This window comes from Nomascus leucogenys, chromosome 13, assembly GCF_006542625.1.
Source record: "Nomascus leucogenys isolate Asia chromosome 13, Asia_NLE_v1, whole genome shotgun sequence".
Taxonomy (NCBI): Eukaryota; Metazoa; Chordata; class Mammalia; order Primates; family Hylobatidae; genus Nomascus; species Nomascus leucogenys.
In genome coordinates this window covers 72,779,847-72,924,025 of record NC_044393.1, presented here as the reverse complement: position 1 = coordinate 72,924,025, position 144,179 = coordinate 72,779,847, and the positions used below count along the sequence as shown (strand labels likewise).

Below are 144,179 nucleotides of genomic sequence, written 5' to 3'. Positions count from 1 at the left end.
CATCTCCATCTGAGACCACCTCAGCCTGGACTTTGTTGTCCACATCACGATCAGCACTTTGGTCAAAGCTATTCAACAAGTCTCTAGGAAATTCCAAACTTTCTCACATCTTCCTGCCTTCTGTGCCCTCCAAGTCTCTAGGAAGTTCCAAACTTTTCCAAATTTTCCTGTCTTCTTCTGAGCCCTCCAAATGGTTCCAGCCTCTGCCTGTTACCCAGTTCCAAAGTCACTTCCACATTTTGGGGTATCTTTACAGCAGCACCCCGCTCTCTGTGGTGCTAATTTACTGTATTAGTCCATTCTCATGCTGCTAATAAAGACATACCTGAGACTGGGTAATTTATAAAGAAAAGAGGTTTAATTCATTCACAGTTCAGCATGGCTGGGGAAGCCTCAGGAAACTTACAATCATGGGGGAAGGGGAAGCAAACACATCCTTCTTCACAGGGTAGCAACAAGAAGTGCCGAGCAAAAGGGGGGAAAGTCCCTTATAAAACCATCAGATCTTGTGAGAACTCACTATCATGAGAAGAGCATGAGGCTAATGGCCCCCATGATTAAATTGTTTTCCACCATGTCCCTCCCATGATATCTAGGGATTATGGAAACTACAATTCAAGATAAGATTTGGGTGGGGACACAGCCAAACCATATCAGATAGTAATCTCCCAAGTCCTGAGATGTTCTATGTAATAACATGACCCAGACAACTTTGGGTCTCAGATTTTATCACTGTAAAAACAGTTAGGCATAAGGGCAAAATATTTAGAGACAACTGTCTAGCAAATACTTTAAATTGTTCTTAAGCAAAGAAAGCAAAATGGGTAGCTTATTGTGTGGCAAGCACTAGTTTCTTTAAGGAATATTTTACACCAGGTCAAGTTTGGAGCATGGCATGAGACCCTCTGTACATCCTGGATAGCACAGCTTCCTGTTATACAAAGTTCCAGAGCTTCTTGACCATCATAGAATGTTTTGAAACACCACAACATACCAGACACGTACCTGGTTTTGCATGGTCTTAGGATAGCTGTAGAATAGAGCTCAATCCTGGTCCACCAACTGTGTTAAGGCATTCACACACCAGTCTAGGGGACTGGGATCCCCTGAAAAAGGCTGGCCTAAAGGGACCTCAGAGCCTATGAGGGGAGGTCTGGAAGAGCAAGCTGAACTGGAAGCCTGCCCAAATGTCAGAGGAGCAGTGGACCACGGTAGGAGGAAGCTTGACCTTACCTGATATTACTCCCTTCCCCCTGAGCATCAATGTGTTATGACAGTAGAAGGCTAGGATATCAGTTACATCTGTTTCTAGGGCCCTAACTCTTCTGTGAGAAACATCTCTGATCATGAGACTCTAAGGGAGTTTTCCTACCAGTCAGAGAGGGAGAAAAGCAAGAGATCAGTAGTCTGGGGATGAGACAGGGCATGAGAATAAAGGAACTTGTGCGCAAACCTCACCCACGGGACCTTCCAGACAGAATAAATTAACAGGAGGGGCTTCTACTAAAAGACCCAGTCAAGCAGGTGTGGGCTCCAAGCCTGGAGATTTGCACTATTATTATATATGTGACTATTTGTATGCCCTGGCAGGTAACGCCTACAGCTACGTGTGTTCGGTGCATTTAACCTTCACAATTAATTTTACAGAAGAAAAACTGAGCCTCAGCAAGGTAATTTACCTAAGTGCAAAGAGATAAGAGGCAAAGCCAGGAATCAAAACCAGAGCTGTCTGACTCCAAAAGCCAGGCTCTTACTTCCACAACTTAAGGCATCTCAAGAGGTGGAAGATTCAGTGGAGCATAACCAATAAACACATACAGTGTTCTAAATAATGATAAAAAGCAACCTAATGTGAGCAATTTCTATGTGCTATGTGATCTGCCTGTGTAACAGTGTGACTTCCTGAGGAATTTATTGATATCTTGATTTTTTTCCCCCTATGTTCTTCTCATCAGTGAAACAATGAGGTCAGGGCTCTATGCCCTTGAGGTCTAGAGTTCCCTTGTCCTCAGAGTGAGAGTTCATAGGACTCATTTCAAAGCTCTCAGCCAATGAAGAAATTAAACTGGACTGTCCCAAAGAAGATGAAAATAGAGGCTTTGGGAGAGTGGCCCAACCTTGCAGTTGGTTTCACAGATGCAAACATTGGGAGAATTGTGAATTTCTTCACGTGCTTGGACTTGGCATTCTGGAGGTTACAAGTCCTTGTATGGGAACAAGTGTTTGGAACAGCTGAGAACTGGCCATTAAATGCTATGTCTTGAGCATCTTTTTAAGACATTTGTGACTAAGCAGTCAGCAGAGAGGAATTCTGAGGAAGTTTTGGGCCAGCTCACTCAAGGAGGCCGTCTCCAGTGCATGGCAAAGAAACCATGCTCAACTGCTGTTGAACATTTGGAAGACTGAGCTGCCATCCATGTCTGTGAAGGCTGTATACAAAATGGCCCTGTGCACAGCACCCAAGTGGAGCCAAGGGGTAAATGGCTATCCCTGTGGACCAAGAACCAGGCCCTTCCCCATTTTCCTGGGAATATGTAAGCCCCAGGGGTTTTGTAAGTTCCAGTGAGGATAACCCCAGTTAATCATTGATATTGAGCTTATCATTGACCCTGATAAGTTATGATTCGGAGATGGCTTTATTTAGAAAATAAAGAAGCATACCATCTCTTGTATCTTGAGTGTCAAGAAGCTATTCATAACTTTACACAGACAATAAATCATTTTCCATCTACATGATGTATTACTGAAGTTCTATTATCATTCTCTTTTTACAGATAAAGAAATTAGACCTTAAAGTTGAACAACGTGCCCATGTTGACATGACTCAGAAGCCCTTTTAAATATAAGGAATTCAGGCCTTTCAGATTTCCCAGCTTTATGAAAAACACTGTGGCACCGTTATACATGCTGTGAAAACTAATTCAAGGAGCCTGTCACCACAAGCTGCATAAACAAATCGTTACCAGCATAAACAGAATGTATAGCAGAATTTATTCTTTGAAAAAAATACTTACTGATATTCAGGCCAGGTACAGTGGCTCATGACTGTAATCCCAGCAATTTGGGAGGCCGAGGTGGGTGGATCACCTGAGGTCAGGAGTTCGAGACCAGCCTGGCTAACATGGCAAAACCCTGTCTCTACTAAAAATACAAAAATTAGCCGAGTGTGGTGGCGGATGCCTATAATCCCAGCTACTTGGGAGGCTGAGGCAGGAGAATCACTTGAACTCGGGGGGTGGAGGCTGCAGTGAGCCAAGGTCATGCCACTTCACTCCAGCCTGGGTGAAAAAGCAAAACTCCATCTCAAAAAAAAAAATTACTCATATTCAATTATATGTAGTACATAATATGGTTGGCCATAAACAGGCATGTCTTTGAATTTAGTTGGATAGATAGAATATATATCCATAAAGGTACTTTGCACTAAGTTTCAAGAGAGGGTTACAGATAATGAATGCTATAGAAATTTGGGTTGGAACTAGTAGATGGCACAACAGAAAGAACACTAGATAATGAATCTGAAGACATCAGTTCCAACTCTGACGTCAGCTGTACCACTTCTAGTTCCCTAAACTTCCAGATTATTAATTTCTCTGTGCCTCAGATTTGTCATTTAGAAACTGTTTATAATAATATGCTACCTTCTTTTCTCACAGGATTTTTAATGATTATATATGAAAAAAACATTTACAAAACATAATGAGCTGTGTAAGCAAAGGAAAGACTTTACTGTTTCCCCTGTTTTCATTACTGCCGTGTCTTCATGATTCATGACAGCTCTGATGGTCAATTTCATGTGTCAACTTGAATTGGCTAATGTGGGTGGGCTTCAACTAATCAGTAGAAGGCTTAAGAGAAAAGATTGAGGTTTCCCCCGCCTCAAAGAAGAAATTCTGCCTCCAAATTGCATCAGACTCAAGACTAAGATAAACACCTGCCAGAATTTTCCCTACCTAACAGCCCTTCAAATTTCAGACTTGCCAGACCCCATAATCGTGTGATTCAATTTCTTAAAATCTCTCTCTCTCTCTGGCTCACTCATTCTCTCTGTGGCTCACTCATTCTCACTCTCGCTCTGGCTTTCAATCTCTCTGTCCAACAAATAGGATATATATATACACACACAGACACATATACATACATATATGTGTTTGTACTTATGTGTATATGGATATATATACATACATATATGTATTCATATATACGTCCTATTGGTTCTATTTCTCAGGAGAACTCTGACTAATCTAATAGCTGAGCTAACAGCTTACTTTGACAAGAAAAATCTGGAAAGCAATTAAAAGGACTTCAGAAAGTACTATTTTACTCTCAATATATTTTCTGTTGGTCATTTTTGAATATTTATGAAGTAGCAAATAACAGAGCATATGTTTCATAATTATACCTTTCATTATTTCAATGAAATATGCACATTTTATATACCCAAGCAGGAAATACGATGACACGTGATTATTCACTATTGTTTGAAGCAGTTGATTTGCCTGTCCTGGTCAGAGTGTATGTCATTGTTCAAGGTGTTCCTTGCATCATGTTACCTCCCTCCCCAGTCACCCCTTGTCCAAAATGGATTATAGTCCATTCTCTAAGGCATAGTTCAATGACCTTTCTAAGCTGAAGTGCTCAATTCTTCTAGCTGAAAATGGTCACTACCTCTCCTAAACTCCATTCCTCTTATACTATTTATCACTTCAGGTCCTAAATTACAGTTATTTGTGTGTTAGTGTTGTTTCCACCTCTAGAAATAACAATATTCTTGAGAGTAGCATTTACTGATAAATCATAGCTTTTATCAGAGCCCACTGTGGCTCCTGGTGAAGATGTCTTCATAAATATGTGCTGGATAAATACACCTTCATGGGTCATTTCAGTCTCCAGAATTCAATCTCTTCTCTCTAATTTGTGCCATAACAAGTCCTATAAGTAATTTCTATCAGAGTGGCTGTAATCTTTAATGTATGGTGGTGGTCTGGTGGTGAATATTTATTAGATAGAGAAAGGATGAAAAGCAGCAGTATGGGGCTTTAGCTATCTAAAGAACAAGCTGGAAAATCGGCTTACAATTACATTTTTAATGAAGGAATTTTACGAACAGAGGTAGTAAAATAGCACAGGCTTTGAAGTGTGCACTGATAACTGCACAGTAACCAAGGTACTTCCTTGTTCTCACATGAAATGTTCTTGATATTTGTCAGTGATATAAACTAACTGCTAAATATGTAACAAAAGCAAAGTACAAGTGTCTGTGTACTCATCAAATATTTTACTTTCAAAAATATTCCTGTACCCTCCATGAACAGTGTGTACTTTTCATCTAAATTCAGAACACTTTAGTAACTTCACAATATGTGAAGAGACACAGTGGTACAAAGAGATAGAATGACTTCTCAGGGGTTAAAAGCAGAGCTGAGATCTATTTTAGAACTCAGAATTTTAAAATTTTAATTTAGCATGTTGGATAACCAATATTCCTTGTTCATTTGGGAGCAAATTTATCAAAACGTTATGGTTAGAGAACAGAGATTTGTTCTTGAGTTCTATTCAGCTAGTTTCATATTTTAATGCATCTAAAAGTTTCTAAAACCAGAATTATTCTAGAAGACACAAATAGTAACTGACAACACATTCAGTTCATTGAGCATTTTTTTTTGAGACAAGATCTCACTATGTTGTCCAGGCTGGGCTCAAGCATTCCTCCCACCTCAGCTTCCCGAGTAGCTCAGACTATAGGTGTGTGCCACCATGCCCAGCTTAATTTTTAAAATTTTATCTTAGTAGAGATGAGGTCTCACTGTGTTGCCCAGGCTAGTCTCAAACTCCAGGGCTCAAGAGATCCTCCTGCCTTGGCTGCACAAAGTGCTGGGATTACAGACATTAGCCACCTCTCCTGGCCATTGAGCCAATATTTATTGGCTGATAACATGTACTATGTTGAGTGCTGAAGACCCATTTATAAAGAAACAAAGCTCTTATCCTCAAGACCCACGTCTATTGAGAGGGGGTGGGCACACACAACAAACCAACTGGTAAGTTGTGTTTGTTGCTAAACGCTATTTTTGGATTTCCCTGCTGTTGACTCACCATGGTTAAAAAAATTATCTCTTTTTCTGTTTTTCATCCAAAGAGATGAAGTTTGCTGTCATTGCAATTGCCCCTCCTCCACTCAATAAACACACACTGAACTCTTAGGGACAAAATTAAACTGTTTGGGATTCAGGCGCATTGAGGAAGATTATGCTTCCTCAATCCACTCCTCAGAAGGTGAGGTTATTGTTTGAAATTGATGATGGGGTTGACTGGGCCATAGAGAGGATTTCCTAAGGCGGGTAGGGACTTGGGTCTTATTCCCACTCAGAATCCCAATAGGTGGTAGGACTGCTGATAAGAAATGCATATAAATGGCTGGTGACTCAATATTGCCACGGCCTTGCAAGCTTTGGAGAAGGCTGCTAGGGCTGAGTTGAGCATGGAGGAGGACACTTCACAAGCAGCAGGGCAGCCTACCTTCAAACAGGCCACATGGGCTTGAGCAATGGGCATGACATTAGGCAACTAGAGTGAACTCAAGCTAAGAATCCTTTCCTCTCCTCAGCTGACCTGTCATAGAAAAAAAAATTTAAAATATAAAAGAATTTTTTCTTTCATGATAACATGGGATGAACTATATAATGCCCCAGGGAATCTTGAGCAATGCTAAGGAAGGGCCCTCTAGTAAATCATAGCCATGTTGACAAGGAAGTTCAGAGTGAGATACATTTTGTTTTTCAAAATAAAGTAATGCAGCTTTTTTTCTTTTTCTTTTTCTTTTTTTTTTTTTTTTTTGAGTTGGAGTTTTGCTCTTGTCGCCCAGGCTGGAGTGCAATGGTGCAATCTCAGCTCACTACAACCTCCACCTCCTGGGTTCAAGCGATTCTCCTGCCTCAGTCTACCAAGTAGCGGTGATTACAGGTGCCCTCCACCATGCCCAGCTAATTTTTGTATTTTTAGTAGAGACAGGTTTTTGCCACGTAGGCCAGGCTGGTCTTGAACTCCTTACCTCAGGTTATCTGCCCACCTTGGCTTCTCAAAGTGCTGGGATTACAGGCATGAGCCACCACGCCCAGCCAATAATGCAGACTTTATTCACCCAAGTCTCATGAACCAAATTCATACCCCTTACAGTTTAGATAGATAGACGAAAGATAGATGATGATAGATAGATAGATAGATAGATAGATAGATAGATAGATAGATAGATAGAGTGTGATACATACCAAAATAGAGAATGTATTATGTGCTAGCATTGCAACACAATTGTGGCAGACAAAGCAACTACCCCATTTACTAGATTTTAAAACTTGTTTGATTACTTTAGTGTTTCCCCATTGGAACATGTCTTAAAACTGATGCATACTTTTAATATTCTATTTGTTTGGCTTTGATTTTCCAAAAAAAAAATAAAGCTGATGTTTTAGAATCAAGGAGTCATCGTAATTTCCTGTAGGGAAATAACAGAGAAAAGAAGTTATCATAGATGAATTGATTTTTCAAATGGTCAAAAGATAAGCAGTGGACAAAGTGGAGTAAGGATAGTATGTGTGGAGGTGGAAATATGTAGAAAAATCATAGTGAGTGCAAGAAAACCTCAGCATCATTGGCAACCAAGTGATTTGACACCTCTTTCACCCCAAAATACTTTTTGAGCACTTATGTAGAGTGTGAAAAATTATATTAATAAAAAGTTTTACATAAAAACAAATTTTTTTACTGATTGACTTCTGCTTAAAGCACAGTCTGTATTTTGAAAAAATGAGACCACTTAGTTAGAAGCATATTCAGAGATTAAAATTTTAAATTAAAAGGTGAATCATGTCCCTATTAAGCAGTATTATGGCCTGCATTTTGGACCTTGGGATTTTGGCTATTTGTAACTGCTTGTGTGCAAGAAAGCTCAGAAAAGAGAGGTGATTCTAGCAAGGAGTTGTAGTTGTTTGTTTTGTTTTGTTTTGTTTTCTTGTTTCTACTGAAGGGCTTGCTTCTTTTGCCAGGAAAGGAAATGTAAATTTACATTTTGCCTAGGATAGCAAATCAAAGCCTGCATTATCTGGCAACACGTTTTCAATGTAATCCAGGGCTGGGTAGCATTTTTATAGGTTGGCACTCAGCTGAGGCTGTCCATGTGTCCCATGCCTTAATCCAGCTCTGAGTTCAAAGAACTTAAAGAAGCAAAAGGGAAGTAAAAATGTGTTTATGGAAGGGATGGGAGATGAAGGAGTACAGCAGAGTGCAGCACATTATTATTTTCATGAAATACGTGGCATATACAATCTGTTTTGATCACTTCTTTGCAATATAGGTATCGTCATCCCCATTCTTAAAGATGGTGAAACTGGGACTAAGAAAGTTAACTTGCCTTAGACAAGGTTAATCAAGTAGTAAATAAGTAGAACATTGAGTGCAGCCCTTCTGAATCTCAACTCATGGACTGCCCACTGCCTCATATAACAGGTAGAGTGGCTAGCTAGCCAAGTGAGACATGTTTTATTTGTTAAAGAAATCCAAATACTTAGGTCCAGCACAGTGGCTTATGCCTGTAATCCCAGCACTTTAGGAAGCCAAGGTGGGAGAATCACTTGAGCCCCAAAGTTTGAGACCAACCTGGGCAACATAGGGAGACATTTTCTCTGCAGATAAAAAAAAAAATTCACCAGGCGTGGTGGCGTGCACCTGTAGTCCCAGCTACTTGGGAGGCTGAGGCCAGAGGATCATTTAAACACAGGATGTAGAGGCTGCAGCCTGGAAAGTGGAGGCTGCAGTGAACCGTGATCATGCCACTGCACTCTAGCCCGGTGACAGAGCGAGACCCTGTCTCAAAAAATATATATGTACTTAATTTTTCAATAATTGTTTATGGTACAAGTGTCAAGGCAAATGGAAGAATGAAAATAAATTATCCAGCTGGTTTTGATCAGGAAAACACCACTTCTCCCTTTGTTACACTCAACATACAACTCCCTAACACAGTAGCAGGATTCTAGTTGCTAGTTCTAGAGGTCACACAGCTTGATACCTGACTTACTCTAAGATATGTACAGTAACAAAAGCAACAACCACATAATCCAACCTGCGACTACCAAGGTCCTTCCCACATCCTGGAAGGCTTGTTTTCAGTGGAATTGGTAGTGGTGGTGAAAACTAGCAAATTCAAATAAAAGCAGATGTGGTTTGTTTAGCTCTTTATAGAGTTAAGGTAAGCAAATTTATTTGTAGCAAAACACAGGCAATGAAAGTCCTTTGAGAAAAACATTGCTAAATAAAGTTACTGAAACACTGTGGATTTTTAACCACAAAGTAATTCCCTGGTAATCAGTTTTGAATGCTGACAAGCTTGTTTTCTTCCTGGTTTCCTATTTCTGACCTTCTAATTCCTTTCTTTAGCAACAGTAAGAATATTCCAAAATAATTCTTTCCAAGGACTCTGTGTCAGCAGCTGTGAAGCCTCTAAACTTCTGTTTTCCTTTGGCTGGTCATTAAGTGAGGTCACTGTGAGGCTTATGTCACATTTTCTAGTTGGATTAAGCAACTTCGCAACTGGTGAAAAATGTAAAGTTCTAGATTATCAATATCTCAAGAGTTTTGAAAACCAATGATGATACTGCTATTATGTAGTATACAAAGTCTGTGCTAAATTTCTGACTAATATGTTTGTTAGACATAGTTTGAACTCATTTATCTAACACCTTATTTTAACAAATATACTGAAATTAAGGAGTTTCTTTTTAAATCAAGACTAGACATACCTTAAAATACCAGGAAAATTATTTACTATACAGATGGGAAACTGAAGGATATTCAAACAACAGAATTAAACTCTCTTTTACAAATATATTCTGTTGCTATTACATGAACACACACACACACACATGCATGTACACAGTGACTAAGTACTTTCTGGAGGAAGTTCTTGCTAAAATAGTAAGATTAGATTACAAACACATTTTATGACAATTATTTTATTGAAAGGGAGTGACCAAAAGCTATTTTATGTGGTGGTAACTTAGCATACTTTTTATTTCTTTGGTAGACATTTAACACACCTATGAAATTTTCTCATCAGGCTCTTAAAGAGTTGGCTGTCCAATATTGAAGGGTACTCACCAATGACATAAAATCTAGTTGTTAAAATCATAGGTCGTTTCTTCATTCTCCTTAAATCATATTTAAACAGACTTTATGTTTGGTTCCCAATTATTTTTTTAAACTTACATTTGGCCCCCATCACCCTAACCTATTCCCTGCAGCATGGAACATGGGCTTACATGGTCTCTACTGGAATTGTTTTTAATTGTGCAAACAACTCTCTTGGCCTGCAAATACTTATACTGTCTCTGTGTCTGTCAGCATTTTAATTTTTTTCAAGGCTCTACTCACATAGGACCTCCTCAGTGAAATCCTTTTCAATGATTCTGGGGAGAACTGAGTAATTCCTTCTCTATGTTTTAATATCACTTAATTTATGTCTTGTTATATCACTTAACTATTAATTCTTAATACAATCATGTGCGGTCCACCACTAGATTAATTCTACTAACCTTCATAGACTGTTGGTAATATGATGATAAGTAGAAATGTAATTATGAAAACAACCAATAAATAAAAATTAGGGAAAAAAGTCCTAATTAGAAGGCAAACTAATCCACATTTTCTATGCAACTTAATCCATAAAGGATCATGTCTGATTCATCTTTGCATTATCAGTACTAGCCCAGGGCTTGATGTGTAGGAAGCATGGGATGAATATTTATTGAAATTAACTGAAATTAGCTGAAACTCAGATTTCCTGATCATGAATAAAAGGAAAATATTTCTTTAAGCAGATACCTGCTCATATCAATGCTACACTTTAGAAAAAGTCAAAGGCTTATCATATAAAGATTATATATTTATTTACATAATGATAAAAAATTGTTATTCCTCCTATGGTAGAAACCTGTTAGTTAAAATCCTGGCACTGAAAAATTCTGAATTTGGTTAAACTAATTTTAAGTGTGTTCCGTGGGATGTTATATGTGTCACAGGAAAAAAAGGAGTTTCAATAATGAAATAAATTTAGGAAACACTGAGTTACAGTAAATTAAAAACATTTATTATATGACTTCTCAGAAGCGAGTACATGTTGTAAATTTCTAAGAGGGAGATGGAATATGATTTATTTCCCAAGCTTATTGAATCAAGAAATCCTACCATCAATGAGGATCTTATGAAAGGTGAACCATGAAACTTACTGTCCATACTGAAACACTTTTGAAAGTGAAAAGGGAGAGCTAGTTAATAATTATGCCAGGACAACAGGTGTAAACTGGGATCCTGCCAGGAAAATCAGGATGTATGGTCACCCTACTTTTATAAGATATTTTTTAAATACACTTTGAAAAAAAACTAAATTAATATGGCCAAGAGATAAAACTATTTTATGTCAACACACGTCTGCTATTAGTATATGTGTTGATAATATCAAGAGGAAGATCACTTGCATTTTAAACATAATGATATGTTATTATTTTTCTAGCTCAAAGATTCTCACCATTCTTATAGCTCTTCTCCTGAAAGTATAATTTGAGTGATAAGGTTGTATGGTTGGGGAAGAATAATACACAATGGAATTTCTCACTTAGCAGTTAGGAAGATGATTGAAGAATGCTGGCTTCCTGCCTAGAGTCTACCCCACCAAAAATACTAGGATCATATATGTCAATAATCTCTTTTTTCTTTTGTATTATTGATATTGACCACATTGTAAATGATTTCAGCTATGGAAAGGCAGCAGTATCTCAGGCTTTAATGCAAGGCAGAGGTGGGGGAAGCATCATATTAGCCCATGGTGGTGGCGTGCCTATAGTCTTAGTTACTCAGGAGGCTGAGGTGGGAGGATTTCTTGAGCCTCACAAGTCCAAGGCTGCAGTGAGCCAGGAACTTGCCACTGCACTCCAGCCTGGGATACAAAGTGAAACTCTACCTCAAAGAAAAAGCTTCATAAAGGAATTACCATTTATGAAGTAACCCAGGTTCTAGACTAGCACTGTCCATAGAAACAGGAAAGCCACAATTTGATTAATACACAATTTGATTGATGAAATAACAAAGAATACTTATTATTCATAAATGGATAAGTATTAAATAAATGAAATAGCAAATATTTACTTTTTTAAAATGTAGAAATAAGTCAAATCTGATAAACCACAGTTTCTATGTTTTTTCCCATATAAGAGCACGAACAGGAACTTGTACAAGAAGAGCACCTGGACTATTTGTTGCATTAACAGCGAAAACTCCTTAATTAACTATAAAATATAAAGAAGCAAAAACTAAGTGCGAATAAGAATCAGGAAAAAGCAAAGACTTCCAGTAGCTTTCATAGGCAAGATTAGACTTAAACCATCAGAAAAATATTCTTATGGTATACGAGTTCCAATGACATAGGAAAAAAAAAAAGAAAACAAATCAAGACCACCACTGAATCTTAGGAGATACAATGTGGTGTGCCATGAACAGCTGGCACTATCAGTTCTTTTTCAAGGGTGTAGTCTGGTCTGACATCAGATTCCGTTTTTTAACTGTAACATCTGCTAACAGTGTCCTTGTCCCTCACTTGGTGGATGGCCCTCTGCAGCTTTTGATCGTTCAGCCCCACCCCACTTCCTTCTGACTTGAGGCAAAAGGCACAGAAGCAGCTTTCACCAGGAAGAGCTTGGCTTTAAGACAATTTTCTATAATTCCATTTTGAAGATGCTTCACTTTCCACAGGTTTCATTTACTGTTCCACAAGTCACAATTTCTACACCACATGCATCAGATAATTGGATTGCTGCTTTGTCCCTAATTCCTAGTTTCAGTCTCAATTTTTTGCCTACTTACTCATTCCTACCACTAAGATGAAGCGCCTTTTTGTCTATTTTAACTTTAGTCCCTGCGTTTGAAATTTTGTAACAGAAACATTGTTTTCAATGGTTGGAAACCTGTTATTTGTGCACAAGCCTCTCAGATGACAAGTCCCATGTGTCACGTGTCTAGATGCCAGAGTGTCACATGTCTCAGGTATATGGGTATCATGATTATGCTCTTGCCACCCATTGAGATGCCCACTATTGGCTGAACCACGACGGGATGTTGCCGTTGCCCAGGGAATCTATCCACCAATCACTCTGCTTCCAGCCTTAGTGACTTCTATCCAAATCCAAGCATATAAGTCAAGGTTCTCCAGAGAAACAAAACCAGTAGTAAATATATAAACATATCAGAGCTTTGAACTTCCTGGGTCTCCACCTTTTTATGTATAAAAAAGGAGATTTATTATGAGGAATTGGCTCACATGATTATGGAGGCTGAGAAGTCCCATGATCTGCCATCTGCAAGCTGGAGACTCAGGAAAGATGATGTCAGTCAGTCTGAGTTCAAAGGCCTGAGACCCAGGGGAGCTGATAGTGTAAATCCCAGTCTGAGGGCTGGAGAAGACAAGGTGATGTGTCCCAGCTCAAACAGACAGGCAGAAAGCAAAAGTGGTTAATTTCTCTTCCCTTTCCCTCCCTTTTGTTCTACTCAGGCCCGCAACAGATTGTATGATGCCCTCCATCTTGGGCAATGTACTTTACTGAGTCCATTAGTTCAAATGCTAATCTCTACATGAATGGGTAAGTTAAAAAAAAAAAAAAAAGAAAAGAAAACCTCAAACCAAACAAACGAAAAACAAGCAAAGAAAACAAACGCTAATCTCATCCAGAAACACCCTCACAGACACTCTCAGAAATAGTTTAACCTAGGCACCCTGTGACCAGTGAAGTTGACACGACACACTAACCAATAAGTCAAGTAATTGGTATTATGTACAAACTACCCATAACAAAAATGCCAAAATATCATAACAACTAAAAGGTTTTAAATTGCAACAAGATATTAGTAAGGAGATGAAACACTATGGAAAAAATATATAAGACTGCCAATGTATGTGAATGATGAGCTGAAGAGAATAACAAGCTGGGTAACTGAAATCAGATACTAGATGCTACTGGCATCTAGTGGGTAGAAGCTAGAGAGGTTGCTAAACGTCCAACGCACAGACAGCCCCACAACAAAGAATTATGCAGTCTGAAATATCATTAGTGCTAAGATACAGCAACACATACATGTAGTTTTTGAAATCTGTATCCCTCATTTTGCATGATACCATGTTGACTGAGATTTGGAATCAGTGAATAGTGAGGAAATAATTTCAATAAATATGAGATTCAGTTAACATCATACCAAGCAAGATGAGGACTGCCTTTATTTATTTGTCAGTTGAAGCTCAACTATCCATGACATTATAGTAGGAAAGGAAAGGTATTTTTAGATATAGATCTTCTCTTCAGCCTGTTCTTCCCAGGGTAGATTATTTAAAGTCAGGATGCTTAGAACTAACTGGACTTTTTATCTTCTTCTAAAACCTATCTCTTACTCATCCTCTTTTTCTGTTAATGAAACTACCATTATTTTTTCTCTTCCGTCTCCTGAAGCCCTCCAATAAATTACCAAGCTCTGGTTCTATTCCTACTGTATTTACATTCATTTCCTCCTTCTTATTCTCAGTACCCCATCTCTAATTCATATCTTCCTTTTGCCTTTCACAGACTACAATTGCTTCATAATGAGACACAGAATCTCTGCCATGTAATCCATTTTAAGCATATGTCATACATAAAACCTTTTTTTTGATAAATTACTTTTCTTAAAGCACAACTCGGATCATGTAAATTCTTTGCCCCAAAATCTCTACTACTTCCTATTGTCTGCTGAATAATCTGACCCCAATGTACTCTAGTTTCATTTCTCAACACTCCTCTCCATGACTAATGCTCCCCTGAGCAGGATTACTACACTTCATTGTGTAATTACGCCCTGCTCTTCCCCATTTCTGAGCCTTTGTTCACACTGTCCACTCAGCTAGAAACCTCTACCCTGACTCATCTTGTTACCTGTCTTTCCAGCTTTAATGTTACCTTTTCTCCCAGGTCTTCCCTGGGAGAAAAAAAAATCCATGGCAGGATTTTTTTTTTTTTTTTTTTTTTTTTTTTTTTTAGACGGAGTCTCGCTCTGTCGCCCAGGCTTGAGTGCAGTGGCACGATCTCTGCTCACTGCAAGCTTCACCTCCCGGGTTCACGCCATTCTCCTGCCTCAGCCTCCCAAGTAGCTGGGACTACAGGTGCCCGCCACCACGCTCGGCTAATTTTTTGTATTTTTAGTAGAGACAGGATTTCACAGTGTTAGCCAGGATGGTCTCTATCCTCATGATCCGCCTGCCTCGGCCTCCCAAAGGGGATTTTTTTTTTTAATAGCCCACTTATGGTAATGATTTCCAAATGCCGGTTCACAGACAAACCATCAGTGACAAACTTTTCTCCTGTCCATGATGAAATGAACAATGTAGGTGAACGTTTTATAAAGGAATATTTATTTAGTTTAAACTTTATTCTGGTATCATGCCCAGCCTTTTATTATTAAAATATCCTCTCTTTTAAAATATTGTTTAAAAAAACATCTTGGCAAAAATAAAAGCTGATAACCACACGTTTGTTATTTCAGTTGTTGAGAGAAATTTCACTGGTCTGTGAAATCCACGAGTCCTCATATCACATTTTACCCAGGATTAGTAAGTGGTCAACTTTTTGTTTCATGGTGTTCTTTTTTTTCAAGTCTCTTTCACTTACAGATTTGAAGCAGCTATTATTACTCTATGAGGTTATTTACAAAAGGACTGTTTAAACTATAGAGCAGACAGATGTTTGCATTGTGTAGTCTCTTGCACTTGACGGTGAATTGTAGTGGACACTGTGATGCATCACCCAGATCCTCCTTCCAGGAGGACTTGTTTCCCCCATGCTGGAAGGGCTGTTGGCAGAAGCCATCAGCTGCCAGCCTTTTCGGGATTGCTCCAATTGCAGAAAGCTACCTCAGTCAAGGTCATGCCCCTTTCTTGGCAACTCATACCCAATGACTAATTCACACAATGTCAGGAATACTCTGAAGGGCCATTCTAACCCCAGAGGTTTTCCTTGGATCAGCAAAACTGTTGCTGGGTCTGCTCCAAATTTAACTTTTCCTTCTGCCTACTCCTGCTTCCTCCTTCCCCTCTCTCTAACAGGTACAGGTCCCATAAACACTCCTATACACAGCCTAACTGCTAAACTCCATCCCAAAGTTGGCTTCCTATGGAACCCAACCTTCTTTATTAACTCACTGAAATCCAGAACTATGCTTTTAATCTTTACATCTTCCCAAGAGCCTTACATTGTGTCTTGAACATGTACTTGATGCAATTAGAAAAGTTAATTAAGATAGATCCTCTTGCTTGAACCCATAATTCTACTTAGAAAAAAAAGAAGACTAAACATACATAGGTAATGAACTCACTTGTGTTTCTCTCCCTGTGATGATATCATAAAAATTCTACTTCAGTATTGGTAGATTCTTATGTTGAATTTATAAGCTGACATGAGAAATACAATTTAAAATGTCAAAATAATGTTACCTTTACTTAGAAATGCTCATGGGTCTCTGAAAACAGAAACAGACTCTGGCATACATAAAGGAAATTATTAAAAGGCTCATACAAATCTCAGGACAGAAACAGGGGCAACGTCATTTGCCTGGAATCATAGCAAAAAAAGGAACCAATGGACAATCTCCTCAGCTAGCTGATCAGAATGAATCAGCTCCTTTTTTGGCTCCAAAGTAATTTCTCTTGAAACTCAAAATTCAGGGAGAAATTGTTTGCTTGGCTTGAGTTGTGTCACATGTTCACCTGGTCAAAGACGGCAGGACACTGGACTTACGATACTACCAAGATTACATGCAACAAGAGATGTACCTCCTCAAATGGTAGCTGAAGTGCTGCCATAAGGTTGGTGCAGATGTACAGTGTAACTGACTGATGAATCGGCCTACCTTATACAAGTCTATCAGATGATCATAAGCAAAAAACATCCCGAGTCTCTGAGTCTGAGGATGAATTGAGACAATATTGTAGTAGCCATTGCCCAATAAATATAATCAAAATGCCCTATAGTTTCACTTTTCAGGAGTGCTAAACAAGTGGAAATATCCTAATAAGATAGGTCTTTACCAGATCAAACAAACCAGAAAGTACAAAATATAGATACTTAAATTATATCAACCAAACCTATGCAAATAAAGTGAGGACAGGTTGCTTACATTATTGAGATCAAGTTGTTTGGTTTTTATTTTAATAATGGAAATTTGATTGTAAATGTTATTTATTTTTACTATAGTTATGTAGTAGTGTAGTTATGTTTATAGCACCTATGATTCTGGATGGATGAAGTGGCTGCCTAATATGAGATTACTTATTTTCCTATTCTTTTAAAGTTAACCTTAATCTTACATTTTTTAAAAATTAAAGTTATTTACATACCTTTGTGGTAGGGTTGCCAGATAAAATACATAATACCCACTTAAATTTGAATTTCAGATAAATAACAAATAATTTTTTAGTATAAGCAGTCTCAAAGGTTGCATGGGACATATTTACACTAAAAGTTATTCATTGTTTATTTCAATTATAAATGTCCTCAGGTGTCCTGCTTTTTATTTCCCCTCTAAATCTGACAACCTTACTTTGTGATGCATACCTGATGTTTTTTATTATCTGGCATTCATTTTCCCTACGACTGGTAACCAAATCTCTGTTTTCCTTTAGAGGACTATCCACTCTACTATTAATATATGTGTGTGGGTGGAACTGGCCCATATCTTATAGGTGCATGATTCAAGCTGTATCAACCTAACTGCAGTGTCATGCCACGGTGATTGGTTCAGTAATGGGGACATGACTCTGGTCAGGACAATGAGAGCCAGACCTAAGACTTTTATGCTCTTTGTAGAAAAGACAAGAGTTTTTTTTATTTATTTGTTTTGTCTTGTTTTGCTTGCTTGTTTTTCCTGAAATTATTGCTAAGCTTGTTGATAATATGTCCTGGAGCCAGCACATGGAAAGAGTCTGTCCAAAAATAGTGGCTTCATGGGATAAAGCTGAAAGATGAAGAATAAAAGACTGAGACCTACTGATGTCATTGAGCCCTGGATCCAGCTAAGCCTGAAGAGGTCTATCTTGGACTTTTTCATTATTAGAACAGATAAATCCAATTCACCAAAAAAACAACAACAACAACAAAAAAAAAAAAACATAAGCTAGTGCACTTAAATTGTTGCCACCTGCAGCCAAAAGTCTCTTTTAGCAAAGATATTTTGAGGCAATGAGAGGCATATACAATAAAGTTATTAAATAGAAAAATCAGAACCAAATATATGAGGACAAAGTAAGCCAATCCTAAAAGTTAACATAATTTAATGTTTTCTAATATCTGTGTACTACTGATAGTAAGATGATTTTAAACATATATAAATAATTTTTCATTTTGATAGTTTAATAGTATTTCAATGTGAATTAAATACATAGCTAGCACATCATACCCAAATGTTCTTATAAAAGACATTTGCTAAAGTAAAAATATGATTTAATTAAAATTAGAATATAAATTATTCTTCTGGAAATATAAGGATATAGCAAACATCATGAAGGTATCATGCAAGGGTCCAAAATTTTGAAAGCATTGACATAGTTAATGTGATTGTATATCACGTTTTGCTTTGAGTAACCCAGCAGTCAAGGTTGGGGCAGGAAATGGGGAGAAATATGTTATTTTATAACTATCATCAGAACAGAAAAATTATGTCAATAGTTCTGGAAAACCTATTTATTCTCTGCAGCCAAATTCCAAAACAAATTTCTCATTTAGTACTTACATGAAGACTGTTAACCTTTATTACTTAAGGAGAATATCCTCAGCAATAGTTTTATAATCAAATAAAACCATCAATATAAAAGGAAATTTTTAATGTTTTTTCTTATAAAATCTTCCATTAAAGTCAACAGTTTTAAAAATATACTTTAGTACAACTGGTTCTATAAAATTTAAGTTGATATGGCACAACCATGCAGCCTTTCAGGGATCTAATTTAATGAAAAAAAAAATAAGCTTAGGTTACCTGGGGGTTTCAATGAAGAGCAGTTACACTGAAAACTCATAAACCCCACATCTCTTACTGAGTTTTGAAAGCAGCTGAATAGCAAACAATTAGCTTTCTGAGGTGGCTTTAGAATATTGGTGCCATATATTGCTAATGGATTCATATGCTTTGAAAATCAAGAGCACAAAAGACAACTGTTATTAATGAGAAAAAGAAAAAAGCTTTTGGTAATTCAAAGAATTCTGTAGCAATTACAATTAGGAACCTTTCATAATAGGTAAGATACCAGCATAATGTCCCTCAGAACAGAATGCACATTGTTAGAAATCCAAGTGTAGTAGGCCTTTTCTATTAGGAATTACAGGAATAGGAGTTGGAAAGTGGGGAATCAAGGATAGTTTTTGAAGAAAGAACAAGTAATATAATAAAGTAAAAATATAATATAAATCATATTTTTACTTTAGCAAATGTCTTTTATAAGAACATTTGGGTATGATGTGCTAGCTATGCATTTAATTCACATTGAAATACTATTAAACTATCAAAATGAAAAATTATTTATATATGTTTAAAATCATCTTACTATCAGTAGTACACAGATATTAGAAAACATTAAATTATGTTAACTTTTAGGATTGGCTTACTTTGTCCTCATATATTTGGTTCTGATTTTTCTATTTAATAACTTTATTGTATATGCCTCTCATTGCCTCAATGAATGACAGCAAGAGATAAATGAAAGAAAGATATGAAGTTAGGCTTTCTAAAGCATATTTTGGAGAGGAAATTCAAATAGCTTAAGGAAGAGTAAAACGATAATAAATGAAACCTAATCTCACACGAGAGAGTGATAGAACACATCCAGAGAATAAACATATCCAGGGAATAAATGTCCTTGGGGCAATGGTTTCTCTTACCAAGGAAGCAGGAAGAGTATATTGTTTGCTATTTTGGGGTATAAAGTAGTTTCAGTCATAGCCTTGGTTTAATAAATACGAAGACTAAGATAAAGAGATGCACTCTGCTGGTAGTAGAGTAGTTGAAATGCTGACTACAGAAAGGCAGACTACAAAAGAAGATGTTCCTTTAAGTTTTAATTTCTGATAAAACAAATATTTAAAAGTTATTTTTTCTTTTATTGCATAAATATTTGCCTTCTATTGCATTAATTTTGAAAATACAAACTATTCATTAGCAGATTTTACTTCTGAAAAGTTTATGAAAACTAAGAAGGGAATTAAGGTCAGATAATTAAACAGACCTTAAATTCCCTTTCATACCACATTTCCCATAGAACTAAGAGATACCTAATACTCTGAAGAGTGGGGATTTCTCTACCTGATTAAAGATTACATTTTAAACTCCTGACTTGCAAAAATCCCTGTTTAGTTAATCGTATGCTATTTTTCTCCTTACTTACACTGACACGAAAACTCTTCCTTAACCCTTCTTAGAAACTTGCTTAGAGAACAAGATTTTTCTATACAAAGCATCTCTCTGTTATCGTCTTTTCATCTTTCTTCACCCTCAGAGTGACAATTTTTTTATCACTGATAGCTTTGTTAACTCAAAAGAGTTAAAATGCAAAAACTTCCAGAAATATTTTTCTTTGAGAAATTGATGTTTTTTATTAATTAAAAATTAACACACATTCTGACTGATGAATAAAATGTCCAAAATAAGTAGCTCTTAAGTACTTAATGTTGCATTTTTTTGTAATAGAAATATCTTTAGACAGACTATTTAATTATAGTATGTTATCGCTGGGCAATCTGACACTTTGGTTGAATATATTTCTATCATTAAGCATCACTGTCACTTTCAAAAGAAAATTTTGTTTTCTTTTCTTATCAGATTGTTATGGATCAAGGGTGTCCATAAAAAAGAACTAAAACTGGAGTGGAAGCTGGTAGCTGGCAAAAGATCTTCCAATGAAGGTGGGAGAATTTTCAAGGCACTTACCTGGCTACAGAGGATGACTTTGGCATTTCTATCCAAACAGGTGAGAACAGAAGTCTCAGCCATGATTAAAATAAAATATTTAGCATTGGGAGATCCAAGATTATTTAGCAGAAAAAGAGATAGAGAGCTACAATGAAAGTTTCTTAAAACTCCGAACCATCTTCCCTTTGTCACTCACTCCATTCCTTTCTTTCCTCCCTTCTCCCTACTATATGCTTTAATCATTAGTCAACAAATTCTTACTGAGACCCCTGGACTCTGTGCTAGGCAGTGGAGGATCATCTTCATGAAAAACAAACATATTCGGGGACATATACTTGTAAATGTCAGGATCCATCTCCTTAGAGTCAAATGAGGGGACAGATAAGTACAAATAAGTTCAATTCATTTTAAGCTGTGAGGGGATTAGATGCAAGTTGCAATGTGGGTACAGAGGAAAAAGGGACAACTCACCAGGGAAATTCAGAGAAGGCTTCTTGAGGTGGTAAACACCTGACATAAATATTGAAGGAGGCTGGGCACGATGGCTCACCCCTATAATCCCAGCACTGGGCGGCTCAGGTGGGAGGATTGCTTGAGCCTGGGGGTGCAAGACCAGCCTGGGCAACACAGTGAGATCCTGTCTCTACAAATAATTAGTCAGACATGGTGATGCGCACCTGTAGTCCCAGCTACTCAGGAGCCTGAGGTGGGAGCATCACCTGAGCCCAAGGAGATCAAGGCTGCATGAGCCATGATCTTGCCATTGCATTCAAGCCGGGGCACTGGAGTGAAACTTTGTCTCAAAAAACAACAAACTAATTTATTGAAGGAAAGCTTGCCTGACAGACAAACTGGGGGAAACAGGAGAGAAGACATTCCAAGGAGAGGGAATAAAGTGCGAGAAGTGTGGCCTGTTCAGGGAACTACACGTACTGACAGAGTGTAAAGTTTGAGGGAGGGTTTGGAGGTGGGAGGAGCAGCTACCAGAGGATAAGGCTGAAGCTGTTGGAAGGAAGAGATATTAAAGGGCCTTACATGTCATGGTAAGGAACTCAAATCTTACATTGAGAGGTGACAGCATATTGGCAGCCCTCGCAGTCCTCGCTCGCTCTCGGCACCTCCTCAGCCTTGGTGCCCACTCTGGCCGCGCTTGAGGAGCCCTTCAGCCCGCCGCTGCACTGTGGTAGCCTCTTTCAGGGCCGGCCAAGGCCAGAGCTGGCTCCCTCAGCCTGTGGGGAGGTGTGGAAGGAAAGGCGCGGGCGGGAACCCGGGCTGCACGCGTTGCTTGCCGGCCAGCGCGAGTTGCGGGTGGGCGTGGCCTCGGCGGGCCCAGCACTCTGAGCGGTCGGCAGTGAGGGGCTTAGCACCTGGGCCAGCAGCTGCTGTGCTCGACTTCTCGCCAGGCCGTAGCTGCCTCCCCGCGGGACAGGGCTCGGGACCTGCAGCCCGCCATGCCTGAGCCTCCCCACTGCGGTGGGCTCCTGCACGGCCCGAGCCTCCGCAGCGAGCGCCGCCCCCTGCCCAGTCCCATCGACCACCCAAGGGCTGAGGAGTGCAGGCGCATGGCGCAGGACTGGCAGGCAGCTCCACCTGCGGCCCCAGGTGCAGGATCCACTGGGTGAAGCCAGCTGGGCTCCTGAGTCTGGTGGCGACTTGGAGAACCTTTATGTCTAGCTTAGGGATTGTAAATACACCTATCGGCACTCTGTATCTAGCTCAAGGTTTGTAAACACACCAATCAGCACCCTGTGTCTAGCTCAGGGTTTGTGAATGCACCAATCGACACTCTGTATCTAGCTATTCTGGTGGGAACTTGGAGAACCTTTGTGCCCACACTCTATCTGCTAATCTATTGGGGAGGTGGAGAACTTTTGTGTCTAGCTCAGGGATTGTAAATGTACCAATCAGCACCCTGTCAAAACGGAACAATCAGCTCTCTGTAAAAGAGACCAATCGGCTCTCTGTAAAATGGACCAATCAGCAGGATGTGGGTGGGGCCCAATAAGAGAATAAAAGCAGCCTGCTTGAGCCAACAGTAGCAACCTGCTCAGGTCTCCTTCCACACTGTGGAAGTTTGGTTGTTTTGCTCATTGCAATAACTCTTGCTGCTGGTCACTATTTGGGTCCATACTTCTTTTATGAGCTATAACACTCACCACGAAGGTGTGCAGCTTCATTCCTGAAGCCAGCAAGATGAGGAAGCCACCAGACGGAAGAAACTCCGAACACATCCGAACATCAGAAGGAACAAACTCCAGACAGGCCGCCTTTAAGAACTGTAACACTCACCATGAGGATTCGCAGCTTCATTCTTGAAGTCAGTGAGACCAAGAACCCACCAATTCCGGACACAGTATTGCAAACAGTGCGGAGCCTCTGAAGAATTTTTTGTTTTCTTTTGTTTTTGAGGTGGAGTCTCACTCTGTCGCCCAGGCTGGAGTGCAGTGGCGCAGTCTGGGCTCACTGCAAGCTCCACCTCCTGCGTTCACGTCATTCTCCTGCCTCAGCCTCCCGAGTAGTTGGGACTACAGGCGCCTGCCAGCACGCCTGGCTAATTTTTTGTATTTTTAGTAAAGACGGGGTTTTACTGTGTTAGCCACTAGGTCTCCTGACCTCGTGATCCACCCGCCTCAGCCTCCCGAAATGCTGGGATTACAGGTGTGAGCCACTGCGCCCAGCCCTCTGAAGAATTTTTAGGAGAAAGAGTAACATGATCAGATTCTCTCTTGCATGCTGGCAATGATGTGCTGGATGAATTGTGAGAATAAAACCAGCGAGAGAAGTGAGGCGGTGAAGGATGCTTGATTTAGGGCACAGGCAGAAGAGATGAAAAGAAAGTGGTGGTGGAGGGCTAATAGGAGATAAAATTGACGGGAGGTGGTGACTGAAGATTAGAGGGCAGAAATAATGTGAGCAATAGGAGAACAAGATGGTTTTTGAGGTTTGTAATTGGAAAAGAGAGTGTGGTGGTATTAATCACTAAGATAGGAAACACAGAAAAGATTTTGAACAAAGATCATGAATACAGATGTGTACACAATGACTTTGAGGAACTTATCAGTTGTAGCTATAGTTCCAGAAGAGAGGTTTGGAGAAATATCTGGGAATCACAAAGAGGGCAATAAAAGCTATCGACATTAATAGTGTCACTGTTAAGGACATAGGCTCTGCTGTCAAAAGACTCAGATTGGAGTTGGCTCTCTCATTGACCTTGTGCAAGTTTTCTAAATCTGAAACGTGCTGTTAATAATATCTCTCATAAACCACTAAAGAATTAAATGGAAATGTATCTAAAGTATTCAACATGGTGTCAGGCATGTAGTAAGTGCTCGGTAATGCTACCTTATACTCTGATGAATCGGATTAGAAAATTAAAATTCACCTGGCTGGGTGCGGTGGCTCACGTCTGTAATCCCAGCACTTTGGGAGGCCGAGGCAGGCAGATCACAAGGTCAGGAGATTGAGACCATCCTGGCTAACACAGTGAAACCCCGTCTCCAGTAAAAATACAAAAAATTAGCCGAGTGTGGTGGCGGGCACCTGTAGTCGCAGCTACTCGGGACGCTGAGGCAGGAGAATGGGGGTGAGCCCGGGAGGCGGAGCTTGCAGTGAGCCAAAATCACGCCACTGCACTCAAGCCTGGGCAACAGAGCGAGACTCCGTCTCAAAAAAAAAAAAGAGAAAATTAAAATTCACCTATTCACTAAATCTTCTGGGGACCCCTACTCCATTCAAGGCCAAATAAATGAGGCAAAATGATAGAGCTCTGGGTGGAATTAATGTTTAAGATGCAGAGCCATAGAGAACTGCCAATGGGTGATCATAAAAGCAGGATAGAGACACCCTACATAGGACCGATAGACACCATATTGATTGATGGTAGAGAGCTTGCAAAGAAGAAAATGTCCAATTCACATTTAGTTATGTGACAAAAATGTCACATGAAATATTAAATGTCACCCCCAATATTAAAATACTGGGGATGGAAACAAGCTCACATTGCTTGATGAGTGAAAAAGAAAGGAAAAGAAAGTAGACAATAAGTATAGATTACTCTTTTTAGAAGGTTGGCTGTGAAGAGGAAAGATACAAATTAGTAACAGGGTATTTATTTAAAACGATTATTTTAATGAAGGTAGTTTTTATTTTAATTTGAGAGATATCTGAACATATTTATACCTTGACCAGAAAGAGCCAATGGAGAAAACAAAACGATGTATATAGGCAAGAAGGTGACTCAGAATCACTGATGGAGCAAAAGGAAACGAGGAAATGTAGAGCGCAGCAAAGCAGAAGGCCTTAGAAAGAGCAAAGTGCTTCACTCAGTGAGTACAGAGATGCCAGACCTAATGGGTGCTTGAGTTATCTTTATTGCCACTTGAAGAATTCTGAGGCTATCAAAGAATTACTGAATTCCACGTTGAGAGAGTGCTAACTATATTAGGATACAGAACACTATGACCATCTGGGAAATAACTGAAAGTCAGTTCACCACTGGGAATGAACAGGAACTGGTGGCATGTGCAGCTTCAGGCACTGTGGAAAAGTTCTGGTTCAGAAGGCAGATCTTAGCATTGGGGGAGATGATGATCTTAACAGTGGTCACTATAAGGGAGCTCAACATGAAATAACAGTGTTTAGAGTCAGGGCATGGAGGAATTGGAATTACTTGGAAATCTGGGAAATCAGCATCAGAAAAGTCCTTCAGCTGTTAGAGCTGGAAGAGATCTATCCTCTTAGACCAATATTTTATAGGCACAAAAACTCTTAACAGATTATCAACAACTGGAATTAAGCAATATTTAAAAAGGGATAATATATCATGATCAACTGGGGTTTATCCAAGGAATGCAAGCCTGTTTCAACATTTAAATCAGTGCAATTCCAGGAACAGAAAACCAAACACCGCATGTTCTCACTCATAAGTGGGAGTTGAACAATGAAAACATATGGGCACAGGGAGGGGAACATCACACACTGGGGCCTGTGGTGGGGGGTGGGGGGCAAGGGGAGGGATAGCATTAGGAGAAATACCTAATATAGACGGCGGGTTGATAGGTGCAGCAAACCACCATGGGACATGTATACCTATGTAACAAACCTGCACTTCTGCACGTGTATCCCAGAACTTAAAGTATAATAAAAATAAAAATCAGTATAATTCACTGTATCAACAGACTAAATAGGAGACAAAATATGAGCTTATTTAACATAAACAGAAGAAGCATTTGACAAAATTTATGAGGAAAACCTCTCAGGAAGATGGGATAGAAAAGAACTTCCTCAATTTAATAAATGGCATCTAGCATCATATTTAATGATCACAGATCAAAGAAGTAGAAAACAGAAAACCATAAAGAACATCAATGATACCAAAAGAAGTTTCTGTAAAAAGGCCAATAAATAGTAAAACAAAACAAAACAATTGTTTGCTTGCCCTAAAATATTAAGAAAATAGTTTTTAATGCATGCAATGTGATTGAATATGCTGCATAATTTTTGAAAATTTGGCTTAACCCTTTTTGACATGGGATCCAAAGGTTTTGCTACAAGGTGAGTTTTATGTATACTATATTTTAGTGGCCATAACTGAAAAGGACACTTTACAAAAAACATGAAGATACACCCACCTGGGAGAAATACACGTGAGTTTGCTTACTTGAGCATAATACTTAATGTTTTTCAATTGTATTCACCTGTTATAAATTTGTTCAAATTTTGATAGTAATTTTCTTGCAAAATGAGAATTATTTCATTTCCATATTTTCAGCAAATAAGAAAACAAAATTTTTTTACTTGGAAAAATTTTAAACAGGTTTAAAGATTGTTTTTAAGTTTAGAAATACATGTTTTTTACAGGTGACATATTTTATCATTTTGAACTTTAAAGTCACATAATGATGGACAAGATTCCAAATGACTGTTTTCAAAACATGCTTTTGACAATGTAAGTTTCTTTTGAGAAGTAGTTACTTTCTCACTCATGGTTAAAAACCTTGAAGCCACATAGTAAATGTGTGCTTTCTTTTTCTTTTTTTCAAAAATATCTACTAAAAGTGATTTCTTGTCACTGGAAAGATCAGCACACTTGAACAGTTGTCTGTTTTGTTTTAAAAAAAAAGTAACATCCTAAGTTTAATGATTCTTATAAGAAATTTACACAAAGATAGACTGTATGTCTTTGTTATAAATTATTTTCATGGTCATCTCCTATCTCATTACAAAGTATTTAAGATACTTTAATTCATAAATTATTAGTTTAGCAACCCTGGATCAAATCATGAGTTTCACTTTTGGCTGTCTGAGTCCTATAACTATCAGGGATATATTTTTTTTAGCATTATCATAAAATATCCCTGTAGCAGGCTATCCTCAGAGGCAACATTCATTCATTCTTACTGGTTAATTTATCTAATGCTATTTCACAATTCTTGAATTCCGCACCCTTATATTATTTGATGGCAAAAACTATGCAGTTACCTAAAGCAAGGTTTGGGAAACTTTTTCTGTAAATGGCGAGATAATAAACATTTGAGGCTTTGCAGGTCATAAGGTTTCTGGTACAACTACTGAACTCTGCTGTTGTAGCATGAAAGCAGTCATAGACAATACTAAAACAATGGTCATGGCTGTGTCCCCCCAAAAAGCTCTATTTACAAAAACAGGCAACAGGATAGGTGGAGTATAGTTTGCTGATCCTGGCCATAAAGCTTTCTAGAACCTCAGAAGTTTCTAGATCCTAATAACCAGAGGTAGTAATGGAATTGTCTGATGCTAGTTTCCCATCTTGGAATATAAATGAGAGTTTCACCACCTCTTGCTTCAGTATAGCCAGGTAAACAGTGCCAAATGACCCAGTTTTCTGAAAGATCTGTTGCCTGTAACCACCCTCATGGTACAAATTTTAGAATACCTAGATTTTCCAGTTCAGAATCACCTAGAGTTTTTGTAAATAACAGAATCTGACCCAGGCTAGCTAAAGCAAAAGGGAATTTATGGGAAAGATATTGTATGCCTCACAGGTCAGTTCATTTTTTAAGCAGAGGGCAATTATCCTAGACCATCTTCCTATTCCACTTGATATAAGACTAGCTCATTGTACAAAATAACATCATGCTGAAATGACCTGTAGAGCAGGAAGTTGCAAGTACACCATGTCCTTGGTCACATAAATGAATGCTGGGGGGTAGAAATGCCATGAAATATAGGAGCCTGATACCTCAGGGGTGTTTCTGGGGGCCTGTTATTCTGAGGCATGCAAAAATATGTCCTTCAAAATGAAGGACATGTTGCTATTCCTTTCATGCCTTTCCAGCAAGAACAAGGCTTGGTGGGCCTCTCTGGATGATAATGACAATAAGGCACAGTTGAGTGCCTTGTTTCAATCACGTTGTCCAATGATCACAATGCTGCAATCTCTCAATGGAACTGAGAGCAAAAGAAGACTCTCTAGTAAGTTCAGGCTGAGGTGAGGTAGTCTGTGAATTGTTGCTTATGACACAATAAATCCAAGGGTGCTTGGAGAGCCTGAGGAAGATTGGCATGTTGTATGGACTTGCATTAAAACAGGAAATTGAGACAGGGTAACACGTTTTCCTTCTGTGTGTCAGAACATTATAATGTGCATGCATATAGATACCATCATTATGTGGGAACTGAGTCAACATACAAGTCAGCCCTGATGCTTGTTATAGCTTTCCTCCTTCATCAGTTCAAAGCTCCAGTCCAACAGAACATATAATAAACACACGATAGCTTCAATATGAAGAGGATGAAGGTGAAAGAAAAGTGCTAATATTCTATTATATCTTCCTAAAAAGAGGAAAAATTGAATGTGAGAAAGCGAATATGTAATTTAATTTTTAAACTGATTCTAAGTAAAGATATTGAGCTGAATGACTCCTAAACTAGGAATGAGGAACTTATTCTAATGTGACCATCCACTCTAAGTTGTTTGCATGTTCAGTGTGTTTCTTCCTCTATTAAAAAACAAAACAAAAAAATCAATGAATACTACTAACTTCCAGCCACGGGGAACTGAGAATCATGACTGATGTAACATCTATCAAGTATTATGCAATCCAGTTTTGAATATAAATGACAAATATTAGATCAATAATTCCATGAAACCACAGTCAGCAATTACCCTTCCTTCCTGCTCTGAGGTAACTAAAAGTAGGATTTTTATGTTCAGGGGGTTGTATTCTTACCAATCCCTCTTTCAATAGAGTAGGCTTATGATAAGGCTTATATATTCATTTTCATACCACCAAAAAAGGATTTGTAATAGTGAAAAAACATGAAATTGTTTATATTCCCTTATGCACTGCCTTTTACCCATTGGTTTTTAAAATGCAAGATTTTTTTTAAAAATCCAAAATACATGGGATTGATTATATAATTTTGAGCTGAAAAGGACCTTAGCAATCATTAAGTCATTCCTTTCATTTTACAAATGAGTAAGGAGAAGCATGATGAAGTTGAGTGATTTTACTAAGATTACATGGCTAGTTACTATCAGAACTCAGATTAGAAAAGCTATAGCTAATAAATACCTGCTTGCCCTTGCAGCTATTTTGCCAGGTGTGAACAATGAAGACATTCCACCTACAGACTCTATCCTATCTAGGTCTTAAACTGACAAGAATAAATCCCAGTGGTTCATTACAAGTTCCATCCCCTCAAAAGATATGATTCAAACATAGTTTGTGTAATGCCATAAGCATTATATGCTTGGGAAAGGGTGGAAGGTGGCTGGTGGGGGTGGTAAATTTCATCCCCTGGAGGTCGTCTTGAAGGTCTACTTATTGGAATCACCAGGAGGGCTTCTTAAAACATACACTGATGAGTCCTATCCCCAGAGTTTCAGGTTCAGTGGGTCAAGAGTGGGGCCTGAGAATGTGCATTTCTAACACGTGATGCTAATGCTGCTATAAGAACTGCTGCCAGTCTCCCCCAGTCCATTGGGATGCCAGCCTACTTTTTGTCCTGGTTATTTTCACTTTAGTTTCCAATGCTCTTGGATACTAAGCTTGCTTCCATATGCTTCCAGAGTTGCTTTCTAAGACCAAGTGAAGCCTTGACATAGTGTTTTTGCAATCACTTCATGCTAAAAACTATTATTCCCCCAAATCCCTAAAATATAACACACATTTCTTTTCTCAGACTAGGCCCCTGGACACCTGAGCTCACTCAGGAGGGAAAAAAAAAATCACTTTATCCTCTGGACTTGAATTAGGTTGCTGGGTCATCTCAAGTGGAGGTCATTCCTTTCTATTGCTGTTGTCACAAGCCCTGTTCCGGCTCCCATTAGGCTGTGTGCAGTTTCTTATGTATTGTGTTTTCTCTCCAGGTGCTCTCAGAATACCACATGCTTAGTACTGTGTGGAAGTTTGGGCAAGACTGTGGTTTCTCTTTATTTGATCTCAGATTCTGTGTAACTATCTTTGTACCTGATAAAAATTCATATGTTTTTATTTGAATCAAAGGTGGTCATTTGATCTACAAATATACGTTGAATAATGTATAGGTTCAATGTTAAGACTAAAAAGATACAAAGATGAATAAGACATGATACCAGCTCCTAGAGAGCTTTGAGGCTAATGTAGGAGACAAACATTTAAAAAGTAATTATAATTTACAAATGAAAAGCCTGCATACCACTGACTTTGACAATTTATTATATCAAAATGACTTATTTCAATTTTCTTTAATGAATCAGCTAAATAGCTATTTATAGATAAATGATATCAACGTGTATGAACATATAGTACTAACCCATTCAACCATTGCCAACTTTCTAAGGACAAGTAACCTAGTTAATGTGGGGGAAAAAACACAGTTCTTATTAAAGACTTTGTATGGAGGCAAAAATAAATACTGTTTACTTCCTAGATACAGAGTTTAACAATTTTATTATGTATGTAATATGCATGTAATTCAGTACACAAAAATGCTATCATCTTGATAAAGTTGGAAAGCATTAATATTTCATATTATTGCTTTTTCTTAACAAAGACCCTCTCCCCAGTCATCAAACGTCCTGAAGTTCCAACTGTCCCCAGTTGAATTCACTAGCTGCTGAGTACCTTTTGAATACTTTTTCTGTGTTCATGGAATTTCTGACCTTACGAATCTGCAGACCCTAAACAATGAGCCTGAAATCTCCAGCTCTTTTACAGCTAGGGTACAGGTATGTGACCTTTCCCTAATCAGACACACCCATGGGCAACTGTGATTTGAAAACACATAAAGTGAAGAAGCATGTGGCATTGGGCAGCAAGGGTGGCAGTAGAAACACTCCGCTTTTAGAATCTCAGAAGAGATTCTAGTTTCCAATTCCCAACGTTAGCAGTAAATCTACAGTATCTCTGCCCAGAGATGACAACACTCAAGGGCTCACTGGAGTAGTTCCACAGTGAAACTTGGGTGTGGTTTCTAATTGTATAGAGTGAGTCAGGAAATCTGACATTTGACCAACAGGCATTCCAGAAAGAGAAAAGAAAAAAAATTAAGGGGAAGAAAAATATGAAAATAACAAAAGAAAAATTTCCAGCACTAAAAGACATGAGTTTTTGGATAAAAAGGGCCTTTAGAATACCCAGTACAATAAATGTAAAAGTATTACACTATGGTACATCATCAACTTTCAGAATTCCATAAACAAACAGAAGATTCTAAAAACTTTTAGAGGTCATAAAGAATCATATACAAAAGATCAGAATCAGAATAACTTCAGATTTCAACAGCAATGTTGAAAGTTCGAAATCAATAAAATAACACCTTCAAATTCTGAAGAAAACTGGTATTCAACCTGAAATTTTCTACCCTGTTAAACTAATCAACCAAGAGTGAGATTAGAATAAAACTATCAGATATGCGAGGTCTCAAAATTTTACTATCTATGCACTTTTTCTTAGGAAGCCACTAAAGGATATACACTATCAAAACAAGGGAGTACATCAAGATGGATGACATAGGTTCCAAGAAACAGAGGGTCTAATACAGAAAGATAAAGGGAAATCCCAGGACAGTAACTCAGTAAAATTCCAGACAATAGCCATGTAGCAACAGTACAGATTAATATGGGATGATGGATGGCTTTGGGAGACAGGTCTTTGATTAAAATTAGTGAGTCTAATAGATTCCTGATACACTTGATTATGTGGAAAATAATATGAGGAAGGACTTTATAGTTGTTAATATAGAAGAAATAAAAGAAATAAAATTTAAGCAAATTATTGAGGGGGGAAAATCCAACAAGTTAAAGTGGTACAAGAATGTAACGTCTGTTCTATGCTGTTTTAAGTTTTGTACTAATATTTGACTTTTTAAATTATGTGCATTTATCATTTGTATAAAAATAAAAATTGATTTTAAAAAGTTATGTGGTAGCAGAGACCATAGCCTCGACTCCAATAATTTCAATGTGGTAGTGGGGACATGTGGCATCTTCAAATTTTCCCAAGCATCCAACCTGCCTACTCATTTATAATGTAGATTGACCTTGAGAACATTACAATAAGAAATCAATGTTGTTCCTCTCTCATTTGGAATAATAATAAGCCACTGAATATTCATTAAAGTTAAAGAGGAGCCAGAAAACCAGTAAGCGGCATCCTGGGAACTATAACATACTTAGCTCTTCAAATCATTTCTTGATTACAGGTAAGTACTAGGTATTTGGAGACTAGGCCATATAATGGTACTAACTATCACTGGTAATTTTGTAGCATGAATAAGTATTCAATTTTCCACTAACTTCAATAAGAAATCAGAATGATTTGTAAATAAACTATTTATTCCTAAAAAAGAAAGCCCCAAAGAGGTTTGTAGTTAAAATGAATTTAAAAACGAGAGGCAGAAAAAAAAAAACGGTGTGCTAGCTTACTTTTCAGAATTTAGTTGATGAAAAAGAAAACAATTAACATTTAACTTGGGATAACATGTACTAGAACAAATTCTTGTAAGCATTGCTATATGCAACATTTACATAAAAATGTGCAGATATTTTACAAGACAAACAGTTTAAACACATGACATTTCTGGAGGTTGCATGGGAGAAGTGGCACTCATTGCCCCTGCACTTTTCTGCAAATCCAGATTTGCAGTATTCAGATTTGCTGTTGTTGTCTCTATAAAATCAGTTCTGCCATAGCCAAGCAGCAATTATGGCTACAGTGAATGGCTGCTGAATGCCGTGTGCTTTCAGCCACCTTTATATTCCCCCACAGTAAAGGGTGTCACTACATTTTAAATTATTAACATTAGCAAGGGGAATAGGGTGTTTCAGAGGACTTGTAACAGTACATAAACGATGACATTTGTAAAGAAGAAAAATATATAACAAAGAACCATAACAAGAGAAGCTTGCAAAGTACCCATAAGGATAACAGCAGGAATGTATCTGAAAATATGCCCTCATTTCCATAATAAGCTACCCTAATGTTTTCTGTTAAAATGAGGGCTTTACCTTAAAAGATCGTACCAAAGAAAGAAAGAAGAAAATGGAGTGGGAGAATAGATGCTAGTTGAGGTAAGGAAAGTCAAATGGAAGAAATTAAATGTAAGAATTGCCTTTTTTTGGTTATATTCATATACACCTTAATAAAGCTTTTATTCACAGCCCTCTCCCACTACTCTTTCCTGTCTTCAAAATAGTTTGGTGGTCTACAAGTTCTAAAAGCTGGTATTTCTAGCATACGCATTTTGTATGTATATTAAGCTAAAATCCCTAGTCTTCTTAACTTAGCTTACGAACTTCAAGATACTCTGTTGAAGGGAAACAGAATGCTTATGTCCTAGATAAACTCCAATCTCTCAAACTGGGTAAAAAAATTTGAGATAAGGAAAATAACTTGCCAAAGAAAACAGAGAGAAAAGATGTCTTGTGTTCTGCCAAACAGAGGATATGCTATCAAGAACGAAAGAAAGGACTTGCTAAAACTTTTGAAACAAAAACAGCCAGTACTGCTTGGTCTCAGGATGAGTATGGAAAAATAGAATCCTTTATGTATGGTAAGGAGGGAATCCCCAAATACTGCTTGTTCACAGGCTTAAATGAGTAAGGAAGTCATATTTCCAGTGAAATGTTCATGCTTACATTTTCCACATCAAGAATTGGAAAAAGCCCAGAGAAAAACAAAAATAACAAGCCGGGCGCGGTGGCTCACGCTTGTAATCCCAGCACTTTGGGAGGCCGAGGCGGGCGGATCACGAGGTCAGGAGATCGAGACCACGGTGAAACCCCGTCTCTACTAAAAATACAAAAAATTAGCCAGGCGTGGTGGCGGGCGCCTGTAGTCCCAGCTACTCGGAGAGGCTGAGGCAGGAGAATGGCGTGAACCCGGGAGGCGGAGCTTGCAGTGAGCCGAGATCGCGCCACTGCACTCCAGCCTGGGCGACAGAGCGAGACTGCGTCTCAAAAAAAAAAAAAAAAAAGTGGAGGGTAGAAGACAAGAACTTAAATTGCAATTTTGTGAACAAAGGACTATATTGAAAATTTGGAGAAAAATTAAAGAAAGGTTGGACCTGAGGAAAAAAGTCTACTGTGGTCATAATTTTTCATCTCCAAGTCTAAAGAAAACAGAACAAGGGCAAATAGTAAAAAGAAAATTGCATTTCGGTAAGTCATAAAATTTCCCGAAAGAAAAGAAAATCAATAAAACAATAGATAGGCTAGGCTAGTAAGAGGTTGTGAAATGATTGGAACCCAGTCGTTCTCAGAATGAGATAGCTTCTTCAACGCAGCTACTGTCCAGTCACCTATCATCTCACGGCCCTTTTTTTTTTTTTCACGGCCCTCTCCCACTACTCTTTCCTGTCTTCAAAATAGTTTGGTGGTCTACAAGTTCTAAAAGCTGGTATTTCTAACATAAAATTTGCTAATCTTTCAATTTTTATTAAATTAGAAGCTAATAGGATTCTATCTCTGGATTTACAGTTTTAAAAAAAGTTTTATTTTGGCATACTGGGATATATGCAGCCTATTTGACATAATATATGGCCTAATCAGAAATTCTGCTATCAAGTTCTTCACTATATTTTTGAAAAATTATGTACAATTGTATATTTGAAGGACAGTTTTTGAAGAGTCAGAATTAGAACAAATGTAAGAAGACATATATTGTCTTGATCCCTTAGCTCAGGGAAAGCAGAAAAGACCATTGGCAAGGACTGTCAATGGCCGACAACTAATACTTGAGTAACCACTACGTATCAGGTACTTTACATGTGGTATCTTTTTTTAATGTCTTATAATTTTAGTTTAAAAAAATTTTAATACACAATAATTGTACATATTTATGGGGGTACATAGTGATGTTGCAATACATATAACGTATAGTGATTAGATCAGGGTAATTAGCATATCTCTCATCTCAAAAACGTCTTTGTTTTGGTTTTGGGAACATGCAATATCCTTCTTCTAGCTATTTGAAACTATACAGTATTGTTAACTATAGTCATCCTACAGTGCTACAGAACACTAGAACTTATACCTCCTATCTAGTTGTAAGTTTGTATTTTACAACTTTGAAGTAGGTGTAATTATCCCTATTTAGACTATACCTGTATGAAACAGAAAATTTCATTTTACAGATGAGGAAAAAGACGCAGAGAAGTGACTTGTCCAAAGTCCATAGGGTTGTAAGACTCATAACAAGAACTACAACATGGGCCTATCTGAATCTTATACTTCTGGTACTATACTTGTTCACATGTTTGAAAAGAAGAGTTTTAATTTCTATTATTTCTCAAGAATTTGTAATGCTTTCTCTTGTCACTGTGCTTTCAACTTAGAGGAGTTGCAGTTTTGATAAAAGACAAACTGATTTAGCTTCTAGGTTTGTTAAATATGTAATTCAGAGGCAACTCCAGGCTTGTATTTCTACTACTGCTTTCTAAATCTAATTATTTTATAAATAGTCCTGTTGCTTTAATTCACTTTTTACCCTAACATTATTAATCAAGTTTAACTTTGAAATCTCCATATTTTATGTGAGAACTCCTAAGGATATGCACTCTTATTTTCCTTTGTAAATTTATTGTTGCTCAGCCTATTTCATTAAGGGCAGCTTTAATTTTAATATTTTATAATATTTTCAAAGTGCATGATAATGGTTTATCAGTCTGGTTAGTACATCAGAGATTTCTATTGGGAGCTATCAGAGATGTTAACATCCAACAATTTTACCAAAGTGTAATTGTTATAGATGTCTTAAGTTTAACATACAACTTTTTTGTTTATTGAAATTAAGCAATTAGCAGACATGAATTTAGCAACAAAAATGTTTAATGTGGAGAACAGTGAGATGCATATTTGATAATTCACTGCAGTCTGCATCATCATCTCTATATTCCAAAATTTCGTCTTAAGCCGTTTAGTATTTAACTCACAGAACAAAGGGGGTTATCTTAGATAACTTTTAATATCCTGGGGTATTTTCCAAATTCACGATACAGGGAGAAAAAAAAAATGTGTCCAGGCCCTTAGAAGAAAATACTTTGAATTTAAATGTGACACATACATTAAACCCACGTGACACGCCAGGCAGGCGGTGGAAGTCAAGTGCATTTGTTTTTGTTACATCCATCAGGGCGATTTCTTTCACAATTCTGGGAAAGGCCTGTTTGTTCCTCCACTCCCACAGCTGAAGTTTAGGACAAAGTTTGAGAAAATCCCAGGCACCTGCAGCTCCTATCGAAGCCGGCGAGGAGCACAGGGGAGAGCGTTTCTTCCCAGGTTTCAGTCTTCAGATCGCAGGCCTCTAGGACCCGCAGAGCGAGCTGCACGCTGCACCGCCTGAGAAATAAAAGCTATTCCAAGGAGGGGCCCTGGGTCCTCACTGACGCTTCGCAAAGGTGTGCGTCCGCCCAGGGAAGGCCGGCGGCGCAGCAACGGCGAGGAGTCTCCATCCATCTTCTCTTCAAGCAGCAGTAGCTGGGTCTGGGTACCCAACCGACGAGCCGAGACGCCAGAAGCCAGAGTACGAAGTTGGAAGCCTGCGCCCCAAGCCAACCGGGATTCCACTTAGCTCCGCGCGGTCCGCGCCTCGGCCGGAAGGGGGCGTGGCTTCGGGCCGGCGCCGCGAGGCCCGCCGCCGAGTGGGGGGTTCCTCCCGGGCCCCAGCCGCGCGTTTCCGGCGCGCTCCCCCGCGCCCTCCGTCCTGTGGTCTCGCCCGCCCCCGCTGCCATGTTGGATTGTGCGGCCGCGGCCGCCGCTGCGGGAGGGTTGGGGGAGGAGTTGGGAGTTTAGCGCAGACGCCGGAGTGCCAGGACAACGACCATCCGGCCCTAGCCTGGCCGGGCGGGAGCCGGGAGCTTCCCTTTCTCAGAGCGGTCCGAAGGTGGCTCGCCGTCAGCGCCTGCTTCCGTCGACCTCGTCCTCCTCCCCGCTCCGGAGGAGCTGCGAGATGTGGCGCCTCTGACTCCGCTTCTCCCCGCCCCTGTCACCGAGAGGGGGAACGAGCTCTCGCCCACTCGCCGGAGGAGACGGCCCTGGACTCCCAACCCCGCCGGCGAAACCATGAGCTCCGTCCAGCAGCAGCCGCCGCCGCCGCGGAGGGTCACCAACGTGGGGTCCCTGCTGCTCACCCCGCAGGAGAACGAGTCCCTCTTCACTTTCCTCGGCAAGAAATGTGTGGTCAGTGGACAAGACCCGCGTCGCCACCCGTGACATTACCTCACGGGCCCGGGCTTGGGGGCCGGGAAGTGGGAGTGGGGAAGGAGGCGGGAGCGGCGCGGGGAGGGTCCCGCTGTGGGCCAGGCCTCCCGCCAGCCCCGGCCCCGGCCCCTCGTTGGCGCCCTCGCCCTGCTCCCTGGGTGCGGGCCGTGGCGGTCGGGCGCCGCCTCCCCGAGCTGCTGGAGAACAAGGGAGTGTCACCTCCGCAGGCCTGTCCTCCAGCCTGGCCGGGCCTCGGTCTGCGCCCTTGCTGCTGGTTAAAACTTTACTCTCAGGCCACAAGGGGATTTTCTTGCAAGAGCCGCTTGGTCCCAGAATCTGGGCCCTTGTTCTAGCTCTCGCTTCACCTCCTACTGCTTGATCTGGGGGTACCTTCCTTAACAATGCCAGGTTTGAGGAGTGGATAGGTCGGGGAAGGAAGGTGGTTTTTAATCTCCCATTAGGATTCCAGGAGGGAATGAAGTCGAGTGCAAGAGCCTGGGCTCTCTTCGGATTAGAGAGGGTGCAAGAAATGTTATTGCTCTTCGTTAAAGAGAAACACGATTTATTTCTCCAGCAACCTTGCCTAGGCCTAGTTTCTACTCTCCTTCCCACTGATTTTTTTTTTCCCCCATTGGTGGGAGGGGGTGCTGCTTTCTCCGTAGCCATGCGCAGGGAAACCTCAATCTCTGGTAGTTCTTGGCTTTTGGGGCCGAGAATGATTCTTAGTTTGGTGCTGTGCGGCCAATTCCAACCCCAGATGGCCGGTTGGGAGTGAGCAGTTCTGCTGTGGGAAGGGGAATGTGTGTTGTTGACGGAAGCATTCATTACATTGGCTGCTGGCAATTCTGGGGGTGGGGAGGTTCTGCTCTGTGGTGTAGGCCTTGTCGGGATCATACTGCGGTGACTGGGTTGAAGTGTGATTTGTTGAAATACTGGCTGGGTCCCTTTCTCTCCACTTTGTTTGCTAGCACCTGCAGAGTATGTGCCACTGGAAGCCAGAAAACACGGAAATTTCAATAGAGCAATACCATTTTATAACTCCTTTAAGTAATGTTAGGTACGCCAAACCAGATTTCACCTGCTTCTTTAAGAAGTTAGGATTAGACAATTTCTGGAAAGTTATTGGATTGTTAACTTCATAGGAGTCCACCCTTTGTATCTTGTGACATCCGGTTGGAGATTGAATCGTTCCATTCAATTTCAGATGTGTTTCATATTTCGGAATTTAGACCTTAGAGAACGTTGAGTTTCCTGATTAGAAGGATGAAACAAGAGGAGTGGCTCAAAACGAGAATTTTGGGTAACAACTTTAAGCCTCTCCCCATTCACAAACACTTTTTTCAACAAATGAGAAAACTGATCCAGTGAGTCCAAGTCATACAGCAATTTAATAATGTAACCAGAACTGGAAAACCAGGACTCCCCACACCTAGTCCTATCCCATTGTACTTTCCACTACATCATGTTGTTTTAGAAGGGTATTTTTTTTCTTGTTACTGATTTATTTCCGAAAGTGGTGTTAAAGAAATAACCACTTTGCCTTTTTCACCAAAAACTAAAATACAAGATTCTTAAAGCACCACTTTAGGAATATGTTCAGTTTAGGAAAATCTCCAGCACTTTGAATGTTAGTTACCTTCAATGAAAAAAAATTCAGTTGCTGGTTTAGTAGATTAGCTATGTAACCTGTACCAAAAAGGAAGTAGTTGTACTGTGTCTACATACCAGACACGGTAACTTTAGGCAGAAAGGACATTACATTTATACACAAGTATACTAATTGTTCTGTGCTTACCTATAGGTTTACTGGTTTCGAAAAATGGCAGATGGGGAAAAATACTGTGATGGGGAAAAATGATGTTGCACGTTGGTTAGTGTAAGTGGATTGCTGAATAGGCTGTCAGTATTCAGTGCTTAATTTCTTTATGCCATTTTTATTAATCAACTTTACCTTTTGAATTTCTGTCATTTAAAAACCACACAGTTTCAGTTGTCTGCTTTTGTGGGATGAAGTCCTTGCAAATACTAATTTCAATATTTGAAGTCCCTAGTTAATAGTGAAGTAAGAGTGATATTTTAATTTTTGAAATAATCTTTTCCTCCCTTTGCTGATTATTCTGGTTTTTTTTTTGTCGTTTAAAACATTACTGAAATATATTGTCTCATAATAAATCCAGCAATAAGATTTACAGGTCAGACCAAATGTGTTAGGCTGAAGTATACTCAGAGCTCTATCTAAGAATTCAAGAAATGAAACAGAAGCAGTTATAGTCGGAGCTCTGGAGGAGCTTCATTTCTTCTTTCATTCAACAAACATGTATTGAATAAATGTTGAGGTCAAAATCTGGAAGGGCTGATACTTGTCCTCAGGGAGCTTACTAGGTCTAAAAAGGGAAACGTGTAAACTGATAAGTCAGTGCTTCAGAGTGATGTGTAAGAGGCTGCTTTTCACGATAGAAAATGCCTTGGCTTTGTAAAAGCAAATATGGGTTCAAACTGGGGGTCACTTTGGACAAGTTTCTTAAGCTTCCTATCCTAGATTTGGTTTTCTCATCTGTAAAACAAGGAGACTATCTCATGGGGTAGTTGTGTGGATTAAGACTGTGTATAAATATGTGGAAACTATTTTTATAAAGGTTTAGGGGATTAAAGGAGAGAATGGTGGGAGAGAGGATGAGTAAAAGCTTTTTAAAATGGATAACTGATTATTTATATTTAAACAGGTACTCCTAGGCTGATGAGAGGTATGAAACAGCTTGAAAAGTTAGGAGACCTACTAATAAGTTTGTTAGGTTTGTTAGGGAGCAAGGAGGGCTTCTGCTTGGGCTCTCAGATTTAGGTATGAATTGGAATCATTGTGGAGATTATGAGAAATGCATATGCCTAGGCCCAATTCCTAGATAATACTCAGAATCACTGGATCTGAGGTGAAGCTTGGACATGTCTATTTTTAGCAAGCTTGACAGAAAATTCTAAAGTATATCACAGTTTGAAAACCACTGCTAAAGTCCACGTTGTCTGATAGGATAATCCTTGAGCACATTGGAAATCTTAATAGATTTTTCTTCAATTTTTGGTCTGTATTTTGCAAATTGAAACTAAATTAAGTTAAACCAAATTCTTTTAGTACAGCATTTACCTGACCGCTTAAGATACTAGTGTACATTTCACAACTAAGAAGGAGATACAGTTCAGGAAGTATTGCACTATTTAATGGGGACTCACAAGATCATATTTGACTTAGAAAATTTTCAGGGGAAAGGTGGAGGCAGTATAGAAGGTGGATTGAGGATTGTGAAGGAAAGACAAGGGAAATCAGATAGTTGATTTATAGTATTGCAGGTGAAATATGATGAGGGCCTGAATTAAAAGAGTACTTTGGGAATTCAAGAACAATTAAAGACCCCAGCAGAAATTAGTCCCAGTTATATATAGAAGGTGAGGGAAGGGAGTTTCAGTAAAGGCAGGCATTATAACCACCAGCAGAAAAAGTATACAGAAACATATTTTTATTCTCATTCGCTGCAAATATGCCTGAATGTTAATGAGACTCTGGATTGGTGATTGGCTTCATGGAGGAGGCAGATCATCAGTAAATCTTTTGTTTTACCATAGTTTCTAAAAATTCATTTTGTGGAAATTGAGATTTCATTGTAATACATAAATACATGATATGTACTTTTACATAAATAGTTCTGATGCCATTCATTAGCTGGTAGTATTAAGAAGGGAGAACGATTTCAGACGGTTATAAACAAGATTACTAGGTCTTGTTTTGTAGTTAGATCTGTTGCCTTTCATGTAGTGTGATTCAGTTAATTTTATATAAAGAGTATGTGCAATTTTGCTAAGTGAAATTCAACATATGTAGTCCTAAATAAGTGAGAAACTAAGGATTAGGAAAAAATAAAACATTAAACTACGTCTCTACAGCCATGTCTGGTTTATATGGATTGGGGTTGATAATGTTATTGAGCATTATCTTTCCCTGCCATACTCACCTGGTTTGGTTTTTCAAGATTTAGTGATACTTAAGCCATTTTTATTAATCAACCTTAATCTTTATTTCCTTTAACTCCTCAGCACTTGTTTTAACTTGCTTATTTTCTTTAGTTTTTTGTTTCCTCACTATATATAATTCTTGGAGATAGACTTTATGCCTAGGTAGTCTTCTATAATTTTTATAACTTCTAGCACACAGATCAGTGAATACTTATTGATTGATTGAATAATTATAATTACTCGTTTATTTTTTAAGAGCTGATTCTGCATTTCTCATTGTTTGATTAGGTTGTTAAGCCCTTCAGTTTCTAATGCACATGGTATCTGGACTTCAGTCTTCATTTATTAAGCAACTGAAATGGTTTAGTTCTGCTGCTGAACTAATATAGGTGGTAACAGTTGTCTAACAGTAGTTTGTTTGTGTTCTAAATCAGACCTTTTGGGTAGGGATTCTTAAATAGGCATAGAGGGAAGGATATCCTTAGAGGGATCATTGTATTGATGATGGCCTGAGTAAGGTACTACTGGTGGAAAGTTTAGGCTGGGAATGTATTTCACCTTCAGTAGTAAGGAAAGATAAAAGTTAAAATTCACTGGATTTGGAATATACAAAGATGAGAAGATACCCTTGTCTAGTATAGAGGAAAAATATGAGCACAAAAATGTATGTGATGCAGCGTAGCTATAAGCACAAGAAGAGATTCAGAGAAGTCCAACAGGGTTATGAATTTTGTTTCTGGTTATTCTTAGCTCTATAATACAGGGAAATTTCTTAACTAGTCTCAGTCTTAATGTCTAGATTTGAAAAATGGGCTTAGTCAAGGATTTCAAAGAGTAATACAGTCATTATGGAAAATGCTTAGAGTCCATGACACAAAGTATTCTGGGAGTTTGGAGGGGCATATGAAAGAAAGTTGTTATGAATACTATTCAGTGCTCAGTTTAGATTTCCTGTTACTGGCAGGGAGGATTTAGAGTAAAATTTTCAACTCTATATTGTATTTGTTTTGAGTTAGGTAAATTAACAATTTTAAAGTCAGTTAATATAGAGTGTGTGAATTAAAAGTTAAGGAGCAGCTTGAATGTATCTCTTTGGGGAGTGTCTGGGCAGCCTGAGCCTCCCTGCTGCTAATTGAAGAGGAAGAAAAGGGGTCCTGATGAAAAAGTTAGGAGTTCCTGTATTTTAGTCCATGCTCTGCTACCATACATTGTGAATGTGCACAGGAATTTTTTTTTTTTTTGAGGCAGAGTCTTGCTTTGTCGCCCAGGCTGGAGTGCAGTGGCACGATCTCGGCTCACTGCAACCTCCGCCTCCCAGGTTCAAGTTATTCTCCTCCCCCAGCCTCCCAAGTAGCTGGAACTACAGGCATGTGCCACTACCCCTGGCTAATTTTTGTTATTTTTAGTACAGACAGGGTTTCACCATGCTGGCCAGGCTGGTCTCGAACTCCTGACCTCAGGTGATCTGTCCGCTTCAACCTCCCAAAGTGCTGGGAGTACAGGTGTGAGCCACTGTGCCTGGCCATTTCTCCCTTTCTGAACTTCACTTTTCTAATTTGAAAATGAGGGGTTGGACAAGATAACTCCACAGTCTTTCCAGCTTTAATGCTTAATCAGTTTAACTATTCTAGATGCCAGGGACTCTAGCAGGGAAAGAACAGGCCTAATGTTAACTCTAGCATATATGTGTTTTGCACAGCAGAGACTAATATAGCATATATCTAAGCAGAAGGTAGATAATCCTGAATTATTCCATTGAAAATTCCCATTTTTAATTCACCTTTTTCTAAGCATTATAATTTAATAGGCATTTCACTTTTAAAACAGCAGAGTGAATAAAAGAAAAAGAGAATAAAAAGGCATTAGTAGTAGAATTACCAACTCTTAGCTAACTTAGAATTATTATTATTTGTAATTATAATGTATTTTTGGGTTATTAGAAACTGCTTTTTTGGTTAAGATGGAATTATTTTTAAAAATTTCTCTTTTGTTAACCAATTCTATCTAGAATCCTAATTCTGGATGAAATTGTATTAGTGATATGATAGGTGTTACATGTTACTGCTTATTTTCCAATATTAAAATAATAGGTTTTTAGTTTAAGTGGTAGACTTAATAGTTATAGTGAATCGACTTGGTTATTTTAGAGACTGATTCAAAATTGAGGTTACTGTGGGGATTCATTCGTGTGATTAAAATAATCTTGGTTTTCTTAAATTTTTTTTTTTTTTTTTTTGAGACGGAGTCTCGCTCTGTCACCCAGGCTGGAGTTCAGTGGCATGATCTCACCTCACTGCAACCTCTGCCTCCTGAGTTCACGCCATTCGCCTGCCTCAGCCTCCCGAGTAGCTGGGACTGCAGGCTCCCGCCACTACGCCGGCTAATTTTTTGTGTTTTTAGTAGAGACGGGGTTTCACCGCGTTAGCCAGGATGGTCTCTATCTCCTGACCTCGTGATCCGCCCGCCTCGGCCTCCCAAAGTGCTGGGATTACAGGCGTGAGCTAACACGCCCAGCGAAATTTTTTTTTTTAATGCACTGGACAACATGCTGAAATTATGGCTTATTATATTAGTGAATTTTGTATTCCTGAAACAGCATACCAAGAGACACTAGAACCTTTGACAGAACTTTTCTGAAACCCAAATGAATGCCAAAATTAGGCATCCTTTTAAGACGCGAAGGGCTGGGTTTTATCTTTTACTGTCTTTCTTGCTTATTCAACTTCTGTTCTTGCTGTGCTCTAGATATTAGAAAGCACAGCTCTTGAGGGAAAGATGTGACTGGGCCCTTTGAACAGTGTCTCCTTCACCAAGTTCTGCCAGTCACTCTTCGGCCATCTCTCTGTTGTGGACAGTTGTAGGGATTTTATTTAAAATACACTATTTTTTTAAAAAGTTATCTTTTAATGTAAAAATTGTATCTGTGAATAATATCAAATTGTAAAGTCTAGAAATAAAGTCTTGATTAGAGAGCAGGTTTGATTAGGACATTCAGTATTCCTCATGACATACAGAATTGGAGCTACTTAAGCGTTGGCCGAAGTACAGAGGAGCCGGGTTCTACTTGTTTTGCTGCTGAGCAACTCCTACCACGTATGTCAGTATTCTAGTCTTCTATAGTAAGATTTTTTTAAAGTCTTTATAAAAAGTGGTAAGAGCAAGACTTTCCTAAGGAAATGCATGCTTGTAGTAATCTCGTGTATTTCACTTTTGTCCATATTCTATAGATTTTTAAAATAAATAATATTGGCCGGGCGCGGTGGCTCACGCTTGTAATCCCAGCACTTTGGGAGGCCCAGGTGGGCGGATCACGAGGTCAGGAGATCGAGACCACGGTGAAACCCCGTCTCTACTAAAAATACAAAAAAAATTAGCCGGGCGTGGTGGCGGGCGCCTGTGGTCTCAGCTACTCGGAGAGGCTGAGGCAGGAGAATGGCGTGAACCCGGGAGGCGGAGCTTGCAGTGAGCCGAGATTGCGCCACTGCACTCCAGCCTGGGCGACAGAGCGAGACGCTGTCCCAAAAATAAATAAATAAATAAATAAATAAATAAATAAATAAGTAAGTAAAATAATACTAATGGAAGTATAATGGTAGCCCATTCTAGTTTTGAGTAGAAAAACAAATTTTAAAAGAGCAGATAAGAGTTGAGCTTTGTTATAATTTATTCTGTCTGGAAGTCATAGCTTTGTTGAGTTCACTCTTACTCTAAAGGTTCTAGAAACAAAAGTTTATACATTCATAGTCGCAGTAATAGGATATACATTGTTAACTATAAATATAATTCTTATAGGTCACCTAGCATCATTGATGGATTCTTGGAAACCGTGACTTTAGGTGAAACAACACATAATGAAACCAGTTTTACCATAGGGTAATTGATATAAACAAGAGCTAAGTTTTTGTAGCATATATCACCAACCTTCTAAATAAAGACAAAAACACTTCTAATATTAATTAATGAAATAAATATGAGCTGTAACACATTTAAGAAGAGTAATAAAAACAAGATAATTATTTACCCAATTACTTCACTTCAGTCTCAGGTGGCTGGAGCCTATCCTGGCAGCTCAGGGTACAAGGCAAGAACCTACCCTGGACAGGACATCATCCCATCGCAGGATGCACTCATACCTACACCCACACCTCACTCGCACACTTGCTTATCCTGGGATAATGTAGACACACCAGTGAACCTAACATGCACATTTTTGGGATGTGGGAGGAAATCCAAGTACCCAGAGAACCCAAAAGACATGGGGAGTACCTGCAAACTCCACACAGACAGCAGCCCCAGCTGGAAACTGATTTTCTTTTCTCATCAAAGTTAATAATGGGCTGGATGTGGTGGTTCACACCTCTAATCGCAGCGCTTTGGGAGGCTGAGGCAGGAAGATCACTTGAGGCCAGGAGTTTGAGACCAGCGTGGGCAACATAGACCTAATCTCTACAAGAAAAAATAGCTGGTAGTGGTGGCTTATGTCTGTAGTCCCAGTTACTCCAGAGGCTGAGGCAGGAGGTTCACTTGAGCCCAGGAATTCAAGGATGCAGTAAGCCATGATGAGGGCATTGCACTCCAGCCTGGGCAACATAGCAAGACCTGGTCTCTTAAAAAAAAAAAAAAAAAAAAGTTATGATGAAAGGACATTGAACAAAATGATGTTGAACAAAAGGATGTTATTTGAGGACCTGCTGTATTAAGTATTTAGTAATTAGGAGACATTTGGCATACTTAACCATATTCATAAATATAGTGTAATACAAAATAAATCTTATTTATTGCATCTACGTTAGTAGTCTCAGAAGTATTAGAGAGTTATACTGATATAATAGCATATAGGAGAGTAAAACTAATTAGAAAACATTATTGTCTCTTTGGAGTTAATGCATTGTAGAGGAATTGTAACCCTTTTTTTAAAGAGACCAAATAATTGACTGTAGAGTAATGAGGTAAATACAGAAAAGCCCCTTAAGAAAATGTGATCAAATGAAAGATATATATATAAAAGATAATATATGAGATATATCTGACATATGTATGAGATATATAAGTCTTATCAATCAACTCTTTTACTAATACATAAACTGATGCATAAACGAGCTAGAAACTGAAATGATTTTTATTAGTGAAACAGTCAAGTCTTGAGGACTTACTGAGCACATAACACCCTCCCAGTATCTTGGAATATGAGGGAGCGGTAAGGAAAATCCAGGTTTTACCCCTCAGTTATTCACTGTATAGCTGAGGAAGACAAAAATTATGCACAGCATACACACACACACACACACGTATACACACTCGTATATAAATGTATAAAAGATTTGAATAATAGAGAGGAGAGATAGGTATATCATTGTGAGACTTGAATATAAAAAACCTTAAATAGCCTAGAGAATTGATGTCAGAAACAAGGAAGCAGCTTATCAGGTACAGATGCTCTTCTACTTATGATGGATTATGTCCTGATAAACCTGTCGTAAGTTGAAAATGTCGTAGTCAAAAATGCATTTAACACACCTAACCTACCAAACATTATAGCTTAGCCTAGCCTTCCTTAAATGTGCTCAGAACATTTACAATAACCTACAGTTGGGCAACATCATGTAACACAAAGCCCGTTTTATAATAAAGTGTTGAATATTTTACATGATTTATTGAATACCATACTGAAAGTACAAAACTAAATGGTTGCATGGGTACTCAAAGTATGGTTTCTACTGAATGCGTATTGCTTTCGCACCATTGTAAAGCTGAAAAATTGTAAGTGGAACCATCATTAGTTGGGGAGTATTTATATCGGGAAATGTGTAAACAAAAGTTTGGGGTAGAAAATGTGTATAGAATTTTAGGAGGTATTGAGACTGGTTGGCTAGAATTGAGAACGACATTTGCTTGGGCGGATAGTGGATGGTAAGTTTGAAGAGTAAATTGAGGCTAGATTTTGGAAGACCTTTGAACTTCAAATCTTAAGGATTGAACTTTATTCCCTAGAAAGTAAGGAAACACTAAGATTCCTTCAAGAAATTTCAAGATAGGAAGGATCTGGAGAAGGAAAATTGGAAATTATTATTCATAATAGAAATAATTGAGTAATAGTTTATTGTTTACTAAATTTCTTATTTATTAGTTCAGCACATCAGATCTGACTAAGAAACCTGGAATTGTGGCAGCCTCTAGAGCAAGCTTGTGCAACCTGTGGCCCAGGACAGCTTTGAAGGTGGCCCAATCCAAATTCATAAACTTTCTTAAAACATTGTAAGATTTTTTTTTTTTTTGCAGTTTTTTGTTTTTGTTTTGCTCATCACCTATCATTGGCGTTACCGTATTTTGTGTGTGACTCAAGACAATTCTTCTTCTTCCAGTGTGGCCCAGGGAAACCAAAAGATTGGACACCCCTGATGTATAGCAAAAAAAAAAGGACTAAGTCCTTGATCCATGTGTCCATGGCAGACACCAACAATCACAGCATTTTTTCCTACTGAGTTCAGACATGGTCTCTGACTACTTATTGTATTCCTAGAGGCAACCACTACCAATTGTCCAGGTTCACGATAGATGAAATCTAGTTGTCATTCCAAGGCTAGATACCAAAAACATGTGAAGAAAAAATTGGCAATATTTAATTGGCTTGTGAATTCTGGATGACAACAAAACCTCATACTGTAAATGGCTAGATAGTAGGAACTAGAACTTTGGACTCTAGTGTTGATTATTGCGGCTGTGGGAGTGGAATTAGATCTGTGAAGGTGTCAAGCTCAAGATTACAGAGGGAACAGTCTACCTAATGTTTTACTTGGCTAGCAGCATTGGAAGAGGATGGCTTTGGCCAAGTGCTAAAGTGCCATCCTCTTTAATTTCCTAGAAACATGGTATACATATTGTTCTGCAACTTAACTTTTTCACTTTTATTAATATATGTATTAATGTATATTTCCATGTTTATATCTGTTGCATCCTTTTTATTAATATATTACTGCTTTATATCAAGTTATATTTATGTGTAATTAACCTCTATTAATGGGTGTAATAGTTTTCCCTATAGATAGTCTCACACTGGTGAAAACATCTTATTGTTCAATTCATAGTTTTTGGTGAAACCGAATATCTTTTCATGTCAGTTGACCATTCATATTTCTTCTGTGAATTGCCTCTTCTTGTCCTTAGACCAATTTTCTATTGGATTATTTGTTTTTGTCTTAGTGACTTGGAGGAGCACTTTATATGTTAAACATAATAATTCTATATTATAGTTTTTTTGTGGTTTGTCATTTATCTTTTGACAAGTATTTGGTTTTGGTCATTGTACAGGTTTAACATTTTTTGTAGTTAAGTGGAATAATCTTTCTATTATCATATCAAGTTCCCTAGCTCAGAATTGCAGAAATATTTGCTCACATTTTTCTGGCATTTTTATGGTTTTATTTTGAACATTTAATCTTTAATCTTTCTGGAAGTGAATTTGGAAAATGAATGTAATAGAAATCCAGCTTTTTATTTTTATGAATGGCTAGTTGGTTTTCCCAACACCATTTATTGAGCAATTTATTTTCTCCCACCCATATGAAATGCTTTTTTTTTTTTTTTTTTTTTTTTTTTGAGATGTAATCTTGCTCTGTCACCCAGGCTGGAGTACAGTGGCACTCTGTCTGCTCACTGCAAGCTCCGCCTTCCAGGTCAAGAGATTCTCCTGCCTCAGCCTCCTGAGTAGCTGGGACTACAGGCATATACCATTACGCCCGGCTAACTTTTGTATTTTTAGTAGAGATGGGGTTTCACCATGTTGGCCAGGATGTTCTTGATCTCTTGACCTCGTTATCTGCCTGCCTCAGCCTCCCAAAGTGCTGGGATTACAGGTGTGAGCCACCTTGTCTGTCTGAAATGCTGCTTTTATAATTTACTAAATTACAAGGAGTACGTAGACCAAGCTTTTCCAACCCGTGGCCCGTGGGCTGCATGTGGCCCAGGATGGTTTTGAATGCAGCCCAAAACAAATTCATAAACAGTCTTAAAACATGAGATTTTTTTTTTGCAATTTTTTAAAAGTTCATCAGCTGTTGTTAGTGTTAATGTATTTTATGTGTGGCCCAAGACAATTCTTCTTTGAATGTGGCCCAGGGAAGCCAAAAGATTAGACAGCCCTAAGTCTTATACTAATTTTTGAAGTTTCTTCTATTTCTTTCATTTGTTTATTTCTTGGCCAGTACACTGGATTTTAATTTAGTGTAGCTTCATGATGATGATACAGTTTGATAAGAGTAAGTCTCTCATTACTCTTCAATATTTTCTGGCTATTTTAATATGCATATGCTTAGTGTTTTTTTCTAAGGCTTTATCCTCTACCAAAAAACACTTGGTTTGATTTGGAGTAGCATTGGATTTGTAGATTAATTTAGGAAGAATTGACATATTGAGGCTTTCCATTGGAAAGCAAGAATTTTTATTTATTATTTGTCTTGTTTTCTTCTGTATTTGTCTTGTTTTCGTCTGTACTTTTATACGGTTCTTATATATACACTACCCATTTCTTTAACATTTTTTTTGAAGTACAAAATAATACCCAGGTACAGTCATGTATCACATAATGGTGTTTCAGTCAGTGATGGACCACATATGTGATAAGGTCCCATAAGATTATAATGGAGCAGAAAAATCCCTGTCACCCAGTGACGTAGCCCTACCGACTATTATGCTGTATTGTTGCCATGTATTTTACTTCTACAAATGTTATAAATTCCATGATACATTTTTGTAGTTTTTGCTGTAAAGATTCAGTTATCTTTTAGAGACATTTAAATAGTAAGGGAAAAAAGCCTTGTATTTATTTATTCACTTGGTTATCATTTCTGGTACCCTTAATTCATCTGTCTAGATCTAGGTATTTCTCTCGTATCATTTTCTTGCAGTGAGAAGGAGAAGTATTTTTTTCTTTGCTTCTTTTAAAATGTTTCTTGTAGTGCAGGTCTTCTACTTATAAATTCTTTCAGGTTGATATAACTTAGAAGTCTATATTTTATCCCAATTCTTGAAAGATGTTTTCTCTGGGTATAGAATTATAAGTTGATAGGTTTTTCTTTCTGTTCTTCAAAGATACTGCTCCAGTATCTTCTGGTTTGCATTATTTCTGACAGGAAATCTGCTGCTGTTTTTTTCTTTAATTTTTTGTACATAATGTATCTTTTTTCTCTGACTGCTCTTCTGATTATTCTCTTTATTACCAGTTTGAAGGGATCTGATTATGATGTGCCTTCATGCAGTTTTCTTACTCTTTATCGTGCTGGGTTTTAACTAAGTTTACATCAAATTTGGAAACTTCAGACATGATTTTTTCAAGTATCTACTTCTCTTTCCCTGGCCCTGCTGGGCTTGAGTTTCAGATATATTAGACTGCTTGAAGTTGTCCCATACCTCCCTGCTGTACAGCATTTTTTCCTCTCTGTCCTCCTCGTCTTCCTTCTCCTCCTCGCTTTTTCCTTTTCTGTGTTTCTTTTGGATAGCAGTTGTTGCTATGTTTTTAAATTCACAAATATTTTGTCTACAATATCTAATCTGCCATTAAAACTGTCCACTGTATTTTTCATTTCAGACATTGTAGTTTTCATTTCTAGAAGTTTGATTTGCATGTTTTTTAAATATATGTCCAGTCTTTGCTCTAGCTACATTTTTAAATATATGGACTATAGATATAACAACTGTTCTAATGTCCTGTCTGCTAGCTACATTTTTAAATATATGGGCTACAGATATAACAACTGTTCTAATGTCCTGTCTGCTATCATCTGAGTCAGTTTCTGTTTTATTCCTGTTTTCACTATGGGTCATCTTTTCCTGTTTTTTTTTTTTTTTTTGTTGTTGTTGTTGTTGTTGTTTTTCTGCATTTTTGGAAACTTTTGATTGAAAGCCAGATTTTGTAAAATTTACCTTGACTCTTTTAATCAGTCTTGAATTTTTGATGGTAAGAAGCTATTTTTTTTCCATGAAGTCATTTGTATAATTGCTAATTGATCTATTTTAATAGCAACCTGCTCTTTTGTGTGCTCTTTACAATAATACTTAACTAAACATTTCTGAAGATACAGATAGATTTTTTAAAATTCCCATTGAATTTTTTTTTTTTTTTTTTGTCAGTCACTTGCACTGTGTATTCATTGTAGTCCCTCTACTCTTTGCTGCTGGTTTTCCTCAGCTGTCTTATTATTCTTAGTTGTTTGTTTATATTTATATTTGAAGGACTGCTTGCTCAATATAGGTAGCTGGCTTGCATTTTTTAAAAAAATGAAATAGTCTTATTTTTTAGAGCAGTCTTATTTTTTAGAGCAGTTTTACATTTACAGGAAAATTGTGCAGAAAGTGTCAAGGGTTGCCATATACTCTGTCTCCTTCCCTACTCCCTCTGCAGTTTCTCCTATTAATAACATTTTGTATTAGGTAAGTTTGTTACAATTGATGATCCAGTATTGATACATTATTATTAACTAAAGTTCATAGTTGAGGTTAGGTTTAAGTCTTTGTATTGTACAGATCATTGGGTTTTGGTTTCACAAGTACATAGCATCATGTCCACCGTTACAGTGTCATACCAGAATAGTTTAACTGCACTACAAATACCCTGCACTGCACTTATTCCTCCCGCCTCTCCCTGCTGAAATCCTAGCACCCACTGATTTTTTTTTTTTTTAACATTTTCTATAGTTTTGCCTTTTCCAGAATGTCATATAGTTGGAATCATACAGTATGTAGCCTTTACAGACTGGCTCCCTGTTTCTCTTGCTCCACATTCACACCAGCATTTGGTTTTACCAGTGTTTTGGATTTTTAGTTATTTTAATAGTTTTGCCATCATATCTCATTGCTTTTGCAATTCCCTAAAGCCATATGATGTTGACCATCTTTTCATATGACTATTTGCCATCTATATGTCTTCTTTGGTGAGATGTCCAGGTCCTTTGTCAAATATTTTATTGGGTGTGTTTATGTCTTATTGATGAGCTTTAAGAGTTCTTTATCTGTTTCAGAATCAATTCCTGTATCACCTGTGTGTTTCACATGTATTTTTATCTGAGTCTGTGGCTTGTCCTTTCATTCTTTTATCAGTGTCTTTCACAGAAAGAAGTTTTTAATTTTAATGAAGTCCATCCAGTTCATCAGCTTTTTCTTTCATGGATTGATCATGTTTTTGGTATTGTATCTAAAAAGTCATCACCGACCCCCAGGTCACCCAGGTTTTGTTTTATGTTCTCTTCTAGAACTCTTACAGTTTTGCAATTGACATTTAGATCTTTCATCCATTTTGAGTTAATTTCTGTGTAAGTTGTAAGGTCAGTGCCTAGATTTGATTTTTTTTTTTTGGCATGTGGATGTCTAGCTTTTTACCACTTGTTGAGAAGATTATTATTAGTTCTTTATTGGATTGCCTTTGCTCCTTTGTCAAAGATCATTTGACTGCATTTGTATGGGTCTACCTCTGGGCCACCAATCTATTTTGTCTATTTGTGTTTTCTCTCAAGGCCACACTGCCTGATTACTGCAGCTTTATAGTAAGTGTTGAAGACAGGTAGTGTCAGTCCTCTGATGTTACTCTTACTCTTCAGCGTTGTGTTGAATATTCTGAGTCTTTTTCCTTTCTGTATCTTTCAGTTTTTTGATATCTGCAAAATAACTAGGATTTTGACTGGGGTTCTATTGAATCTATAGATCCATTTGTGGAAAACTGACATTCGAGCAGTATTTTTTTCCTATGTGAACCTGAAATACCTCTTGTTTAGGTCATCTTTGATTTCTTTCATCAAAATTTTGTAGTCATATAGATTTTGTACTTATTTATTAGATTTATACAGAGATTTTTTTTTGGTACTAATATAAGTGGTGCTGTGTTTTTAATTTCAGGTGTTAATTGGTCATTCCTGGTACCCAGGAAAGCAGTTGACTTTGCATATTAACCTTGTATGCCACAACCTTGCTTGATATAAAGGCTTATTGGTTTCCAGAAATTTTTTGTTTCTTTGATTCTTTAGGATTTTCTACATTGATAATTATGTCATCTGCAAACAAAGACAGTTTTATTTCTTCCTTCTCAATCTGTATACCATTTATTGTGTTACATTAGCTAGAACTTCTAGAAGTATATGGAATAGGAGTGGTGAGAGGAAATATTTTTACTTTGTTCCCAGTATTAGAGGAGGAACAGTCTACTTTTTCTGCAGTAAGTATGGGGTTAGCTGCAGGTTATTGATGGAAATGCTTTATCAAGTTAAGGAAGTTCCCTGCTATTTTTGAGATTTTTATTTTATTTTTTATTTTATTTTATTTATTTATTTATTTATTTTGAGACGGAGTCTCGCTCTGTCGCCCAGGCTGGAGTGCAGTGGCACGATCTCGGCTCACTGCAACTCCGCCTCCCGGGTTGACGCCATTCTTCTGCCTCAGCCTCTCCGAGTAGCTAGGACTACAGGCACCCGCCACCATGCCCAGCTAATTTTTTGTATTTTTAGTAGAGACAGGGTTTCACCATGGTCTCGATCTCCTGACCTCGTGATCCACCCGCCTCGGCCTTCCAAAGTGCTGGGATTACAAGCGTGAGCCACCACGCCCGGCCTAGATTTTTTTTTTTATTACGAATGAGTATGCTTTTACTGGATCTGTTCATATGATCATTTGGTTTTTCTTTAGCCTATTGATATGATAGGTTACATTAGTTGATTTTTGAGTGTTGAGCCAACCTTGCATACCTAGAGTAAATTTCACTTGGTTTTGATGTATAATTCTTCTTATATATTGTTGGGTTCAATTTGCTAATATGTTGTTGATTTTTTTTTCCATCTTTGTTCATGAGAGATATTGGTTTGCAATTTTCCTTTGTTGTTAGGTCTTTGTCTGATGTTGGTATTAGCTTAATCCTGGCTTTACAAAATAGTTACGAAGTAGTCCTTCTGCTTATATTTCTAGAAGAGATTTCTATCATGTATTCCTCGTATGTTTAGGAGAATTTACCAGTGAAATCATCTGCCATGGTGTTTTTTGCTTTGGAAGGTTATTAATAATTAATCCAATTTTTAAATAGTCATAGGCCTATTCAGATTGTCTAGTTTTTGTGTAAATTTTGATAGATCGTGTCTTTCCAGGAATTGGCCCATTTAATCTAGATTACTAAAATTAGTGGGCACGAATTTTTCCTTGAAAAAAGGAATATTTTTCAAAATATTCCTTGTTAGTCTTTTAATGTCTGGAGGATCAATAGTGATAGGCCTCTTCTTTTTTTTATTTTTATTTTTATTTTTTTTATTTTTTGAGACGGAGTCTCGCTCTGTCACCCAGGCTGGAGTGCAGTGGCGCAATCTGGGCTCACTGCAAGCTCCGCCTCCCGGGTTCACGCCATTCTCCTGCCTCAGCCTCCTGAGTAGCCGGGACTACAGGCGCCTGCCACCATGCCTGGCTGATTTTTTTTGTGTGTGTTTTTAATAGAGACGGGGTTTCACCGTGTTAGCCAGGATGGTCTCAATCTCCTGATCTTATGATCTGCCTGCCTTGGCCTCCCAGAGTGCTGGGATTACAGGTGTGAGCCACCGTGCCCGGCCACCTCTTCTGTTTTTATGTTAGTAATTTGTGTCTTTTCTCTTTTTTCTTGGTTAAGCTGGTTAGAAGCTTGTCAGTTTTATTGACTTTCATTTCTGTATTGATTTTCTATTTTCAGTTGCATTGATTTCTGCTATAATTCTTTTTTTCTTTTCATCTGCTAATTTTGGGTTTAATTTGGTCTTTTCTAGATTCGTAAGTTAGATGCTTAGGTTATTGATTTTAAATCCTTTTTCTTTTCTAGCACATTTCTGCTTTTGCTGCATTGTACTCATTTTCATGAGTTATATTTTCATCTTCATTTAGTTTAGAATATTTTAAAATTTCTCTTGACTCCTTTGACTCATGAATTATTTAGAAGTATGTTTAGAAATATTTCCAGATTTTCCTGTCTGTTACTGATTTATAGTTTCATTCCATTATGGTCTAAGAGCATACTTTGTGTGATTTCTATTCTTTTTAAATTTGTTAAGGTGTGTTTTATGGCCCAAAATATGGTCTCTCTTGGTGATTGTTCCATATGTGCTTAAGAAGAATGTGTATTGTACTGTTAGATGCTGCATTCGATAAATGTCAGCTAGATCCAGTTGATTGGTGCTGTGCAGTTCAGTTCTATCCTTCCTGATTTTTTGCCCACTTGTCAGTTACTGATAGAGGAGTGTTGAAGTCTCTAAGTAAAATAGAGGATCTATCTATATTTGTCCTTGTAGTTATGTGGGCTTTTGCCTCATGTATTTTGACCTGTATTGTTAGCTGCATACTTATTACAGATTGTTATGTCTTTTTGTATAATTGACTCTTTTATCATTATGTAGTGTCCTTTTTTATCCTTGGTATGTGTGTGTGCATATATATATGTATGTATGTATGTATGTATGTGTGTGTATACATATTTACTCTGAAGCATAGTTTGCCTGAAATTAATATAGCTGTTCCAGCTTTCTTTCAGTTAGTGTTATCAGGGTCTGTCTTTCTCTATCCCTTTGCTTTTAATTTATCTGTGTGCTTTTGTATTTAAAATGGGTGTCTTCATTGAGTACATGTGGACACAAGACAACAACAGACAACGAGGCCTACTTGAGGATGGGGGGTAGGAGAAGGATGAAGATTTAAAAACTACAAGTGGGATACTATGCTGATTACCAGGGTGACAATTACCTGTACACCAAACCCCTGTGACATGCAATTTACCCATATAACAAACCTGCACATGTACTCTCTGAACCTAAAATAAAAATTGGAAATAAATAAAATAGGTTTCTTGTAAACTATGTGGAGTTGGGTTGTTATTTTTTAACCCATTCTGACAGTCTTCTTTTAATTGGTGTATTTAGACCATTCACATACGATTATTGGCAGTTGGATTAATATCAACTGTAACTGTTTTTGTTGTCCTTAGTCTTTTTTTTTTCTTCTGTTCTTTGGTTTTAATTGAGCATTTTATGTGATTCCATTGTCTCTCTTTTTCTAACAGCAGTTGTACTTATGTTTACAATTTTTTAAGTGGTTGCCCTGTAGTTTGCAATATGTATGTACAACTAATCTCAATCTAGTATTGAATTATACTCCAGTGCTTTGTGAATAGTGGAGATACCTTAGAACACAATATTCCCATTTTCTTCCTCCCATCCCTCCCCACTGTCATTAATTTTATTTATCTAAAAGCTGTAATCACTGAATACATTGTGTCTACTGTTATTTTAATCAAACTCTTATCTATTAGATCAATTAAAAAGAAAAAAATTATTTACCATTTATCCGTTCTCTAACAATATCTTTTCTGTATGTATGTGTATTCAGGTTTCTGACCTCTATCATTTTCTTTCTCTAAAGAACTTTAAACATTTTTTGCTATGCGTATCGGTAACAAATTTCTTCAATTTTCAGTTGAAAAATTATTTCTCTTTCGAAAATGTTTGAAGGATAATTTTGCTGGATACAGAGTGTTAGGTGGTTGTATTTTTTTCTTTCAACACTTTAAATATTTCACTCCACTCTTTCACTACACTCTCTCCTTGTTTGCATGATTTCTGAAGAGAAGTCCAATATAATTGTTAACTTTTTTCCTCCACAGGAAAGAAAATTCCTCCAGTAGGAATTTTTAGGTTTATTGAAGGCACACAGAATGAATTCTTAATTTTTTGAGCCTTGTTTAATGCTCCTAATTATTATCTTTTTCCTATTTTTGAGAAAGACCTAAGAAAGTTTGAGAAGCTTTTAACTTTATTTGATTAAACATACACCGAATTATCATAATCTCATATTAAGGGAGCTCAAAGTAATGCTCATAGAATAGTCAGTAACTATTGAATTTAACTGTCAGAAATTCACTGTTAGAAAATCTGGAAATTAGAAATTGGCTTCATGTGTACACCCACATACATATCTGTAGGAAGACTTATTTTAGTGCTACGTTGTAGATTGACTTTTATGTTGTTGTATCTCTTTATTCCATAACTTTACATCAACCTGTTCATTTCCAAGAACAAGAATCTTCCATGGAATGCTAGGAACAGTTTGGAGTAATCCAAAACATTATGTAATACACAGCTGCGGGACTTTGGAAAAAGCTCTGGTAGCAGTCAAGTGACTTATTTAAAAAATATTGTGTTTTACTCATTAAAAATATAGTGCTGATTATTAAAGACTTAGTCCTGCACTGTCCAGTGTGGTACTTGGTAGCCACTAGCCACATGAGCTATTGAGCAATTGAAATGTAATTAATTCAAATTGAGATGTTGAGTAAGTGTGAAATACACACTGGATTTCTAAGACTTAGTGCAAAAAAAAAATGTAAACTATTTCATTTAATATTGATTACATGTTGAAATGGTAGAATTTTAATATATTCAGTATATAAAATTTATTGAAATTAATTTCACTTTTACAAGTTGGCTACAAAATAATTGAAATTGATTATTGGCTTGCATTATATTTCCAACCGTTACTGTAGAAATAGGCAGTTCACAGAGTAATAATGATGACAGTGCAAATCATCTATAAACCTTACCACCCAGAAATAGCACTTATAACATTTTTGTCCATATCCTCCTAGGTTTTGTCTTACATGAATTATTGAATAACTACACATGTATGTACTTACTCTCAGCAAACACACACCCACAGGCACAGACATTAATGGTTTTTGTTTGTTTGTTTGTTTTGTTTTGTTTTTTGAGACAGAGTCTCCAGATGACTAACAGCAGTTATATATAATGGAGTTGCCCAGGCTGGAGTGCAGTGATACGAGTTCAGCTCACTGCAACCTCCGCCTCCCAGGTTCAAGCGATTCTCCTGCCTCAGGCCTCCCAAGTAACTGGGATTACAGGTGCTCACCACTACCATTTTTTTTTGTATTTTTAGTAGAGACGGGGTTTCACTGTGTTGGACAGGCTGGTCTTGAACTCCTGACCTCGTGATCCATCTGCCTCAGCCTCCCAAAGTGCAGGTGTGAGCCACTGCGCCCGGCCGACATTAATGTTTTATGGACCTTGTTTCTTGTCAGTAGATATACCATTATCAGTGGACACATTTATGGAATCAGCAATTTCCTAGAGATGGACAGTGTTGGGTTGTTGTTTTCCCATTCTATCTTTTTACTCCTTAACATAGCAGGCCACACACACATGCTCTTCATCTGTCTTCACCAGACTTGATCTATTCTTTTATGACAGTTTCTAAGAAATAAGTTTGCTCAGTTTTAAATTCAATTTTTGCCTTGCCAAATTGCATTTTCCAATAACCTATACCTTTTATAATGACAGGCTAGTGTTTTCTTTGTAGTTCTTGAAAGTGCCCAGTCCCCAGGTAATGTTAAGCAAATGTGAGTTTTATTTTTTTGTATTTCATTCTGTAAAATGCTCTGAATTTTAAAATGTGATCTTTCTGAATGCTGTCTATGCTTTTTGTAAGAGTCTTAAGAGACATCTCACTTTGAAAATGAAAGTGGGTGCCTGAGATGATGAATACAGCAGTATATTTTACAATTAAGCTTTTTTGTCTCCCTTGTAAAGTGAGGTACGTTTCTTTTCAAATAAAGCAAGTAAGGTTACATTAATGTTTATTGTTAGTAAGAACTTTTTTTCCAATTTATCTAGCTACCATGAAATGAAGTATGTCAAACATAAGTCAGTGTTTTTGGTGGTTTGCCTTAACGCTTCATCTTAAGATTCTTTTTTTCACTTAAGAAATTACAGTATAATTTATGTATAATAAAATACACAGATCTTAAATATTAACTTCATGAATTTTGACAAATGATACAGAGTATGACCATACCCCCAAAATAAAGTTTAGGATGTCTGTAATACCTCAAAAAGTTCCCTTGGGAGTCTAACCAGTTAGTTTCTTTCTAATTCCTGCCTCTCTCCCATCTTCATCCACCCTTTGCAATCACTTTCTGATTTCTGTCATGGTGGCTGAGTTTTGTGTGTTTTGGCCTCTTCACTCAGTATGTTTTTGAGATTCATCTCTGTTATTATTCATTCTTTTTTTATTAGTCAACTGGTCAGTGTTTACCATGAATATACTACAATTTGTTTGTCTGTTCTTCTATTAACGGATATTTGAGTTTCCCGTTTTTGACTATTATGAGTAAGGCTCCTATGTTCTTGTATAAGTTTTTTGTGTGTGTGTGTGACACATATTTTTATTTCTTTTGGGCAAATAGCTCAGGAATTACATTGTCACTGGAAAGATGGACGTTTATTTTTATAAGAAACTTTCAGATAGTTCTCCAAGTGGTTGTGCAATCTTTGCACTTCCACCAGCTATGTATGAGACTTCCCATTGCTCCACGTCTCCAGTATTTTATGTGGTCAGTCCTTTTGTTTTTGGTCATTTTAGTGGATATGAAATGGCATCTCAGTGTGGCTTTTCATTATATTTCCTTTATGACTAATGGTATTCTTTCACCCTTTCATGTGCTTATTGGCCATTTGTGTATATTTGTTTTTTTGTGTAGCACTTCAGGTCTTTTGCCCATAGATTTAGTGGGTTGTTTGCTCTTTATTAATGATTTGTAGGGATGTTTTATATATTCTGGACACAAGATTATTGTTAGAGATATGTACTTCAGATATTTTCTCCCAGTCTGTGGCTTGCCTAATTATTATCATTATTATTATTATTATTTGAGATGAAGTCTCACTCTGTCGCCCAGGCTGGAGTGCAGTGGCACAGTCTCGGCTCACTGCAAGCTCCGCCTCCTGGGTTCAAGTGATTCTCTTGCTTCAACCTCCTGAGCAGCTGGGATTACAGGTGCATGCCACTACACTCGGCTAATTTATCTATTTTGATTAGAGATGAGAGTTTCACCATGTTGGCCAGGCTGGTCTTGAACTCCTGACCTCAAGTAATCCACCTGCCTTGGCCTCCCAAAGTACTGGGATTACAGGCAGCCACCACGCCTGGCCCTAATTAATTTTTAATGTTTTTTGATGGGTTGGATTTTTTAGTTTTGATAAGGCTAATTTATCTTTTTTTTTTTTTAAACCTTTTCTAGCACATGTATTTGTGGTCCGAGAAATCTTGGCCTATGCCAAGGGGTCACAGTCGCAGTCTTCTGCTTCTTCTAGAAGCTTTGTGGTTCTAACTTCAGGTTTATGATCCGTCTCAAATTTTTTGTGTTATATAAAGTGCAAAAAAGGTCATATGAGATGATCATATGAATTTTTTCTTCACAGGTTCATTTTTTCCCTATGTGGTTAATTTGATACAGCACCATTTGGTAAAAAAGTGTTATCTTTTGTCATTGAATTGACTTGGAACTCTTTCTAATAATAATTGACCTTACATGTTTGGGTCTATTTCTGGAGTCTGACCTGTCCCATTAATTTGTTTTTCCATCCTTATATAATATATTATTGATATGATTGTAATTAGAATGATTTTTCACATTCATATGCATGAAGAATATTGATGTAAACACTGGTCTGTAACATTAACAGAGTTAATACTGGCTTTGCAAGACCTTTAAAAAATATCCTTCAGATCTCTAGGTAATATTTAACAGTGAACTTATGTTTGCTTAAAACACTGATCTGTTTATCTTCTTTTCTTGTGACCAAAATTGACTGTTAGGGATTCTTACAGACTTAGTGTTGAATAAAAATTTTTAGTTTAGGGAAGGAATTGAAATCCCACCTCCCCCTTCTAGAAGCCAGTGGGACATTTAATTTAAATGTTTTCTGCACTGAGACACATGGTTCACAGCATGGGGTCTGCAGTAAAGCAGATCTAAATTTATAAGCCTGTTCTTTGGAGTTTCTACCTCTGTGACAATGGGCAAATTACTAAATCTGGCTCAATTTTAATTTCCTCGTAAATGAACTTAGTTCCTTCTAGGATTGATATTAAATAAGAAAATACAAGTAAAGTTCCTAACAGTCTGCCTGATACAAGTATCAGTTCTAGACAGTTGTTATTAATATTTTTATTTGGGATTCTAATGAGGAAAAACGCATATTTCAAGAAATTGTTTTTTTTTAAATATAACCTAATGTAAATTAAAATAGAAATAGGTTTCAGAGGCATAAATTCTGTGTAAAATTACGTGTGTTTTAATTTTTATCTTTGCATAGCTTTACAGTTTTCAAATTATATCCCTCCTTTTTTAAAAAGACAGATTATTAGCATCTTGAGTTTAAAAGTCCGTTCTATATTTTCATAGCACAGTAGTGATGAGCATACTTAATCTTTATTGAGTAATTTAATAGAACATTAAATTTACATACAGTTTGTATACCACAACAATGTGTAAAAGATAGAACACCGTCTGTTTTTAAGACCATCTTGAAAACCACAAAATTGTTGAGTTAACCAAATGTACTGCAAATTATTTCGTGCTTCTGTGCTCATCTGACTTACAGCCTTGTTGTACTTTGAAAATCAGTGGGAAAAGTACATTCTTTTTAAAAATGTATGTTGACTTTGGTATGCCGTTTTTTGCCTCAGAACTCTCACTACTTCCTTCTATTGGGGAAGCTTTGAGAATTAGTGGGAAAAGTACATTCTTTTTAAAAATGTATGTTGACTTTGGTATGCTTTTTTTTGCCCCCAAACTCTCACCACTTCCTTCTATTGGGGAAGCTGTTGTAGAAGCAAATTGTTGTGGCATTTAAAACAGTATGAAGGGGGATGCATTAACTGAGGTTTTTCACCATGTCATATAAATGTTTATGATTAGTTATGAAGTGCCAAGAAGAAAAGTGTCATCATTCTTCTAAAAATAATTTTAATACCACAGATTAGCAGTTTGTAATGTTCTGAAAAATTATTTAAGACAATTTTGATAGCACAGCAGTAATCAATACGATTCTAAGAAAGGCACCCCTTTCAGTTCAATCCAGCAAATGAATAAATGCAAAACGCATATAAAATACTGTGTTGGAGGCTAAAGGTAGTAACAGTTCAAGAGCATGTGGCCCTTGTCTTTAGAGGGTGAACAGTGTTTTGGAGAAGCAGACCCTACATAGGAACTTATAAGTCATTCAATAAGTGCTTTATTGGATGTATAAATGAAATATTATGAGAATACAGAAAGGGAGAAATATTTGCTTGAGGAAATGGAAAAAAACTTGATCAAGTGTGATACTTAAAGTACATATATGAAGTTTGAAAAGTTTTCAACATTATGTTTCAGCAGAGTGAACACTATAAGCTGAGAAGTGTGATATGTTTGGGGGTCTGCAGGTTATTTGGCTGCTATCTCTGATATATATTGGGTTCATAACAATATAGTGTCAAAATGTTGATTGCCTCAGACTAAAAAATAGCTTGAATTCTTGAAGAAGAGTTTGGACTTTATTTTTATCAAATAGGAGCCTGTTATGTTTTCGAATATTGATCTGCGTACTAAAAGATAATTGGCAAGCACTTACGAAAGAATAAAACAGAGGCAGTGTCTCCTCTTGGGAGGGGGGAGCTATTACAATACTTCAGGCCAAAGCAAGGTATAAATTTCAGGTCTCGCTTATATACTTGTATATAATAGCATATACATGTAATGAAAAAGTGTGTCATTTCTCATTGAATTTCATTAAGATTTCAGAGATATGAGAATATACACAATCTTTAAGAAGTGTATTGTTAGCTAAGCTTCTTTTTGTACAAATAAAATGAACTAATTCTGGCTGGCTCAACCAAAAAGGAGTATTTTGACTACCAGAGGATCCCATGGAATCCAAAACAGAATTGAACAAGGAAGTTTCAGGAACAGCAGGAAGCTGGGAAGCTCTGAGAAAAACAGCAGGAGTTATTGGAACTTCTCTGAACTCCAAGCCTCTCCTTCCTTACTAAACCTATCAGTCCTGGGTCCCAGTTTAGAATTCTAAATTCCTGGGAGAGAATCTTAATTTAATTTATTGAGCGTAGCACAAGTGCTTGTCCTTGGAGAGAGGCAATGAGTCTCTAACACTGGAAGTATTGGGGTTGGGGAACGGGTGGTACTGGCAAGGTAGGTTTGTCATATGTATACAAGCCAGCAAAAATCCTATTAAAATATACTACATGGTTATTAATCTGGTTTCTCACTGCCCTAAACTTGCTTTAGATGCCATTGTTCAAAATATTTACTCTCTACTGTACTGAAGTGCTTTTTTAGTTACAGCTCCAATCTGGGATTTGCACATAGTAAAGGTGTGAATGTTATCTTTCTTATGTTATCTTTCTTATTTTTGGAAGCCTGGGCTTTTTTCAGATTCTCTTTAATTGACCAACGTACTGAAAATTAAAGAAAGATTAGTCTTTTCATTACTAGCTTCTATTGGCTAGTAATAGAGCCTTAAAATGATCTGATTAGAAATGTCACAATGATACATCTGATAATATCATAATTAGCATTTAATAATGCATACAGTGCCAGTGTTCTAAGTACTTTATGCGTATTAACCCTATAATAAGGAACTCTACATGTATTAACTAAATAAAGTTAGTCCCATTTTATAGATGGGAAAACAGGGATAGGGTAGTTCAGTAATTGCTTAAAACCACATTGCTAATAAGTGGTGGAATCTATCCCGGAGTCTGTGCTTTCAGTCATAACACTATTCTTCCCTGGGACATTCCTGATTCTTTGCCCTCACTTGTGTCCAGTTAGAATTCAGGGCTCCCTTCTTAGCCCTCCCAGAACACTTTTATTCTTGCTTTCATTTTGGTACTTATATCATACTTTGTTATAATTATGATTTTCGTTATAATTTTTTGAGACAGAGTCTCTCTCTGTCACCCAGGCTGTAGTGCAGTGGCCATCTTGGCTCACTGCAACCTCTGCCTCCCAGGTTCAAGCAATTCTCATACCTCAGGGATTACAGTCACACACCACCACGCCTGGCTAATTTTTGTGTTTTTAATAGAGGTGCGGGATTTCGCCATGTTGGCCACGCTGGTGTTGAGCTCCTGGCCTCAAGTGATCCACCTGCCTCAGCCTCCCAATGTGCTAGGATTACAGGTGTGAGCCACCATGTCCAGCCTACAATTATTTTTCTAAACATATCTCCTTTTTAGATTATTAACATCTTGGAGACAGAGACCTTCTCTTAATCATCTAAGATGATTAAGATAATAAATAATTGTTCATTGTATTAATGCTCTGTTCAGATTTAGTCTCTAGGTTAGCCAGACATTTTGTGAATAAATACGATTTTTTAAATTATTTTTATTAGGAACATTCCTTTGTGTAGTTATCCCAACTTTGACCTTCTCTTGACCTTATAAATTCCATATCTTGTTCTAATAAATTATTTGCGTAAAATTATCCCTAGGACTTTCCAGAGCATTATTGTCCAATAGAACTTTTTATGATGCTGTCCAATATGGAAGACATCTGTGATTATTGTGCACTTAAAATGTAGCAGGTGTGACTTTGAGAGACAACATTTTTAACTTATATTTGAATAGCCATTGTGGCTAGTGGTGACCTTATTAAACAGTACAGCTCCAGAGAGCAAAAGCAAGATGAGTCCAGAAACTAACAGTACCCTCCCGCCTGCCCCTGCCCCCGCCCCCCAAGCCACCCAGCTTTGGAGCTTACCTAGAGAGGACAGTAACAGTATAAAAGATCTGTGTGGACTCAAAGTGAAATCATTCCCAATTAATTTATACATTCTAAAAAATAGAGAACATTTAAGTTATTAAATCTCAATCTCAGCTCACTGCAACCTCTGTCTCCTGGGTTCAAGCATTTCTCTTGCCTCAGCCTCCTGAGTAGCTGAGACTGGGACTACAGGCGCTTGCCACCACGCCTGGCCAAATTTTGTATTTTTAGTAGAGATGGGTTTCATCATGTTGGACAGGCTGGTCCTTAGGTGATCCACTCTCCTTGGCCTCCCAAAGGGGTGAAATTACAGACGTGAGCCACCACACCCAGCCTTAAGTCTCTTAAATTGTGAATAAAATGTAAATCTTAAAAACAAAACTTGAGAAAGGTTCTTGGATTCTTTGGCGGGGTTTTTTGTTGTTGTTGTTCGTTTGTTTGTTTTTTTGGTGGGGATGCTATCTAGCTCTTGTGTATAATGTACAGGAGAGTCTCAAATGTTGTACTTTAAGTCCTTAGGTTGTATGTTGAATTTAAACTGTTACTTGTTACAAAGTCCTTACCTTTACCTCATGCCTTCAAAAGCTCATATTTAAATAAAATGGCTCTCAAATTAACCTACCTTTTGCACGTTTTTTGCCCACCTTGATTGTACATGTCAAAGTCAAGCCAACTAAAAGTGCTTATTTATATAAAGTATATGTACATCCCTGTGACTGTCCTTAAATGCTTATTAGATCATTGAATTGCTGAATATAGAATAACAAATATGGAAGACAAAAAATTTTAATTTGCTTATTTTTATTAATCATGTTTAAGAGTTCGAAAGACTGCAAGAGTAAGTTTGTAAAAGAAATCAAAGACTTTGTTGTTCATTATAGACTGGCTATCTCCCTATAGTAGCCAAAGTTTGCTTTTTATTACTTTGAGCCCCTGTAGGTACTGTAGTATGTTATTCAGCAATGTTTACTTTTAATTTTTTAGGAGGAAGCTAAAGAGCTACTCAAAATTCTTGCTAGGTTACTGTTTCTAGGTCAGAAAGGTTATTTTTGTTTGTTTGATTCAGACTTGCACCATGATGTGATTTGAGTAGGTCTTTTTTTTACGTGTATATTTTTTAAATCAATTTTTAATTTTTAGAAAGCCAAAATATCAACATGGTTTAAAAACCCCACAGTGTGCAGGCGCCTGTAGTCCCAGCTACCAGGAGGCTGAGGCAGAAGAATGGCATGAACCCAGGAGGCAGAACTTGCAGTGAGCCGAGATTGTGCCACTGCACTCCAGTCTGGGTGAGAGAGCGAGACTCGTCTCAAAAAAAAAAAAACAAAAAACCCCACAGTGTGAAAAGAAAGTGATGTTTATCATTTATCCAGTCCTTCATTTGCCTAGTCATTTCTTCTCCAACAAAATACGTGTCCACACACAGAACCTCTAAACAACTGTTACTAGTTTTGTCTCTTTTTCAGAAGGTTCTGTGCATACATAGGCAAATGTACGTTATTTATTCTTGTTTGTGATATTGTGTACAGATGTTAGTATATGCTACCCTTCCTTTTACATCTTGCCTTTTATTCAGATTACAGTGTATCTTGTTCATCTTATCATTACTTGAATAACAACTGTTTTTTTTTTGCAGCTGTATGATATCCTATTTGTATAACTGAACTGTGCTTTATTTAATGAGTGTGTATTTTTCTTGATGACCAAAAAAATTCGAGTAATTTTGGATAATTTTAAGATTCTGAAGATTTGAATTAATGATTTAAAATAATGATTTTGATAGAAGTCATTGTAAAGTGTGTTACCCCTTTACCCTGGTTTAATTAAATAGATCAAACATATTACTGAACTGATTTTAATTCTTATATGATAAACTGGTTGTTGGGAAACAGCTTTGGGGGTAACCATATATTTTGTGCTAGGTGAGTATAGAAATAAGACAGGGCCCTATCTTGAAGGAGTTGACAGTCTGCTGAGAAGACCTAAGTGAACAGATTATAATACAGTAACTGGTATAATTAAGGTTCCTAGGCACTATGGGAACTCAATGGATAGGCCTTTGTCACAGACTGAGGGAAAGGTGGGTTGGGAGGTTCCTGTCACATGTGAGCAGTGGCTAGTGACTATCTGTCTGGTGGCTTGGGTGGTAAAAAGAATTTACCAAGACAGTTGTAGGTACAGAAAGGCAGATTTCTTAGAGACAGTATGAAAATATGTTGCAAGGGTGCAACAGACAGGTCAGCAAGAGAGGAGCTGACTGCCAGGATACAAAGGCTTGCTGGAGATTTTATAGAATGGTGCTTGTGCTCTGTACGGAAGAGGGCTTTGTGCAGTACTCATAACAAGGTTGCAGTGAGCTAACTTGAATTTTTCTGTCAGCCAAGGGTCTGCTGATAGCTGAGCTCAGGAAGATCGTGAGTTATTTGCACAGAAGGGCTATGTGTCCTGGACCATGAAGAAAGGCAGACTTACAGCTTATCTGCTTTCTCTTTTTGCTTTCCCTGGGTCATCTCGCCAGCCTGACTCCCCTCCCAAATTAGGACTTCACAGTTCCCACAGGTAACGTCATAGCTGAAGTTTGAACAGTGACCAAGTGAAAGGAGAGTCAGAGAGGGTACTTCACTTTTGGGAGCATGGATTTCGACATAAAGGATCGGGATATGAGAGAGGTTAATGACTTCTAAGACAGTCCCGTGTGACTTCAGCATATCATGTGGTAGATGACAATGAGGCTGCACATTTCTTTTTATGATCAGAAACATTATTTTCCCAATATTTTGCACTGCTGATGAGAACACATGTAAAATATTGACTTCATTTTAACAAGAGTGACCAGACTAATAAAGGGATTCATAAACCAGGTCAGATGAGGAATGATCAAAATAAATTTTACCTTAAAAAGAGATGATGTGACAAGTAGAGTTTTAGTGGAACATTGCTGTGGAAGTGAAAATGTTGCTGCCACTACACAGAAATAAGTATGCTGTAACTGGAGGATGTGGTATATACCTTCGGTTTTGCATTATTATAGCTATAGTACCTGGCATTATGCCTGCCACATAACAAATGCTCAACATATACTTGAATGAAAGAATAAAAAATACAAAACACATGGGTGGCAATTGCCAGGAAAACAGGTTTAGATTAACTATTTAAAATTTTCTAACAGTAAGATATTCTTACTGCTTAAACAATAAGAAAGTTTTTCCCTCAAGTTGTGAGCACCCCATTACAGCAAGCATTTAAGCAAATGCTTTGTAATCATCTGTTAAAAATATTATATGGGGCTGGGCATGGTGGCTCATGCCTGTAATCCCAGCACTTTGGGAGACCAAGGCAGGAGGATCACTTGAGGCTAAGAGTTGGAAACCAGCCTAGACCACATAGTGAGACCCTGTCTCTTTAAAAAAAAATGTTATATGAAGGATTCTTAAAACATGAATATAGAAGACTCTCCTCCTCCCACATACACTCACTGTCATTACCCACCTATCTTAGTGTTTTTGTGTTTTTTTGAAGTTGCTTGGCTTTAGTTCTTTTAAATGGATAAGATCACTATATGTTCAAAAGTTGTTTCATTAAGTGTGGTTTGGCAAAATGAATATATTCACTTAGATAGTTGTTTTCTTCATATACAAAATTCTGTTGTTTTGATTGATGCATCATTTTCTGACCCCAAGCAAGGCTAATCCAGGTTTTGTGGCCTGAAGCTTATAATTTGGAAGGGCTCTCATTAAGAAAAATAATCCAAAATTAAGTCTAAAAGTGAATGTTTATTTGGTGTGAGAAAAGATCACAACAAATAAAAAATGCCATAAACTTCACAAAATTTAGACAAGTAGCTTATTATAACTTACTGTGTTTATTATTAATTAACAGCCCGATATATTATACTTGTTTGGTACTTTTTTTCTACCTATTGTGGCCATATATTCATTCATCACTTCTTTACATGACAGTTTTATGTTTTATATAGGAAGAGTCTTTTCCTCTTGCATAAAGCTTGACAGAGTACCAACCATGGACCAAATTCAGCCTGCTTGTTTTTATAAATAAATTTTTTTTGCAGCACAGGCATATGGATATTATCTATGGCTGCTTTTGTGTGCAACAATGGATGAGTTGAAAGAGATCATATGGTCCACAAAGCTTGAAGTATTAAATATCTGGCTTTTTACAGAAAAAGACTCCTGCTGTAACATATTTGCTCAAAATTTATTTACTATCGATAGTTGTGAAGCTGAAAAAAAAGTTTTGAAACCAGTTACTAGTAATGTAATAGCACATCTGTAATTTTCTTCACTTTGCATAAAACATGTTTCTTGCCTGGGGAGAACTTTACATCTCATTTGTTTGGACCACTACCCCGACCCCAGAAGTGTCCATGTAGTTGGATCATAGTATGTCACACCCAGCAGGAGCTGGGTAACACTCATGCAAATCCTTGGGTTAAAGATTGAGTCTGGATGCATCATGTGGTCCAAGAGGGATGGGACATTACTGCTAGGAGCTAGGTGGATACAGAGATAGTGCATTCTTGATAGAAGTTCCACAATCATCTTCAGGGATAGCTAAAGAGGAGCCCCTAGGCATGAGGCTGCAGTTGCCACTGGTCCTGTGTCCCAAAGGAGAATAATCCAAGCCTTGTAAGGGACTCTACGAAGTAAAAGATCCTGAAACTTAAACTTAATTAGCTTCATGGTAAGTTCACCTCTTTTCCCCAGAACAAACAACTTAATGTCTGTTTGGAGTTTTTCCCTTCATAAACATCTTTTTTTCCTCATGCACCAGCAATCCTTTACTTTCTACAACCACTACCACAAACTCTCCCTCCCTGCTATTTTCCCTGCCCCAAAATTAAGGTAAAAAACAGACCAAAAGGGAGCGTTAGAGGAATAAAACTATATTAAGGATATATCCTTCTTGGAGAATCATTTAGCTGGCATAGGGCAAAAATATGACAAATTAGGAATTGGGATGAATCACTGATTATGTAGTGTATGTTGAGTATAGAATTAGCAGCTGATTGGGAAATTCATCCAAAGCTGTATAATATGTGACCTCTGGCAAATAAATTGAGCTCATCTGTAAAATTAGGGGATTGGATTATATGCTTGATAAAATATATGGTGAAATGGTATTAAGTGCTATTTGGCTCTAGCATTCAGGAATACCCACATCCCACCAGGAACTACAGTAACTACTTTTCACCCTCTCATCCCAAACTTCCCACGGAAGAGTAGTAGCAAAGTTAAAAAACAAAAATCTCTCTTTCTCTGCCCCTTCCTTCCTCCCTTCCTCTCTCTCTCTCTGTTTCTTTCCCTCTCTCTCCCTCCATCCTGCAGTTGCACGCTCCCTCCGTCTATTATCTCTCTGTTTTTTCCCCTTGTTATCAGGACTGGGGGCTCCACTAGTAATGTTAAACTTTCGGTCGGGCACAGTGGCTCACTCCTGTAATCCCAACACTTTGGGAGGGTGAGGCAAGTGGATCGCCTGAGGTCAGGAGTTCAAGACCAGCCTGGCCAACATGCTGAAACCCCATCTCTACAAAAATAACAAAAATTAGCTGGGTATGATGGTGGGTTCCTGTAATCCCAGCTTCTTGGGAGGCTGAGGTGGGAGAATTGCTTGAACCTCGGAGGCAGAGGTTACAGTGAGCCAAGATCGTGCCATTGCACTCCTCCACCCTGGGTGAGAGAGTGAGCCTCCGTCTAAATAAATAAAAATAAAAATAAACTCATTGGTGAGCTGGGACTCCTAGGGTACCCGCTTTCCAACTGTATTCCCTGAAAATCCAGACCCAAATTTCAGGTTTTACTGTAATCCAACTGAATTTGCAAGAAACAGAAGGAAAAGGAGACCAAAGAGAGAGGAAAAACTCCTTTTAAGTAGATCCACTTAAGTTACAGAGTAGGCCAGAAGAGAACAAGCCACACCTATGAGCTGTCCTTTTAACACAGTGTCCTCACCCATTTGCAAATATAACCCAGTCTATAATGAGATCAGTATTCCTCTCACCTTTATCTGTATATGATTATCATTCTGGTAGTACAAAGTTAAGGAGAATACAGTAAGACTTGCCATTTTTAGTTTTAACATCTAATTTTGGTTGTTTGCTGGTAATGCTAAAGGTCTGTGCCACATAATACTTTGCAATTTTCTGGCTATATGAATTTAAATCATAGGCAGTATATAAGATTGGTGTGTGGTTGTGAATGACCTAAGCCTGCTGTCTAGCACACACCTTTCCATATGGCTTTTGTATATAATAAAGTGATTTTTTAAATGGTTCCAAACAGGAATGTGCACTGATAATGAAAGTGAGGTCTAAAACTTTTATGATTTGTAACCAAAAATTTGTCATAACTATACTGGTAGAAATGGAATGGAGGAAGATGTAGAGCCATTTCTTATAGGTCATACGTCTTTTAGTATATTAAAACAATCCCCTACATCTGTTATCTGTTGTTGCAAACAAACCACCTAATGCTTTGTGACTTATAGCAGTATCAACATATTTCTCATTCTGTAGATTGAGTGATTGGTCTACTGGTGACTAATGTCACCAGAATGTAGGGACTGGGCTCAGAAAGGACAGTTGAAATGGACTAGGGCCTTGCTCTCCATGTGGGCTTTGATTCCAGGTTTTAGGGCAGCACTTCCAAAAGGGCAAGCTACAAGATACAAGTATTCCCACTTCTCCTTCCATTTACCAATGTTTTCTTTGTCAAAACAAGTCACATAGACAAATCCAGCATAAGTGGAGGAAGATAATATATAAGAACTTGAATCAAAGGCCATTAAGGAATGATGTGCTACTGTACCAAATCTCCAGTCAAGGTTTCCAAACTGTATATGACTGTTTATCTCTTTAAATCACAGAATTGAGCTGTGTTTTGTATTACTTTAACATTAAATCTGTGTCTTCAATCCATGCCACTCTTCTCTTTCTTATTTCCTACTCCACACAGTTCACCAAACTTTCCTATGGTAGGGTCTTTTTTGATGAGTCTACTTAGAATGCCATTTCCTCCATACTTACTTCTCACCAACGCTTTGTTCACTTGACTCACCCTTTTTCATCTTCAGGTAAGATGTCACCTCAGGGAAGCCTTCCTACACTAGTTAGGTTTTACATTTTTCTTGCATACTAATTTTTCCTAGTAGCATTTTAATAGTTATTAATGCCAGTCTCCCCATTAGCTAGATGTTTTAGAACCTTGTCTAATTCATTTTTGTATTTGCCCTCATTTTCATTCTTGTCCTCACCCCCAGTTATCCCAGCCCCTTGTACATAGTAGGTTCTTCATCAACATTTGGTGAACAAATATGTCTGGCATAGAAATTTTCTTAAAAAGCTGCTAAGATCTAAAAGACTCTTTGTGTTTGGTCCCTAAGATAGCAGCTGTTTTTATCTGGCTCCGTTTTTCTTCACTGTTGAGATTCTGTTTGTTACTTTTTGCTTTTGTGGTTTTCCTCCTTCATTCCTCCGGGTTTGCTTTTTTTAAAAAATTATTTCTTGTGGAGTCTTTTGTCATTGCCATATTCTTTTTAAAACGTGTACTGTTTTTGTTTATTTTCTGGTTATTTCTCATTGTAGAAATTACCAGGTGATAAGATCCCTTCTCTCCAAAGTGAATTTTTGTGTTTTCTTTTCCTGGATAGTTCTTACTGATACTCACCACTCTCAGGAGTTTTTGTTCCCTGCCAGATACATGTTTTTCTTTTTTAAATTTATGATTTCTGTATTGGGTTTTGAGGTAGGCATATAACAGGTGTTGCTACTTTAATTATTTAGAACACTGTTTCATGAGATCACTGCATGATAAACTGTAAGAATTCAACCGAATTCTTTGCATTTCTTTTATACTACTTTTTATAATGTATAGATTAAAATTTTACAGTCATCTCTTAGTATCCATGGGGGATTGGTTCTAGGGCCACCCACAGATACCAAAGTTCACACATATTGAGGTCCTTCAGAACCCACCCATGTGAAAAGTCTCCCCTCCTGTTTTGTGGGTGTCTCATCCTGCTAATAACTGTATTTTTCAATCCACGTTTGGTTTCGGGTGCAGAACCCTGCGATATGGAGTCCTGACTGTATTTAGTGAAAAAGATCTGCATGTAAGTGGACCCACACAGTTCACACCTGTATTGTTCAAGGGCCAACTGTATATTCAGAGTAATAATAGGTCATTTCATGTAAATATATCATCAGAGCATCTAGGAATGTATTTAAATCTTAGCTTTTATATAATGAGAAAACTTAGAATGGATTTTCCCATGTTAGTTTTCAGACATTTGAGGCCAAATACACATTCAGATACATGCGTACGTATAAAAGTTGGAGTATTTGACTGTTAATCTAAGCCAACATGGTCATAGAAAAGACTTTATTTTATTAAGTCATATGATTTTCCCCCCACATTTAGTGTATTTTGGATATTTATTGAAAATATGTTTTTGGGCAGTCACAGTGGCTCACATCTGTAATCCCAACACTTTAGGAGGCCAAGGTAGGAGGATCACTTGAGGTCAGGAGTTTGAGACCAGCCTGCGCAACATAGTTAGACTGCATCTCTACAAAATATTAGAAAATTAGCCAGTCATAGTAGTGTGTGCTGGTAGTCCCAGCTACTCAGAAGGCTGAGTGAGGTAGGAGGATCACTTGAACCTAGGGGCTTGATGCTGCGGTGTGCGATCTCACTCACCATTGCACTCTTGCCTGGGTGACAGAGCAAGACCTTGTCTCAAAAACAAAAAGAGAAAATATGTTTAAATATTTTCTTTAACAACATTGTATATTTATTAGATTATTAAAATAATTATTATTAAATATTCAGTTATTCAGTATTAAGTCATCTTAGTATTTGTTGTAGGCAGTTGATGGCTAAAAACAAGGATCCCTGTGACTCCTAGTATTTTCTAGTCTTTTCGTTATCTAGCTGTTTCTGTAGTCAAAGAAATACCTATTTTCCTGATCTAAAATTCTTACTCTGACCTGTTACATAATGTGGTTGTTCTGAAAATGTGAAAGGAATTTAAACAGTAGAAGTGCTGAATGTTTGTGGTTTAAGTCTTACTCAGGACAGAACTTTTAAGAAAGTTGATACACATATAGAGGGAATAGGAGGAAGTGGGAGTTTTCTTAGTTTTGGGCCATTGCAGCAGTGGCTAACATATATAGAGGTAGTAATGGCTCTGGGGAGAGGACCACCTTCTCAAGATAGCTGTGGTTATGAAAGAGAGCTAAGGGTCATACATTTTAATGAATCATTTGTGATTGTTAAAGTTAGAAATAATTTCATACTTGCAGATACAGTACAGAGAACTTGTATATATCCTTCATCCAGATTTGCCAAATGTTTATTACATTTACCACGTTTTTTTTTCTCTCTCTATATGTATACATGCATGTTACTGAATAACGTGAGAATAAGTTGCAGACATAATGCCTCTTTATAATATTTCAGGCTATATATCCTAAAATCAGTCATTCTCTTATTATTGTAGTATCATTATCAAAATCAGAACATGTAGTTTTTAACAAATACTTGTTCACTTGGGGACAAAGTATAGGTGGAGTGAAAGTATAAGCTTGCAGAACTACTTTAAGTGCTTATGGGAATTGCAGTCTTTTTAGTGGTTAGGAAATCAATACAGAAAATTATTCTGATGTAGAGTAAGACCAGTGGAATAACAAAGTAACACAAGGTACATAAACAAGCACTTCAGAAATGTGAAAAAAAAAAAAAAAAAAAAAAAAAAAAAACAAAAGAAGTCATTTCAACCTAAGGAATCAGAGAAATACTTCTCGACTGGTGCAGAGTCAACTTCAAAGAGATGGAAGTCCCGGGCAGAAGGACAGTGGGAGGGAATTCACTTCCTGGAATACATCCCTCATGTTCTTCCTGCCCTTGATCATCAAAGTTCTGAGAATGAATATGTTATTACGGTTACTCAGTACTGAAATATCAGGAATACACAAGATACGACAGGTTCTGTTTCTACCAAAGTTGATACAGTACTTTTTTTCCTTTTAATTAGCAGATTTTAACCTTAACATTATTAGGGTAATAAGAAATAGATTTCCCTTCCTAAGCACTTGTTCTTAGGTTGTTTTTCATTAATATCTTCTTAATTATGAAAGACAAGAAGGAATGGAATTGATTCATTGTAATTATCTAAAGGAATGGAAGGAATGTCTTTAAAAACTTAATTAAGTCACTGTCAATCTAGAGTGTGGGGATTAGTGACTGTTTTTATATTGTCTAGCATTAATATACTGTATTAAATGTATGCTAGTTATTCTCATATTCACTGTTATTATTCTGAATTAGAAAAGGCTTTACAAGGTGCTGTGGTATGTCATTTTCAGACTGCCAGATGAAGGTAAGAATTAATGAAACAGACAGACTGATAATAAGAGTGTAGCAAATTTTTGAAAATCCAGCTACTGGAAATTGCTTTTGAATAGTTGCTTTTTTAGTTTTAATGTTTATAATGCAGTATGCTGTCTGTGAAAAATTATAGCATTGTTAGTCTTTATTTCTTAAGCAGGTGTTTTAAGAATTTAAGTGTATCTAAAGGTTTAAATGTTTTTTAGTTTGGGTTTTTTTGTTTTGTTTTTTAAAGTTCACATATATAGCCACACAATGTTTTACAACATGAATATTTATAACATCGTGAATATTTAGTCCTTTGGCTAGCAAGGGGATTTTCATAATGGAATTTCAGACCCTACTGAATAACTTTTTTGTGTGTGTGTGAGCTGTTACTTCTTGATTTCTGGTAAAAAGTAAAGTAGGGAGATTTTTAGATCTTCATTTTGGTACATCTAATTTCCTAATTGCTTTCCTTTTTAGAAATGAATGTATTTTCACAGTACCATACTAAAAAAGACTTTATATGAATTCTCCTTAGAACTAACAAATTTGCTTGCTTGATTTTTGAATTCTTCAGCCTGGTATTTGATACCTTTAGATAGTGTATGCAAGACCCATTTTTCTGAAGTTTTCAGTGCTGGCAGCAGGATGCCTGTGGCACTATCATCCTGAGATTGTGCACTTGCAAACACAAGTGTGTTTTGAGCAGGCCAAAAAGTGTCCCACAATCTTCAGTCTCCTCTTTGAAACCCAGTGTCCCAGTATACACATTTTTTGTTTTTAAGTTATCATAATTTTTAATGACTCTTGTAGAAATTTTTCTGTTTCTTTATGTCCTACTCAGCACTGTGTGTGAAGTTCAAGGTTGAATTTGGTCTGTAATGTTAAAAACGTAACATTGAACATTGTTATCTGAGCAATTGTTTATGGACTTTTGATCCTAACAGTATACTGATCTTACATTTCTGACTTTAGTATATAGTTATAAAAGATTTGTGCATATAATTGTTCTTTGAAATTCCTCTTACCAAAAGAGGACACCCCTCAGGCATAGTTAAGTAAACCTAAAACAGCATATCTTCAAATCTTAATGTAGTCTATTTTTTATTACAGAGCCCAAATTCCATTGAACTAAGATACCATAATTACTTAATCAGCTCCTATTTTAGGTTATTTCAGTTCTTCCTCTTTAAAAAAATATATATTTATATGAAATATTTTATTTTTATATTTACATTAAAATATGAAGTATTATATTCTAAATGATTTTCTTAATTTCTAGTTTAAAAGTGAAATTACTGGATCAGAAAACATAATTATGGCTTTCAGAGGATTTGTAAGTGCTTTATCAGTATATGTGTGTATCACTTTCATAGAAACTTAAGGTTGAATAGTTACATTCTAGGTTATAAAATAAACTTAATTTAGAATAAAATTAGTTTACACCTTTTCATGATATAGTCTTGAGGAAGGGGGCAACATGGTGTACTGGAAAATCTAACGCCCTAAATTGTCCATTGCATGTAACGAGTTAGCTTCACTCCTATACATCTGAAAGGGTTCTATTTAGGGACTATCCTTGGTAAAATTTAGACAATAGTCACTCAAATATTTTTCATATCCTCAGTATAGCGTTAAAACTGTGTGGCCCCTTGTGCAAATCACTTACAACCTTAAACTCACTTTAGAAAGGAGATACTATAATCTGCCTTCTAGGGTGGTAATACTGCTTTCAAGTTTGTCTCAGTCCTTATCTAGATAAGTGCTTAACTGCTTTATAGAAATCAGCCATTACTAATGCTGCTACTTCATTGCTTAAGCGTTCACTTTATTGGGAAACAGTATAATAGGGGGAGTAAGAATGCTAGATTTGAAGTCACAAATTGCCTGGATTTGGAATTTTAGCTCTGCCATTTAGCTGTGTGGTATTGGGCAAATTACCCTCTTTAGTGTTGGGTTTCTCAAGTAAAAAATGAAGTTATCATAGTAATAACAAATGAGGCTATATTTAAAAGTGATTAACACACTTCCTAGCACATTTTAAGCATCAATAAATGTTTTAAGTAATTATTGTTATATGATTATTATATTAGTTATTTATTACTGCATAAGAAATTACTTCAAAAACTAGTGGCTTAAAATAACAATACATGTTTATTATCTCCTTGTTTCTGTGAATCAGGAATTTAGGAGCAGCTTAGCTGGGTGGTTGCAGTCAAGCTGTCAGCAGGAGCTATGATCATCTACATATTATTTTGAACCTAATGATTATAAATTTTATATTTTGCAGACTATGTCTTCAGCAGTGGTGCAGTTATATGCAGCAGATCGGAACTGTATGTGGTCAAAGAAGTGCAGTGGTGTTGCTTGTCTTGTTAAGGACAATCCACAGAGATCTTATTTTTTAAGAATATTTGACATTAAGGTGAGTTTTGTTTTGCTTTCACTTTAAACTAGGTGATTAGGTTTTCTATATCAATTATAATTTGGTTTAGATTTGTTTATCCTATATGTGATATTTAAATTTGTACATAAACTAATATTAGAAGAGTGAAGCTTGGTTTTTAGATATTGACATATGGAAATCATGACCAACTGGGAACATGTCTGAAGCCAGAATGTGAATAGTTTCCTATTTTATCTTTCTACTGCTACAATGCATTAAAGCTTTTTTTTTTTTTTAAATTATGCCTGTTGGTTCTTGGGCTTTCTCTATACTCTATTTTTTTTAATGATACTCTTTTATTCCACCTTGTTCATTATAGAATAGCGTACATAGTCTGTTCAGGGAACAACAAAATAATATTTTAGCTCAGTATGTACTATTATTTAGCCCAGGTTTAAAACATTTCAATATCTATAAAAATCTGTTTGCTACTCATTTTTCCTTATGTTGTTTCTCATGATAGATATATTCAGATTTTCATAGCTTTACATCCCTCCCCCCAATCATAAATCACATAGCTATAGATTGGATACCCTTTGTTAGGTATTCATTTCTTACAGTTGTCATAAAAATATTTTGCTAAGATGAAGTCTCCGTTTTTTTAAAAACCTTTCTGTAAGTAAGCCTCCGTGATTAATATTTATATGTGGCAATAAGTGCAATGAGATTTTAATTACAAAAAACTAAAACTGCCTCTAAACTCTTGGGCGCTAATATGACCTGATAGATAACATTCAAGAGATTTTTACACCTCTGGTCTCAGCTTTATTTGTAAAATCAGATAACCATCTTGCTCTGTTATGAAGTATTTCACTGAGATTAAATGAGATCTCAGTTATGGTATTTGGTAAATTAGTGCTTCTTTTGTTGTTGTTGTTGTTTTGAGACAGGGTCTTGCTCTTGCTGTCACCCAGCCTGGAGTGCACAGCTTACTGCAACCTTCATCTCCTTGGCCCAAGCAATCTTCCCACCTCAGCCTTCTGAGTAGCTGTGACTACAGGTGCATGCTACCACACCTGGCTAATTTTTGTATTTTTTTTGTAGAGATAGGTTCTGCTGTTTTGCCCAGGCTGGATTCAAACTCCTGGACTCAAGTGATCCTCCTGCCTCAGGCTCCCAAAGTGGTGGGATTACAGGCCCGAGCCACCAGTCCCGAGCTAAATTAGTGCTTCTTAATGTCTGCTTCCAAGACAGCTGAGAGATACGACATGCTTCTGTCACTAGCAGTGGCTTACTAGTAGTCACTAGCAGTGGCTTACTATGGCAGTGATTCTGGGGGGTGGGGAACACATACATAGTTTACATAGTTTGAAAGAAACCTCCAAGTGCTTTGACATATTTCTCATAACCATTGAGAAGCACTATTTAGAAATGGCATACACATACTAAGAAGAAAGGAATTCCACTGCAGTGGTTATAATGTGTGAACAGTGTATTTTACATATTTTTAAATTGTTGTCTAGGTAGAACCTTGCATTTCTGAATAGGGCAATGACTATCTTTCTCTAACCACTTATTTCCAATTGCTGGACACTCATAAGTCACCTTTGGTATTAAGATTCAACATATTTTTTATACTATGGCAATAGATATGGCAGTCATCATGGCACTCTTATCCATAGTTTAACCTTAATACATTTTAATTATCAGTCTCTTTCTGCATCATGATTAATACTACTTATACTAGTATATAATTAGAAAGTTACTCTGCAAAAGTTAAGAATTTGAAGATGGTTAATTAGCAGTACAAGGAAGGTATATTTGACCCTCCCACATCTATAAAATTGAGGAAAAGAATATAAAGTATTCCTGCAGTGTTTGATAGTACGTTGTCTAAATATTGCTGGTGGAACTGTGCTTTGGTAATCAGTTCATGTGCAAAAGTATCCTATTCCTTCCATGTAACATTGATGACCTAGTAATTATTCTGGTTATGTATTTGACCAAGTAACTGAATTTGGAAATGGTTGGCTAGTGAGATTGTATCTTAGCTGAAGTAAACTAAGTTGATATGTAGGTTTTATGAAAGATACGTTATCCAGTGTTTACAGTTTTAAGAAATTGCTGATTAGATTGTGACACTATTTATATATTATAAATGTTACATGTGTGCATGTAAAAGTTATTTTTAATATAAACAATTTTCTTAATATGAGTCATCTTCTTTGTTTCATTCCTAGAGATTATGTTTTGGTAGTTCTTATTTTAATTTTTAACTTTTTTCTAGGATGGGAAACTATTGTGGGAACAAGAGCTATACAATAACTTTGTATATAATAGTCCTAGAGGATATTTTCATACCTTTGCTGGAGATGTAAGTCATATTTTTCTTTATTGCCATCTTTACTTTTTTCATTGCTTGCTTTTTCTAATCCAAATTATTTATAGAGCCTTATTGAAAGATCAAATTCAATTTACTGTTTTTATTTTTTTGCTGAAGATGAAATATTCAAATTAGTATTTGTGTCTGCTGTGATAGGTAACTTCTCTAATAGTCATCTTTTACTTGAACTTCTTCATGCTTTTGTGTTGTTATTCAGATCATAAAATAATGTCTTATCTGCTAGTAAAATTAACCTTTCATTCTTCAGAAATATACTTCTTTTGCTCATTGTTTTATGATGTAAAGCTAAATTCATACATTCTGTTGTTTCCCCTTTGTGATGAAAATATTTCAGACTTGTCAAGTTGCTCTTAATTTTGCCAATGAAGAAGAAGCAAAAAAATTCCGAAAAGCAGTTACAGACCTGTTGGGCCGTCGACAAAGGAAATCTGGTAACCCTTTTTTTAATTACTTAAATCGGGCCAGCAAACTAATGCTCGTGGGACAAGTGTGGTCCATTTCCTGTTTTTGTAAATAAAAGTTTACTGAAACTTCGCTGTATTCATTGGTTTACATGTTGTCTTTGGCTACTTTTTTGCCACAACACAGTTAAATAGTGATGACAGTGATTATATGGTCCTCACAGCCAAAACTATTACCTGAAATATTTACTGTTTACAAAAAAATTTGGTGGTCCTTACCTTAAAATAAGTAATGTTTTTGTTGAGAACTATTTTTTTTAGATTTACTGAAGGGCCCATTCCAATAACGTTTTTTGTTGATAAAATTTCATATATATTGACTTTTAATTTTGCATTTGTGATAGCATTGTTTGTAAAGTTTTAAAAGTATTTTATACTTTGTAAACAAAGACTTTAGGTAAGCTTAGAAGCAAATAAGCAGAGTTGCTAACAAGATCTGTAAACATTGCGTTGTCTTTCTATTTTGTTCCTAATACTATATAGTATAAAACCCATAAGGAACTTAGTTTAGTGTGTGAGACAACTCAAACACATATAAAACAATTACAGAACAATGCAGGATAGTATAAAGCTTTAAATTAATTGGTGTAGAACTATTATTCGACAACAGTGTACCAGGCCTTTCTCTTATAAAGTGGAGAAAGGTGACTAGGAAAGGGGAACCTCTCCAAAATCATCTTAAGCAGATCAGTTTCAGGAGAAAGAACATGTGCTTTCATCCAGTTCTGTAGTTCCAAAAACTGTATGCCAATGACTCTCTAAGTTTTTTCTTCAGTTCTGAGACATCTTCCCTGACCTTCAGACTCTGTGTACTCAAGTGGCAGAATAGCCTTTAGACTTACCACGTCTGAGCAGAATATTTGATCCATGTCCTGTATCCTGAACCTTAGCCCCACTCAGACCCGTTCCTATTCTTCTACTAATCTTCCTTGTTTCAGTAAAAGGCATTTGTTCCATCTTATCCCTCAGGCTCACCATGGTCCCTCATAAATCCTATCAGAGTCCTATTGACTCTGCCTTCAAAAACATGTCCTGTCTGACTATTTCTTACCATTTCTGCTGCTACCATCCTAATCCAGGCCGCCATGATCTGTCAGCTGGGCTGCCACACTAGCTCTCTGACTAGTCTCCCTGTTGCTACTCAGTCCTTTTTACTATCTCTTTTCTATACAGTAGCCAGAGTAAACTTTCAGAATTGTAGATTAGGTTATATCACTTTCTCTATTTAAAATTCTGTAAGAGCTTCCTATCATATACACATAAAATCTATAGTGCTTAACCGTGGCCTATGGAACCCTACATGATCTAGTCCCTGACTTTCCTTCTTACTGGTCTCCTTTCACTGTGCCTTTTGTTCACTGTAGTCCAGCCTTCATGATGTTCTTTCATGTTGCACCCTCCTTGGGGCCTTTGAATGTATTGTTCCCTTCCTTATTTTATTTAGATCTCTGCTTAAATGTCGGGTCTTCTGAAAAATCTTCCTTAGTCACACATACGTCAATTTAGGAATAAGATAGTTTAGTGAATTAATTTTTTTATGTTGATGTTGTCTTACATATATTTAATAATATTATTCTAATTTATTTTCTAACAGAGAAAAGACGAGATCCCCCAAATGGTAAGCTTTTTGACGATTATTAATCTTTTAAGATTTTAGATGACAGTTTAATCCTTGTGGAAACATGTACCATACGTTAGTAATATTTAGTATCTTTTACATGTTTATCCTTGTGGAACCATGTACCATACATGAGTAATATTTAGTATCTATGATCAAATTATACAGTTTATTGTGTTCCTATTTTTAATTAATGATTGACAGATGAGACTTAATATTCTTCGATATTTTTCTAACATGAAGAAAGAATACATAGGGTGAAGATCACTAATACTTATATCTTAATTCTGGATTCACAGTTGACTAAGTGTACAATCGGGCCTTAACATTTTTCCTAGAGGCAGTACATTTTGTCTAGTGTATTTGTTAATTTCCTACTTTAAGATTTATCTTCCATTCTTATTTCAAAATATGATTTCACATTGGTTATGTGTTATATGAAGCCCCTTTCAGAATGAACACCTACTGTTATGGTGTATTTAGAACTAATTTAGCTCCGTATAATGCTCTTTAATTTGATAATGACCACTTGAAGTATTATGAATTCATTTTTTTAAAAAACATTGAATACCAGAGAGTAAAAGCAGAATACCAGGATGTAAAAGATAAGGTCGCAGGGGTAGAAATTCTTACTCTAGACTTCATAAACTCCCTGCAATTATGTGCTAAATATGTTCTTTTCTCTGGAGAGAGAGGATCTATGGGTTTAATTATATTTAAATGAGGTCCCTGACTCTATGAAGGTAAAGAACCATTCTCCAGGACACTTTGTTATGATAGAGAAAATGGCTGCTTTTTAAAAGCATATCTCAAATCCTCTTATCAGAACCTAGAATGATTATTCAAGGAAAACTTACGTAATACGAAGTTCTTAATATATGACAGCTATTGGTGATTGTTGGGGTTTGTTTCTTTTAAACAGATATGTTGCCTTTTGATTTTGTCCTTAAATTTCTTTTCCTGATACAGAAACATGAACCAAATGTTGCTGTGTTAAATTCTGGGTTATTTACCTTATTATTAATTTTTTAAATGCCTGACTACCTTCAGTAGTGCTTAACAGGTACCAAATATTGTATAGTTTCACTTTTTCTTTTGAATAGAAATATTAATACTTTTTAGGGCTGTTATGGGGATTGAAGTAATCAAAGCTTAACATAGTGCTTAATAAATACTAGTTATTCTGATGAAGATGATGACAACAATAATAATAGCAACTACTAGTTAATGATCTTTTACTACCTGCCAGGCACTGTTCAGCAACCTTCTGAAGTAGCTCCTATTATCTCTTTTATAGATAAGGAAACTGAGGCACAGACAGGTAACTTGCTCAAGGTCTCATAACTAGTAAGTAGTGAAGCAAGATTCAGCATCAGATGATTTGACTCTAGAGCCTGGCCCCTTAACCACTATGTTATGTCAAGATGATTTTGAAGGCAAAACTGAGACACAGGGTAAATATCATGTCTCAGGATATATAAATTGGTACATGGCAGAGGCAAAAGAAACAGAAGCAGCTGAGTTACAGGTTGCTCATCTGTGAACTTTTGATGTAGTATTAGAAATTTTCCTTGATATAAGCCTAGTATTTCAACCTTTTTGAATTTGTTACATTATTTTGAGTTTGGAGAGTATATACAGTATTGAGTACCAATGGAGAAGACTTTCTAGTGGTGTCATCAAAACACTTTGGGGAAAGTAACCCCATATTTTAAAGTGTAGATGCTGTAGAAATAATAAAATTAAGGTTGTAAATACATGTATCCATGTTGGATCAGTTCCAGGATCCCCCCATATATACAAAACTTCATTGATACTCAAGTCTGCGATACAAATGACATAGTATTTGCATATGACTACAGATTCTCCTATATGCTTTAAATCCTCTATAGAGTACTCATAATACCTAATACAGTGTAAGTGCTGGGTACATTTGATCTTAGCCAAGAGGCTGAGAAGCAATGCTGGGTAAATAGTTGTTATACTGTATTGTCTGGGGAATAATAGCAGGAATGGTCTGTACATGTTCGGAACAGATGAACCCATCTGTTTTTATTTTTAATCCACAGTTGGTCGAATCCATGGATGTGGAATGCATGGATATGGAACTGTGAATATGGAGGGCTGAACATTTACAAAATGAATTTCTGAAGAGGCACCTAGTTTCCATGAATAGATAGAATTTGAAAATTCTTTATGTAACAGTGGTGTGTCATAATTTTATTACCCCTACTAAGAGACCCACTTAGAATTAAATGTAGTTTCAGGCCAGGTGCAGTGGCTCTCGCCTGTAATCCCAGCACTTTGGGAGGCTGAGGCAGGCAGATCACCTGAGGTCAGGAGTTCAAGACCAGCCTGGCCAACATAACGAAACCCTGTCTCTATTAAAAGTACAAAAATTAGCTGGGCATGGTGGCGCGTGCCTGTAATCCCAGCTACTCGGGAGGCTGAGGCAGGAGAATTGCTTGAACCCAGAAGGCAGAGGTTGCAGTGAGCCAAGATCACATCATTCATTGCACTCCAGCCTGGGCAAAAAGAGGAAGACTTCGTCTCAAAAAAAAAAAAAAGAATTAAATGTAGTTTCTTTCTCTGAGTTGGCTATTGGTTTTAAATCTTTAGTTTTAATCATTTGGCTCAGTGGTTTAGTGGTTTCAGACTTCTTTCATTAAATAAATGGAGGGATTTTTTTTTTTTAATAGTGTTGTTAAAGGACAAAATTATACAGCACGTATTGCCAATATTTGTATACTTATAAAATATACATATAATATGGAATTAATATATTAATACACAAAGAATGAAATAAATAATTATTAATACAAGTTGTAATATTTTAAAACTGCTTTACATTCAACTATCTTGCTTTCCCCACTAAATGGAGACCACTGTTTGGGAGGCAGCATTATTACTTTACTGTATTTGGTGCACCACCACTAGGTGGCAGTGGGCCCCTGGACCATGTCCTCCAGTAGCTATGCAGGTGCTTTGTCTCAGATCCTTATTTAGATTATCAGTTTACCACATCTTTTCACATTTTAATTATTAAAAAGATACTTTATGTAGAATTTACATACATTCCGAAAATGCAATTCAGTATCTTCCTCACTCCTAATTTCTTTATTGGTCAGTCTCACATTTTAGCATATATGCTTTCCAATGATTTGTTCTCAGCTTCGTGATGCTTGACATCAGAGGCCTCTAGGCCACCTGTTTTTCAGCTGTTTTCCTTGGTGAGGCTTCTTTGCTTCTTATGTAATTAATGGGAAACTTGAGTTCTTTTAGATTTAAAATTAACTAGACATGTCTGTTCACAAGAACATTTAAAAACCTTTTCCTGCAACAGTTGTCCTTAATCAGAAGGAGATAAGTTGTCATTTGTTTTTTGAAAAAGAAGGAAAACAGCCCGCCTTCATTATATGTTTACATAGTAGTTCTTAGGATGAGTGTAATTTCATAAATGGAATAATTAATTAAACTTTAGTAGAAATGAGTACATACATCTGTTACTAAATCTTTCATATACTTTATGTTGTTTAAAAAATGGCTCTATACCTTAAACAGGTTATCACTTTTTTTAGTGTGTCGCTTGAAACAAATACTTAATTTGGCTTTAGAATACCATTTTAAACTTATTTCCTAACATCTTCAGACCCTAAAGTAAATAACCATTGTCAACAGAAATAACCAAGTACCTAACCTCTTGAATGTATAGAAATCCATTTTTTTCTAAATTCTGTAAGTTGTTAGTAAATATTTATTGAATAATGAATTGTTGGACCACAGACCAAGAAAACTGATAAATTGGCAAACAAAGAATGTATTATGGCATTTGTAAAAGTAGCAGTGTTATCCACCTTGTACTTTGACTTTTGTGTAAGAGGTATAAGAGGTAGAATAGTTGGCTGGGCACAGTAGCTCACGCCTGTAATCCCAGCACTTTGGGAGGCCGAGACAGGTGGATCATGAGGTCAGGAGATCAAGACCATCCTGGCTAATACGATGAAACCCCATTTCTCCTAAAATATGAAAAATTAGCCAGGCTTAGTGGTACGCACCTGTAGTCCCAGCTACCTGGGAGGCTGAGGCAGGAGAATCACTTGAACCCGGGAGGCGAAGGTTGCAGTGAGCCGAGATGGCGCCATTGCACTCCAGCCTGGGCGAGAGAGCAAGACTCCATCTCAAAAAAAAAAAAAAATAAAAGAAGTAAAATAGTTAATTGGAAGGGTAGTGGACTAGGAACCAAGATACCAGAATACACCTTTGCTTCTGTCACTAATCATATGACTTTATAAAGATCACCTGACTCTTACTGTCCTTCATTTTCATTAATAAAATGAAAGGCGATTTTGAAAAGAAACTCTAATTTCCCATCTAATACTAATTTTCTATATATCTCCATTATATGGATTTTTCTTTATAGGCTTACTTAATGTATTAACTAGTACTAATGAAATTCGTCTATAATGACTTAAAGAGATAATGTTGATGCATAATAATATATTCATGTCTGATTTTTGGGTAGAGGAAGAGGGGAAACACACAGTCTGATTACGATATGAGTTAAACATTGTTACTTGTTTCACATATCACTTACATTTTGTTCCTATCTTCATTCTTGAATCTTCCTCAGAGACAGCTGAATTACTTTCTCTAGTGAGTTATAAATCAAGGTTATATGAAGCTGATTTTTCAAAAATGTACTAGCTTGGATAATTTAAATCATTAAACTTAACTTTATCCAACTGTATTTCCATGCTACTAGTCGTCTATAGTATAATAGATGGCTTTTATATAAGCTAAAGTGGCAGAAAATATTTTTGTTGTTTTCTGTTTTTATATTTTACTGGTGAGTCTGATTGTTTATAGTTGCTATTTGAATACTTAGTTCAGGAAAAGTCATATGAGTGAAGACAGTGCCTAATTCTTTTTTTTTTTTTTTTTTTTCTTTTTTGAGACGGGGTCTTGCTCTGTTGCCCGGGCTGGAGTCAGTGGCGCAATCTCAGCTCACTGCAACCTCTGTCTCCCAGGTTCAAGTGATTCTCCTGCCTCAGCCTCCTGAGTAGCAGGGATTATAGGCATGCACCATCATGCCCGGCTAATTTTTGTATTTTATTAGAGGCGTGGTTTCACCATATTGGCCAGGCTAGTGTGGAACTCCTGACTTCATGATCCGTCCGCCTTGGCCTTCCAAAGTGCTGGGATTACAGGCGTGAGCCACTGTGCCTGGCCAGGGAGTACCTAATTCTGATACTCCTAATTCTGTCTTAATTCTTAAATTTTGTTAAGATATAAAGATAAGAAACTAAAAGTAATTTGTAGCATCCTTATTGTGGATGGTGTTGCTGATACTGACTGGTAAAGATAAGCGAGAGGGCAGAAAGGGAAGAATGAGAAGTAAAAGCAGACCACCAGATAAGTCTGTGAAGGTCTGAGTGTAACCCCAATTCAACCCTCTAGCCCCCACATTCTGGATATTCTCAGTAAGTCCTTTATTTTGTACAACTACATAAATGCCAAAATCTGATACCTGAGCAAATTTGAAAATTCACATCCTAATCAGCCTTTCAGGTCATTCTGTACTGCTTAACTCACCTTTACTTACCGATCTAGTTATTTTTCAGATTATTCCTGGGCACTGAAAAAGCTTTTAATGATTTTATCCATATTATTCAGTAGCTCTCATTTTTCCCAAAAACTATTTCTTACCCATATCAGCAACTTCCTATGGAATTTTTGAAAGAAATTGTAGCTAAAACTTTAGGATTATTAACATATATAAATAGAATTTGAATATTAAGGGAAAAGAGTTGAATTTTGGTGATATTGAAGCACTTTGGGAGGCCGAGGCGGGTGGATCACGAGGTCAGGAGATCGAGACCATCCTGGCTAACACAGTGAAACCCCGTCTCTACTAAAAATACAAAAAATTAGCCGGGCGAGATGGCGGGCGCCTGTAGTCCCAGCTACTCGGGAGGCTGAGGCAGGAGAATGGCGTGAACCCCGGGGGGCGGAGCCTGCAGTGAGCCGAGATTGCGCCACTGCACTCCAGCCTGGGCGACAGCGAGACTCTGCCTCAAAAAAAAAAAAAAAAAAATATATATATATATATATATACCTTTCCAAATTAATTACTTTTTTGATAAGGTGACATGGCTTTCATAAATTTGTTTTAGTTTTATTTTATCTTTAATAGTAGAGTTGGGAGAAAATAGGGTATATACAATTTACCCATGTAAATAAACCTTTTTTTTTTTTCCCAGATAATTTTAGTAAGTAGGATACGTTGGCAGTTTGGGGCATAATTAAAGAATTACAGTCAAATTGGATTTTAAGGATCACCTAATGTACATTAGCCTTGAGATTTCTATTTGCCATTTATTGATTATGTTGGGGATCCCCAAGACCATCCTCAGAGGTGGTGATTCACCAGAAGGACTTAGAGGACTTAATATATAGCTGTACTCATGGCAAACATTTATTACAGTGAAAACACATGTAAAACAAAATCAGCAAAGGGAAAGACACGTGGGATGAAGTTCATAAAAAAAACCACACACGAGTTTCCAAGAGTTCTCACAGAGGTTCCACCTAATTCCTCCAATAATGAATTGTGACAACATGTGAAATGTTGTCTAAAGGAAAAGCGTGACACTTGGTGCCCAGGGTTTTTGTTGGGGGCTAGTTACATAGGTCTCCCCTGCCTTACACTTACCAAGATTCCAGACTCCCAGAAGGAAAGTAAATGTTGAACATAAACTGCATTGTTAGCACAAACAATTTAGACACAATAAGCCTACCTTATCAGGGAATAGTGGGAGCCCTCTTGAAATCCAGCTTCCCAAATGGTCAACTGAGGGCCAACCTTGCAAGTGGTCCTTTCTAAGAAGAGCAGTCTAAAGTGTGCTGTGTTAAACTCTTTTCTACACAACGATGATAGTATTTCATACGTTTTGGAAGTGGTCGTTAATGTAGTCACCTCAGAGGAACTTGGTCTCAAAGGAGGATTTGTCAGAGAACCATATATAAAAATAGGCTCTCTAAGGAACACGTGTTGCCCTTTAGTTGAATTTTTAAGAAATTTTTCATTTGAATGCTCCACATTCAGACTTTCATACTTTTAAGATCAAGAATTTTATTTTGAATTGTAAGACAAGTTTTGTGCTACATTTAGTACCACTTCTGAAGATACTATTAATAATGTGGAAAGATGCCTTTGACATTTTTACTGTTGATTCTTGCACAAGATGAGTGCTTTAAGAATTTTTGCATTTTAAATTTTTAAATTCTATACTTCTGATAGTCAAGGTGTATGCGTGCTGGTCGGGAAAATATCGTTTGACATAAGTATGCCAGTTTTGGAAAAAATGGTAGTAATAATTTTAAGTACCGTTTTTCTTCTTGGCTAATAAAGTTGAAACAAAGACTTAAGCCTGTATTTCTTTGTTAAATTTAAAACAAAAATAGATACTTTACTTTCTTTATCCTTGTTACAAGATATGTTTCACTTTACTATTGAGCAATGTGTTGGGTATGAGGCTATTATAATCAACATTTAAGAGATTAATTATATTTAAATTCTACCTGGAAGTTCATATTCTTTATGAAATTTAATTGTATAAAAATATAAGTTTGCTTTGAAATAGTGCATCTACGCTAATTTCTTCAAGAACTTACAGGTTTTAGAAATTTAGGCAGCACTTTATGAAAAAAATGTAGAAGTTTAAAATATAAATAATTTATAATGAAGTGATCCTATTTCAGAAAAAGTATTTAAATTGTAAATTATGATTGTCTATCATTGTTATCTTAAATTATACCCCTTTTATATAATTTGGTTTTATTTGCAGGTCCTAATCTACCCATGGCTACAGTTGATATAAAAAATCCAGAAATCACAACAAATAGATTTTATGGTCCACAAGTCAACAACATCTCCCATACCAAAGAAAAGAAGAAAGGAAAAGCTAAAAAGAAGAGATTAACCAAGGCAGATATAGGAACACCAAGCAATTTCCAGTAAGACAGTTCTTTTGTTGTTCTTATCTTCACTTTTGATTTATTCATTGCTGTTCTTGATTTTTAACTTATTAGAAAATTTTCTTTTCTTTTCGGGAGGGTGTGTACATTCATCACTTGGATACCATCTTAATTATGCACTTTATTGGCGTTTTTTTTTTTTTTTTTTTAAGGCAGCTGCTCAATAGACGTTCTTGGAATCTTACAGTTTATTTACTTTTTCAACTATGAGAAAAGAAAAATTAGATAAAGTTGTTTCTTCAACTAATTATTGGACATAAAAATGATTTCTCACTTTGCTCTAAAAATAGCATTTAGAAATTGTTTACAGATACTGCCTAGGGGCAGTAAAACCCTTTGGTATTTATATAACATATTTCAAGCATTTTCATATGCATTATTTTATTAGCTCATGAAACCCCTATCCCGTCATATATATAATGCTTGGACTCTTATGCTAATTTGACAATTAAGGAAATAGATGCTCAGAGAGATTGTACAAAATTTTTAAGTTTCAGTTAGTAGCAGAGTCAGGGCTAGAATCCTGTTCTTCTGACTCCTTGTACATAGTTTTTATCACAATATGGTTATGTCTGTGAGAACTGTTAGTTCAGGCCAAAATTTCAAAGCCAAATGTAGATTGTATTTCATATATATTGTGTTTATAATGCCCTTTATGCATTTTGTTTTTCTATTTTTTTTCTATTTTCTACTTTAGGCACATTGGACATGTTGGTTGGGATCCAAATACAGGCTTTGATGTAAGTATGTTTTCAAGTCATATACGTTATAACTCTGTGGAAATGTATTGGCCTATTTTAGATTTTTATTTTTTTATCATTTTTGTGCTTTCTAGTGTCTATTTGAATGTGCTTGTGTTTTATGTATGTATACGACTGAGGTTTAAAACCATATTATTGTTCTGTCATTCATGGCTAAGTCTCTGAAGACATAGACTGAGGTTTTGTGTACCTTGGCTTTATACACTGTATAAATAAAATCCTTGTGCTTTGAAAGCCAAGAGAAGAAAATCATTTCTACCAAGTGATAATTTCAGGGGAATGTATACCAAATTACTAGAAAGTAGTATAATCAAATTCTGAATATTCAGTTGTTGAATTCTCTAGATCTTTATATTCTCCTGTTCTTTTTGGCAGTTTTGCCGTTGTTTTATAGCACTGTGAAACTGCTGGCGAAAATTAATCAGCGTTTGGATACATTATTTTAAAGAGATACTACTTGTGATTGGAGTAAAAAATCTTTTTGGTTATTTTTGTTATAGCTACAGTGTTAACCCTACAAACATACTGAGCACCTCTTTGTGCTGGGCATTGTGCAAGGTGCTTGGGATTACAGGAAGATCCTTGTTCTCAGATTTTCAAATTAATTTCCTTTTTTTGTGTTTATTCCTGATTTTTACATACTTACTTAGGACAAGGTAGAATAAATGAGCATTGGAGATGTCTGAATCATGAATAGGCTAATAGAAATCTAAATGAGATGCCCTCTTTTTGAAGGCAGGGAACGAAAAGGAACAATAAGAAAATAGGGAATCTATCCAGTTTTTTTTAAATAAAATATTTGAGTTAGCATATAAGTAATATAAGCATGTTAAAAGTTTAGGCAAAATAATTTCAGAAAGACACAGATGAGACTTAAAATTATGTTTTTTTTTTAATTGGGATATATTTTTATAGTTAGCAGTTACTTTCTTTTGTAGCTGAATAATTTGGATCCAGAATTGAAGAATCTTTTCGATATGTGTGGAATCTCAGAGGCACAACTTAAAGACAGAGAAACATCAAAAGTTATATATGACTTTATTGAAAAAACAGGAGGTGTTGAAGCTGTTAAAAATGAACTGCGAAGGCAAGGTAACTTTTATCTCTATTCAGCATTCTGTTTTGTTTTAATCTTTTGAGGTCAGTTTCATGGAAAGCAGTTACATTCATACATGTGAACCCTTCCTTCAGCAGAATGTTGAAGTTTATGGACAACTAATGTGGCCCATCACACTATGTCTTAACATTATTTTATTATAACTAAAAAACTTTACAAGGTTTTATTAAGTCTTTATTCATAAAAATCCATACAAAATCTTCCAGCTATTCTATTTTAAAGTAAAAACTTATAGTTGCCTAAATGTTTTACTTAAGGAATCCTATAAACCAGATTTTATTGTAATTCAGAAGTAGTAATTTAAATATAATCACTTTTTAATTAGTAATACATGCATTTTCAGAATGTAAATAATGTAAACTTTCTATTTTGAAATACAAATCCTTTTTCTTGGATAAAATATAAAATTTTCTTTTGTACCTGAGAGCACAATTTATAACCTTTTAAGATTTGATATTTATTTTAAAGGGCCTCGTATTTCAGTTTTGTCTTAATAATTATCACAGTAAAATGCAGATAAAATACTCTAAATGTTCCAATATAACAGTCATCTCTTTGCTACCTTATTAGGACTGCTTTCTTTTCTTCTTGCTGGCTTTTGCATACTGATAATATTGTAGTTAAGCAAAAGCTCTGGTTAAAACATTCTTCTGAAGAACTTAACTATCATTTTAAATTAGGCATTTGGTTTACTTATGTCTTTTTTATTGCCAGTGTTCATTTAAACTTTGATTGATAGATTGACTTATATAGTTCATAAACATTATTATGCCAGTACTGGTCTCAGGATATTTAGATGTAAAGGATTCTCATGCCTCAGCCACCCAAGTAACTGAGATTACAGGCATGCACCACTACACCCTGCTAATTTTTATATTTTTAATAGAAATGGGGTTTTCCCATGTTAGCAAGGTTGGTCTCAAACTCTTGGCCTCAAGTGATCCTCCCGCTTTGGCCTCCCAAAGTGCTGGGATTACAGGCATGAGCCACCATGCTCAGCCAAGTTTATTTTTCTGTTATATCTTACATTTTCACTGATGTAGAATAAGACTGCTAATATCATGACTACTAGAATAATAGTAATTTTTGTTGATAACTTTAATTTTGCAGCGTATAGAAATTCTCAGTTAATTTCTTAGTAACCAGTTCATGTCTCTGGAATAAGTAATTGAGCATTTCAGTGAAGCTACCAGCCTCCCATAATGCCATTACTAGAATTGCAGACAATTTTTAGAGATACAGACATTATACTATAAAAGTACAAATGTGAATTAAATGACAAAGTCTTACATTTTGAAAGAAAAGCATTATATTTGGGCCTTAGTGCAGATTAATATGAATGAATTCTATTAAGCTATGCTACACTATAATTCTGAATGTGAATTGATTTTATTTAAAAAAAACAAGTGTACTTGATTCTTTTTTAAAGAGGGAAGGTATTTGTTTTTATTAAAATGTAAAATAATGCTAATTAACAAAATGTTTAATTTCATTGATATATTTTGTTATTATTTTGTAAAGTAGAAAATGTTTATTCCCCTTACTTTCAGAACTGGTACTAATTCCTAAAAAGTAAACTATTCTGTTTTAGCTCATATTTTTTTAAGAACCAATAAGAAAGTGATCTTTAGGCTGATAATTCTCAAAAAAAATTGTGAGATATCATCTGTGCTCAGGTATCTTTGTAAAATAAAATGCAAAGATGAGACCCTTTTTTGATATTATTTGATTTTTATACATGTTAAAATGAATTACTTTTCAATATGATGTTTATGAGAAGAAAAAAGCATACCTTTTTTTCTGTTTGCATTTCAGCACCACCACCTCCACCACCATCAAGGGGAGGGCCACCTCCTCCTCCTCCCCCTCCACACAACTCAGGTCCTCCTCCTCCTCCTGCCAGGGGAAGAGGCGCTCCTCCCCCACCACCTTCAAGAGCTCCCACAGCTGCACCTCCACCACCGCCTCCTTCCAGGCCAAGTGTAGCAGTCCCTCCACCACCACCAAATAGGATGTACCCTCCTCCACCTCCAGCCCTTCCCTCCTCAGCACCTTCAGGGCCTCCACCACCACCTCCATCTGTGTTGGGGGTAGGGCCAGTGGCACCACCCCCACCGCCTCCACCTCCACCTCCACCTGGGCCACCGCCCCCCGCTGGCCTGCCTTCTGATGGGGACCATCAGGTTCCAACTACTGCAGGAAACAAAGCAGCTCTTTTAGATCAAATTAGAGAGGGTGCTCAGCTAAAAAAAGTGGAGCAGAACAGTCGGCCAGTGTCCTGCTCTGGACGAGATGCACTGTTAGACCAGATACGACAGGGTATCCAACTAAAGTCTGTAAGTAAGCTTTTTTTTTTTTTCATTTTAGATCCTCTATCATAATGGAATTTTAAAGTAATTTATTGAAAGACATTTTTGAAAAGTGTATTCTTTTTTTTCTCTTGCTAATTCATTCTTAACCCTATAAATTTAAAAATACTTTTACATGCAATGACATGCACAAATTTTTAATTCAGCTTTGATACATCTCTATAGCCATGTAACCCATATCTCTATATCCAAATGTAGGGTATTTCTATCACCCCAGAAGGTTTTCTCATACCTCTTCCCAGTTAATTTTTCCATAAACAATCACTGATCTAATCACCATAGATTAGTTTTACCTATTCTAGAACTTCATATGAATGGAATTTTACAGGATGTTTGCAATTCATTGTTCTAGACTTTGCTTTCAAATAAAAGGTACTTTAAAGAAAAATCCTTATTAAGCTATGAGAATTAAAAATAGCCCTACTTGAAACCAATTGCGATCACCTTAGGAAATCTAAACCCGTAGCTTTATGAAAATTAAATCATGTTCCAAAGTTTTCACGTTCTAAAATTTAGATTAGTAGAGAATCAGACTAAAAAAAATTGAAAGAGTTGTAATAGAATTTCTGACAGTGATGGCAAATATATTTAGGATTATCTGATTTGGATGAGGTAATCATTTAATCTTACAGGTCATTTAATCTTCTAGAGTTCAGCAAACATTTTTCTATAAAAGATCAGGTAGTAAAATTTTAGGCTTATATAGGCAATATGGCCTCTTGTGACCACTTAGCTTTGCTGTTTTACCACAGAAGCACCACAGACAATACATAAATGAATGGACATTCTTGTGTTCTATAAAACTGTATTTGGACACTGAAATTTGAATTTTATATAACTTTCACATATCAAAATATTTTCTTTCAGCCATTTAAAAATGTAAAAATCAAGCTTAGTTTTTAGATAGTTTAAAAAAAAAAATCCAAGAACAGGCCAGATTTGGCCCATGAGCTCTAGTTTGCTGACTCCTATCCTAGAACCTAACCTGTCTACATTTACATACTTCTTTTGGAGCGTTTTATAACATGTTCTCCAGGACTTCAGGCAGGTCATGGATGATACAGTTTTTCTGTGAAGTAAATGGAGTTGACAGAGGATGTTTTAATTGATAATTATTTCCCAGTATAGGAATTAAAGTAACTTTCTAGATCTCAGAAACTGTCTAAAAGGAGAGTAATAGATAGGAAGCACAACTAATTGAATGAAAACATGTAAACATTAGCATAGATTTAAGAAGACTCTGATCTTTAAAATATATCTAGGTCTTTACATGTATTCAGGATGACACTTAAACCTATGAACAATCATCTCTGTTCTCTTTCCCCATTTAGATCAGACTAAAGGCCTGTCAAGAGCACTTGAAGAACTTTAAAGAGTGGTTAGTGGGGAGAATTAATGTCAAAATGACCACAGCCCAGCTTTTACCTTGGAATTTCTGCTAGTTCCTGTGTCATTCTCATTCCCGTAACTCTCACTCCTAACCCACCTTTTTGTTTTCCCTTTTCTATTTCCTTTTCACAAACCAACTTTTGTTTCTTTCTCTCATTTAGCTATAATAAGGTGATTTTAAATTTTTAATGAATAAAGTTGTATCCTCATTTATTTTAAAAAGTTTTAAGAGTTAAATTTGTTTGCTTTCTGCATAACTTTCTCCCATGCCAATGCTCCCTTTCTTTCCATATTTTCTATTCTAAGTGTTGGATGGGGGCCATTTTTATCCTAAATAATCACTTTCCTTTTGATTGCATTTATTGCAATCATAGAGTGCATAATCAGTGAACTATTGGCATGTTATACATGTAATCTGAGTTCGTTGTTTTTTTAAAAAAACCATTTTGTGGTTGAAATTTCTATGTCTATGTTTCTTTAAATTTTTTGAGTAAATCATCAATTTATTCTGTGATGAATATGATTAACATAAAACCATAGATTTACTTTAAAGAGCTAGTAGGAGGTATTAAATACTCACATATATTTTTGAATTCCATGGTTTCAGTACCTCAAATAATACCTTGTTCAAGTAAGCACTTCAAAAAATGTGTTTGATGAGAGTGTGCTCACTTCTGCTTTGTGCTCTCTGCTTTACATTATCACATTGCTTAAAGGTAGTCTAAATGTCCCTACCGCTGTTGTACCTCCTTGAGAGCCTTGTGCAGAAATACAAAGCTCTGAGACTCTGTTATCTTTCTTCATTTGTGATACTTCTATACTGGAAATAGTTAATACATAATGTTTAAAGCCAAAATACTAAGGAGTGAATCTGTATCTTAGGGGGAACCACTTTGAATTTTTTTAAAAAAGGTGTTTACTCCAGAAAGAACAAGGAGTATTAGAGGAAGAATTGTACAGATCAAAATGGAAAGTTTGTCTTAATAAAATAATTGTCTTTGGGAAATGATTAAGAATTTCAAAAATATATATTATATATATGTATGTATTAAAACATAGGTAATTATTTAGTACAGCTGTGCTGTTTCATCTTTAATTATAATTTTTTTTTTTTCCTGAATGCACTTTAGCACAGATGGAATTACTTCAGTTAGGGATTGTTACTTGCCTAGTGAGGCAGGTACATTTTGAAAGTTGCTCAACTCAATCTCCTTAAAAAGAAATTATATACTATGAGAAAAGAGGTTCATTTTGAAGGTATAAATATAACATAAAGGTGTAAAGCTGAATTTTTTTAGGCAAATAAGTTTCTACCGTTGTTTTTCAGTATCTTCAGTGTGCTTCCCACATAACAACTCTGGAGTCTAAATATTACCCTCTGTTTATAACATGAAGTCCCTTGATAATAGCTTTAAAGTTGATCATCTAAGTCTGTGTGTGCTGGAATAAACAGAAGTAACCCAGCAAGTATTATTCAGGAGAGGGTTTGTTATCTGAACATAAACATAGATTTGGAAATGTATTGTTGGCTTATACATGAAGATGGAAAGGAAATATTTTTGAATAATATCTTTAAGGCAGCAGTTTGTTTCTTGTTAATTTAATCTTGTCCTGCACTTGCCAGTTTGATACCTTTTTTGTCTTTTACAGTAAGAAGTGATTCTAAGAAAGTAGGACTTTCTGGAGACAAAGATTCTTTGCTAAGGATTTATTACTGAGTTTTGCTAACTTTCTTTTCCAAGGTGTCTGATGGCCAAGAGTCTACACCACCAACACCTGCACCCACTTCAGGAATTGTGGGTGCATTAATGGAAGTGATGCAGAAAAGGAGCAAAGCCATTCATTCTTCAGGTAGAGAGAGAGAGAGAGAGTGTGTGTGCGTGTGTGTTTAATAAATTTGAATGTTTGACGTTCTGTTATTTTTATGACTGTGTTTGCTAGCTTTCTCTCTGCTAATTGAGTAACTACTGATGTGGGCTCTAGGGTATATTTTAAAAAGTTGTCACGTCTGTGACTAGTCTCTCTGAGACTTAACAAATGCAACACCACCACAGCCATAGCCATAAATTGAAAGAACAGCTTTGGGGATATTGACAGTTTTGTTTCCTATATCAGGAAATGCTAATAGACTACCTAGCAAACAACCTTTAAACAAAGCTTGAGATTTTTAGATCTTATTCCTGTGACATTACTGTGACATAAACAATTCAGGGCCGGGTACGGTGACTCACACATGTAATCCCAGCACTTTGGGAGGCCGAGGCGGGTGGATCACCTGAGCTCGGGAGTTCGAGACCAGCCTGGCCAACATGGAGAAACTCCATCTCTACTAAAAATACAAAAAAATTAGCCGGCGTGGTGGCGCATGCCTGTAATTCCAGCTACTCGCGAGGCTGAGGCAGGAGAATTGCTTGAACCTGGGAGGCAGAGGTTGTGGTGAGCCAAGATCGCACCATTGCACTCCAACCTGGGCCACAAGAGCAAAACTTTGTCTCAAAAATAAAATAAATAAATAATAAAAATAAAAATAAATTGGGCCATTTACCTCATCTGTGAGGATTAGGGCTAAGAATTTAAGTAATTTTTACTGTTTCTAGAGTTTGCTAAAGAATACTAACTTTTTAAACCTTTCTTTTTCATTTTCTAAAAGGTTGATTTGAACAAACCAGTGCCTATTCTGAGGTTATTATTAAACATATACATACCACCATATAAATGAATATTGCTTTAAAGAAAGAACAAGAATGTGAGTTTTGCTGATTGGAGTGGTTGAGGTTTGCTAAATAGCTTTTCCAACATGATGTACTAGAATCAGATCTTTCTTCTTATTAGATTTATTTAATCTCTGTGAGCCTCAGTTTCTTGTTTGTTACATTCAGAGAACTCATGAAGCATATAGATGTGAGAATTAAATAGTATGTCACTAATCAACAGATTGCCTAGCACATAGTAGGTGCCCAATAAATGTTACCTTCCTTTTGTTTCTCTGTAAGGATGTGCATGTTTTAAGATCCTTGAGCAATGTTTGTTTTCCTTAAATAGGCATATTTGTACCTACCCTCCATTCCAGAGATAGAGGTAAATATTTATTGTGGAATAATAATAACATTTTAACAAAAAAAAAAAGTCCCTGCCTTCATTGACATGCATTAGGTCTAATGAGAGAGAGAGAGAGACAAGCAATAAACAAAGCAAACTAGAAAAACATATAGTATGTTAAATGGTGACATGAACTAAGGACAAAAGTCTAACAGAAAAGGGAAATAGGAGCAGACTGTTGAGAGAGGTTCATTTTGAAATGATAAAGGACGATAAGCGACAATAAAGCCTAACTGAGGTGACATTTGAGAAAAGACCAGCAGTTCAGGAAGTGAACCATGTAGAAACTAGGGAAAGTGTATCCGATGAAAAGAACAGAAAATGTAAAGTCTGTGAGGTTGAGAAACAATGAGGAGATCAGGGAGCTTGCAAGGGAGGGAGGGAAAGAATAGTAAGGAATGAAATACAAGAAGTAGTATGAGGCCAGTGGTAAGGCTTTGGAGACCCCTGAAAGTGCACTATCTTTTATTCTGAATGTGATGGGAAGCCATTGGAGGGTTTTTAGCAGAGGTGTAGTAATGATCCAAGCAAGAGGTGATGGAGGCTTGAACCAGGTTTATAATAGCACCAATGAGAAGTGGTTAAATATTAGTTATATTTTGAATGTGGAGATCACTGGGTTTGATGATGGTTTGAAAGTGAAGGTTGAAGAAAAAGAAGAGTGCAAGATGACTCTTGCACAGTTGTTCAAGGTTTTTTTTTTTTTTTTTTTTGAGACGGAGTCTCGCTCTGTTGCCCAGGCTGGAGTGCAGTGGCGCAATCTCGGCTCACTGCAAGCTCCGCCTCCTGGGTTCATGCCTTTCTCCTGCCTCAGCCTCTCCGAGTAGCTGGGACTACAGGCGCCCGCCACCACACCCGGCTAATTTTTTGTATTTTTTGTAGAGACGGGGTTTCACCGTGGTCTCGATCTCCTGACCTCATGATCCGCGCGCCTCGGCCTCCCAAAGTGCTGGGATTACAAGCGTGAGCCACTGTGCCCGGCCTGTTCAAGGTTTTTGACTTGAACAACTGGAAAGGGGAAAGACTTAGGAAGAAAAAGTTTGAGAGGGAAGATTAGGAGTTTGGTTTTACATATTAAATTTGAGATACCTGTTAATTCAACTATAGATGTGGAGTAGGCATTTGGTTATGAGTCTGGAAGTCAGGAGAGGTCTGAATTGTTAAATTGCATGTCAATAGGATATACATAGACACATGGTATTTAAAGTTATGGTTATGTCTATGGTATAGTCTTCTTTAGCAAATTCTAAAAACAGTGAAAATTACCTAAATTCTTAGCCCTAATCCTCACAGATGAGGTAAACTGCCTGAATTTTTTATGTCATAGTGATGTCACAGGAATGAGATCTAAAAATTTCAAGCTTTGTTTAGAGGTTGTTTGCTAGGAAGAGATAAAGAAAGGTCTTCATTCATTCATAAAGAAATGTAAGGCTTCTGTGAACTACATGATTCTGAAAAAGCATTTATTCTATGCTGGTATCTGTGAGTTCTGCTAAATATTTCCCTACAATAAGTGTTTTTTTTAAATAATACATAATAGTCTTGCTAATATAATGAAAATATAGGTTGGTTTTAACTTATTTTCAGACCCATTTATTTTAACTATTAGTATTTCTGTGGTCGTACCTGATGATGGAATTATTAGCTACTTCTTCCTCTTCACCATAGATACTGATAAGTTTCTGTCTTTTGTCACTCTGCAATGCCAGCATAGTCAGGTGTCTTTGATGCTTTTCATCCAGGTAAATTTTGTGAAGCATGTCTAGCAAAATCTGGTAGCAAATTATTTCCCTTGCTAGAAAAGTAAACAGAAATTAACAAGACTCAATTGAACTTTCCAAATAAATTCTGCGACAATTTAGAGCTGACCATCAGACTTAAATAAATAAATAATAAGTAATTATTGTTTTAAAAGTAACAACTTAATTTAGGGCTAAGAGAAGATAACATTGCCTCTCTTGGGCTTCTGTTAATTTTCAAGTTCTAATACTAGAGCTCCAGTACTTCTTCAAATACTACCTTCACACAATCAATTTTACATGAGAAAAATAGAAGAAAAAGATTGTTCTGTGTTCTGTACATGTAACCCACACGTATGTCACGTAGTCTTACTGACTCTTTATCATTATCAAGTACAATTACTCATCTGCTGTCCCACTTTATATACTTGGCCTTCATGGGTCCTATATATATATTTATATACATATTTATATATATTTATATATTTATATATAGGTATATGTGTTTATGTTTATATATAGGTATATATATTTATACATATTTTATATATAGGTATATAAAGAGGTTAAATATGGAAAGTCAGTATAATATAGAAGTATGCTTATGAAATCTGATGACATCTAAATATTCCTTCAACAAATATTTATTGAACAGCTGATGTGTAGTGCTGTTTTGGTGTTGAGGATACAGTGAAAAATAATATAGGCAAGATCCCTGCTGTCATGGAGCTTAATAAAGTACAATAATTTTAGATATTAGCAAGTGATATGAGGAAAATAAAATGGGATAGGCAGTTACTGATTATGGGGAAGGGCTATACTTTACATATGATGATCAGGAAAGGCCTCTCTGAGGAAGCAGTTTTTGAATGGTTTCTGAATGATGAAAAGATTCAGTTTAACAGAAGAAATAGCTACTGCAGAAGTTCTAAAGCCAGAATAAGATTGGTAAGTTTAAGGGACAGAAAGGAGACCATCTTACTAGAGAGAGTGACTTGAAGGGAGAGTACATTATGAGAAAAGTTTGGGGAGACAGAGAGACAATAACTGGGCAAATCATGTAAGTCTTATGGAGGGAGATAACATCAGATTTCATTCAAATAGCAGTGGTAGCTGCAGGAGGACTTTAAGAAGGGTAGCAACATATTTTTTAAACTTGGAATGTAAATAATATCACTCCATTTGCTCTGAGTCAAATAGACTCTAGAGTTGCAATAATCCAAGCAGGATGTGATGGTGGTGTGGAGAGTAGCAGTGAAAGAGGTGAAAAAGAGCAGGCTTGGTAATTGGATCGTGAAAAAGGAGGAAGTAATAATAATTTCTAGGTTTTTGGCCTGATTATGTGACAGGATGGTGATGCCATTTATTGAGATGGAGCAGCAGACCAGGATGGAGCAGGAAAAGAAGACGGGAAGGAAATAAAAGTTAGAAGTTTTGAGTTTGAGAATCCATATGAAGAGTACAAGAAGGCAGTTGGATTTGTGACAGAAAGGTCAACCCAGATGTGATTTTATACATTAACAGGTTGAAATTTGTCACATAGATATTAAGGAACTAGAACCATTGTCTTCTGAGCCTTGTTTTAATCTTTAGTTTACTATCATACTCTATAAATATATTTCTTTAGATTCACTTTAAACTGTTTTAGTAACTAGATTCTTCTGGGAGTCACATTATCTGTGTTTCAGGAGTTAAATAATTGGAGAAACCACCCAAGAATTATGTAATGTCATTTTATTTATACATATGTTTTAATTGTCTTGATGATTTTCTTGTAGATGAAGATGAAGATGAAGATGATGAAGAAGATTTTGAGGATGATGATGAGTGGGAAGACTGATCTATATATTATATATATATATTTTTAAGGTGAAATACTAAACACTACTTTCTGTCTGTGGATTCTGTAAAATCATGTAAATGTTCTACCAATTTGCTGTATATTTTTGTTGCCTTTTTTGCTTTTTTTTAATCTGTGCAATACCTCATTTAATCTGTAAAGGTTTGTCGTAATCCTCTACAAAGCTACTCCCTGTTATTGTGTGCAAGTTTACACCAGGATGCTCACTTGATTTGTGAATATTTTTCATTCCATCAACAAGGGAGTTTAAATACTATATGTGAGACTGACAAAAACCTTAATGTAATTTACTTATAATGCCAGAAGGAAAACACTATTTTCATACCCTACTTTTTCTGTACCTAAATTTTCTTAAAAAGAAATCTAGTATAGCACTACATTCTTTTTTAAGTGATGCAAACCTTAGTTTCTTTAGCCCCTTTATTTTGAATACAATGCTACATATGAATGTTGAAGCTGATACATTGCACAGTTCTGTAGACATCACTACACCCGATGCAGTTTCTCAAATTTTAGCAATATGCTCTACATAAAATCACTACAGAGATACTAGTGGGGAAGACGAGTAACACACCTCTTACAGTAATACTGCCTGTTATTGGTATAGCAGTGGTATTTGCAGACTGGGATCATAAGGAGCCCTTGTATACTTGTTATTGACTGAGGTTATTTTTATGCTGTAGCAAATGTGACAGGCTCTTTTTAGCAAAACTTTTGAAAATTTTTTTGGTATTACTCTGAAACAAAATTTAAGTTGGAGTTTCGGGGATTTAGGGAGTAGTTTTCATTCTACATGAACTGAAGTAATATTATGGTAACTCCAATATTTGGTTAAAAAAACTATACAAATCAGAATAGTACTAAAATACTGTAGAATTTTAGGATTTTTATTTTGCACTTTGTGTGGATTGAGGTGTTCTGAAATACCAACCATAAAAATGTAATCGAGTTGGCAAAGGTATGCGCTGAGACACGGAACCGAACATGCATTGATTTGGATAACTTTTGAGGGTTTTTGTCAAATAGCATGTGAAGGGTTACATTTTTTTTAAAAGATTGGTGGTCCCAATGTCAAATTTCTTGGAACACATAACTGAATGATAGATTTTTTTTTTTTAAGATAAAACTTTACAACCTGCACATTTGTTATGCATACTAAATGGTGTGTTAAAATTAGGGTTTCTTTGCCTCTCTACAGTACACTAATCTGCCTAAAGGTGGTTGTTTCATATTTATAATGCTAATTATCATACCTACCTACTTTAAATTTTAGGTAGAAAATTATCTGATTTAAATACAGACATATTTTTCTCACATTGAGTCATATGCATAATGTAGTTCCAAATGTATTTCATTACTATAGTCACAATATCCAACTAAAAATTACGCTATCTAGAATTGTACCGACCAAAATCTCGTATTGGCAGATCTTGACAGGCTGGACCTGCAAGATGTGGCTTGAATTTAACCATTTATTACATAATCTCTAGTGATCATGCATCTAGTTATCATAAGAAATAATTTAAAAGGTTTTGTTGCTGAAAGCAGTAAGTGGTGCAGTAAAATACTTAAGTTATTCAAAGAATGTTATCTTTCTTGCAAGAGTAATTTAAGCACATGGGAAAGAGTCTAGACTTTTTGTTTCTTGCAACAACAGTGCCCTCTGCTGCTAGAAACCTTTTTCTACTTACTATCATTTTTATTGTGGCTTGAGCTCAGTCAATCTGGTGCAGATGAGGCTGGACAACTACTAACCAATAAAATCAGGAGTTTGTACAAAAGTTAAATGGGACATTATAATTAAGTAATGTTAATTGAAAAATTTTTTTCTTTTTGACAATATAAAAATTTTTAATTTCCTAGAAATGTCTTCAAGGTAATGCCAATTTAAGATCTCTCTTAACTTTTGGCCAAGAAATTCTAGATTTTCCAGCTGACTTTGGTATAATATATATTTACAGGAACTTCTCTCAGCAGAGAGTACCCATTCTTCGAGTTCAAAGCACAATTTTAAACATGTAAAATGGATGTATAATTTGCCAAAGGTAATTGGTTTATTCTTTTTTTCTTAAAGAAAAAAAGACATTGGTTGTTGTTGCAAAAAGTCTAAATTACTATTTGTTGAAACACAGCAGCTGTGGAGTTCAGTCCAGGCATGAAGAGTAAATCTGCTTTACCAAGTAAGGTGTAAGGTTGCATGTTTCAGTCCTCTACCATCCTGCACCGTGAGCAGCACTATACCTGTGCGTTGTCTGAAAGCCTTCCGTATATTCTCCAGCTAAGTGGTCGTCTGGTAGCCTTTGCATTTAACAAACTAGCATGAGGCTTTTTATATCTAAATGCTACGTGATAGACAATTTCAGCTAGCCACATATTGTATGTATGAGATTCATAAAGACTTTCAATCATTTCATTTTCAAACAACTGAAATTTTGTTTAGTATGTGAATTCTTTTTTTGAAATGTATAGTGAATAGGATGTTGCACTGGTGGCAATTCATCATGGAGCATAATAAAATTAATTCGACCCAAATAGTATAAAATAATGTGTTTCATTTGTTTATTGTTAAGAGAGTAAAATAGGTTTAAAATTTTTAAACTGTATAGCGAAGGGCACAGAGCGATCAATGTTAATGGTTGATGTTTTCAGCAGACTGCATGCCCTGAGAGTTAAGAGTGTGCCATTAAATAAACATGGTGAGCAGAAGAATGTTACACCCTGTTCTGTTGGGAAACATGACAGCTGCTCAGCAGCTCCCCTAGAAGCCACTGCTGTCGTTTACAGAGCATTGACATTGCAAGGTCAAATTGTTTGGAACTCTTCCACATAGCAGAAATGTTGAAGTTTTCTGAATCAGAATGATATTGGAGTTTATTGGTAGTTTCAATAAATACCAAATATAGCAGTTTGTATGAGACATAAGTAGCTTTTAATAAATGATATCAAAGAGGGTGCTCATTTTAAACGGGAAACTGTTTTTGATAAATAGAATTTTCTGTTTCACTGACCCTGGCACAAGTGGGTGTCTGAAGATTAAACTGAGTTGCGGAATTCAGAGTGTAGGATGCTACAAAATTCCTTTTTAAGAGCTTTGGCCAAATTTAACCATTTCAAGAGTAATATGTCCTATTAAAAAGTTGTTTCTGTTGTACAAATGTGAACACAAGAATATATTAGACTTTTAAAAGAATTTTTTAAAGAGAAGTGAAATATGCCTAAGAATTGTTTCTGTCAAGTCATTTTTATCTAATCAACAGAGGGGATTCCCGAGATAACTCTTGTTTTAGAAACGGAGTTCCTAAAGGACAAGTATAGAGATAAGGCTTATTTATAGTACAATAGAAAAGCCTATATGGAAAAGTTGGGAAATTCTACCTTCCACATTTATTGACATTGTCACATCTCACCTCCAAAACGCAGCATTCTTTATTCTCTTGGTCATTTATTCATGGATTGAAAAAAAAAAAAAAAACCTTGCTTTCTAAGGAAGCCTCTGGGAAAGGTATAGTACACTGTTATGAATATGTTAGAGAACATGCTTTGCAGCTACCATCTTTACTTCTGTATGTGATACGTGGCATCCTCCATTGCCATGAGGAGCCTATTGAAAAATTTGTCTCTGGATGCATCTGCCATAGGTTTTTCCAAAAAAAGAAAAGCATCACAGATTGTGCTAACTGTTGATACAGTGCTTACTATTAAACAAGTCCAGTGTGACTCTAAATTGGCCATGCACACCATCAAGATTGACAAGTCAAGATAAGAGTAGCACACAATTATTTTGAGTAAAACATAACAGATTGTAGTTTATAGGTGGTTTCAGTCTAATCAGATATTTGTGTATTGGGGCATTTCTAGTAAACTTGAAGTAGTCCCTAAATTAACAACCACAAAAAATCTACCTTAGGATTTTTTTTAAAAAAAGTTTCTATTTAACAGCAAGTTCAATTTCAGCAGTATCAGATTGCATTATAGAACTTGAACAAAACACTATTTTCTGTCTTGAATTGCTTAGCATTTCATGACCTAAATTTTGTCTTGTCTTAGCTATTGCTAGATGTGTGAAGATTTTCATCAAGGCCTAATTTTAAGGATTTTTTAAGCATCAATATCATCATATTATGAACTAAATGTGTGGTGGACATTAAGATACAACAGTGGATAGGATAGGTCCCCACCCACATTTACATCATTTAAATCTAACATACTTATTTCATAAATGAAAGACGTTTGGAGACCATTGAATTATATGAGAACAGAGGCATGTGGACACCACCAAGCCTGTTCTCTAATTTTGCAGGTGAGGGTGTTCATATTCACAGTGCTTGTGGGGCTTGCCCAAGGTTAATTAAAGTATCTACTAGAAGCCAGATCTGACTAGTTCAGCTGCTGTTTCTCATGCACCATAATCCTATTGTGTGCCTTTCTCTTTTCTTAAGAATAAACGCAGATTTAGTTTGTTTCTGGCTACAAATGTCACCCTTTCTCATATCATCTGGATGTTGATAGACGCCGCCAACATCCTGTGTCCATCTCTAACCAGAAAAGCTGGCTTGCTTTGAGGAGCCAGCCTGTAACTCTGATGCATGTGATTGTATTTTGGCTCATTGGCAGCAGTCATCCTACATTGCCCAAGCATTTGGTCATCACAGGGCACTTCTGTCATCTAGTACAGAGTTCAAATGAGGTTGAGCTTTTCTTTCTACAACCAAATTATTTTTGTTAGTTTCTGTAAGAAACTATAGGCATTGTTTTTACTTAGACATAAGTATTTCATAAGTCTACAATCAACTTGTCTGATAGAAAATTAGTTTAAGAATTATTAATTTTCTGAATAATTTTGATCAACAGCTGCACTGTCAATGTAAAGACCGGGAGTTCTTCCAAGGACCACAAGGACAAACAATGCTTCAAATCCAACTTCCTGGCTTTATTATTGATGAGAGAGAGGGAGATCCTAACTTGGTTGCATGTATTTCAACCTTACTGGAAAAGAGGCAGGAAAATAAAATGTGGATCTCATATTTGTGGAACAAATACAAGAAACAAATGAAAAGGCATTATCATGTCCGGTTAACTATGGGAAAACAAAGCTGTTCATGTCTCAGTTCTATAGTTGTCTTAAAGGCAAGTATAATTTAGCTCCTTAAATCAGCGACTGACCTAATTTTTTTTTTTTTTTAGCCAGGGTGGGAATCTAAGGAGGCAGAGAACAGAAAGGAGAGTTTGTGTTTGTAAGCATATTGTGGTGATCAGGGGAATGCTCAGCAAGTAGAATTAAGAAATGCATTTGAATCTCCATTTTGAGGGACGAAAACTAGTTCTGGAGGAGGAGATCATATTTGTGTTTTGTTTATTGAGCAAGGATGTGAATGCATAAGGGCCAAACTTTTCCTTAATTGTGTTAGCTAAAGCTCAAAACTACACCTGACCATTCAAGTGTAAGGGTTTTTTTTTGTTTTTTTTTTAAGTTTTCTGAACTTTGCTATAGATACAAGCATAACCCTAGTATTTCAACCACATTCTTTCCAACCCACCAGTAAATGGACCTTATGATTCCATTTAAGAGGCCTTGCTTTGGCCATGGTTGAATATCTGGATGCTATAGAACATGCTTATAATGGACTTGCTGCCCAGAGATGTTTAGGAAGTTCAAGTAGATTCTGAGCCAAATGGTTGTTTGAGATCTGCACCAGTGCGCAAAAGTTCTATAGCCAACATACTGCATTAACTTGACACAGTTTAGGCCAGTTAGACTGTGCAAAGAGAGGTAGTCTGCGCACACTACATGAGCCCTTTAGCACCCTATTTGCTTTAGCACTTTCATCACTTTGTTTTCCGAAAACTCAAAAACAGCGGAAAAACTGATTCGTTATGGGAATCACGGTATGTTTCATGGTTTTTGTTTGTTTCCAAATTGTCTAAATCATACTAACCAAGATCATTCAACCAGCTTAGGAAAAACAGATTGTGCATTTGAGTTCAGTTTTGATTCTGTAAAGACTTTGCAAAGCCTACTTCACTAATTATGTACTACTGTTAAATGGTATTTGAAAGGTTGTTGGAAAAGATAGGGTAACTTATATGCACAGAAAAAAGAAATGTAGTTGCCCTTTCCACTGCATGGCAGGTTAACACTTCAGTGTAGCCTTATCTTTGTATCTTGGTCTTGCCTTGTGATATTAGGATTGTGGTAATGATCCTACTTATGAACTGCTTGACATAGTAAACTTTGGGGTATCTTTCAACTTGTGAAAAACTATCGCTCTATCTTCACATTGCTAAGATTTTCCACAAAATTGAGGGTAGAGATAGGCATTGTAAAACTGTAAAGGAATTTTTTTTGAAGGTTTTCCCCAGGAAGCTTTTAAATATACAAGTTTCTTAAATATTAATAGGAAATGGTGACTCAAGGAAGAAAGAACAGAAATGTAAGGAAATGTTCTGCTAATTAATATTCCTGAGTCTTCAGAAATTTCCAGAAGTATGATTTGTTTTCAAAGCCAATGGATAAATGCACTTGAATGCAAGTATTACTCTAATGTCCTATACTGAAACAAACAAATGATTATCATTATTGTAAGTTGGAAATAGACCCCAGAATAAAACAAATCTCTCTGTGTACTAATACATCTCTAAGATCGGGGTCATACAGGAAATTCATGTGACCATATAATGCTAAGTCCCATTGAGAAATCAGGCTTATTTTTTTTCTTCTGTCACTTCCTTAGCAAGTTTTTATAGTTTATTAAGTTCCCTTGACACAGTAGGATTTGGGATAGAAATTGTGCACATGACCAATTGTGAAAGAATGGCAAAAAGGCATGCATTGGTGGAGAAGTAAAGGACAGCTGGAAAAGTTTGACACAGTATTGGAGAGATACACTGGTTGTGTGTGTGTACCAACAGCTCAGGCCACTTCCAAACGTGCAAAACACAAAGCCTGCGTTAGCAGGTCACTGGAGAGGCCAGTCTTGGAGCTACTTGATGTTATTTAGAGATTGCCTTAGTATGCATGGGCAAGAACATTTATGTATATTGATGTATATAAAATATTTATAGAACCACCATGACCTGTGGAAATTTAAAACAACTTGCTAAGTACAAGGAGAAGGAACTAGTGCATAAATTATTCTGTGGCTGACTCCATTTAGGTCGAGAAATAGCTTTTTATCCATAGGTCATGATTCTTGGGAGGTTTACGTGACTGCACTCAGCATCTAATCTAATGGGAAAATGTTGGCAAAACAAAAGGGTAAGGAGGAGATTTATATTTGTAATTGTTACCCACAAGACTGATAATGGTTCAGTGGTGAAAACAGGCTAGTTGGAAGATTTGGTGACTACAGGCTGTTTTATGCAGGATGGTTCATATCAAATTGCTGCATAATTTATTTCTAAATATGAGAGTTTAAGTCACTGATGTAGGAAATACATATCCTTTAATCATTTTGTCAAAGCTAAATCATCTGTTCTCTTATAATTAGAAAAAGGGACCATTAACCATGGAATTTTGGACATGCAGAAGTCTGTGTCCAACATGCTATTCAGAGAAATGTAGGTGGAGGTGGCATCTTAGACGAATATCTATTTCTTGAGGAAGAACTGGCCTGACTAAATATGCACCTTGGCAATGGGATTAGGCAACTTGCTAGAGCTGTTCCGGCTCTCTTATGGAGGAACATAAATCATGCTATATAAAATTCAAAATGTAGAAAACTTTTTCTCAACTGTTTGGTTTTAAGACCTAAATTTCCAATGGCATTTTTTTTTCCCTGCAGGATCTCAAAAGATAGAAACTGCATGATGTTGAACAGGCAACTAGAAGAAACAACAGGTTTCAGAGAATTATGGCATTGCTTCTCAGTCTTCAGTTATTACTTCTCTTCAAAGCATTGGTTTACTTTTTCTCTGAATATTATGGTAATAACCTTCATTCTGCTTACAACTCGGAGAATTTATCCAATGCAATTTTGTTTTATAGTTTCTGCCATTCCCTCCTTCTGTCCCCCCGTTACAGCAATGAGTACTAGTTTTCAAGTGCAGTTATTAAGAGGGTGATGGGGGGGGATATAAAATGCACAGAGGAGGATTTGCTTTTTCATATATGGGTTCTATAACTTGTAAGTGAATAGATATTGGAGGATGGGTGCACAGTGAAACTTTCATGGACTTCTTGTTAGTAGTAACAAGAACACCTTCAAATATTCATCCTACCTTGCAGTGGCAATATGTATATCAGTCTATAGTGGTATTTTTCTAAAATACAGTTTCCAGAGGGCGCAATTGAGCCACTTAGTTTCGTTTCCCAGTGTAGACTGCTCTCTGACTTCCTGAGGGTGGCATCTTCAGGCCCTGTCTCCTTTCTACGAAGTGATGGTATGTGGACTCTCACCTAGTTTCAAACTGGACTATTTCATGACGGTGATGAAGCCATTTAGAGGGGCTTCCAAAAGTCCCGTGGCTGTACTCACCCCACTCCCAGACCTTCATCACCAAAATGTTTTTCCTTTGAGGAAAATCATGTTGAAAAGAATTCTCATAATACTAACTAGTATTTATTGGAACACTTATTAAGTGTTGCACGCTACATGAAATGGTTTATATGAGCAAGATATCCCAATATTTCAGCCAAAGCAAATGAAACTTAGATTCAATAATTTGCACAAATTTAAGTAGCTAATAAATGTCAGAGCTGGGCTTCAAAATAAAGTCTGTCTTAATACAAACCCTTCACCACTATAGTACCCTGCCTACCAGGTAGCATTAAGACACCGGAGATGGTCTGGATGCAAAAATAAAATGGTTATTCCAATATCTACTTCAAATGTGGAGGACTTGGGATTTTTCTGCTTATGCACATGCAAAGACCCAAAGAAAAATGCAGTCACACTGTGATTTAAAAAAAAAAAATGCAACAGAAAGGAAAATACATTATAATCATGCAACTAAACCAGCAGCCACTAAGGCAAGTTTTAAGATTAGAACAGCCCCAGATTTTTTGGAGTACATGAATAGAATTTTAAAAATATTTTATCTGGTTTGCTCATCCCTGATCCCCATTCCCTACTTCACCACCAATGAAATATTTTTTCCACTTGAAAGATTAGGTAACTGGTATGTTTGAGTAATCCCACATGCTTAATAAATGATTACATAACAGTTTATTTGGCATTACCTCAGAGTTTTCTTTGTGAATTTGGAGTAATCTGCCAATGTGTCTTCTTAAGTATTTCATATTTATTTTATACTTCTGAATGAACCCAATGGTGATTTTTAATTTAAGGAGGTCAGGAACAACTTGGATTTGTTGCTTAAAAGAAAAAAAAAGTTTGTATTTCTTAAAAACAGCTTTTATTAGTGACAGCTTCTGAGGCAAAAGGATTGTAATCCATCCGAGCAAGTTCTAACAGGTCAAGATTCCTGCTAAATTTTCTATGAGTGTCTCTGCAGAGAGTCACCAGAAATTCTTGGCAGGATTTAGAGAAAAAGTTGGTGTTACTTTGCTCCTGTTGAATGTGATATTTTCAGCCATTGCTGGTTTCTTGCATAGTCACCACAACTCTAAATTGCTAACATGTTGAAAAAGCAAGAACTGCAGAAGATTGAAGTATAACTTCTAGAAAGACATTCACAAATAGGTATCGATATATTTTCCCTCTGACTCTTCCCCTTAAATGTAATTTAAGAAAAAAAAAAAAGTTGTATTTTTCTAGTTTTGCCTCAATGTAAAGTATCCCTTTGAGCTGCTATTTGTTGGATAATTTGTTCACAGGAATGTATTGGTTTAATCTGGGTGCTGCCACCAACCCACCCCCAGCTTGACAGGGAATTATTTCACGATAAATTCAGGAAGGACAACTTGCAAACTGTAATCTGAGAGTGACTTTAGATCATTTGTTTTTGTGTTTATGTAACAGTGATTAATGGATCTTCTGAGATTCTATTTAGGGAGAAAGAGACATTTAGCAGTGCTAGTGACTATAGTTTTTGATGTGAGAAGATTGGTATACATTTCAATAACATGCCTAATTTTTAAGACATTCTAAATATATGGCTTTAAAAAAAAGTTGTGTTGCTAACAAACTGTTTAACTTGTTCTAAAGGCTATACAGCTAATCACACAGTGTTTCAATCTGGAACAAGTGATTAGTCATCTGAAAATTCATGCAGCATTGTCAGTGTACAAACAGATATATCTAAATGAAACCCTCAGCTTTAGATTGCAAATTTGTCTAATGTACTCAAAGAGTTAAGGTTTTAAAGATTATAATTTCACCTCTGGATAGTTTATTTAGAGAACCAGACTTCCATTTTCCAGTTGTCAACCCCTGACTTTCCCAAACACCCTCCCAACTGAAGCCTGCACAGCAATTCCTGACTACACAGCCTGACCTCTGCCGCCAGATCTCACATAGAAAAGGGGTGGAGTCTTTGAGGGAGGAGGGTCAGCACAAGTGAATGTAGATATTCTTAGAACTCTGGCCCTAAAATGTGCCAATGTTAGAGTGAGATGGTAGAGTGAAATGCCTACGTTGGCAGCTCCTTAGTGACATGCTCCTTGGAGCCCGTTAGCCTCCATGCATAGATCCTGTCCTGTCCTAGACTTTTGGGGCCAGTCTTGCCTCTAGAACCTCATTTCTCAACCACAGTCTTTTTTGATCAATGTAAAAATTTTGCATTCAAAATAAGTATTTGTATGTAAAAGCAAAATTGAAGACAAGTGATTTGTTACACACAAGACAAGACTTCAATACGTTCCTTTCCTGTTGCATCATTTTCCAATCCCTTTACCTCTACTGGGGAGAGGCTTGTTTCTATAAGGAGCTCTAGGCCATTTTCTTTTGAACTGTCCAAACAGGACCAGTGACTAGTACTCTTGTTCCTAGACTCCAGCCATCCCCTCTGAGCCACTCCTTTAGCTCCCTGCCTGTACTTTAGTTCAGATCTGCAGTATAGCTTCCTTTGCCCTAGTCCTGCCCTGTCAAGGGTGGTAGTCAAGTGCCTTATGCCCCATTGCCAGAGTCTGGGTCACTTCTTGCTCTGGTTGGACCCCATGGGTACATGTCCCACACATCCACCCACCTCCATCACCACCACTACGACAAGGGCCAGGTGGTAATGACTCCTGCCTAGACAAGAATTACTCTTTGCTGACTGGATGTCCGCCCACATCTGACCATCCACATGGGCTGTTGGTTTTCTGACTCAGGGGCATTTCTATCTGGCTTGCCCACCACTGATCCATAGATTGATCTACAGATCTCAGTATCTTTCTTCAAAAGGTAGAAGCCATGGAATACAGCAATTCTAGTAGTTCACTTTGTTTGGGCACTTACCATGTTACTGCAGAGTCCAGTAATATACTAAAAGTGTTTGAGGGTAAAATACTTAACACCTATCCTCCTTCTTTGGCTTGGAAACATTTTAGTATGTCAACATGTCATCTAATTGTGTGGTTTTCAAAAGTAAAATATTTTCAATCATGAAGTTCCAAAAGGGGTGACTGATTGGGATTTTCTTATAGCTGAGCAGCACTGTTCATGTAATATCTAGTAATTTTACAATGGAAAAGCATCCCATACCACGGTTGACCACACTGGAGGAGTGGTGAGAGGGTACTTACATGATGTCTCTTCACTGTTGTTGAGTAGCTAATTATCTCCATCTAATCAAATATATGTATTGAGACCTTGCTGTTTTTAAGGCAGAACATAAGATACAGTGCCTGATCCCCAGGATATCAATCCAGTAGGATAGTAGGAAGATAAGACATGTGGCCGGGTGCAGTGGCTCACGCCTGTAATCCCAGCACTTTGGGAGGCTGAGGCAGATGTATCGCCTGAGGTCAGGAGTTCCAGACCAGCCTGACCAACATGGAGAAACCCTGTCTCTACTTAAAAAATACAAAATTAGCCGAGTGTGGTGGCACATGCCTGTAATCCCAGCTACGCGGGAGGCTGAGGCAGGAGAATCGCTTGAACCCGGGAGGTGGAGGTTGTGGTGAGCCAAGATTGCACCAATGCACTCCAGCCTAGGCAACAAGAGCGAAACTCAGTCTTAAAAAACAAAAAACAAAACAAAACGAAACAAAAAAACACGTATGCAAATAGTATAATGCAATGCAACATATAGTAGGTACCAAAAGAAAAGTTTGAGGGAAGGACAAAGAAGACTCAGAGGGAAGAATGGAACAGGTAGATTTTGTAAGAGTGAATCTTGAAAGAGGAGTAGCTTATTGACCCAAGGAGATGTTAAAAAGAAAATTCTGAACTGAAGAGACACTGTGAACAAAAGCAAGGAGGTGGGGAGCCAGGATGGTGTTTGAGGAGCAAGAGCCGAGTTTCATGCTGATTAAAGGTGTTAAATGAACCAGAGGCATTTTCTGTCAGGCAAATTGTAGCCATTGTACGATATCAGAAATACAAAATCCCATTATCATAAAAACTACCATGTGAGCGGTGTGCATTTTCTAGGAGTCAATTCATTTATTCAACAAACATTTATTAAATGTATTTGGCGCTGGAGCACTAACAAGATCAGACATGGCTACTGTCCCTAAACAGCTCATGTGGCAAACGCTCTGTTAAAACTCCTCATCAATGCTGAGTGTGTGGAATTCAAATACAGGTAACTGTCCAGTGGGAAGACAAGAGGGAAAGGGATAGAGAAGACTGTCCAGTGAGTGATATGCAGGACTGTGGGATATAGCAGAAGGTTTTGGAACAGGAAGAGGAGTTCAATTTTAAATATATTGTGTCTGAGGTGCTTTTCCATTTGGATGTGTGGGTTTAGAATTGTAGGGGTAGATTTTGTGCTGGAGTAAAGACTTGGGGGTCATGTGGTATGATGGTATTTCAAGATAGAGGCCTGGATAAGGTCACCTAAGGGAGAGTGTGGAGAAGAGCAAAGGCTCTTTCAAATCGTGCCTTTTTCCCCATCTCCTTAGGTCAATAGGATACTCATCTTTCAAAGTGTCTTTTGGAAGATGAGTAGGTATTAACCAGATATAGAGAGTGAAAAGTGAATTCCAAACAGGTAGATGATATAAGTAAAGATGTGTGTCAAGAGGGGCCATCACTCAGTGAACTACAAGTCACTCAATATGGCTTAAGCACAGGGTACCTGAGGACAAGCGATGGAAGATGAGGCAGAAAAATGATCAGAATCGTATTTACCATGATAAGGATATGAACTTTATTCTGTAGAATATGGGTTACTATTAAAGAATTTTATGCAGGTGACTGATGTGATCAGAGTTGAATTTTGGAAAAAATATCACTCTGGCATGTTGAAGACAAATTGGGGGTGAATAAAAATGGAGACAGAGGCCAAGTGCAGTGGCTCACACCTGCACTCATTTGGGAGTGCAATTTGGGAGGCCAAGGCAGGAGGATTTATTGAGTCTAGGAGTTTGAGTCTAGGAGTTGTAGACCCCTTTCTCTACAAAAAATTTAAAAATTATCTGGGCATGGTGTCGCATGCCTGTAGTCTTAGTACTCGAGAGGCTGAGTGAAGAGGATCACTTGAGCCCAGGAATTTGAAGTTGCAATGAGCCGTGACCATGCCACTGCACTCCAGCCTGGGTAACAGAGCAAGACCCTGTCTCAAAAAAAAAAAAAGACAGAGAAACCACTTAGGCATCATCAGCGATGCAATAGTCCAGATAACAGATTATGAGTGACTTAGCAAGGGTTTTTTGTGGTGACCAAGGAGATGTACCATTTTCCAAAGGGAAGAAAATTTTATTCACAACTACAACTTTGGAGTGGCTTCTATTAAATAAAAGATGTATCTGCTGGTCATATTGACCCATTTGGGTATGCAACGGTAGAGCTAGAGCTGCCTTTGGGAGGAGGGTGGAGAGAGCTGAACTTGCAGTACATAAAAGAGTGGAAGAATTTGGGATTCTCAAGAGTAATCTAGGAGAGTGGTAATGAAGCAGAATCATGAGAAGAGGAAAGAAGGGATAAACCAACAAGAAAACAAAATAGCCAGTGAGAATAAATTTCTGGTGGTGTTAGCCAGAGGATTTTTCATCATAGGGCATCTAATACTCAATTTGAAGCTGTTTATGTTGCTGTAACCTCAACCTCATCTTCATTTCCCAAGATTTCATGCTGTGTTGAGTCTATGGAAGTTAAGCATGAGGGCTGATGTGGTCAATGTAGTTTGGAATAGTGACATTAATCCTAAGTTTGCAAGATGCATGCTTAGAGTATGCATGAGCATACAAGCCTCCAGCCCCCACCCCTCCATCCAGGAATTCTCAGAAATCTTGCATAAGACTTTGAGCTGTCATGGAGAGAATTAAGTTTTCAGTTGACTTTATTTGGATCTTAGATACAAGTTTATATACCTTTATATGAGAAATGTTTTTTCTCATGTCAAGTAAAATGACATACTAGAAGATGTGCCTTTTTTATCCTGAGACTTTGGGGAACCTCTGAGTCTCCACCAGAAGAGTGTGCTCACTTTTTGAAGGACTGCACTACACTCTTCGTCTTGGTGAGTTGTGCCACACCACTCCTACAATCTGATTTCCACCTCCACTGTCCCATGAACTTGCTCTCACCAAGGTCAATGTTCAGGTAAACACTTTCTAGCTCTAGACTCACTGAGGCATTTTATGCCATTGACCACGCCTTCCATAGTACAGCTCTCTGCTCTACAACATGACTGGCTTCTCTCTGCCCTCTCTGGTCATACTCAGCCTCTGTCATTCCCCACACTCTTCCTGAGTGACCTTATCCAAACCCCTACCCTGAAATACCATTCATAACACATGACCCACATATCCTTACTTCCAGCACAAATCCCACCCCTGCGATTCTAGACCCACACATTCAAATGGATAGGCACTTCAGACACCACGTGTTTTAAATTAAACTCATCTTTCCCCCTCCCAAACCTGCTTCTGCTATATTTCCTACCCCGTTTTATGGCATTTTGGACCACCCAGATGGCCCAGCTAGGAATACAAGTGTCATGCTAGTCTCCTCTCTTTTGTTGCCCACCCCCTCCCCCAACCCACCCCCTATAGCTAACTAGTAACCAAATTCTGGGGAGTTTATGCTTTCCTAGTCTCTGTTCTATCTGTTCCAGCCTCTTCACACCTACACAGAGTTCATTGTTCCGTCTGCATCACTTCGTTCTTAGATCATTATGGTGGTCTCCTAACTGGTCTTCCCACCACCAGCCTAGGCCTCACTGAATCCATTCTTCTGTTGGTTACATTCTTCTGTTGGTTACAAATACCATGTCACTTCTCTTGAGCTCCTTTGATGCTCCTCTTGGCTTTTCACATTCCCTAGTTTACACTAAGTTGCTCAGTACAGACTCCTGTGACACTCAGCCCATATCAGCCTTCTTATTCAGATAAAATTGTACTGGCTTTTAAAAATGCATCTTACAAATACATGCTCTGTGGTTCAGATTATCATATAATTTGTCTGACAGAAACTTGGTAAACATGACAATTTAGTTGAAACCTAATTTCCAGTTTTGGTGTACCACAATGATGCCACACAACTCTAGTCTATCTGGGAGATGGCTTTTTAGCTGTGATTTGTCACAGCTAAATCATTTCTTCTAAGGGCTTTTGGAAAAGTTAAAAGTTACAATAGCTAAATGCTAAGGGAAGAGCTGGGACAAACAAAATATATAACACCAGAGACTGGACTAATCAAAATAATCTAAATATCCAGCAGTTCTTGAAATTGCTTAAATAAAATAGGATTTTAACGGTATGTAAACTATCTTCTTTTTGAAGAAAAAAATAGTTATGTGTGTGTTCAAATATGTATTGAGAAGAATTTTTAAAGATGCACTAGACCAGGCACAGTGGCTCATGCCTGTAATCCCAGCACTTTGGGAGGCCAAGGCTGGCAGATCACGAGGTCAGGAGATCGAGACCACAGTGAAACCCTGTCTCTACTAAAAATACAAAAAAATTAGCTGGGCGTGGTGGTGGGCGCCTGTAGTCCCAGCTGCTCGGAGAGGCTGAGGCAGGACAATGGCGTGAACCCGGGAGGCGGAGCTTGCAGTGAGCTGAGATTGCGCCACTGCACTCCAGCCTGGGTGACAGAGCGAGACTCCGTCTCAAAAAAAAAAAAAAAAAAAAAAAAAAAAAAAAAAAAATTAAATAAAAGATATGCACTAAGGAGTTATCAGTAATTGTTCTGTGTGGATTGGATAATGGGGTTCTTTATGTTCTTTTGCTTATATGTGTGTTCTGATTCTCTTAATGATCACACACCATTTTAGTTCTAAAAAGAAAAGACCATACAGAAACTACACAATATTTATATTCTTAGTCCACCAAAATTATCAATACTAGAAAAAAAACTAAAATATTAACTTTTTACCAAATTGCTTTTTACAGAATGACATTAAATCCTATGGTTTCCAGCCATTTTTTATAATAGCCTTTTCCCTCAAATTGAAATGTCTTTCCCAATCCCCACGCCCGTGAAATTTTTTTTTTCCCAGCCTGGTGACTTTATTGTTTAAAAATTCTGATAGTGTCAGCCGAGTGCAGTGGCTCACGCCTGTACTCCCAGCACTTTGGAAGGCCGAGGCAGGCAGATCACGAAGTCAGGAGATCAAGACCATCGTGGGTAACATGGTGAAACCCCATCTCTACTTTTAAAAAAAAAAAATTAGTGGGGCATGGTGGCTGGTGCCTGTAGTCCCAGCTACTCGGGAGGCTGAGGCGGGAGGATGGCTTGAACCCGGGAGGTGGAGCTTGCAGTGAGCCGAGATCGCACCACTGCACTCCAGCCTGGGCAACAGAGCGAGACTCTGTCTCAAAAAAAAAAAGAAAACAAAAAAGAAATTCTGGTAGTGTCACATTCTTGGTGAAGCTTTGCTTGATCCAGAGTCTGCTATAGGTCAGGGATCTATGATAAAATGTGGTTCACAGGCTGAAGCCATTCAACACCTATTTTTTACAGCCTGTGAACTAAGAAAATTTTTACTCTTCTGGAAGTGTTGTTTTCCTTAAAATTCCCACTGCTCTGAGGTAGAAGACACTTTCTAATTCAGCTTGGTCTCCCAAGCCTGGAGGAGAGTGCCCTGTCCATAGGAGCCACTTGATAAATAAATGCAGAATGCATGAAGGAGTAGTGTAAGTTTCCTCCTTACACTAGAATGTAAGTTACATGAAGACAGGGGTTCTATTGCCTTTGCTCACTGTTTACCTCCAGTGTTTGGAAGATATCTGGAACACAGCAGGCACTCAGAAAATATTTGTGGATGTTAAGTGCACCAATATTGGTGCCATGTTTGAGTTTTGTAAGTTTTAGATCAACTTGTAGTCTTTTATATCATACATTTGGCAATTTATGGAAATAAAAGTCCACCTTAAGAGCTTCAGCGAAACAAGGAAGAGGCAGCTTTAACTGTGTCGAGAAAGGAAGTAGTTATGAGGTACTTTCAAGAGCATATTGATTTACCCCTGTCTTTAGTGCATCTGCATAGAGACATTGCAGCCTGTAATTACCTCTTCCTTTCACCCTGTGGTAGTAACAGTCTCAGGGCAGGTATTAAATCAACATCCTGCTGACACCGAGTTATTAAATACCTGTGGCAGCAGGGCTCATGAAGCAGAGGGACTCAGCATCCTGGCCCTGTTTCAAATCAGGATGAGCTGTACTGAGCTGTACTTTCAGAGATTAACATGCCCACATTAATCATAGCCTAAACACTTCATCTGGTCTTGGACAGTCTCTCTCCCAGTGAGTTGAAAGCTCTTTATAGAGGATGAACTAATTAGTTTTCATATCAGCTCTATGAGTTTCCAGGGAGGATGGACCAGGATCCCCATTCTGTGCTGAATAATGATCATCATAATATTTTGCATGTTTACAGTACTGGATTCTGAAATAACACATTCTAGAAATGTTTTTTTCATAATGATTAATGTGCCTACTTAGAATCTGACCATATTATACTTGTCTTATTATGTGCTTTATAACTTTGTTTCTTAGATTGATGTGAGAGCCTGTATCTTCATTTAAACTTTGTGAAGTCCGTAGTAAGTACATGTTGCTCTCTCTTAAGGCACAGAAAACCACAGTAAGGCAGCCTGTTAAAATGCAAAGAAGAAAACATGTCTCCTCATCACTTGCTTCTGGTGAGAAGGCTTGGCCAGTCTCCCCAGCTCAACCAGCTCCTGGTAATACTCATGCTAGCCTTTTCCTCTTTATTCAGGAGGGCTGCCACACCCCGCTCCTGGGATCTCTGCATGGTTTAATCAATGACCCAGTTTATCAGCAAACTTTTGCTTCTCTGCCTCATCAGACTGGAGGTGGAAGCTGTTCACCTCTCACAACCCTTTGACTTAGAAGAGTCCTGTCTTCATGCACACACAAGGGTCAGAGGAAGGGAGGGCCTGCCTTGGCTTTCTGTTCTGAATTTACACGCCTGCACACATACATGCCTTTTAAAAACCTACATTTTACCTTTTATTTCCTTGAACAAGAATAAATGTAATTGTGACCATGAGGTGAAAATAGTGAAAAGGTGAAAATAGTGAAGTCTCTACTAAGGGAAATGAAGATCTCCACTGTTCTAAGAACAGCAAACCTTGGGAGGCTAAGTCTGGATGGAAGAAGAGAGGTGCAGTGACACAGAAGGAGCATGAGCTTTACAGTCAGAGACACCAGCCTTACCCTCTCTGTACCTCGGTTTACTCAACTATAAAATTGCAATAGCACCTTTTAATGTTGTTGTGAAAACATGAGACAACTTAATTCAGAAAATATCAGTCACCTCCCTTCCCTCACATGGAATCAGGGCACCAACCAGCTCATGGGCCACTGGGATCCTTTTTAAGTGATTATGTCAGTTGTTATTCTGTAAGAGAATGGCTGAACAGCAGAAACAGACTCAAAGAGCCAGGCTGAAGGACTATGGGAGAGGAGTGAAACACAATCCTCTTGACTGGAGATAATCCAAAGCTCTGTATCTGAAGCAAACAACTATTTACTGGGTGATCCAGAGAGTTTGCCAAGACCACTGTTATAATCTGTAGGACACAAAGGATACATCGCTAATCATAGTTAATACAAAGGACTTTAGAGGGATTTATAACTTTCATAAATTAGAGTGGAGCACTAGAGTGAAGTGAAGGAAATTCAATGTCTCTTATTTGAATTCAGACACTTCTTGAGTGACAGGGGTAGAAGGATAGCTGGAAAAAATATTTGTGCCCCATGTCCCCATGTCTATTTTGTGAATGTTAGCATCGTCATGATTTGTGTAGAGACCCACTAGATTAAGGCTTATCCAAGGAGAGCTCAAAGAGAGATTTGAATGGTCCATCCTTAGCATCAGCCAAAAGGTAGCTTTGAATTTAGGGGTCTTATCTTCCAGTATTCCTCTAGCACTTATTTCCTTCCTACCAAGAAACTTCTTTTCAGTTTTATTCCTTCCAGAGATCGTTCATTTTTATAATAAATGATTGAATCAACATCTGGGTACCTATGGGACTTCTAGAAATATGGAAGCATCAGCTACCGTCCTGGGTCTAGCATCAATGAATCTAAGATGATAATGATCACATTGGGGATCTTTTCGCAACGTTTTATCTGACTTTGAAGAAAGTTCTTACTGGGCACACTAGCTCGCGCCTATAATCCCGGTGCTTTGGGAGCCTCAGGTGGGAGGATCTCTTGAGCCCAGGATTTGGAAACCAGTCTAGGCAACACAGTGAGACCCCGTCTCTACAAAAAAATTAAATTGTTAGACAGGTGTGGTGGTGCATGCCTGTAGTCCTAGGGACTCCAGAGGCTGAGGCAGAAGGATCAGTGGAGCCAAGGAGTTTGAGGCTGCAGTGAGTTATTGATTGTGCCACTATACTCCAGCCCGGGTAACAGAGCAAGACTCTGTCTCAAAAAAATAAAATATAAAAAAAATTATTGCTTGCAGTCCTTCAGAAAGAGTTCTGATCAGATTTTCTTGAACAAGAGGAAACAAAGAAAGGCAAATGCTTAGGACTCAAACCCTTTTTGGGTGAGAATGTAATTTTTTTTAATGTCCAGTAATGTTACATACACACCTGACAGATGTATTAACTCACAGAAAAATATTAGTTTGGCTTTTTTAAAAAAGGGAAAAAACTTCAATACACATTTATCGAGATTACAAAAATCTGACAGATGTATCAAGTCACAGAAAAATATTAGTTTGGCTTTAAAAAAAGGGAAAAAACTTCAATCCACATTTATTGAGATTACAAAAATAACAGCACATTTCATGAACTCATTACAACTTGGAGTTACCAACACACCCAGAGATAGGAAGAGCATCTTTAAATTAACTGCTTCTTGCCAATACAAATCTCACGACATAAAAAAGAAATTTATTTTCATATTTACAGAAGAAACATGCTGATTGTTTCTTAAGATTCTCTTTGGAATTAATGGGTGAGATTATTTTTAAAGTCAGGGATCATTTTGAATTGAAGAAGGTATTTTAGAAACATCTCACAATGCATTTCATGTAATACCACTGAACAGTTCTGCATCCTCTTCTAAAGATCGTGTTTTTATCGCAGGGCTTCTGGAACTTCCACCTACAAAAATAGCGGATTTTCTCTCAATGAAACAACACACATGATAAGTGAAAAGTATCCGTAGGATATGTCTCTAGCAGTATCCTCTGAGAAGAACTCGGGTTGATTATTGCTGCATGGTAATAATTTTTTTACCATGTTATAAATTTTATGTTATAAATTAGGTATCAAATCAATCACAACTCTGTGGTAAAATTTTTGACAAGTGGTGAATCCTTTTGGAATTTAGATTATATTCCCTGGTTTTCTTCTTAAGGGAATTGGGACGTGTATGAAAATGGTCCTTGCCCTTATATGACTGAGAGGCTGGGAAAGTGGCCTAGGCATTCCTCTCAAATAGAAATGTGCTCACTTGTGTGTCTGCTCCTAATGTTTCCAACTTGGTGTGTTTGCTCTCGCATACTAAAATATTGAAAGTATTGATAAGTATTGTGAGAGGTGACTTTGGTACCACCATGCAATGGAGGACAACTCATTTACTGTATCTGTGCCCCTGTGTCTGTTCTTTGGTTACTTACCCGCTTTAGCTGTTTTATGCTGCTTCCCCGAATTGCTTCCATGAGATTCTCATGAGCTGATCTCTGTGGGGTAGAAGGTCGGGAACTGTCTTCCATTTTCTTCTCTTGCACTGACCTCAGAGAATTTTTTATTTCCTTTAGGATATTGTTTGGCTGTTTCTTGACCTTTTTCCCTTTTTTCTTTTTCTGTCCATTTTGTAATGCCCGTTGGGCACTCTCCTGTTGTTTGATGACTTCTGCAATGTTTCTGGTAATGAGCTTTTTCTCTGGGAGTGGAGGAGGGGGAGGAGGAGGAGGTGGTGGCAGCCTTTGGGAAGAAGGAGGGGGAGGAGGAGGAGGGGGAGGAGGAGGAGGAGGAGGAGGTGTGGCCACAGGAGACAGAGGACGGCTCCTCACAGTCTGCACTTTTTTGGAGAGTTTTGGGGATGACCAGGGTGAGTGCCTGGGAGATACATAAGGTGAAGAGCTAGGTGTTCCTCTCTGCCAGACTTTGGTCCTAAGATTGGGTCCTCCATCATATCCCTCCTGCTGTTTTTGCTCCTGCAAACGTTTTTGCCTCTGTTTATCCATATTTCTTGTCAAAATGCTCGTCATGCTCATTCTTGGTCCTGGGAGCTCAAAATGGTATCCCAGCCTCAGCAGCGTCGTGTTCTCCTTCAGCAGCTTGACAATCTCCATTTCTACCTGGCTACCCATGATGTGCCTCTGGTTGTGGAAACGCAGCTCCGTGAGCACCGTGTTGTGCTGCAAAGCTCTCATGATGGCCAGGATCCCCTTTCCCGTTATGAAGTTGGACTCGACATTTACGTTGGTGATGTGCTGATTGACTTTGAGCATCTCCGCAATAGCCATGGCTGCACTGTCGTCGGCATGCGTGTTGGCCAGACTGAACGTCTTCACCACAGTGTTGTCCTTGAGGGCTTCAGCAAAGCGGGTAAGGGTCTGCGTTGTGATGTTCTCAATGTTGTTCAAATTGACTTCTGTGGTGTCAGGGTCATTGCTTTTAATCTTGTCCAAAGCGTCCTCAATCACTGTAGGATTTCCACAAGGGTGAATGGCAGCTGGGGACTCTGTGTTCCTCCCATTGCTGCCATTGGTCAAATTTATGTTCTCTATTTGACTTTTAAATATCTTTGGCTTAGAGTTATCAGAATTGACACTATCATAATTTACAGTTCCATTAATCCCTTTTGCAGTTTCAATTGTTCTTTCCTCTTCTTCGCTGTCTTCTTCCTCCTCTTCCTCCTGGGACTCCTCCTCCTCCTCCTCTGTATACACTTCCTCAGAAACCTCACTGTTACTTTCAGTAAAGATAAGCTCTTCCTCACTTTCCTCTTTGTCTTCTGAAACCTAAAGAGTATGATATCATCATTAAGCTTCTTAAAAATGATACCATTTTAAGTACATTTTTTTAACTTGCAAAAGTAGCACATGGCAAGTGACACAAGTTTATAATAAAAAAAGTTAACAATCCTCTGCTTCCGATCTGTCTAGTTCTCATGATCAAGGTTGACATTTTATTGCAATAAATAGCAATAGCTTTTTCTACAAACATTTCTCTTGTTTGCTGCAGAATATCCAGAATTCAACTTATTGAATAAAAATATATAATCGTTTTGCCAATTTGAACAAATCAGAACTTCAGCTTTGGAAAACCCTTGATAAATTTGTTCACCTCCTGAGGACAGACTCTTACTGGTTTACTCTCCATTTACTTACAATGTAGCAAATTCAACCCTCCCTTCTGGAATCACTCTGTCCTTTCTTATTTCTCCATCTCAAGCAATCAAATGACAACAAAAATATACAATATGTTAATGAGTTCCCCTTTTTAATTCCAAAATTCCCAGATTTGCCATCCATAGCAGATGTGACAGAAGCCAACCACTCTCTGCCAGGCCTTGCCTCAGTGTAGACAGAAGCAGAGCTGTCATTGGCTCCTCCAGCATTTATCTGCTTCTACGGTAGAGCCCAGCACAGGGCTCTACCGCAGAAGACTCTCTGAATCACCTGAGAGCTGCCTCTGTAGCTGTCCCTTATCTGGGCAAGGGAAGCCTAAAGTCGGGGTGCTGCTCAGGACAGCAGGAGGTCAAAATCCAGTTCGATGCAGAGAAAACATTCAGGTCACCCTTTTGGGAAAATCAACTTGAAACCTCCAGCTAGTCCAGGGTTAAATGAGACAGACTGTAGAAGACCAGGTGGGAAAGATAATCACCCTTGGCATCCACTAGATTCTAATCAGTAAAGTGGATGGAACAGCAGAGAACAGCAGAAAATCTTAAAGTAAGCCATCGCCCAGCCTGATGGTCTTAAATTATTTAGCATGTATCAATTATGAAAGGCTTTCAGGCAAACACAATTTCATTCTATCTTTGTCTTTCCTGTTTACAAGATTTGCTGTACAAAGACGCCCAAGTGACCCCTTGTTTCTCTTTTTCTTGCTATCTTTTCTGATTTAAAAAAATAATAAAGGTCTAGAAATTGCTGACAGATCTTTTTCTCCTGTTGTCTTTTTAGTCCTTTCTCTTTATCTTCTCAACAGCCCCGGGACCCTGCCCTGTCCTCCAAGCCCTGATTCTTCTCTCTATATTGGCAACTTTTTTTTTTTTACCTCAAGGGCGCCTGCTGCCTGAGGCATGTGGATCTAGCTTTGGAAAACACTGCCCTTGTCTCCAGCTTTGTTTGCCCAGTTGCTATCACAAAATAGCCTCCAGTTATCCACTGTTTGGAGTGGCAGGCACGGAGTGATGGCCTGGGGAAGGGGTCAGCCACTCCTGGGATGACTTTTCCAGTCTTAATTTATTCACTTCTTCAGGAGCAGGGAGGGAGAGAGACAGATACTGTGTGTGTGTGTGTGTGTGTGTGTGTGTGTGTGTGTGTGTGTGTGTGAGAGAGAGAGAGAGAGAGAAATGTTTGGTGGTAGCTGGCTGCAAGTCACAATGCAACAACACAAGAAAAAGAGTGTGGCTCTAGCCAAGTCTCCGGGCATACGTGAGGGGAGAGAGGAAGCCTTCCCTGTCCAGCAGTGAAACAAATTGATTAACCTAAGGAAGGAAAGAATTGTGGGCTGACTTCTTCTCACCCCATTCCACTCCAAATTCCTTATAATTCTAGTCCCTGTAAAGCTGTGTGTGTTCATGTGTTTGTATGTATTTTTAGCTCTTTCAGTATTTGGAGGAAAGGGGCCTCTCTCAAAATCCAAGGTATATGGCCTTGTATGATACCATTACATTTTATTCCCTTGGTTTTTTAAAGACCGTCTGGCTCTATCTGCAAGATCTGTTTTCCCCTTATAATGTACCTGGACAGATAATATCTGAAACTGTGAGTTGTCATATAGCATCCAAATGATAGCTCTCCCAGAAAGCCTTCTTTGACATCCCCTCCAATTATCCCTCCAATGCATTCCCATACCATTGTACCCGCCTCCAATAAAGTACCTGTCACACTTTCTTTTGGTCACTTGTTTTTCCCAGCAGACTGTTAGCTGTTAAGAGCAGTGGACCATGTCTGCTTTGCTCACCTAGCACAGTGCTTAGCGTGTAGTAGGAGCTCAATAATTATTTGTTTACCGAATGGCTCTAAGTTGACATTGGTTAACAGCAGCTCAGAGTCAGGACTACACACAGGAGAAAGGTGACAAACCCTCCCAGTTTGCCTGAGTGTGAAGGGTTCTCAGGATTTTAGTCATGAAATCTAGATAGTCCCAGACAATCTGAGATGATTAGTCACCCTAGGTGGGGGACATCTGGAGAAAGAACAGAAGGAGAAAAGGTGTCTACAGAGGTGAGGTGAGAGGATGCAAAAAACAGACTTTGCTTACTTTATAAAATACTGTATCCCTAGGGGGCCTGTTTTGTTACAGATTTCCTATATGCCACTGCTTTGGCATTAACCCTGATTCTTTGGAGAATGGAGGTGGGAAGGAGGGTGTAGAATAAGGAGGTGGGAGATGAGATGGCAAGGGACTGGACAAGGAGAAGGGGAATGTTAGTAAACTTAGAAAACAAATCAGGTAATGAGAAGTGTGGCGGTTCGTTTCTCCTGATTGCCTCCCTATTATGTATGTACATATCACATTCAAAGTATGTGTTAATTGACCGTTTATGTTATTGGTAAGGCTTCTGGTCCACAGTAGGCTATTAGTAGTTAAGGTTTGGGGGAGTCAAAAGTTATACATGAATTTTGGATGCTGTAGGGGCAGGAGTTGGTTCGCCTGGCCGCCATGTTGTTCAGGAGGTAACTGTAGTTGAGCGGTTCTTAAGTTTTACTGTGTGTCATAATCACCTGTGAGAGCACCAATTGTTGGGCCCCATTCCCAGAGTTTCTCATTCATCAGATTGAGGGTAGCTCTATAATTTGCAGTTCTGCATCCCAGGTAATGCTGATGCTGCTGACTGGGCACCCACAATTTTGAAACGTTCTTTAATTTTCACTTCTATGTACAAGCTGTTAACCTCTAATGAGTTTCTTAACCTTGCCTTGTCTCAGTTCTCAAGTGCAGAAAGTTAAGAATGAAGTGAGATAATGGGAGAAACTCATTGGCACCTGTGCTGAGATTTAACTACTGCTCAATAGGGGAGCTAGACCGTTGGGATTCTAGGGTCCCTGGGAGCCCCAATGCAGCGTAAGTTTGTGTAAGCCCAAGTGGGCAGAAAGGCTGGCATTCAACAGGTGTTGCGTCTGCTTTTTATAAGCCTTTACAGAGCCAGCCACCTGATAATCAATCAAGACCCTCCGCTCCTTCTCAGGGTCCCTCCTTTATGGCTCTTCACTTATGCAACTACCTTGCTCCCCCAGCCACCCCACAGCTGCTTGAAGATTTTTCCTGTTGTGGGAATTGGATTTGCACCCTCCATCAGCAAGCTCCTACTCATCACGCCTTGCAACTACAGACAGCTGGCCAGCAGGGAAAGTACTGGGAGAAAAGTTAATAGCCTAGAAAGGAACTGAAGTCCATCAACACAGCAGCCTCTCTAATTGAGCTGATAAGCCAGTGGCAGGGATCAGCAAAACCTTTGGCAGGATCAGGTGGGTTCGTCCGGCTGACGATAGGTTTTGCCCTTTGGTTCCCACCACTATCATGTCATTGTGACATTAAAAAGCCTTTGTTGGATTATTGATACGCTGGTTGTACAGCCTGGATATTCTGAGACAGTTTTATTTTTTTTATTTTATTTTTTTTAATGAGACAAGGTTTTGGTTTGTGGCTCAGGCTGAGTGCAGTGGCACAACCATAGCTCACTGCAGCCTCAACCTCCCATGCTGAAGCCATCCTCCCACCTCAGCCTCCTGAGCAGCTGGGACTACCACCTGCTAATGTTCCACTACACCCAGCTAATTTTTTTTTTTTTTTTGTAGAGATGAGATCTCACTATATTGCCAGAGCTGTTCTTGAACTCCTAGGCTCTAGTAATTCTCCTGCCTCAGCCTCCCAAAAAAGTGTTGGGATTACAGGCGTGAGCCAGCATACCTGGCCAGTTTTGTTTTACTAAAGAGAGTTTTAAATAATTGTGATAATAATGTCATTATTATTTTGACGCTCATTATCACATCAAAGAAAAAAAAATCCCTCTTAAAACATGGTTGTGGAGGAATTGACCTGCCCAAGTACTGACTTGTAAGTGTCCTTCCTTCTAACACACCCCTTCTAGCTGATCAGTACTGTGGCCTTGGCAGACCCTGGCCAGATCCCAGTGGCCCTTCCTGCAATGATTGACATGGACAAAACTTACACATATCTTGCTGCAATTGTGGCCCACATAACCCTATCATCAAGATCGTCTAACAGCCCTAGATTAGTACTGTGGAAGTCTTGCCATTGGCTTTAGGCCATTTGATTTTAGATGATTCCAACAGAGTGCAAGAGTTTTAAACTGTTTCTCCTGGCCTGTGTTCTTCCATAATTCCGGAAGAATTTTTTTTTTGTTATATGGACACTTTATTATCATTACTATTTCCCCAGAGAATAATAGTCTTTCGGACTTCCTTCTGGTAATGACTCATTTGGCAAATTCAAAGTAACTGTTTACTGGGCAGTACACAAGAGCTTTATAGACCTGAGCTCTGATATAAGCACATTTCCTAACCTCAGGATCACCATTGTAAAGGAGACAGAAATCTAAGAGATCATCTATACAGCTGTGCTGCCCCTGAGTCCTCAGATGGGTTTCAGGATGTGTTATCATTTTGAAATTCTATGCAAATTTGGTGTATTTTGCACAAGCCCAGGGCTATTTTCTTAAGAAGGTTCATAACTTATCAAAATCTCAAAGGGGTTCTTGATTCACAAAAGAAACACTGTCTCTAACTCCCTCAATGTCCAGAGGGAAAGAGAACCCTGTACAAGTGATCGTTCAAGGTCTAAAGACGTGGGAAAAGAGCAGGGACTCGTAACAAGGCCCTGTGACTCTCAGTGTCATGTACTTCCCACCACCCCACAACTGCTTGGTATTGAAAAAGAACTATTTCACTATAGCTACTATCACAGTCAAAGCAACCATCATTCCCACTTTTGTCTTTGTAGGAAAAAATAAATGTACTTAACTGAAAAAAAAAAGTATACATTTATATGTATGCGTATATCTTGGGAACAAATACTATGCCACATTACCAACTTATAGCTCAAACAAGACTTAGGTTTGGCAAAATATTGAATCCCATACACTGGCCGTGAATTATTTTCCTCTTGAGCTTTCCATTTGTAATTAATCAACGAGCCCCAAATGAGAATTTTACATATTATGATCCATTTGGTGGCCATAGCATTTACATGATTATTTCAGCCTGAAAAATGATTTAGTAGCAAGTATAAATGGGTTATAGGAAAATTCAAGTGATGAGAATTGAGAAGTTAGGGAAAACAAGTGTCTGGGTTTGGGATGGGGTGATGGGGAGGTGGGGTTAGCCAAGGAAAAGTCCCGAGAGCCTACCTTTCCACTTTCCCCCAGCCTCTCCTTCTCCAAGAGTTTTTGGGACTCCTTTTCCCAATAGGCCATCAGTGCCTCTCTGCTGAATGTCCCCGTGGGGGTTTTCTCCGTCAGGCTCTTTTGCCTTAGCCCCACGGGAAGGTTGCGGTCAGGTTCAATGTCTTCCAACTCTCTCTCTAGCTCCTTCAGCTCCTCGGCTGACAGGGAGGCGAGGAGTTCATCCTCGTCGATGGATTCATATTTACTGAGTCCTCTTCGGTAGCCAAAGGTAGACATGGTCCCTGCTTTGTCAGACCCAGAAGGAGCTTGAAGGACCAGGCATTCAAGGCAGCCAGAAGCAGGCAGGGAGGCAAGTGGCAGGCTGGTCAACAACTGGTGCTGGGAGTGGCTGTGGGAGCCTTTTAAGAGTGGTGATACAGGGCTGTGACAATGCAGAGAGGGGTGAAGGCATGGGCTGTTTTAAGCATCAGACGTCAGCTAGACATTTGAACACAAAGAATGTCACATCGGTGGTGGATGGAGGTCTCAGAACCAGTGGGGATTATTAACATACTGGCCAGGGCCATATTTAGCTGAGTCTGATAGCTCATGAGGACAGGCAGAATGTTTCAGATAAGGAGTAACACAGTTCTTCTCACTTTGTATTCAAACAACAGGGAAATAAAATTTATTTTGAAAATGACTTGCCACCACCACCATGGCTATGAAAAGATTCTTTCATTATAATCTTAGGGTTGAGAAATGTCTCCACAATACTCCATGGGTAGTTATTCTGGTTCTTCTATAAACATACTGTAGGTGGTATTGATGGGGAAAAAAGGTCATAATAATATAGTATTTCATAATTTTATTGTACTGTGCAGTTTACAAAGCACTTTAATAAATTTTTCTAATCATAAATACTGTGAGATGAATAGCATGATTCTCATTTGTAGATGTTGGCAACTGAGGCTCTCAGAGATTAAGTGAAACGTCAGAAGTTGGAGAGCTGAAAGTACAGAGAGGTGTCTTTCTCCACTGAACGAAATGTTTCTTCCTACTCACCATGATTACTAGTAAAAATCTAGACTTGCAAATGAAACTCTAAAAAGACAAACGATAATACTGGATATGATTTATTAAGGACTGACATTATGCCATTCCAGTGCTAAGCATTATCTCCTTTAATTCCACAATCCTGTAAGGTGTACATTAGTGCCTGTACTTAACTAGTATACACTTAGAGAGATTAAGTTACTAGCATGGGAGCACAGATCTAAGAAGTGAGAGAGCTAGAATCTGAGCCCAGATTTGTACCTGGCCTGAAAATGGAAGAGACGCTAATTTGAAATTATATATATGACTTAATCACTACATATTATATATATGAAACAGATTTTCTTATGTACTCCATACATTTGCACAAATTAAAAAAAGAAATTATATATGAGCATATTGTTGTGTATATGTTAAAATAAATCCAGAGTTTATAGGACTTCATAAATATAATACCATTTTATAGATATGTAAAATCTATTAAAAATATTAATGCATACAAAAATACATTTATCAATACATGTATAGTACATGATATTCTGATTATACCTTCAGCAGCTGGTGAATATTTGGTTTGTTTCTAGCTGTGGGTTTCTACCTTTGATCTATGAATAAAGTTTCTATGAACATTTACATGAAGTGTTTGAGTAACCTCAGGTTTTCATTTATTTTGAGTAGATATGTAGGAGTGGAATTACTGGGTTATATGGTAAATTTACTTTTTAAGAAACTGTAAAAAACTGTTTTGCAAAATGGCCGTACCAATCAATTTACATTCCCATCAGCAATGAATGAGAGTTCCGGTTTCTTGACATCCTCACCTATTATTGCTTGTCTTTCTATTATAGTCATTTTAGAGGGTGTCAAATGATAGTTTTAATTTTCATTTCCCTAGTAACTAATGATGTTCATCATTTCATGTGTTTATTGGCCATCTTATATCTTCTTTGGTGAAATATTTATTCAAATCTTACCTCCCCCTTTTTTAAACAACTTTTTGAGACAGGGTCTTGCTCGGTCACCCAGGCTGGAGTGCAGTGGAGTGATCATAGCTCACTGCAGCCTCAATCTCTTGCTTATGCCCATTTTAAAATTGGGTTAATTGTCTCCTTATTATTGAGTTGTAAGAATCTTTATATGTGCTGGAGACAAATATTTTATTAGGTATATGATTTTTTTTTCTATTCTAGGGCTTGTCTTTTGATTCATTTTGAAGAGCAAACTTTAAATTTTGGTGAAGTCCAAGACCAATTTATCAATCTTTTTTCTTGTATTGCTTGGTGTTATAGTTAAGAAATCTTTTTCTGGCCATGCACAGTGGCTCACACCTGTAATTCCAGCACTTTGGAAGGCTGAGGTGGGCAGATCACTTGAGCCCAGGAGTTTGAGATCAGCCTGGCCAACATGGCAAAACCCTGTCTCTACGAAACATACAAAAATTAGCCGAGTGTGGTGACAGACGCCTATAAACCCAGCTACTTAGGAGGCTGAGGTGGGATAATGGTTTGAACCCAGGAAGCCAAGGCTGCAGTGAGCCAAGATGGAGCCACTGCCCTCCAGCCTGGATGACAGGGAGACTCTGTCTCATTAAAAAAAAAAAAAAAAGAAGAAAATTTTTTTCCAACCCAAGGCCACAGAGATTTACTCATATTTTATTCTGAAAGTTTTATAGTTTTAGGTTTATTTAGGTTTCCTACCCATTTTGACTTATTTATGTGTATATGTAAGGTAAAGTTATATATTCATCTTTTTTATTTTTATTTTTTTTTAGGGGGAGTCTGACTCTGTTGCCCAGGCTGGAGTGTAATGGCACCATCATAGCTCACTGTAGCCTCTACCTTTTGGGCGCAGGTGATCCTCCCACCTCGCCCTTCGGAGTAGCTGGGACTACAGACGGCAAGCAACTACACCCAGTTAATTTTTTTATTATTATTTTTTTGTAGAGACAGTGTTTTGCCATGTTGCCCAGGTGGTTGGTTTCAAACTCATGGACTCAAGTGCTGCCCCCGCCGTGGCCTCCCAAAGTGCTGGGACTACAGGTGCGAGTGACAACACTCGGCCCAAATTTATCTTTTTGCACACAGATATTCAATTGTCCTAGCACCATTTGTTGAAAAAAACTATACTTTCCTCTATTGAATTACCTTGGCACCTTTGTGGAAAATTAACTGACCGTAAATACAAGGGTTTATTTCTAGACAGTCAAGTCTGTTCTATAAATCTATATATCTATCCTTATGCAATATCACATGGTCTTAATTGTTGTAGCTTTATAATAAGTTTTGAAATCAGGATGTGTATAAGTCTATCTGACTTTGCTCTCTTGTGAGAATGTTTTGGCTAACTATTTTGATCTTAACTTGTTATGGTATTCTACTCCAAAAATAACTATGACACTTTTCAGTGATGCTAATGAGAGAGATGATGATCGAATTAGAAATAATGAGTTCATCTGTGTGTTTTTTGTTTTGTTTTGTTTTGTTTCTGCAGCCTGTAGCATATGCTTTTGTGTTACCTCAGCTCAGCAAGGGCCCATCTTTTTTATTTGAATGAGTTTGATTTTTGGCAATGACATCAAGTCATGATAGCCAAATCTGATGCATGAGATGAGTCATTCAGCTGTAGTACCACATTTTAGGTAAAAAGATGAATAAGGATTACAATCATGTAAAAATCTATGTGCTTTTGGGAAAAAAAGAAGACAAGACATATAAATGATAGCATGAGTTCATTCTTTCAACAATATGTATTGGCCACATGTGATATGTTGACTACTGTGCGAGTTTTAGGGTATATAAATATGTGCAAAGAAACACTGGAATTGTGTTTTACCCTATCTCTCTCATGTTTGCAATTGTTCTGTAACATCCTTTTTTTTTTTTTGCTAAGTTTTATTGGACAATTGACTAAACACATATTACATGCCAGATTCTAATTTAGTTGCTTGGGTTGGAGAAGTGAACAAAATCAACAAATTTCCTTCCTCCACAGAGCTTACATTCTAGATGAGAGAGACAGACAATATCTAGACAAACATGTAAATATAGAACACATTAGATAGAAGTTCTATGGAGAAAAATAGAGCAGGGTAAAATGGAAGGAAGATTTTGGGGGTAATATTTCATCTAGGAAGATCTCTGTAGTAAGGTAACATTTGAACACAGACCTGGGCTCGATACATGCAAACTATAATATACATTTAGTATTCAGATATTTTAGAATCACAGATTCTCAGATTTCAAAAGGACTTTGAAATACATGAATTTTGTATCACTTCTATATGTGATCATCTAGTGTTTGCTTGAACATCTTCAGTGAAAATAGCACATTTTCAAAAGCTTATTTCATTGTTGGATGACTCAAATCTTCAGAAAATTATTTTTATTGCTTTGAAACTAGTCTCTTGAAAAATCCACATATTCTAAATTTTCTCATTGGAACAACCCAGAATAAATATCGTCTCACACGGATTTCTTTTCCCAAATCTTATATGTCCCATGAGTGACTCTGAAAATGGCTCCAAAAGAGAAGGCTTAATGCCTTTTGTTTGTTTGTTTTTGTGTGTGTTTTTGCTGTGTGGCAGCATCACTGGAAAAAGCCATTATGGACTCTCAAAGACACTGCCTTAAAAACAATAGTCATTTAGATATCCTAGTATATTTGTTACAAATCACTCCGATTATGATAATAATCACAACTCACGAATGATCTTATGAGTTGGTTCAAATAGGTTGGATACATCTTGGTTCCCCCTGTGAGTATCCTTCACAAACTTTAAATCTCCTGGATACAATTCTGCTGAGTGATCAAACACTACCCGCCTGACCCTGACTAGAATTAAATATGGTGAATAATTTAGTTTTCTTTGGAACTTTGTCTACATTGAAAAAATCCAGTCACTATATGTTCCAAGCATCAGCATTTTGTATTTTGAGATTTTTACTTGGTCACATTATCTTTTTGGATAGAATTGTTTTTACAGTCAGTAATACTCCAAGCCTTTTGACGATTAACATTTTTTGTTAAAAAAAAAATCTGCCTTGGGATAGAATTTTTTCGTAGTTCTGGCTTCCCAATGAGATATATTCAGATACACTCAGATACATACTATCTCCCAATATATTGGCAATTCCCTTTTTAGTGAAAACAGAGCTTCCCCTTTCAAATTTTTTTCCTTTTGTTTTCCTCCTGAAAATACTATCATCTGTTTGTTGGTTTGTTTATTCAACGCACATTTACCAGCTACGTTCTGTGGAACAAGTCTGTGCTGGAAGCTGGGATTATAAACAGAAAATGGAAATCGATCTAGTCTCTGCCCTCAAGGAGTTCATACTCCTGGGAGACAGGCAGACAGCTGACAATAAATAACACAGTGCAGTGATGCCTCTAGCCAGGCGCCAGGGAGGGAAGAACCATGGGGCACAGATAAAGAAGCAATATAGCCTATGTGAGTGGATTCAGAGAAAGTGCAGAATCAGATAGAGCTTTCCAGGCCGAAAGAGCAGCCTCTGGACAAATGCACAGGAGTATGAAAACAAAAAAAACAGACTGTTTGGCGTAGGTGGAGTAGGTGGAGATGAGGCAGAAACTGGCCCTGATTCAGGTACTACTTTTTTTTTTTTTTTTTTTTTTGAGACGGAATCTAGCTCTGTCGCCCAGGCTGGAAGCCCCGCCTCCCGGGTTCACGCCGTTCTCCTGTCTCAGCCTCTCCGAGTAGCTGAGACTACAGGCGCCCGCCACCACGCCCGGCTAATTTTTTGTATTTTTACTACTTTTTAAAAATGGCTTTGGTATCTACCCCTCCCCACTCTTAATAGCCACCAGTATCATGCCCTTCACTTGGTAGGTGCTTATACATGTTGAATATTTCTTTATTTGAAGGGCTTTCTAGGCCATGTCAAAGAGTTTTGGACTTTATTACCATCTAGTGTTAGGTGGACATAACATTACCCCGTAGCATCATCCATAGCCATAGTTGCCTAACAAGGACACTGTTCACCTTAGCAAGTGTCCTGATTTAATAAAGACTCAACAAGAGAGTGGCAAAAACTCACCAGTTCCTCCAAAAATCAGCAATACTGGACCTGCCAGTAGATCTGGTGTTTCCACAATTAGTATTTATAGGGTGATCAGAGAGAGCTCCTAAATATACATGTATCTAATTCCTACTTCAGCCTAACACTCTCTATGGAAGGAGACTCCCACTTCCTATAGATGAGCCACTTTGCTTGCGGCTTATGTTTTTGTGGCAGCTACTGTTTAGAAGTATTGCAAGGCCCTACCAATTGTTTGTTTTCATACTTTATTAATCCCCAAATTTTGAGAAGAATTTGGTAATTTCAGAAACTGTTGCTATTTTAAAATATTTGTTTAGGCATTCCTATTTATGTCCACCAAAGAGTTAAGTGAATATATTATGCAAATATATTTAATTATTAATTATATATAATATTTATATATCATATGTAATATATATTTCATATTTAATTAAAATCCTCATTTCCACTGATCCTCTGCTTTATTCTACTATAGGCTTATATTTTTATTTTATTTTATTTTATTTTTTGAGACAGAATCTCTCTCTGTCACCCAAGTTGGAATGCAGTGGCATGATCTCAGCTCACCGCAGCCTCTGCCTCCCAGGTTCAACTGATTCTCCTGTCTCAGCCTCCCAAGTAGCTGGGGTTACAGGCGCCCACCACCACACTGACTAATTTTTGTATTTTTAGTAGAGACAGGGTTTTGCCATGTTGGCTGGTCTCGAACTCCTGGCCTCTAATGATCCACACACCTCAGCCTCCCAAAGCGTTAGAATTATAGATGTGAGCCACCACACCTGGGCTGCTATAGGATTTTATCACTCACAGATTTAATATGTGTATTTCAGTGATAGGAAGGAAGGAAGGAAGGGAGGGAGGGAGGGAGGGAGGGAGGGAGAGAGGGAAGGAAGGAGGGAGGGAATCTCCATTTGAGTATATCACTGGTAGCTAAAACTCAACCTGCCCCAAACCAGTGTTTTAATTTCACTTTATACTTTCCTCACCCACTCTCCCTGCCTTCTGTGTTTCTTTTCTTTTTTCCTTATTTCATTTCTGTTGTCTTTCCAACTTTTATTTTAGGTTCAAGGGGTACATATGCAGGTTTGCTGCATGGGTAAATTGCATGTTGCAGGGGTTTGGTGTACAGATAATTTTGTCACTCAGGTAATCAGCTTCCACATTTCCGAAAACAGTATCCTCATCCACCATGTGCTGTAGCCTATGTTCTACCTTTGTCTCCTGCCTTCACCAACATCATTATATTCCTTTGGAAGGCCTGAGCTCTTATATTTTAAACAGCTCTTGAATCTTACTTCATTTCTTGCTGTTCCCCCTGCTTGAATCTAAGCTGCTGTCCTCATTTTCTTGGATGATGGTCATGATGGACTAGCAGTCTCCCTGGTACATTGCTGCATGATTCTTTCCCCTTTACTATAATGCAGCCAGAGTTAACCTTTTAAAACACAAATCTCATCAACTAATTCCCTGGCTAAAAGCCTCGAATAGTTTCCATTGTCCTTCAGGCAGGGCCTTCAACTGCAGGCTCTGGCCCTTCTACCATTAAGCCCTACTCACCTCTCCAGCTTCAAATTGGGCCACTTCTTCCAACTCTCACACTTGAGCCACTTTGGGCTGAATTGTCCACACACCCTTCATCCCCAAGCCATTGCACTGCTCCTTTCGTTGCCTGGAAAGCCTTTGCCTCTTCTACTTTACTCAAGTCATAAGTAACACTTCCTCAGGGAGGTCTTTCCTGATGTCCGAAGCCAGCTTAGTTTTTCCAGCTCCCACAAAACTATTTCATGGCAGTATCCCAGTTGGGATTACCTGTTTCAAATAGGTCTTCGCTGGAAAGGCCTTTTCTCCAAGGAAGAAACCATGTCTGCCCCATTTGCCCTCCTCAGGGGCTAGCATAATTATTAAGTGTTCAGGAAGTAATTAAACATACACACACACACACACACACACACACAGAGAGAGAGAGAGAGAGAGAGAGAGAGAGAGAAAGCAAAACAAAACAATACAAGACAGATGAGTTGGAGAGTAGGCAAGGGTAAATCCAGTGTTATAGAGCCCAAGAATTACACAATGTTGAGAACCTCTTTAATAATATAAAATTATAAATACAAAATTAGTTATAAAAGTGAAAATGTATTTAAAACAATAATAGAAATCATGATAAAGTACTGGGTCATAGGTGATTTAGACTTCTTTCTTCTTTGATGCCTTTAAGGAGTTTATTAGAAATGCTTTCAGAGTAATGCCACTTCATTGTAACCTGGCTTTTCTCCCCACCAAGAGCTCTCTATTAATCCTGGAAATCCCAGCACTCACAAGGACCTGAAACTCACTCTTCATGGTCAATCTGCCTTTGAGTCCCCCAATCTAATGAGTGAGCCCAACTGGCCACTAAGTGCTCATATCTCGTAGTGGCATTTTTGTCCTTTTCATGGATGCCTTTCTTATTTAAGTTGTCCTCAGTTTGCTGGTGAAAAAACATTGAAATCATATTGTAAACCAAAAATAAGATCCTAAGCACCTCGTCCCCGCTCCATCCTATTGAACAGACAGCGCTTTGGGCCAAGGGGACCTCAGAGAAACCTGAAAAACTGAATTTTGGCCATGACACGAAGGTGATCGGACACACCTCATTAAACCTCTCCGTTTTGGAGTTTAGGCACAACTGGCCAGCATTAACATCAGAGATCACAATGAAACCGCCTTTGCAAAATTATGATTGAGGCAGTGAAAGAGATCTCACTTAACTGACTCCATCCTTCTTCTAACCTCCAAGCTGTCCTTGTTCATTCTTGGGTGTAGCCTGAACTAATTTTGGGAGAAACTTAGTTTATAGTTTAAAACAAAGATGATAACAGCCCTTTCCCAAAGTAGACTTGCTTCTTTCCAGGAGACTAGATTGCCTTTGTAGGACTAATATTAACCACAAGATGAGGAATCGTGGTTTAGGAGTCATGCAGCTGGAGGCTACAAGATTCTGACCCTCCTTAAACTGCTCCTAAGATCAGTGCTTGAGATATTTTGCAGACTCTGCACTTGAAAGCATCTCCCAGATCGATAAACTGGCTCATCTGATCTTGTGGCCCCCATGCAGAAACTGACTCAGCGCAAGAAGACAGCTTCGCTCCCTGTGATTTCATCTCTGACCTGTGACCAATCAGCACTCCCGGCTCACTGGCTTCCCCTCACCTACCAAGTTGTCCTTAAAAACTCTGCTCCCTAAATGCTCAGGGAGGCTGATTTGAATAATAAAACTCCAGTCTCCCGCACAGCCAGCTCTGCGTGAATTACTCTTTTTCTATTGCAATTCCCCTGTCTTGAAGAATCGCTCTCTCTAAGCAGTGGGCAAGGCAAACCTCTTGGGAGGTTATAGTAAGACTGACAAAACTTCTCTTGTGGCAATAAGATTCCAAATTCCAGCGTGACTCTCGTATAGCATCACATATTCTCTGAGGGTTGCCTCCTATGAAACTTCGTTTACTTAACAAGGGCCTTGGCTTCTACAACCTCCTTGTCTTAGCTCAAACATTTCTTTCTACTGATTTCCTACATTTTTAGACAAAGTTTAACTCTTTCAACTAATTGCCAGTCAGAAAATGTTTAAATCCACTTGTAAGATGGCCCCTACTTCCAGCTATCCTGCTTTTTTTTTTTTTTTTTTTTTTTTTTTTTTGAGATGGAGTCTCACTCTGTCGCCCAGGCTGGAGTGCAGTGGCACGATCTCGGCTCACTGCAACCTCCACCTCCTGGGTTCAAGCGATTCTCCTGCCTCAGCCTCCTGAGTAGCTGGGACTACAGGCGTGTGCCACCACACCTGGCTAATTTTTGTATTTTTAGTAGAGACAGGGTGAGCATGAGTCAAATTTAAAATTATTTCACCATATTGGCCAGGCTGGTCCTGAACTCCTGACCTCATGATCAGCCTGCCTTGGCCTCCCAAAGTGCTGGGATTACAGGCATGCACCACCGCACCCAGCCTATCCTGCCTCTTTAGGCTGAACTAATGTACATCTTCCATGTATGATTTATGTCTTTACTTATAACTCGTATCTCCCTAAAATGTATAAAACCAAGTGCTATAACCCAACTGCCTTGGGGACTCTTTCTCAGGATCTCTTGAGACTGTACATTGGGCCATGGTCACTGATATTGGCTCACAATAAACCTGCTTAAATATTTTACAGAGTTTAGCTTTTTCATCAACAATATGTTACATTATCATTTGCAAATTTGGGAAACTGGAAATTCTTTTATTCTCACAAATGTTGTCTACTGTTAACAAGCTATTCCTAATTTTCACCCTCCCTCTGCACCTGCCTTTTAAAAAAAAAAGTCTTAATCTAATTTCTCTCACTGTACAGGTGCAAGGTTGCTGCCTGAAATAGATGTAACATGTTTCCCAGTTACACGGAAGGGTTTGGGTTTTCAACATTTCCTACGGATGATTTGTAATTAGGCTGCTGAACTAATGTAATGGCTCCTAAGGAAGTTAAGCTTCCGACATTGCTCAGTCAGTTTGCTGGGAGCTTCTCAGATAGCTGGAAAGAGGTTCCCAGGGGAGAATGTCAGGCAGAGGTCAGGCTCTGTACAGACAACAACCAAACAGGCCAAAGGGATCAGATGAGAACTGGCAATACCCTTATCAAGTCTTCACTCTTAGGTTTGGCAGCCAAGCAAATCTCCCAGCTGTGCCAGCTTGTGGTAGTGAGCATGAGTCAAATTTAAAATTATTGGAGCTATTTATAATATCTTGCAATTGTATAATATTTATAGTTTATAAAATACTTTTATCTACAGTCAATGTGCCAGGCAGTACGACATGCTAATGTGATCTCCATTTAATAATTGTGTATATTAACACTTAACTTGTTTGAGACAACACTTGCTGAAGTAAATACTACTGAATTAGTTCCATTTTACAAAGGATAAAAGTGGGTTCTGAGGTTCTGGGAGGTTAAAAAATCCCTGTAAGTATGCCCAGCTAGTAAGTAATGGGTATAATTATGTTCTAATGAGTCCAAACTGCTTCTCACATTGAGATCTACTAATTAGGCATTTCAAAAGGTATCAAAATGAAAGAAGGATTGGATGAAAGACAAAGATTTGTAATAGGGCATCTAATGCTTCACCTGTGTATAGTAGGTCTACTTATTGTTTGTTAATCTGATTCAAACATGTAATAATAAGTCCCACACAAGCAAATAGAAAGATAAACTGATAATGTTAAAACTGTAAAGACCAAAGAAAAAGATTTTCAGAAAAAAAATGAGAAATAGCTGAATTTATCAACCAAGTCTTTCATCTTACACAGCAGATGGTGAATATGGAATTCCACTTATGAAACAGGAAACAGATTTAAGTTCTAATGAAAAGAAACTTTACTTGAGGTGTACTAGAAGGTTCTAATAAAGCTCACCTAAAGTTCTCATAAAGGAAATTTTCCTAGAGGTGGAGTAGAAGGTCTTCCATTCATTTCAGCAATTACCCGTCCTGAAACCCTGAGTGTTGGTCTGACAAGTTTGGACAGAGTTGTTCACTGTAGTATTAAGAAGAATGATGTGGAAGGTGAGCACCCAAGACAGGGATCTCCTTGGTATGGTTCCCTCCTCAGGGTCATGACAACTGTCACTTTAGAAGACTCCAGGTCCTGCAGGTAAATGCTACATTAAAGGGCAGAAAAGTTGAGATCTTGCTGTGAATGAGGGCAGAGAGGTAAAGTCAGTTTCAAAGTACAGGAATATGAGGAGTCAGTGTGGCCTGACAGTGGGACAGTTAGTGCTTGAAAGCTGGTATCTGGTTATGAAGATTTTTTTTTTGAAATTTTATCATGAAAATCAAAGGCACTCTCTTTTCACACAGACTCGCAGCTCCTAACTGACCTTTACTTTCACAGTGCCCTGTGTTCTTGAGATCTAGGGCCTGTTGAATATTTGCCTTCTCTGATTCCCCCCGCCGGGAGTCCCCAGTTTCTCTCTGTTCTCCTTTCTAAGGCATCCTCAGTGAATCAGAGCTGGTTTTCAGAGAAGTTACAAAAGACCCATCCCGCTGGTAACATGATCCCTTGCCAATTCCTGCCCTTAACAGGACTGGAAACTTTCACTTTTAGCTCTCCAATCTACATGTTTTATTGCATTTGTTTTCTAAAATATATATTTTTAAAAGGTGGAAAAGTTATATTACAAACAAAATGAAAATGTCAGAGGCTGGCAGAACAAGCTACATGTGTTCGGGTTGAGGTCCAGTAAGACTGGTGAAGGCAGCAGGCTTTGTGTTGCCCTTGAAGAATGTGTCATCATCTGCTTTTAATGGCCTTATCAGCAGGGCAAAACCAATAAATCATGTGCTGCCAGCACAAGAACCAAGTGCTTTCCTCCGAGCCAGATGATTCCATTGTTGTGCTGGGCCTCTCTGTGAGGTTGTAAACATGGCATTCTCTGCTGGTAAGACACATGCTCCTCCTGTTCTTTTTTTTTTTTTTAAGGAGACATATTGAGGTGAAATTTACATATCATAAAACTCACCTACCTTAAGTGTAACGTTCGATGATTTTTTTTCTTCTAGTAAATTTACTGAGTTGTGCAACTATCACCACAAACCAATTTTAGAACATTTCCATGATCTCAAAAAGATCCCTTGTGCCCATTTGTAGTCAACCTTTGTCCCTATGCTCTAGCCCCAAGCAACCTCTAATCTGTTTTCAGTCTCTCGATACTCACTTTGTCTGGATATTCTATATAAATGGGATTATACGATTTGTGATCTTTTGTGTTTGGCATCTTTCACTTAACCTAATGTGTTTGAGGTTCACACATGTTGTAGCATGTTAACGAACAGGATCCCATTGTCTGGATATGCCATGTTGTGTTCATCCATTCACCAATTGATGGACATTTGAATTGTTTCTGACTTTTGGCTATTGTGAATGATCCCTTCCTATTCTTGATGAGCTAAAAATGATGATATTGAAGGAAATTGGGATTTGGAGTCAGGTCCTAGGGATTTGGAGTCAAGTCCTAGCTCTGACATTTACTACTTTAGTTAACTAGAAGATTTATTTTCTTTTCTATAGAGTGGAGATAATTAACCCCTTCCCTCCCCTGTTCCTAGAGTAGCTGTAAGAATCAAGTGAGGTGATGTATGTGAAATTC

The 144,179-nt window shown here is 37.6% G+C and overlaps 2 protein-coding genes across 2 annotated transcripts; one reads left to right on the top strand and one right to left on the bottom strand.

The window, feature by feature from the left end:
- Positions 1-37,225: 37,225 nt before the first annotated feature.
- WASL (WASP like actin nucleation promoting factor) lies at positions 37,226-105,449 on the top strand. Its single transcript, XM_003261267.4, has 11 exons — positions 37,226-37,660; positions 77,964-78,098; positions 80,347-80,433; positions 80,798-80,894; positions 82,519-82,542; positions 90,390-90,558; positions 91,277-91,319; positions 92,279-92,432; positions 94,273-94,793; positions 97,958-98,066; positions 102,832-105,449. Exons 1-11 carry the CDS (start codon positions 37,544-37,546, stop codon positions 102,891-102,893), a joined length of 1,518 nt encoding a protein of 505 aa, XP_003261315.1. The 5' UTR covers positions 37,226-37,543; the 3' UTR covers positions 102,894-105,449.
- Positions 105,450-122,923: 17,474 nt separating this feature from the next.
- LMOD2 (leiomodin 2) lies at positions 122,924-131,307 on the bottom strand. The gene is made up of 3 exons (XM_003261266.3): positions 130,943-131,307; positions 124,011-125,360; positions 122,924-123,492 (listed from the first exon to the last, which is right to left on the bottom strand). The coding sequence occupies exons 1-3, from the start codon at positions 131,213-131,215 to the stop codon at positions 123,466-123,468; spliced, it is 1,650 nt and encodes a 549-aa protein (XP_003261314.2). The 5' UTR covers positions 131,216-131,307; the 3' UTR covers positions 122,924-123,465.
- Between the last annotated feature and the right edge of the window lie 12,872 nt (positions 131,308-144,179).

Coding starts and splice junctions, on each gene's coding strand:
- WASL (XM_003261267.4), top strand. CDS start 37,544: ATGAGCTCCGTCCAGCAGCAGCCGCCGCCGCCGCGGAGGGTCACCAAC. Junction 78,099..80,346: donor TAAGAATATTTGACATTAAG/GTGAGTTTTGTT, acceptor ACTTTTTTCTAG/GATGGGAAACTATTGTGGGA. Junction 80,895..82,518: donor CCGTCGACAAAGGAAATCTG/GTAACCCTTTTT, acceptor ATTTTCTAACAG/AGAAAAGACGAGATCCCCCA.
- LMOD2 (XM_003261266.3), bottom strand. CDS start 131,215: ATGTCTACCTTTGGCTACCGAAGAGGACTCAGTAAATATGAATCCATC. Junction 125,361..130,942: donor GGCTGGGGGAAAGTGGAAAG/GTAGGCTCTCGG, acceptor CATACTCTTTAG/GTTTCAGAAGACAAAGAGGA. Junction 123,493..124,010: donor GCATAAAACAGCTAAAGCGG/GTAAGTAACCAA, acceptor CTATTTTTGTAG/GTGGAAGTTCCAGAAGCCCT.